This window comes from Cibotium barometz, chromosome 63 (genome assembly GCF_041138505.1).
Source record: "Cibotium barometz isolate CiBa-2024 chromosome 63, ASM4113850v1, whole genome shotgun sequence".
NCBI lineage: Eukaryota > Viridiplantae > Streptophyta > Polypodiopsida > Cyatheales > Cibotiaceae > Cibotium > Cibotium barometz.
Window position 1 is genome coordinate 25,467,567 of NC_141108.1, and position 144,179 is coordinate 25,611,745.

Here is a 144,179-nt window from a genome sequence, read left to right on the forward strand (position 1 = left end):
CATCACATATCATCACATCTATTTACCTCTCATTCTCATCACTTCTATCCTTATCACATTCATCCATCCATTCATTCCCATTTATCTCATTCGCATCCAATCTCATCACATCTATTTACCTCTCATTCTCATCACTTCTATCCTCATCACATCCATCCATCCATTCATTCCCATCTATCTGATTCACATCACATATCATCACATCTATTTATCTCTCATTCTTATCACTTCTATCCTCATCACATTCATCCATCCATTCATTCCCATCTATCTGATTCGCATCCCATCTCATCACATCCATCCATCCATTCATTCCCATCTATCTGATTTGCATCCCATCTCATCACATCTATTTACCTCTCATTCTCATTACTTCTATTCTCATCACATCCATCCATCCATTCATTTTCATGTATCTGATTCGCATCCCATCTCATCACATCTATTTACCTCTCATTCTCATCAATTCTATCCTCATCACATCCATCCATCCATTCATTCCCATCTATCTGATTCGTATCCCATCTCATCACATCTATTTACCTCTCATTCTCATCAATTATATCCTCATCACATGCATCCATCCATTCATTCCCATCTATCTGATTCGCATCACATATTATCACATCTATATACCTATCATTCTCATCACTTCTATTCTCAGCACATCCATCCTCTATTCATTCTCATCTTTTTTATTTCAAAAGAGTTATTCTCATCAATTTTGATTTTATGCATAGAAAGATGCATAAAGAAATTTATTTTTATTTCAAAAGAGTTATTCTCATCAATTTTGATTTTATGCATAGAAAGATGCATAAAAGATTTAATTTTATTTTGAAAGTTTTATTCTCTTTAAAATTGAATTTTTGCATAAATAGATGCATAAACGGATTTTCATAAAAGTGTTATTTCCCACTAAAGTTGTTCTTATGCATAAATAGATGCGTAAAGAATATTTATATAAAAAATAAGAATTCTCTCACATTCTATAAATAGATGTGATAAGATGTGATATGAATCAGCCTTGATAGTTATAGCATTTCACTTCCTTGTTCGAGAGCGGAACTTTTGAAGTGGAATTCCAAGGGATTGAGTTCCAAGAAAAGGACATTTCTTCCATTCTGGAACTTCCCATATCCTAGGCTTGACCCTAATATCTCTTAGGCGGTGGAAGGTTGGAATCCCCTTCTGGAGCTAAAAACCTTTTGAAAGGTGATGGTTCTGGCTTCGGCGAGACCTTGACATCAAAGGCCTTGGCAAAATCCTTTGCCATCTGCACTGCTTCGGCCATGGAAACTAGCTTGGCATTCTTTACTAGGATATTCATCATATAAAAAAATTTAAGATTTTTTCAAATTAGGCTTTCTTTAACAATCTACAACCAATATAGTTTTATGCCTCCACATTGAAAAACGAGCATCAAAGAAACCCAAGATTTACAACTGAATTCACAAATGCAACTCAAGAATTTGAATTTGTAAGATTGTAGTGATGGGTGAACCAGCATTGAAAGACACAAAGAAATCATGCATGACACGAAGCACGCTAACTAATTTTGGATTACCACAAATTGTAGTTAACTTTCTTATATCTATCTATTTGCATGCAGCCCCTATTCTCGCTCACAGCTATATGACCCTATGATGCATGTGAAAGCCTTCGCTTCACGTGCAACTCTCTCTCTTCTCTCTCACCCACCATCGCCCTTGTTCATAGCCATGGTGCAAATTTGAGGATAGAATAATGATGCTCAAGTCGTACTGATCACATCCATAAGCTTTGATCTTGGAGAGGTTACGGAAACTGAAAGGTGTTTTTGGAGCTTGGGTGGTTTTGGAAAGAAGTTTTGGGAAAAGTGGTGAAGAAGTATTGTCCAATGGTTAAAAACTCTCTTTGCTGTTGCCTAAAGGTTCCAAAAGACATGTAATCAACCTTTCCACTTCACAATTACTTTAAGGAAATGCCTTAGCCCTTTTGCCTCTTCTCGTGAAATTATTCCTTCCTTTGTTTAAAGCCTTAATATTTGCCAAAAATAAATTCCTTAGCCTCCTTTGCTCCAAACAATTGCGTAAAAATTTATTTTTAAATTTTTTTCTCAAAAAAACTTCTCCTTGAGTGATCCCCAAAGCTCTAATACCATTGTAAGAACCTTTGTGACACTTAGAGAAGAATTCTAATTCTCAAGCACAAAATTAGAACAAACCATAAACTAGGAACAAATTAAAAGCATTAACCTTAAATAAACAAGATAGCTAGAAAATATGAAAGAGATCACCATCAACATAAGATTGGGTTGAATCTCCCTTGGATGAGTATGGCCCATTGCACCATTCATCCATATTTATATGTATTGAAATATTGCTTTTAAAAACGATAACTCTAAAAACAAAGCATAAGTAGTTTTGAGGTTTTGAGCGTAAAATCTCTTACAAAAATATAGCAAGCTATAAAAATAAAGTCTTAGGCCTACCAAAATTATAAATACTAATTGGTATATACAAAGGTTTAAGGTCTTAGCCTTCCATAAATATTAATGCCAAAATATGCCAAACCATAATAGGTGTTCACATGTCTTCCAAAATATCTCATTATGGTCCAACAAATGTTCCACACGCGATTAACAAATAATCCACTACTCAATCATCACCTACATCCAAAATAATATTCGTTAGTACACAAAGCCGATTAAATACATTAATCTTTATTGTATCATACCGATGCACATAGCTCATTCTTCCAAAATATCTCATTATGGTTTAACAAATGTTCCACACGCGATTGACAAATAATCCACTACTCAATCATCGCCTACATCCAAAATAATATTAGTTAGTACACAAAGTCAATTAAATACATTAATGTTGATTGTATCATACCAATGCACATAACTAATTAAACACATTAATCTTAGAATATGATATAAATAAAAGACATATCCAAAATAAAATATTTTAAAATATTCTTAATAAAATAAATGGATGTCCCCTTTGGAGTATCAAACCATCTCCGAATTGCAATCTGAAGTTATAGGGATCTGTATCAGATACCGAACGGTCAATTTGAACCCTCAATTGCACCAAAATACAGTGATTAGAGCTGATTAATAAATGTAAAATAATCCTCTGTTTTGTGTACAAAAAATAGAGTCTGCGAGGAGTCTAGATCTGGGGCCTTAGAGTTCAAATGAGCTCAACTCCTTTCAAAGCCATCAATAGTAGTTAGTCTAGTAGAGGATTAAGCCAAGAAACACAAGATTTGACCAAACATTGAATGCTTAATCTCTGTTTTACCAAAGTCACCTGCAGATTTGATACAGAGCTTGGATCTCACTATAGACTTGATGAAATCAAAAACTATCTTCACCAGCTTGTAGAGCACCCTTGAAAACCCCTGAGGCCAAGAGGAATTAAACCAATTGTATCTGGTGTAAAAGGGATCTCAGTTTTGCTTCAGAAAAATGGTGCTTGAAAAAACGCGAAAATCTACAGCTGCAGCAGCCGGCGGTTTGATGCTTTGAGTTGATGGGCTTATGCGTGGGGAGTATGGCTATGTGTGGCTAGAAGGGTTTGGGCCAATGTTATGTGTGAAGGGAGAGAGAGCTCCTCCACCAGTTGGGGGTACAGAGGTTAATTGAAAAAGAGCTAAAATTTTGATTTTTTTCTAATCCTAATTAACTACGTGATTAGCAAGATAATGGGCTCATAAATTTGATGGATTCTAAGCTAGCTTTGATACCATGTTAAATTTGCAGCAATGTGATGAGCTATGGTGGATCAAATGCTAGAATCAACATCATTAACAAAGAGATTAGATGATGATTAAGACATGATTAGTCAATTAACTGATAGCTTAATGTAGGCATGGATAATCAAAAACCAGTAAATTCTCATTAGGCCAATGCCTCAATTTATAGAGTTTACATCCAAGCATCTAATCCCAGTGATCTCTCCTTGATTCACTCCACCTATTTTGCTTGATTCTTTCCACCTCTTCCCAGAATATCTCCACACATCCTAAATCTTCTCATGCTACCCTTTATTCTCTCCCAGTAGATACTTCTCACCTTTTCACAGCTTCTCTCTCATTTACAGATTCTCTTTTACATCGTCTTGTTAAGGGCTTGTTCCCGCACACACCCTATTCACTTGTATATTTCAACACCATGCTAAGTGGAACTATTGTTTTTGAGGCTACCTTCTACTAAGTATGCCTTTTGAACTTTGATATAGGAGTGGGACTTGATAACCAATGCTAAATTTTAGTTTTTTTTAAACTTTGATATAGGAGCAAAACTTGGTAAACAATGCTGAATTCTAGTTACTAACCCAAATATTACTATTTATAGACTCATTAACTGCTCCAATTGGCCAATCTTTTACAACCCATGTGAAATTCATTAAATGTGTTCATATTGGGCTAAAAAGGTGGCCAATCTTTGGGCCACATGTGGGTTAAGTTAGCAGCCCCAAAACCTACCCAAATTTTATTAGCTTGTTCATGTGACACCCAATTATGGTGTATATCCACATTCTTGTAGGCAACTTCTCTCAAAGCATATGTAAAATACATGTATTGTATGCCATCTTAAAGCTTGAAGAAAGGATGATAAATAAGTATCAACTATTCATCAATAATGTGAAGGGGAGGAGAAAAAAAAAGTCCTCTAAATAAAATAGTCCTAAAAATGTGAAGCGAAGAGAAAAAATAGTCCTCTAAATTAAAATCTAACCATTCCCAACTCTGAAGGGTAACATTTTACAAGATTTGAGATTGTTTTTATGGCATCTAAGTCAAAGGGTTAAGATATTAAAATCACACCATTAAACCTTACAACACATATGAGATGTGCGAAGTTCTCTCTACAAAAGAGTGGAGATTCAAGCCATAAGAAAAACTCTTTTACCATTGCAAAAATATGTGTGAGATAACCTTGATCCAAGCCCATAGATTTAAATCTAATTACAAGAGATTAAACCACAAAATAAAAAGATGACAAGCTCATTGCAAAATGATGTAGAAGGATGATCATGACATCAACATAGAGGCATGGGATTATCGAGTGATTATGGCTTCCCCTTTGGTGTAAGGCTAACGATAGTTTTACACATAGATGTAGAAGGATGATCATGACATCAACATAGAGGCATGGGATTATCGAGTGCAAAGTATGTCCCATTGTTCATGTGCTCTAGCTTTGTACTGGGGTGGCAAGAAATTCTTTTTGGTGAGATTTTGGAACTCTTTCCAAGTTTTTGGTCTTTCTCGTCCGTTGATTGCATCCCACCATAATGATGCACTTTCAACTGAATGATTTGCATCCTTATCTTTCTCAAAGAATTCTTCCTCAGAAGAATAATCATCAAGTTTGGCACTCCATGACAACACCGTCTTTGCATCCTTCTTACCACCATCAAAATTTTGGAACGTGAAAGCTTTATGAGACTGATTTTCTTTCCTTTTTATTGCTCTTGCTCTCAGAAAGTCTCCTTGATGGTACGTCGAATGTCAAGTTCAAGTTCAACACTTTGAGCTCGTTTCCCAAAAGGAGTGCTTTTGTGTCCCACTTCATACTATGTTCTCTTAGTTGATTCACCTCTTCTTGATATGATTAAAGGTGTGAATATAGCTCATCCACCTTCTGGCAGTGTTAGAAAATCAATTGTCTTACCAAGCCCTTGAATTGCTTGGTTAGACATTCCCACCATCATCTCAACAAGGGCTTGATAGTAATGAGTAATATGAGCCTAGTGGTTGAGCCTTGCACAATAACCCAATGAAATGAAAAAAATCATGCAAAGTTTCAAAGGGAGAAGGCTTACTAGTGGATGGGTCTAAGGGATACAAGGCTCCTTGTACCTAAATATTTATGTTCTTCTTATTTATACAGGGCATAAGCTTTATGCTTCAACCGCATCTCACATCATCTTTTAATGAGAACTCCTCCATTTAGCGTAATCCATGTCCAGCATCAAGTTGATATGATGCATTTTCTTTGCATTAGGGATGTTCTCTTAAGGTATCTACCATGGAGAGTGATAGAGCTATGGAGCAAAAGATGGTGGAGAAAGAGGGAAATTGAGAGACAAAGGAAGCAAGAAAGCTATAATGCTATCATGAAAGAGAGGAAAGAGGGGGAGAGAAAGAAAGTTGTTAGGTGATCTACATCATTGTTGAGTCCTAGAGAGAGAAAGCTATGAAGAAAGGAGAGGGAAAAAAGTCAAGAATGAGAGAGAGAGAGAGAGAGAGAGAGAGAGAGAGAGAGAGAGAGAGAGAGAGAGAGAGAGAGAGAGATGGTTATTGGAGAAAGAGGGAAATTGAGAGACAGAGGAAGCAAGAAAGCTATAATGCTATCATGAAAGAGAGGAAAGAGGGGGAGAGAAAGCAAGTTGTTAGGTGATCTACATCATTGTTGAGTCCTAGAGAGAGAAAGCTATGAAGAAAGGAGAGGGAAAAAAGTCAAGAATGAGAGAGAGAGAGAGAGAGAGAGAGATGGTTATTTGCAGCATAGTTGAGTTTTAGAGAGATAAAACTATGAAGAGAGAGAGAGAGAGAGAGAGGAGAGAGGGAAGATTAAAATTCCCCCTTAAAAGGACATTTTTTAAAAAGCCTCTTGTTTTAAAAACTTTAAAAAAAAGGGGAGACCACCTTTTTATGCACTACCCTCCAAGTATAGTAAGGGGGAACCAACTTTTTATACACTAGTTCCCAAATAAAGGGGTGAAAGTGACTTTTTAGGCTAGTTATCTCTCTTTTCGCCCTTGATTTATTAACTTAACTACTTCTTAAACCTTTCCTACATGGCCCATTTTCCTCCTTTTTTCCGTATTTTCGGTCATAGGGAACATGATGGGAGATACTGCAAGTAGAGCTTACAGGCACAAACAACCAACTCATGAACATAGGAGAACGAGTTTCTCTTCCCTCTCATATATTTTGGGTCTAGGGAGAGGTTTGTCTTGCATACATAATTGTAAAGGTCCCTATTTAGTTTATATCATATGTAAGTGGTGGTTGGGACCCGAGTCATGCTAGCACTTCTTTCCTCAATAGAGCATAGACATAATTTTAAGAGCACAAGTTGTGAAAAAAAAGAGCTCATAGGCATGCATCCATAGACCCCCAATGCCTTCTACTACGGGGTATCAAACCTAGGGCCACATTTTTCAAGAGAATAAGTTGTGAAAAAGGAGCATACAAGAAAGCATCCATCGTCAACACCCAGAGCCTTCTATGGGGCATTGACAAGAGTTGCACATAAAAATCCCATTGCACTATGAACCATTGCATTCCTATACACATGGAAATGACATAATTAGGAACCATTATGCTATGAACCACCACATGCCTATACATAAAAACAACAAAAACATAAATAAATAAAAGTAGTTCTTGGGCCCTCTGATAGTGAACCACCACATACCTATACATAAAAACAACAAAAACATAAATAAATAAAAGTAGTTCTTGGGCCCTCTGATAGTGACCACAAAGATCATTTCTGGGTGGGGTAACAGTAGTGGTATATATATGACAAACTCACCATGTGTAAAACTATCGTTAGCCTTACACCAAAGGGGAAGCCATAATTGACAAAGAGACTGTAGAGGTCTACGTGGACAAGTTTTAGAAAATTTTCATCCAGCTACATGGCATTAAAAAAGTGAGATTGAAGGACCAAAAGCACAAATTTATTGTTGGATTAAAGCTTACTCTTGGAATGGAGATTAAAATGTTTTAACCTCATTCTCTATCAATGATAAATCTCCTGAGCTTACAATTGTGACCAAAAGAATGGAGTTCCAAGAAACAATAAACCACCTCAAGATTCTCATATTAGCAAATTTATCAAGTTTGTTCCTTTTTGTAAGTTTCACAAGCACACCAATGATACCAAAGGTGTTGTTTCTAACAACAACAAGGGCGATGATGCAAAGAAGAAACAAGATTCTATACCTAGAAATGTGACATGCCACAACTGTCAACAAAAAGGTCATATCGCACCTAATTTCAAGAGAAGAAGAAGAAACCAACTGCACGAGTCAATCATAAGGATGACGACTTCTCTCTTGGAGCAAGAGAGTAATTCTAAACATGAAATATTTTCGATCATCCATATATACCTAAACCTAATACAGAGAAAGAAGGCTTAAGTCCGTAGAGATAAATCCAATGATTAAGTTAGCTCCTAGATTTTATGGACCTTTCAAGGTTATTAAAAAGATAAATGGAAATAATAATATTATATAAATATTACATTCAAAATAATATTAGTTAGTGCAAAAAACTAATCGAACACATTAATCGTGGCTATATCATACCTACGCACATTGCTGATTAAACACGTTAATCTTGAAAATTGATATAAATATAAGGCGCATCCAAAAGTAAAATATCTCGGTAAATAATGGGTATCCCCATAGAGGTTATAATTAACATTCCCTCTTGCTCAGATTGTAATTGACCTCAATTGCATGGATGATATGAGTGGATGAGATTTTGGTAAGAATAGAAGAATTTTTATGGCATGCATTTAGCATCTTCAATAGGATGACTCTTGAAAATTGCAAAATAGTTAACATAAGTGTTGTCTATGCATGTAGTGGTGGTCTCATGGTCAATGATAGACTCATGCACAAGATGTTCGTCTTCATCCGCTAATTTAGAAGGTTCTTCTAATATAGGATGAGAAGGTAGAGGTCCTCTAAAAGGTCTCAAAAGACTAATGTAAAAAGAATTATGGATATGCCAATTTGAAGGTAGCTCTAACTTAAATACATTGTCCCTTGGAACTCCATTCTTTCGCTCTAACCCTCCAAGGGACAATTGTTCTAAGTCTATGGATTGCTCTAAATTTTGTGTTTGAGAAATAGAATGGGTAGGACAAAAGATACAACATGGAAGATTGAGCATGGAGGTGTGACCCTTGCACATCTACAAGATTTGCAAAGGACTAAGGTAGTGGTGCACACTAGGAGAGGGTGACAAAGTTAGAAAGGCACCACGAGAAAATCATCACTAAAGAGCATGGATTGTGGGATAGGCCCGAAAGTTGGCCATGGCCTCCTCAACAAGCCTGTACAGTAGGATACCGAAGCCTAGGAGGATATCTTTGAAGGGTTGGAGGAAATCCAATTGTTGCACATGTTTCCTACCACAAAGCTTGTGGCAAAGAAATCTATCCTTTAGCCAAAAAGAGATAAAACCAACCCAAATAACTAAAAAAGCCACCCAAGTGTAGCCCCACTGAGGGTGCCCACACTAGACTATTCCAAGCAGACCATCCCAGGGTGTGACATTGGATCATCTCGACCTTGAACCGCCACACTGCCATAGTGGATCACCCCAATGTTGAACCATCTTGGAGCATTCGGTAGAATGTCCAAAATTGGAAGTGCACCACCAAATTAATACATGAGAGGTGCACGCACTGGTGTTGAAGGCATCACACTGTCACCTCCTACATGCATCTACCAAAGATAGGAGATGCCACCAATGCCATCAACTCCAACACATCTTACACGAATCATTTAAATGACCCTAATCTCATCCTACATCCAACACCCTTAACCGTTCCCATTTGGTCCTATTCATTGAGTCTACTCATTGAGTGCTATAGTCACTTGTCATTGCATTGCTGCCTATGTGTCGTCTTACTCACTATGACCATTGCTGGGTGTGAAGGGCATGTAACAATGTCTTGGAGTAATGCAAGTGTTGTTGACAATATTATTATCATTCTGCTACACTTGTATTCTAACCTATCTATTTATGTGTGCATTGTGCCGTGAGTATGAACTTCGGCGGATGACATACTGTGTCTAGAGGAGAACCACCACTTTAGTGTGCCAAGAAACCAATTGTGCTATATCAAGTCTCCAAGGGAGCAAAAAAGGCATTCCCACCATAGGAACGTTGATTTCCCTAATTGAGATCATGCTGAAGGAGATAAGGTGGAGAGCCAACCATCAAGAAGAGGAAGAATGCTCAAGAAGGTGAACAAAAAGTTGATGAGAAGGCCAAATTTTAAGAGGGTGTGAAGAAGAGCAAGACCCAAGAGCCCCAACAATGGCAAAAATAGGAAGAAGTGGGTACAAATAAGGGCAAGGCACAAGGGCTCCAACAATAAAAAGAGTATGCAAAGAAAGGCAAGGCCCAACAATCCAAGAAAAACAATAGAAAAAGTAGAGGAAGGGAAAGGAAATCATCACCAACACAAGTTCACTACCAAGAAGTTAAGATCTCGCCCCCACATCCTCCATGGAAGCCCTAGCCTTACACTCCATCTCCACAAAAGCTAAAGACAAGTCATAAAGGCATGAAGCTATATGTGCTTCATTTGATAGGAGAGTCCAACCCAAGGGTCAAAAAGAGGGGGTACAAATTGAAGCTCGGCCATCTAAGCCATGGGGCGACAAGGAGAGTTTTGACCAAAGGCCACCAAAGCTCAAAAAGATTCTCAGAGCCCTCGAATGGCAGTAGAAATTCTCAAGATCCCCAAGAAGTTGACAAAAGTAAGAGGAGGACCTCCAAGAAAGAAGAGAAGATGGAGACTAGGCACCAAGGCACTATATGAGGGATCAAGTTCCACCAAAAGACCTACTATCTCATTTGTCAAAGGGCGTCATTCCAATGACTAGTCCATAAGATGAATCAAGACCACACATCTGGCAAGATATGCACATCAAAAATAATACCAAAGGTAATAGAAGCCCTATAGGAAGCATCAAATCTCACACATCTATTTGAGGATATAAACTTATGTGCCATCCATGCCCACAGGGTAACAATCCAACATAAGGACATGCAACTAGTGAAGCAAATCCATGGTGATCATAGCCTTGGATAAGCCAGATGATAGTATATAACCTCTTTTGTAATCCCCACCATGGAATCGGTAACTTTTCTAGTGAATATGTATTCTATGCCTTTTATTTTGTTTATTATCTTTAAAAATAATTACATTGATAAACATGTGCTAAGGGTTGAGAGGCCATTTGATATTAAGAATTTGAAAACAGATGTGCAAGCAAGCCATGTACATGGCTATATAACAAATTTATATGCTGTGAGAATTAGGGGGAAAAAAGAGAGGTAAGGGTCTGATGATGGGGTTTTGGTGGGGGCTTTAAAAAATATATATATTATGCCCACCATGGATGTAAGATTTGTTGCTTGGGAGGCCCTATGTATGGTAACAAATATTATTTCCATTGTTTCACATGCCCCCCTCAAAGGGTGTGACCCTTAACACAAAATTACCATCGCAAATAAATAGTTTTTTTCAAAGATGAAATTCATTATATATAAGGAGCTACAATAAACATAGATTTTTATCTAGGCTTCTTGCCTTTTTCATCCAAGAATTATGTGGTCTTCCTATGGTATGAATGGGGTAGAACCTTGAGGTAGTCCCATTTCCGCCTTAGCTAAAATATCTATCCTTGTAGAGGAACTAAACACTAAAATAGTAGTCCTCTTGAATACCTTGTCTACATTCTATGTAATTGGCTGCATTGCCAAGGCAAGCGATAAAGCCTTACACTTCACAAGCTAATTTGTACTGTTTGGCATCATCATTGCATGAAAGACGATGACCACAAAGGGAGGAAGAAGCCCTATGTAGTGTGCGAGGAAAGCATCTCTTGCAAATGTATTCTTGCTTCCTTCTCATCATCCACTAAATTTATTGATCTCAATTGCTCACTATATACATACACCATAGAAATCAAAATAACATATGATAGGAAAAAAAATCAACAATATTATGTATGACCTAAATTTATTTTTAATTTCTCATGATCTACCTTGACAAGGACTTCAAGGAGGAGGTTGATTGATCCTTGGATTTCTTTGTACTTTGAAGGTGGTTGGAACTTTGATAGTTGGGGCTCCATGCCAAATGGCTCTACCTCTTGTATGCCTTTCATCAAGCCCTCGACATCTTGTACATCTTGCATCTTGAAGTCCATCAATGGTGGTGATGCTTCAAGTACATTGGCCACCGCTACACCTAGAGCTTCATTCTCCCTCAAGCCAAACAATTCTTCAATGCCAAGGAGGAAAACATAGTCACATCCATCAACAACCACTGAGTGGAGCTACTTGAGTAGAGGTACTTTACTTGCTCTTGAGTGTCCTCCTCCTCAAGCCAAACAATTCTTCAATGCCAAGGAGGAAGACATAGTCACATCCATCAGCAACCACTGAGTGGAGCTACTTGAGTAGAGGTACTTTACTTGCTCTTGAGTGTCCTCCTCCTCCTACTCATGCTCCTCCTCTTCTTTTATTTCCAATGCTTGTGCCTTTGCCTTTGTCCCTACCTTTGCTCTTCCTCTTGAGCTTGTTTCTCAAGGCCCTCTTGAATGCTCATGAGTGCTAAATCTCCTTGTTTGCACCTTTTCTTCTGCATCTCTTGTTTTGAACACATCCATTGGATCGGATGTAGGCAGTGGTAATGCTTTAATACTCGATGTTACTGTGCTTTTGGTGTCACCCTCAACTTCTACCTCTTGTAGAAATAGGATGAAGGTTGCTTCCCACGAGAGAAACATAACCCCTACATTTGGCCTCTAAGAAATAGCTCTCCATCTCACAATAGATGTTTGAGCCAAAATGTTTAACATCATTACCACCACAAAGATGAACTAGGAAGTCAAATGGAACCTATCCCTTCCAAAATTATCAAAATGAACAACTTTTGAGCTAGCACGTGTGTTCATGTATTCAATTAGCTAGCACATCATTGCTATTCCTTTCAACTCTCCTAAGCACATCAACCTTTTGTGTGAAGATTTGCAATATCTCTTAAGAACTGTCATATAATTGGTTGTAGTAAATAAACTCGTTAAGTGTGTGGCGTGCGTGTATAGTGAGTGGTGGCGTTGAAGGATGTGAAGTTGAAAGGGCTATGAAGTTGGGAAGAGGGCTCTCACTGAGTAGGTGAGTGAAATGAGAGGTTATAAGTGACCTTGGTTTTTTATGCTTAAAATTTTTCTATTTTAGAAAACTATTTTAGAAAAAAAAAACTATTTTAAAAACCAAATGTAGTAGTAAGCTTACATTTTATCAAACATGACTGAGGGTTGGTCTCGAAGTAAGACCTTCCCAAACTTAGTATGTGTGGCTTCGAAGGACCTAGTGAAGGATTTCGCTGGCCTTGGCCCACTCAATGCTCGATTGATGAGTACACTTCTAAAATCATGTCAACAACACCACATGAGAAGGAAAACATAAATAATATAGAGATAAAACTTGCAAACATAGTATGCATGGCAGTATGTATGACAATGGTGCACAATACAGTATGAAAAGAGATTGGGTAGAGTCAACCTCATAGCTGCTAATAGAAAAATATCTTCACCCTTTATTGATTGGTGCTTCTTATTTCTTGCTATCATCATTGTTGGATATAGAAGATGCCTCTCATGATCACAAAATTTATGCATATCAACAAATTAACCAACATCAGTTGTTGGTTAATTTGTTGAATATAGAAGATGCCTCTCAAAGAATTGATACACATCAATAAATCAACCACCATTACCAATCATTGATGAAAGTTGGTTAATTTGTTGAATATAAAAGGTACCTCTTAAAGAATTGATGCACATTAATAAATCAACCACCAATACCAATCATTGATGAAAGTTAGTTGTTTCTACTACAAAAAAATGCTTCCTTTGTCCATGTGTGTGGGAGAAAAAAAACATAATAAACAAGTATGGTAGGGTAGCACAAGTTTAAATTAATCATAGAGGAATGTTCTATTCCCCCATTTAGATGAGCACTTTCAATGTTGAAAGTGGAGGATGGTGTAGTGCTATAGAGCTATATAACACTCGCTTCAAAATCATTCCCATCATGAATTGTGAATGCCATTATCACCTTGCTCTTAATAGCCCTTATTGGCTATCTTGCACCACCTTCGACAACACCGTAAGCATCCACTAGTGTCCTCACTCTCCTCTACTCTTATCCCTCTAGATAAGGCATGTGGCAAATCATTAGAGCTAGAGTGCCATGTGAGAGGCTCACTAACCTCCCTTTATGACCTGTGTTCGGCTCTTTCATGTTGACAACAGCTTTTCTCATGATTTTTTGGTGCCATCAAAAGTTTACTTTGAATTAAAAGATTGCTATTATAAGGCATAAAGAAAAACATTCGCAATAATTGTTTTGACCTTTTCAACTAAAGCACACATTTTTTCGTCGCCTCAATAAGTTCGTGTGACATGCGAAAAAAAGAAGGCTCATCAACCCAATGCCAAGACACATGCTAGCTTGGACATCTATTAAGACTAAGTTTGCTCATGGTTTTGAGCTAATAAGCATTGCATATTGCATATAAATACACATATAGTACAAACAGAAAACCAAGGCATTGAAACTAATGATAAGCATTATCATCTAGGGCGTTGTTGCTTGGCTAGAGATAAGAAGAGACCCTAGTAATAGATGAGCCTAAATCTACTGCAAATTTAGGCAAAATTTTGTGCCTTGATTTTTCGACATGAGGCTGGTTTTTTGAAAGATACGTATGAATAATGCTTTATATGTCTAAAGATTGTTCATTTGAGGACATCTATCTTTAGGATATAAGTAAATATTTTGATGTAAGTTTGACATTGTAAAAATGTTTAACTAATGTGGTTTTCATTGTATACGGAGATTGTAAGATATTTTCATCACCAAACGAGAACTTAGCATTAGATAATAAACAAGCACAAGCTTACTCTAAAACAATTTCAAAGCTAGCCAGTGTCCACTTTATATCATTACTTTTTATTTGACTCTTTGCGGGAAGATATACATATCGGCTCACAATACATACCCATGTTGTGCAGCCTGATGGCATCAAACCTGGGTCCTCGCAATGGGACCGAACCGTCCTATCAACTAGTCTACGTGCCCGTGGGATTTTTATTTGACTCTTTAACACTTTCATCAGGGAATGGCACTTTCTCCTATGAAAAACAGTTTAAACGAGAGACTTGTGCCATACCTTTTTCGCATTTCAAGATTTTTCTTTATAAATAATTTCAAAGTTTTAGATAAAAGTTTTCCACTTTTCAAGATTTTTCTTTTATAAATAATTTCAAAGTTTTAGATAAAAGTTTTCCATTTTTTTTTTGGTTTGGGGAAAATACTTTTTTCTCGAACACTGCGCAGTGCGCTTACGGACGGTCACGTGTTTTGTAGTGTAGCACGGCCCTCTGTCGTCACATGTTTAGGGTTGCCGTACGCGGGCTCAGTCGTACGGACAACGGTCAACGCAAGTGCCAAGCGCCTCTGTTTTTAGCCCTGGGAGCTTGCCCACCCTAAACTCGTGACTGTTTGTCAGCCCTCGTGCCTGCTGCACCTGAAACACGTCAGTGTTGTCGTGTCCCGCGACATTCTTTTTAATGCAGTCGATTCCGCATTATAACATCTGCTCACCTTGGAAATGGGCAGTCAAGCGCAACGGGCACCAGATCAAAGCATGGCTACTTGGCTTTTCTGCATTGCCTTCCTCCTACATCTCCAGGTTATTCCCCTTCATCTCTCTCTGGCAATTGTAGCTACACTCATTGTGCCCTCACTTGCACATTTGGGTCAGCACAAAGATAACTAATTTCACAATCTATGGTGAATCTGTGCTGTTTTCCCAAAGCTTGCTTCAATTTGTAAACATGGAGAGCCAACATTTTGTGAAATCCTGTTTAACACCAACACAGTCTCACACGAACCCTTTTTTAGCTCATGACCCATCTGAATGGAAAGAAATCCTGTGTTGAAGGATCAGATTGCCCAGTAAAAAGCACATGATGTAGTTGTTATGAAAGCCATCTTTGGCATATAGGGTGTGACACCCAATCCATTAGGTCTAGTTACCCATATAGGGTGTTGTATGTGACACCCAATCCAGTAGCCATAATTCCTTATGCTTCGAGTGGGATACAGGATGGGCCAGGAGTTCATAGATTGTAGGCACTAAAGGCCCAGGATGGGTGAGGTAGGTGCTCAGCCAGGCCCTTAGGGCGAGCACATGTCTATCTCATGCATAGTGCAAGTTTTTGTCTTTTTGCTTGTGAATATGGATCACTTTAACATGGATCATGGGATGGTATGGAAGTATTCCCTTAAGATCACGGGATGGTACGAGAGCATTCCCTTATGACTTGTGTCGAATCAAAACAAAAACTAGGCCCTCACTGGTAGGGCTGGTCTGATCAACAATCTCACAACCCACAATTGTAGATCCAAGCGGCTTGTTGTTATGACGGTTGATTTAATATATACTATAAGTTCAAAATGCTACATCATGCATCTTTTGCTTTTAGGGAGTACTTCAGGAAGACACCTCCAAAGTTCAAAATGCTACAGCATGCACCTTTTGCTTTTAGGGAGTACTAAGGCACCTCAAAAGTGGAGCATGTGTACAATATTTATGTGTCAGAAACAAACTATGCTCTCAGATTAGGTTTGCGACATGTGCATGATCGAGTGATGATCATAGATGTGCACTAACTGTGAATGTCTTGGGGTTGGTAGTGTTCTACCAGAGCTTTGTGTCGCACTATGCACATGAGACACCCTCTCACAAACACAATTATGGAGGGGGCAGGATGTTTTTTGGACACATAGAGAATTGAGAAGGTAAAAGTTTTGATGTCATCAGTACTCATGTTGTTGAGTCTTACAAAAAATTAGGAGCTCTTCAGAATGAATTGTATTGCGAATAGAGCGGGATTCGGGAATCTGTAATTTGTTGCAATGGACCCGGCAAAGGTGGAACCCATTTTGCTTTGGCTGGCTTGAGTAGATGTGCACTTCTTGGGATTAATATATCATACTGCAGTTTTGTGGAGCCCTATGCATAAGGGATGAACCCTTTCACAAATACAACCAAGGAGGGCAAGGTGCTCTATTGATAAGCTAAAAGGTAAGTCAACATGGGTGTTGCATATTTTGAAGCTTTGTGTTGCAGTGGCATGATCATCCACAATTGCATGTGAGAGAAGAAAACACTGTGAAAGTGTGAGTTGCCATGTTCCATTTTTAATCACAAGTTGCTTCTTGCAATGGTGCAGGGTTTGAAAACTTGTTCCCAACTCACCTCCATTCTGTACATAACATTAAAGCTCTATCCACTTCAGACATAAAACACCCCACCCATCGGGTATTTCAAACCTCTTTCATAGAGTTTTTCACACATTAACAAGACTCTTAAGAGACATTTCTTGCTGGCCTCTACTCCTTGGCCCTTAAAGATATCACGTATACCTATACATCCATTCAGAACTCCCCATTGGGGATGGAAATTTTCAAAATTCACGTGCTGCACTTTCAGAAGTTTCATACAACTCTGCAATGGTGCATTCCTTGCACCATTTTATACTTCCCAGAATGCCTCTGTATTCGTAGTGTATCCCAAGGAGAAGATTATTTCTCAATATTTACCTGTTTTTACACATGAATCGTGAGGGTCTTTCTGCAGTGAATTTGTCAATCAATATTTGACTGCCCACTTCTCTTGACATGCAGGTAAGCTTCAGCACTGATATAATACAGTTGCCATCCTCCACCTGGGAAGCTGAGAAAGATGAGAATGCTCAGAGGGATGCACATGCAATCATTGAAGGTGCTTTATCTTCCAAGTAAGACACTTGCTTTTACTATCCTGTAAGTGCTGCATGTTTCCAAATGCTAAAGCGGAGTCATTTGTAACTTAATCGAAAATGTGGCCTCATGAACATCCTTTATTGCATCACACATTTGATGGTAATAATAGCTCTTTTAGCAAATACATATAAAGATTTCAAATATGTATGATAAGTACTAAAAAACCGGCCTTTAGTTTATTTCACACTGGTTGAAACTTTTACCTTGTCTTGAAGAAAAACGATTAAAATTTATCATTTTAATTATAAAACTGGCCAAGGAAACCCAGCCACACTCCAACCTTGTTCTTTTTCTCACTGTCCAGGGAAAAAGTTTTTTGCGAACATTGTAACTAATGTCTTGTGGAGCTGAAGATTTCGGATCTTTGATTAGTGCCAAGGAGGTCAACAATGCATCAAATAGAAATGTGTCCTTAAAAGTTACGTACTTGGAAATAATTTCTGTAAAAAAAAGATGGGAGTGGATGTATTAATTCGTAATCATGTGCATTGCCAGGTGCTATCATTACTACAGCAACGCTCCTAACTTCCAACACTCCTCCTCCCCCCATCCCCCCACAACCACCACCGGAAAAGAGACTTATATTAAGTATGCAAAAAATATAAAAAAAATATTCAAGATGCCCAATTTTTGACCCTCATGGATGACCATAATCCACTGCGCTCTAGCAAGTATGATAACAACATATCCAATAACATGAGGCATAAGAGCCAATGTTGCATGCACGGAAGCCTTGTTGTACTTGATCCAGCCCTAAGCCTACTGATTAGGAACATTAATGCAAACATAATGAATAGATAGCATAGAGGAGAGAGGGATGAATTGAATTTTCAGTATATTGATATGGTACAAAAGACGTATATGTCTGAACAACTTCTATGGCCTTTGGCCTTCCGAAAGAGGACTTAACGGACTGACTGTTGACGTGACTGGAGATGAACTATGACCTGCCCCAAGATGGGTCAGATGAATACGACTAACTATGGGCCTAGCCTTATATAGACTCTTTATGCACAGGTTGGCCAGATTTTTGCTGTCGGCCAGCCATGACTGATAAAAATGCTAGAAAAACCTGAATGCTCATGTCCTGATGATACCCATATGTGAGCACCTACTGTTGGCAAGCTTCCTGAGTAGTGATGATTGTGGGCCTGAGTGTGCTAGTGCCCTAAACCTTACCCTAAAACTGTTGCCTAATCAGGGATTAGATCTAAGGTTAGCCATTTCCATAGTTGTGGACGCGACTTTCCCTCTTGCTAAACTTGATGATGGGTTGGAAACTTTTCATCCTTCCTCTGTGGGCTAGTGACTTTGTACCTTGACTGCGTGACAATTTGACTGAAAACCCTGTCGTTCCTTTGATTCCACTCCAAGTCTGGTTGGAGAACTGTGCATCTGTTCCACTTTGTCCCCATGCCTGCAATCCCTTTCCCTTAACACAACTATGGTCTCCTAGTGAGAATGATCATGCGTGATACTCCACCTTTGGAACTGATTTGAGAGCCAATGGTATGCTCCTTTGAACACACAACCCCTAGGGAATGCTTTCCTCTAGCTCTGCCTGCTGCAGACCACCTCATAAATGCTACCCTGGCTGCATTCTTCCATGGATCTGTAATACCCATATGTGAGCACCTACTGTTGGCAAGCTTCCTGAGGCGTGATGATTGTGGGCCTGAGTGTGCTAGTGCCCTAAACCCTACCCTAAAACTGTTGCCTAATCAGGGATTAGATCTAAGGTTAGCCATTTCCACAGTTGTGGACGCTGATGATGGGTTGGAAACTTGTCATCCTTCCTCCGTGGGCTAGTGACTTTGTACCTTGACTGCCTGACAATTTGACTGAAAACCCTGTTGTTACTTTGATTCCACTCCAAGTCTGGTTGGAGAACTGTGCATCTGTTCCACTTTGTCCCCATGCCTGCAATCCTTTTCCCTTAACACAACTATGGTCTCCTAATGAGAATGATCATGCGTGATACTCCACCTTTGGAACTGATTTGAGAGCCAATGGTATGCTCCTTTGAACACACAACCCCAAGGGAATGCTTTCCTCTAGCTCTGCCTGCTGCAGACCACCTCATAAATGCTACCCTGGCTGCATTCTTCCATGGATCTGTGCATCTTTCTTGGGATAGCTGAGTGCTTAGATGGCTGAGCTTGAATGCTTTGATACCAATGTTGCATGCACATAAGCCTTGCTGTACTTGATCCAGCCATAAGCCTACTGATCAGGAACATTAAATGAATAGACAATAGAGAGGAGAGAGAGATGAATTGTATTTTTAGTATATTGATATGGTGCAAGAGACGTATATGTCTGTACAACTTCTATTGCCTTTGGCCTTCCAAAAGAGGACTGATTTCTAACTTATTGGGCTGACTGTTGACGTGACTGAAGATGAACTATGACCTGCCCCAAGATGGGGTTAGATGAATATGACTAACTATGGCCTAGCCTTATATAGTCTCCAGCCAGATTTCAGCTGTTGGCCAGTTCCCTTTTTGTCCACAACTGATAAAAGTGCTAAAAAAAAACCCTGAATGCTCATGTCGCCCAGCCTTGATGATACCCATGTGTGAGCACCTGTTGTCGGCCAGCTTCTTGAGGCCTGATGATTGTGGGCTTGCTGCTTCTTCCCTGCTTGAGCCTGCTAGTGCCCTAAACCCTACCCTAAAACTGTTGCCTAATCAGGGATTAGATCTGAGGTTAGCCATGTCCACGGCTATGCATGTGACACGTTGCAATTGAAATACATACACCCCCTTTGGTCCCATCTGCTGAGGACCAATAAGTGTAGCAAGGAAGAATCTTACCTGTTTTACACTTTGGTCCCATCTACCTGGGACCAGTAAGTGTAGCCAAAAAGAATCTTACTAGTTTTACCACACTGGTGATCACATCCATAGTTCCACCGCTAACAACAGGATGGAGCCGGTCCTTCATGAGGCGCTTTCTACTGTGGTTGCGAAGCCTCCCTAGGTGTTGCACATTTCATGAGACAATCCTCATGGTAAAGATGTGGTTTTGACCCCAAACGCTTAGCCGGTGTTTGTGCTCACCTCTCATAATTGGGACGGAGGGGATAATTGTTGGATCAGAGAACCACCATGCTTAGTGTGGTATGGCGGTTGCAGCAGTATGGCACCCATGGTGAGAGTGCAAGTGAGATGAGAGAGAGATATAGAGAGAAAGAGACACGTAATGATTAGAATAGAAATGATTGATTAGATTGCTTGCTGAAAGGGAGAGATACATGGGTTTATATGGAGGAGGTAAGAGGATGTGATGTGGCGGAGAGTGAATGGAAAGATGTGAATGTGAGATGGTCACATAGCCAGCCACATGTCCACATAAAGTGTATGGCTAGAAATAAGAGGGGCTAGAAATAAGAGGTGCTAAGAGGAGTTTCACACGGGATGCACACACGGGGTAGAGAGGGTTCACACACGAGGCTCCGAATATCCAACAAATCCCCCCTCTGGAGCGAAGGTGGGAAGCTGAGAGACAAACTTTCACAAGGCGGAAAGGTTATGGCAAAACTGCATCCCAATAACTCACATGTTTTGGAGATGCCAACACCCACACTCTCATGGTAGGTGTGATATGAGGCTTGACCATATGAGCCTTATACGTACATCAGCTTGCTGATAAGACATCCCCCCTTGAGCCAAGCTGGGGTACAAAGATAAGGGCTTAAATTATTGAAGGGTGCAAACGCACAAACACATTGAGAAAGGGAAACACACATAGGTAGAATCAGATTTTGGGAGAGAATCCCGGGCAGAGAACCCTTATTAGGAAAACATAGATGGTTAGAGACAGTTAAAATGCATAGTCATCGTCATCTTCCTAGAGGGATAGATCACAGAGGGCTGAGAGTGCTTGGTTTTGGATCATCTAGTTCGTTGTCACAAGCTTCTTCCATGTAGTTTGCTGCTTTTGCTTCTTGAAGGTTGTTTAAGCGCTTGAAGCACCTATTGAAAGTGTGGCCCGGTTTCTTGCAATAAGTGCATTTGGTTGCTTTGTTGTAGCAGTCATTATTGCCTTTTCTTTGGTGATGCTGAGACAACCATTTCTTCATACTTCATATCACGAGCAATGCGGAGAACACCAAGTATTTCTGCATAGCTTTCATTATCTTCAAGGCTATTAAGTAAAACTGCTTTCTTATCATCATCATCAGGAGGACATTCTTTCCATTCACTCTCCGCCACATCACATCCTCTCACCTCCTCCATATAAACCCTTGTATCTCTCCCTTTCAGCAAGAAATCTAATCAATCATTTCTATTCTAATCATTACGGTCCAGGCGCCCCAAGATGAGAGGCCCATCTGACACCGGCGGAGACTACAACAGAGGATCAGGACCATACTAGCACGGCATGGGAGACGTCCAGTCAGAGTACTCACCATGGAGGACATTGAGGATATCCGCCATTGACCGATGAGAGACATCTTTGGATAGTGATGTGTATGATGCTTACCTTTGTTGCTGGAGTTTTCCTCCCAGATGCTATCCATTAGGAGCTCCTAGTACCGTACTTTTCCTCGTAGTTGTTTCAGTTTCAGTTAGTTGTTTAGTTGTTTTTAGCTTTTCTTACACAGACATTGTATCAGATCCACCAATTGTTGTAACCTTTTTGGTCTCATAGGTCATTTTTGCCTTCTGAAGACGTTAATATATCATTTCATTTCATTTCTCTCTCTCTCTCTCTCTCTCTCTCTCTCTCTCTCTTTTTCGTGAAATGGTGTTTTATATTATATGTTAAAAATGTACATCAGCCACATGGCTCACACAGAACCTATGGCCCCAAAAAACCCCCCACAAAAGATCCTCTAAAGGATCATGACCATGCAAACCTGTACACTAATAAGAAAGCCTCCTAGCCAAATAAGCATCCCAGGTAAAAGCATCAAAGATTAGCCAGCCGAGCCGCCGTAGACCATAACGAAATAACATCTGCATCCAGTAGCTGAGCTGAGAGAAGAGAAGAAAACTGCCAAAGCAGCAAACCGCGTATACGTAGAATGTGCCCATGTATTCCAGACAAGGAATCAAAGATGAACCCATTCCGTGTAGTCCAAATATGCCAAAGTCCTATCCATCTAAGGAAATGGAATATCACAAGGTGACTATCCGAAGTAATGACTTGAGGACAAATCCCAAATATCCACTGATGAGCCGAAATAGTAGACCTCCCAAACGCGAGAGACAAAAGACCAAATCTGACGGGCCACTGGACAACTCATGAACAGATGCATAACTGTTTCAGTGCATGTCGTGCAGAAGAAGCAAGAGGCCAATGTAATTTTACGACGGCTGAGCTGATCCCGTGTAGGTAACCCTCCCACCAACATCCTCCAAATGAAAACCTTACCTTGGTAAGGGAGTTTAGACTGCCAACCACGCATAAGAGTTTTCTGCCACCATGATTTAGACTTGTGCAATCCCCACACCTTATTGGCCTTGGCTGAAACCCAATCTTTCTCTGATACAAGCTTATGATAGACCTGGTTAGCTGAAAGTGATATCAAGTCACCAGATTTACATAGTGCCCAATCAAGCCAAGGCTGATCTGCAGATGGCCGAGGCAATGGAGTAAAAGGCTCAACTGCATGCATGATGTCAACCCATAGTGGCTGAAATGTCCGAGGAACCCTAAAGTGCTGCCGAATACGACGAAACGAATATGGCCTCACGACCAGGTATCACAGCATCTCGGATTCTAACCAAGCCTAACCTGACCATGCGGTTGAGTCGTATGCGTGAAGCATCTCTATCTGGCCAAACAATGACACGCGACTCCACAAATGTTTCGAACTGCAAAGAGTTCAAAAGTAGTCTTTCATGACTAGGATCCCACCGAGCCAATAGTAGAACTTCATGCTAAGAAAGGAGAATATGTGATAAAATGTGAGATGAGCGAATACGGACAGGATGAGCCGCATTCACAATGTCCCACCATGAAGCCTGCACACGTGTCCGTCCATGTGACAATCCCTCCAACTCAATCAAGTCACGAGCCATGAATACCCAAGGCTGCTCTTGAAACACATATCCTGAAAAAGCGCCCACCTACGCGCCACCATATGCAAGCGGACGTCCAGTAAAGCAGCCCCACCCATTCTTTTGGGCGTCGTTATGTGATTCCAAGCTATCCATGTTTGACCCATAATATTTCCTTGCCTCTTCCACAGCATAAACCGAATGGGAGCAAGCAAACGGAGAAGAGATTTGTGCGTCCAAGGTAGCAAAGGCAAAAAATAGGAAATCATGCTAAGCATAATAACCTGAGCTACCTTAACCCTCACGTGCATAGGCCACCCTTGAGCTTTCCAATACACAAATTTATCCGAGATCCGAGCAGAAATCCAAGCAAGAAGCGCTTGGGGGTCCACATCCACACCCATCGGATACCCAAGATGACGAACAATGTCTCCTGTATGCACCACACGGCCTTGCCACCCTAATGCCTCAAGATCAAATTCCATGCATACAATGAGGGCTGATTTTGTTGAATTTATTTTCAGTCCAGAAGCCAATGCAAAATTATTCCAAGCTTCCATTGCTCGATCTATATTGGCTTTTTCGGCCCTGAGAAACATAAAAGTGTCATTCGCAAGGGCTTGAGCAACCAATTGCTTGCCATGAGGGAGATGCAAACCAACCACTTCACCATGCGATGCCATAGCATGTAGGCGCGATAACATAGGATGAGTGGCAATGGCAAAGAAAAGAGGGCTAAGAGGACAGCCCTGCTGGAGAGAACGGGTGAAAGAAATACCATCCGAAAGTCCTCCATTGAGCATAATGCACGTGATAGAGCCAGAGCTAAGTAAATGCACCAAATTAGCCATTTTGGGACCAAAGCCCATGGCTGTCATTAACTGAGAAAGGAAAGACCAGTTGACATGATCAAAAGCTTTTTCAAGATCCAGCTGCACCATCACAATCTCGAGTCCTCTAATAATCAGCTTGCCCAACAGGGCACGGCTTTGAATGGCGGGGTCAATGATGCCTAGGCCCGCCGCCCCCTCTGTGTCACAGCTGAATGATCACTTTCCAGGACACCTTGGCCAGGGTAGGCCAACCATTACTACCGGCCCACAAAAAGTTGCAGATCAACTGCTTTACCTGACCAATGCAGGCTTGGGAGAAGGCCCAGCAAGAAGTAATATACCACATGGTGGCAAGGACCTGGTTCGCCACCACCACTCTATAGGCTAAGGAAAGCCTTGTAAAACTCCAATACAAAAGCTTCTTCTAAATGCTCAGAAGAAGAGGCGTGAGCTGCTCCGGGGAGATATCAATGCCCACCTGGCATCCAAGATAGCAGACTAGAGTGCCTCTCGCGATCCACTAGAAAGCCTCAACTAGACGCCAAGTCGAGGCAGGTGTAGAGCCTACCCAAAAACCACACGACTTGTGCTAGTTGATCTGCACTCCTGATGCGCGACAAAAGATCTCTATCGCCTTCGCGAATCTCTGGAGATTCCCCACATCTCCAAATAAGTATGCTACTATGTCATCTGCAAACTCTGAGTCCAGCAGCTCCTCCTGAGTACAGATAGGGAGACTCAATCCCTAGAGCCCCATCTCCTAAGCTGAGAGAAAACTGCTCATGCCTCGACGACAAATAGAAAGAGGTATGGTGCCAGTGGACAGCCCTGCCGAACCAAGTGAGAAAGGGGAAATCTATCACCTCGGGCTCCCTATATGAGAACCTAACTCTGAGAGGCTGAGTAGAGGCCTGAAACACCACGGATCCACTCCACTGTGAACCCCATCCGGTACATCGTGCCCTCCAGAAAGCCTCAGTCAACTCTATCCCTCAAAATCCAGAAGAAGCACAATGAGGTCCTGCTTTCTTCTAGGTGGTGAGCCTTGGAAGGACTTCCTCTTGGCTAGGATTTCAGCCCATACTCTGAGCCTGGGAGACCCTTGGCCTGAGCATCAGATGGATCTTCATAGAGATGTGGGCTTGTGGCTTTAGCCTAGCTTTTGAGGACATATTTGTTGCCAGCCTACTACGAGCTTGGGATCACCTTAGGCCGGTTCCAGTAGCCTCGGAGGAGCGTCTTTAGCAGTCCCCGATCTGGAACCCCCTGATCCGTTTACCCAGTGACCACATGCTGGGGCCCAGCTTCATGTATCTCGAGGAGCGTTGAGCATAGGACGTGCTAGATCCTTTGGAGATTGGCTTGCATTCAGATAGCTTTCCCCTGAGGCTCAAGAGAGGCATGGCTGGGATCCAGGGTAGAGACTTTGGCGTTTATGCATTTGAGAGAGCTGGCCCCTCATGCGCCTCCAATGGGACTTGGGGGGGTGGACTTGGCGTGATCCTATTGATAGGGAGGAGAGGCGGGGTACCCCGTTCTTCGCATACACCACACAGCTAGGTCACAAGATCCAAATGCCCTAGGTTGAGGGCACCCTCAAGCACCCTGGCAGCAACAGTAGACTGGTAGTTACAAGGCCTCTCACAGTGGTTTCGCTTAGATTTTTGGAAGATGCTCTGGGACAGTTTTCGGCCTCGAAAGATCACCCTCTTTCTTTGGCTGTTGGCACACAGGAGTTTGGTAGTTGGCACGTGTTTGGCCATTGGCGGTCGACTAGCTGCTTGTTCGAGGTGCGATCACCCTCAGGAGTCTTAGCGACAATTGTCTTTGGGATTCCCCGAAGGCTCATTAGGTTTGGTAGCGGCCTCTCCGCATTTTCACGATGGGGCATTCTCGCCTGGGCCACTGAGGCTGAGTTTGCCATGGCTTATGAGGAGGAAGGTGGGGGGCTAGCCCTTCAGGTCTCTCACCTTTGCATTTCGGTAGTACCAGTCCCAGGCCCATGATCCATCTATTGATCATTGGACTCCGGGTTCGTGCCAGAGATGGGAGATTTATAGCAGCATTGCAGCTTGGCACACCTGGAGAGTTAGATGCAGTGAAGCCATCGAAGGCACCCACACTCCGCCTCCGGAGTCCATCACGAGCATTTGGCTTGACATCATTCATACCCTCCGTGACCAATGGGGGGAGTTGCAGGGTGGCTTTGAGCGCATGCGGAAGCGGCAGGAAGCCTTCTTGAGGCTCTGGCGGCCTAGCCCTTTTCTCACAGATAGAGGTGGTGAGCCCACTTGGCACTACAGACCACCTATGGTTATTAACTCTGCCTCCCCTTGCATGAGATAGCCTTCTCCTCATAGAGTGGCCAGCCAGAGAAGAAGTGCATCTTTCTCCACCCCTTGATTCTTTGATCTGCGCCCCGCACATGGAGGCGAGTTTGTATCTTGCCCTTCATGGTTGTATTTAGCCCTTCATGGCCGGGAAAAAAAAAACTAGCAGCACTTCCTGGGTTGAAAAAAAAACTAGCAGCATGTGATGAGAACTAATTGATTCCTCCTTATTTCTTGGTTGACTCCTGGCTGTCATATATTCTCTTATACATAATTTCTGTTTCTTTGAGAACTATTGTTTTTCTTTAAAATGCTGCTCAGGGTCTCTCAAATCTGCAGTTCTATATATGAAAGACTCGCATACATGACTGATACTTTTGGCCCTCGATTAAGTGGGTCCATGGCTCTGGAGAAAGCATTGAACTGGACAAAGGTACTTAGTTGTTGCAAGTCAAAGGTTAACTTGGTTGTCCACTTTCACATAAAAACCTAGAGTGAGGAAATGGGTTTCTGGCTAAGACATGTAAATGCTTGGGTGCGACAGGAGGAAATGATCAAAGATGGTCTGAATGTACAAGAAGAGCCTGTGCAGGTCCCATGCTGGGTGCGTGGTCACGAATATGCAAGACTCATATCTCCAAGAGCAAAGAATGTGCGAATAGCTGGCCTTGGTGGCAGTATCGGCACACCAGATGGAAAACCTTTAGTTGCAAAAGTACTGGTTGTTGCATCCTTTGATGAGCTAGAGGAAAGGAAAAGTGAAGTAGAAGGTATGCAAGTAAAAAAAACCAACCATGTGGCTGGGTGATTGATGTTGGGTAAGTATCTGCAGGGGCATGCAATGGTGTGAAATTTATAGAGGTTAAATGGCTTGTCATGCATGGTTGGGATGCAGGGTTGTTGAGGTAGGAATGATATTGGCTTGATGCCAATATCATTCACTTAATACCAACTGATGAACCCTAACCATCAACCTTGCTAAGTTGTACCTGATTGTCGGTCATGTGTGAAGGCGTGAATTGCTTTCTATGCATGGACATTGTGTGAGATTTAATGTCTTTGCTTTATTTATCATCAGAAGAATTTCCAATTTACCAATTAAATGCATCTTAGAAGGATAGGTGAGTGAAGAAAAAGCTGTAATACATTCAGCAAATTGACTGTTCTTTTTACGAATCTGGAAGCTAGGGACCAGCCATCCTGGGTGCCCTGTACTTGTAAATATTAATTGTGTGAAACTAGCAATTTTTATTTTCCTCCCAAGAAAGGTCCTTTAGTATGTGAAAAAAGAAAAGGTCCATTCAAGAACAGACCGAGGAGGTAGCATATACAAAACATCACAGGAGGTGAGGGCTCCTTCTGGAGACCTAGAATGCCACTCGACGCTCGTCCTCATGGAGGAGTGCCATGCTTGTATCTGTAGCCCACGCAATAGTCCTGATCAGAGGTGAAAAGGTGCAATATCCGTATCCGTAGCCCACCAAAGCTCGTCCTCATGGAGGAGTGCCATGCTTGTATCCGTATCCGTAGCCCACCAAAGCTCGTCCTCATGGAGGAGTGCCATGCTTTTTTTTGTATCCGTAGCCCACCAAAGCTACTCTGCTTTTTGCCAATGAGGTGATAGCTCAAGTGGTGAAGGTGTTTGCCTAGGACCAGGAGGCCCTGGGTTCGAAACCCCACAAGTGCTTCCTTGGCGGCATCACCTACAGGCGGATAAAAAGCGCATACGGGTGTAGAAAAGCCAGTAACTATGGGAGGATCTCGGGCAGAAGGCTAGTCAAAAAAAGAAGAAGCTACTATGCTTTTGGACAATGCCAAAGGCAATGGTGATGCATCTTGCGAGTATCGCCGCATAGGCTGTAGGCCAATGAATGGTTGTTGATGATCTCTAGCTGCGTGCCCATTTCAAGACACCTCTAGGCCATCAAGGAAAGGAAGAGGGTGACCTTCCACTGATAGAAGCTGTCGTAAGAGTGGGGGGGGGGCGGTGGGGGCGGCTCAATCTTCCTTGTGGTTCAATAGAAAAGGTCTTGACGGTGCCTCCATCTGCACCATGCATCGCAACAATCGGGCACTTGGGGGAAGGTGGGTCAAGAATCGGTGTGAGCCACACCAGTAAAAGTTGCTAATATCACAGAGAGCAGAGGCCAGGCTTTGCGAGGCCTGCGAGAAATCATGAGATCTCCTAATATCAAGCATCTGACGTGATAAGTGTGCATCTGAGAACAAATGATTAGGGATGCGTACATGAGGTGCTGATCCATGGCGACTCTATCTCTAACGCATAAAACCACTGGGCAATGATCCGATTAGAAGTGCTTGTAGCAATAAAAGTATGGCTCCTTCTGTCAAGCACCCAATCATCTAGGTAAAATCGGTCTAACCGTGCATAAATACATCCTTCATCCCTTCTCCTGTTAGACCATTAATAAAGAAGAGTGGATGGTTTCCTCGGAATGGCATTCTCATGCCAACAATCTCTGCCATGAATGGAGAGTATAAACCTCTCCCAAGACACTCTCTCAAGAGGATGCACCAAGCCCTCATGTCCACCTCTTTTATCCATTCGCATCTCAACTATGTTAAAATCCCCACTAATAATCCAATGGTCAGCATGAGGCATCAACGTAGTGAGAGATTTCCAAAAGACAATCCTCTCACCTCTATGGTTAGGAGCATAGAGGTTAAGAATACCAATGCATGTAACACCCTGCATAAGAAGGATCCACTGTGCTCTCGCAAGTAAAATGACACCATGTCCAAGGATGCAAGGCAAAACCACAACCGAAACAGAAATACAAACACAATCTTTGCTACCAATGGCTGGCGACCAAAAGGTGTGTCCCAAGAGAAGGTTTCCTGATCTCCCACATTAGCTAACATCAAGTTTATGCTCTTGCAAGAGCAATACATCCATAGGTCCACCTGGAACTGCACTGTGCAACTAAGTTTTGACAATCTATTTCCGCCGACAAAACCCCGAAGACCTTGAATGTTCCATGAGACAATCCTCATAAGGACTGAGAGTAGGAACAACTAGATCTCAAGGTCGACGAAGGATCTCCTTTAGAGACGGAGGTACGTCTTGTATAGGTAAGGGAGGGAAAATCTGACGATGAAAACCTTACCTCTTGTTTCCACTCCAGGGAAAAGCAAAAGCTAGTCCTCAAAATTGTAGAGGTACCATGACAATGCGATTGCGTAACATCATCCTCGAGGATGCAATCATCCTGTAAAACATCATCCTCTTGCGAGGGATCCAAATCCTGTGCTTGCATAGCCTCATCCTCCAAAGAAGGATCCACATCTTGTGAGGCAAGAGTTGCATAAGGGTTGGGGTGCTTCTCTAGGGGTGCGGTAAAGGGGTGGGTACGGGGGTTTGAGGGCGCTTGCCATCTCTAACCACAACCCAACGTTGTGTGGTTTGTTGGGGCACAAGGGCAAGTGGAGTCTAGGTAGCTGCAAGAGGCACTTGTTGGGTAGGACCACGCCACCTCCTAGCATGGTCTCTCGATTTGGGACAATCTCTAGCAATGTGGCCCTGTCAACGACAAATCCGACACTCATCAGGTCTGCCTGCAATCTCCATCCTCTGGCAGAAATGAGAGCCATCAGGTCTCTGAAGCATGATATGATCGTCAATAATTGATGCATCAGGAATAAGCACAAAGGTAGACCATCAGAAGCCGCGAAAGCCGAGTCGGGAGAGCCGAAAAGAGTCAGTATCTCTAAAACGTGGCCAAAGGATGCCCCTATGGAAGCTAAGAGCTTCCAATAAGATCGAGGAAGAGTAGGGAACCGCAATGAGATTGGGGTAAGGCACTGATCCTCCACCACTGGATCAAAGCTCACCTGGTACTGAAAGAAGAAGATCTTCCTAGGGCCAAGAGGAAAGGAGCTGCTAGCAAACACCTGAGAAGTAGCTTCTGGAGAAAGAAAGTTCACCTGGAAGAAGCCTCAACCAAGTAGACGTGTATCTTGGAAGTGCACAATCAACTCCGAAGGGAGAGCTGCTAGAAGCCAGTCACGAGCTTGTGACGAGCGAGAGGGGTGGGAGCCATAAACCCTCACGATAAGAGTGTTCTGGACCTCAATGTCAATGTCGTGTTGGAGAGAGGTGAGCTCGTCTTGTGAAAAATTGATGATTCTCTTGGCTTGTGGGTGCGAAGATGGATTAGTTGTGACGGAAGCCATAAGGTCAGAGGTGGGAGGTAGCTAGGCAGAGGCGGGGAGGCAGCAGGGCAATATTAGCAGCAACGCGAGCTCTCTCCTTCCGATTTCCACTCTTCGATTATTTGGGTTGTCTACTACCACTATTATTTGTGTATTATTGTACGGGAAATGATTGAAGGAGACCAACTTGAGCTTGTCTATTAGCTTTCATTTGTTGACAAGAAAAACATGCTGTAACAAACTTTTTAACATCTTGCTTTATTTGAGGCAAATAATAGGAAGCTGTTAGCAACAACTGATAAGTCTTGTTGATACCAGGATGAGTTGCATAAGGACCTCAGGATGTTCCTTCACCAAGAGTTTGTGTTATGAGGGACACAAATGCGATCCTAATAATAAAGTAATCCATCGACGACGAGAGAATAAGCTACATAAATCTTCGAATGAGAAGGATTAGATTGTGGAGTCATAATCACTCAAAAAGCAGTTCTCGATTTGAACTGTAGAAATCGCCATTGCTAAGGCTTGAGGCATTCTGCTTTGAGCATCGACAACAACCACATTAGAAAGACTAGGAACATATTTAATAGCCATATGGAAGTTTTCAAATACTACACCCATCTGCCTTGTCGTGCATTCATAACAGGATGAGTGAAACTATACTTCAAAGAATGATGATCTGTCTTCACAATAGAATCTACTCCTAACAGATGATGTTTCTAGGCTTGATAAGCATGAAAAATTGGGAAGAATTCCTTATCGTATACTCGATAACGTGATTGAATTGTTGAACGCTTATGGCTCAGCCTTGTTGCATGAGAACTGCGCTAGTTGCAATGTGAGAAGCATCTGTCATGACTTCATAAGGAAGATTGGATGTGCGATTGCCATTATTGGGGTGGTTGTTAAAGCAATCTTTAGCTTGTCAAAGGTGAGAGAAGCATCATTTGTCCATCGGAAAGCAGGTGCTGACTTAAAAACCTCTGTCAAAGGTGGTGCAATCTCCAAAAACTTATAAACCTTTGTATGATGAAAATTGGCGAGATCCCTGAATGATATGACATCATGCATATTCTACGGCGTTGGCCAATCAGACTGTGAGTGGTGCGTATTTTCAAACGTTGAACTTGAAAGAATGCCGAACACACACAGCTGAACACCACGCGCAGAGTGGAAGTAGAGCACCATGCGAGCGGAGTCCCCTTCACCGAAGACCCTGTGAACCACCATAAAGATGGAGGATAAGGGGAGACCAATGGGCATTTAGCCTATATAGAGAGGTCAAGTTGACCCCAACCCAGTATGTGGGATAATACATTGCCACATGGTAGCATGAAGAGAAGGAGGGCAAGATTTCATTCCAACACCCCCCTGGAGGTGAAGCCCGATTCCATGAAGAAGGCAAGGCAAGAGCCGAACGAGGCTCTCATACCATGAAAGAACGCGGAACGCGCAGAGCAGAACACCACGCGCAGAGCAAGAGCAGAGCACCACGCGCAGAGCAAGAGCCGGGTCTCCCCCCCACCACCTCAAGATCCCGTGAATGACCATAAAGGTGGGGGATAAGGAGAGACCAATGGGCATTTAGCCCAATATAGAGGGGTCAAGTTGACCCCAACCCACTATGTGGGATAATACATTGCCACATGGCAGCGTTGTGAGGCTGAAAAAACAAACCAAAAAAACGTGTATATATGTATAGAACCCTGGTGTTTGTGTGTTAAGCAATGATGGTTGGTTTGTATTTGGGGTAGGTGTGTTTGTTCTTCAGAATAGAGGGAGTTGTACCTTGACATGCATCATTACATTTTTGTATATTTATAGCATTGTGTTTGATGCATCGTGTGTGGGAATATCATAGCTTAATAGATGATGATGTACCTTGCCAGGAGCTTTCCATGATTGATATGTTTTGAACCCAATGGTAGCAACCTTGGTAATGATATCTAGGGTTAGCAAACTCTGCCAATGGCTGCTTGAGAAGACTGGGTGCAGCGGTTCTTGTCCTCTAAGGTTGAAGATTCTACATTGGAGTTTTGCCAATTATTGGGGCATTTAGGGCCATTGGACCAGTGATGGTTTCCTGAACAGATTGTACATAATCCTGATTTTTGTTGGCCTTGAGAAGAGGATTGAGTAAACTGAATAGAGTTGGTTGTGTCTAGAGTCTCGTCCATAGTTGGATCCTTGTGGTGGTTGATAAGATTATTGGCGCCATGGCCAGTCAGAAGATCTCGTTGGCGAGGCTTCTAGAAAGATTTCTCTTGAGAATTGGGTCGAGGTTGAGAACCGCCAAAGGAAGTTTTGGAGCCATCACGAATTGATTTATTATCATTACTGAGATTAGAAGATCCTGGGCGACCTTGTGACTTAGATCCCCGAGGTGTGAATGTGACATTCGGCATAGCGAATTGCAGCTGATAGATCGACTAGATCATATTTGTGAAGGTCTGTGCGCAACATGGGTGTAAGCCCTTCCACAAAAGCATGTAGCTTGTCTTTTGGAGACAATGTAGGAATCTCTAGTACCACAATGGTAAATTGCGAGATATAAGAGGCCAATGATCCTGTTTGGATCAAATGGTGTAGCTGAGATCGTGCTTGAAAGTCCTCATTGGCAGGTATAAATTACATATGGATCACACGCTTGAGTTTCTCCCACGTGTTGATGGTCTTCCCACTAGTTAATCATCATTGCCACCATAAAAATGCATTGTCTTTCAACAAAGATGGGGTGAAGGGAATTTGTTTTGCGTTGGTGAGGTCCAAGGATTCATGCGGAGCTTGTATAGCCATTGGTCAAGAATACACTTAGTGCACTGGCCGGAATAAGGATGAGGGGGTTTAATGTCCAAAATCTTAGTTTTAGATGCTTGTAAAAGACGATAAATAACCTTCAAGTCATTGGCTTTTACCTGTGGGGGTATAATGTCGATATCTAGAATTGGTGCGTCGATCAAAGCCGTTAAATTTGATCTTTTTCCGGGCCTCAAGAGCACAGATCAATTGGCACAAGTTGTGTAGATTTTGGGTTCGCTCATTCCCTACCCCGGCTTGGTGACCGGTTCAGTACTTCCAGTGGATCCCAAAGGGTACCCGAGTGCGTTATCTCGGTTGTTGGGTCAGGATCGACATCACCTCAGAGTAGTAGCTTGCCCCCCTTTGGAGCATTCGGAAGAAGCTTCTATACTAGAGCACGACCAGGCTCTCACTCCTGGTCGAGTAGATGGCAGCGAACCAGGTCCTTCTCGCTGCCATGTGGCACATCACCTCTTGCTGGGCCTTTTCTAGGGCGTGTATTGGCCAGGTACAACAGTTGATTCACATCTTCCTTTGGGCAGGCAGTGATGGCAGCCCGCATGGTCCAAGGTGTGGCTTGGAGAGTCATCATTTAGCCTTGCCACCACGTTGGCGGGCTTGGGCATCCTCAGCCAAAATGCGCAGCATCCTCAGCCAAATCTGCTGCGCCTGTGGGCAGTCCCAAAGGCAATGTCTGTGTGTCTCCAATGGGTGGCCGCATCGGACGCAGGCCGACGGAAGGCCACTGTAGACAAGCCAGGTGCCAACTGCAGAGCCCCTGTGGGCAACCAGCCACTGGAAAGTCGAGATCCTGCGTGCCTGTCGACTAGCCCAGAGCCTGGTCCCCAAAAATCCTCCAGGAACTCCTGTGAGAGGCCCTGTAGCCGCCAATGCTCCGATGCACCTGGAGAGACCATCCTCCTCTCGCAGTCAAAATATGCCTCCCCAACCGAACAGTGTACTGGAAGAAGGTGATCTCTGTGGCCTCAGGGGACACATAAGGATCGTGCCACTCGTACTCGCCAGGGTCCCACTGGCGGGCCAAGGGGCGCGCAGCATATGCCCATATGCGCCAATCAATGTCCACATCTGCAGGGTCTGGATCAATATGCCACTTCCGAGAAGCGGCAGCCACTACCTGAATCCTCTGAAAGATGCACTCTGCAACCAAAGGCGACTCCGCCTCCACTCTCTGAAGTTTGCCCTCCTCGTGTATCTCATAGTAGCGGCATCTGCCATCCTCAGTGCAAGCTCTGACAGCAATCAGGATCTCCAACTGTGTAAAGGCTCCCATCCACCGTGGGGCCGCTGGCTCGAAAGGCGTGAACCACTCCTCAGTGAGTGCCCCCTGAATGTCATCCCTCATAATCAGCCCCCCTCTGAAGTGACTCAGCCTCTCCGCCTGGATCTCCTCCGGGAGATTGCAGAAGGCCTGTCAATCTCCAAAACTGCGTGCTGGGCCTGCCGCCAATGGTCCCCAGGCTAGACGAGGCCGAGAGCCCAGCATATGACCCTGCTCTGTGCGTACCGCGGGGCTCCAGATGAGCGGCTGTCTGGCCCGCTCCTCATCACAAGTAGGAGGTCTTTGAGAGAAAGCCCCGGTCTCAAAAGCTCCCACGCTCGCAGAATGCTCAAGGCAAATCTGTCCTCCCAAGTGCCCCCTGCTGGGGGAGCTCTAGCCTGCAGCCGCTGAAAAAGAAGCTCCTTCCAAGGCTTAGCGCCTCGAAGCAGCCCCCGAACAATAAGCTTCCCCAGCAAGGCTCTACTCTGATCAGTTGGATCTATAATGCCCAAGCCCCCCTGGGCCCTCGGAATAGTAATAACTGCCCAAGCAACCTTAGCCCGGGCCGGCTGACCATCCCGCCGAGACCAAAGGAAGTTCCTGATCAGCCTCTGTACCTGGCTGATGCAGGAGCTCGAGAAGATCCAGCAAGACGTGATGTACCACATAGTCACTAAAAGCACCTGATTTGTCACCACCAACCTCCCAGCCAAGTATAGCCAAGCTGTACTCCAATATAAAAGCTTCTTCCGAATACTCAGAAGAAGCGGGGCGATCTACTGCTCAGGTGACAAATCAAGTCCAATCTGGCAACCCAGATACCGCACTGCTGTACTAGGAGGAATCCATCTAAAACCCGGGTCTGGGCTCCATGCCGGAGTGGGAGCACTACTGATCCAAAAGGCCACTGTCTTGCGCCAATTGATCAATGCTCTCGAAGCCACACCAAAAACCTCTAGCGATTGCTCTGCCCTCTGTAGGTTGGCCTCCTGGCCATGCAAAAACAATCCCGTGTCATCAGCAAACTCAGAATCGTCAGGTCCTCACCCCGGACTGGGAGCTGGAGTCCTCTCAAACCAACCTCCTCTGCTGTCAGATACAAGCTCATAGCCTCTGCAAAGAAGAGAAAAAGGAACCGGGTGAGCGGGCATCCTTGGCGGACTGATTTGGTCAGCTCAAAACTCGGCCCCCACCCTCCTGCCATCAACACCTGGCTACGAGCTGTGGAATATAGAGCCGCCACTCCTCGAATCCAGTCTGGCTGAAAACCCAGGCGAAGCATAGTGCCCTCTAGGAAACCCCAATCGACTCTATCATATGCCTTCTCAAAATCGAGAAGCATCACGATGAAGTCCTCACCGAGAAATCTAGCTCGGGCCGTCGCCTCCCAGAAGGTGAAGATGTTGTCAAGGATACTGTGCTCCTTGACGAATCCTGTCTGGGTAGCATGAATCAACTCCCCAACGAAGGGCTGGATCCTCAAACTCAATGCCTTTGCTAAGACCTTGTAGACAGTATTGAGGATCGTAATAGGCCTCCAATGCCGAATATCATCTGACACTCCCTCCCCCTTGGGGATAAGAAAGATCAAGCCCTATGAAAAGCTCTGCGGCATCACCCCAGTGTCCAAAACATACTGAAAGCCCCTGCGGAGGCCTGGCCCCAAAAGGTCCCAATAGCGCATAAAAAAGGCAGGCGTCAATACATCCTCTCCAGGGCAACTATGACGCGGAAGGACCCTCAAGGCCTCAACAAGCTCATCCTTTGCCCAAAACTGTGCGCATACGATCTGTGACCCTCCTCTGCACATGGGCCCACACAGTCTGCCTGCAAGCATCACGTGCCTCCGTGGCTGGCTCCGCTGAAAGCAGGTCTCTATAGAACTCAGTGCAATGGCTCTAATCTCCCCGGTCTCAGCGGCTAACGATCCGTCCTGCCTCCTAAGCTGGCAAACTCCTGCTCGAGCATGGCGGGGTCCGGTAATCTCAAAGAACTCCCCAGTCACTCTATCCCCAAGCTGCGTCCACTGAGAGGTCTGGCGATGATAGTAGAACTCATGTCTCTACTCCTCTGTCTCTCTAACCTCCTGGCGTGCCTGGCTCAGCTGGGACGCCACCCACTCACATGTAGGTAGCTGCTCCTGAAGACGCTGGACCGAAGCAAGGCTACGTCTCAAGCGACGCTCCCGCTCTCGTGTCTCTCCCAACCGTGTCAAGGCTGTAGCGTGCAAAAAAGAGCTGAGCTCGATGAGTCCCTGGGCACACTGGCCTGCTGCATCCAGGTCAGAGCTCTGGCAATCATGCCATATCCTCTCAATGTCTCAGAAAGACTGGGATCTGTAAGTATCCTCTCTGGGATCCTCAACTGCAAGCTGGTCTTCCGTGTCCTCTCCTCAAGTGTCAAAATAATTGGCGCATGGTCTGAGAAAGAGGTGCCAGCGAGAATGCCAACGGAGCCACCACGCTCCCCGAACCTGTCGCCCACATAGAAGCGATCAATCCGTGAGAGATTAGTCCCTCCCTGCCCGGCGATCCGACCGAGAAAAACTAAGACTGTCCTGAGAGCGGGAGAAAGCCTCATGCTGCCATGCATCAGCGATCCTCAGTGTCATACAAAATCGCTCCCAAGCTGCAAGCTCCGTGCCGTGCACTGTAACGCACAATGACCCCGCGTTCCACAATGGCCTGCCGCCATGCATCTGCAATGACCATACATACTCCTCCCTGCCCACCCAAAGGGCCAAAACCTGCAAACCAAAATGTGTCCCATCTACCAGGCATCACCGAACCATATCTCCGAATCGTGCTCTCACTCAAATGGTGCTCCTGCATCATCAGAATATCAATACTGCCCCCAACCAGGCATCTCTGAAGCTCCTGTCTCAAGCAACTACGATAACGTACATAGTGTGCGCCACCAAGGCCCTGTACATTCCATGAGATGATCCTCATGGATGACCTGCTGAGGTGGAGGCGGTCTCAGCAATACGGCGGGCCTTCGCAAGCGGCTTGGATGGAGAGTAGTCCCCATCCGAGCGGCTACGAATCTGCCCCCCCAGTGTGCTGCAAGAGTCTCGGACCAAGCGCCAGTGGCTGTGTCCCATGGCGACTGCCTCCCGCTCAGAGAGAGCAACCACATGTATGCATACATAGCCAGGGTCGCGTGCTAGGTCTGCCACTATGCGAACCACCAAATGTCGAATCCCGGAGGCATCCGCACTCCTGGTATCAAAGAAATGCGCCAACTCCGAGTCGGCCTATCACGTCTGTCATCTCCAGGTCGCTCACATGGTGAGAAAACTCAACTGCCTAAATCTTCAAAACACTAAGAGCAAGATCCAGAATCCACTCCCGGTCGCTAGTGCCATAGAGAGGGAAGGACAAGGCCACCGCTGAATCAAGTGCCTCCTCCCCTCGGGCCGGAGGTATCACCACATGAACTCTGATGGGTGCTGGCTCATGGGGGCCCTCCGCTCTAAAAAGCCGTGTGAAGGAGTAGTCGAAAGCCTCCGAGCGCTGTCTAGTGTCGAGACTACTTAGCCGACTGCGGATAGAGGATATCCGTGAAGCACGAATCGGCATGGTAGGTCTCCTCTGCGGTGCTCGAGCAAGGTCGGTGCTCAGTGCCTGCCGGACTGCAGGTGATCGCCAGGGTACTGCCAGTGCCTCCGGGGAGCTGAGGCGAGCGGAGGGGGAGGAGGGGGGGTAGAAGGGGGTGGGGAAGGAGCCGCTGAAAAAGCGGGAGCGTGAACGGGAGGAGGCAAAGGTGGAAGCGAGGCGGGAGGGGGGGACGGGGGAGGAGGGGGTGGGGGCGAAGGGGGGGTGCTGGCATCTCCTGATCCTCAGGCAGCGATGGGGTCTCCTCCTGGAGGGGAGCAAAACTGTTCCTCACGGGAACCCAGTGATGCTGAGGCTGTGACTGCTGCTGCATCGGTCTCTGGGCATGCTGCTGTGGCTGCCTCCCTCTACGGCGCCCCTGTCTAGGCTGCCAATCCGAGGTCTCTGTGGGCTGAGCAGGTGTCCCGGAGGCTGGCTGCCGAGCCGCATCTGCTGCGATGAGGGTCGGGGTCTCCTGCCAGGGCAGGCCTTGGTCAGGTGGCCGACCTGCCTGCATATGAAACACTGGTTCGGGAGCCCCGAAAACTCCACTCTCTGATCTATCCGTCCCCCCCCTATCCTAGGTAGTAGCTGAATGACCTTCGGAAGGGAGGAGATGTCAGGAACCAAAACTCTGACCGAAGGCAGGCCAGCTGCTCTAGCCACCACTGAAGCTGCTGTGGGGCCAGTCTCAAGCACCGAGCCTACCAATGATCCTATCCTAGAAAGGAGCGGAAGGTACTCGCGGCGGAGTCCAGGAAAACAAATTGTAACAAGGAATAGGCGCTCTCCCTGCTCGGCCGCTGCTGGGTCGAAACCATGCTGCCAAGGTCTGAAGAAGGCCCGAGCGCCCCTGATGTCGAGGGGACTCATGGCTAAGACCTGGGCCACGCTCTGGGCTGTCTCGAACTCGATCTGATAGTGACCGCGGCCCAGTAACTGAATGTCTAGGATCTTGCCCACATCTGCAAGAAGGCGGGCCTGGAGAAGATCCCGGATCTCCCCTCTGCTGGGGCGAGTGCCAACTATACGGCAGATGGTGGAATGCGCCTGGAGGCGTTTCACCTTTGCGGCGAGGCTCGCTTCCTCTTCTGGCGAAAGAGAAAGCCTGATGGGGGTAGAGGAGCCTCCATCAGAGTCTGTAGCTGAGTCGAGGGCAAGAAACCAAGCTGCACAAAAGGGGGAGCGGGGAGGGAAAAGGGGGAAAGACGGAAGACAGAGGGGGATGGGTGTTTGACGGTGGAAGACAGAGGGGGGCAGAAAAAAGGGGCGGAAGGCAGAGGCGGAGAAGAGAGTGGGGGGGGTGCGGAGAACGCAAGGGGGGGCGGGGAGGGGCACTCCGAGGTAAAGATAGGCTCACCCTCGACATCCATTCTTCTATCCCTCCTAAGTGGCTTGCACCAGTTCACGACCTGCCTCTCCCTAAGTGGGTAGGGGTTTTTACCAGACATGATGTCTCGATAGTAGTACATGGTGTAGATGGAGGCACCCTCATGACTCTCTTTAGGGCCACAGGGCAGATTGAGCCGCCTCCCCCCCCTTCTCTCGACTGAGGACCTCAGCATGTTGCACTTTATAGAGGGTGAGAGTGATTGGGTTTCATGACCACAGATGGCACGCCAACCCTCCCCCGACCTAAGTGGCGGGAGAGAGATTATGGAGATTATGTTTATGGGAGGGCCGACCACTAATGCAGCTGCAGTGGGATCGAGGTGAGTGGTAGTGGCATGATCCGTTCGCCCCCGAGGATGCTCCTAGCATCCCCTTTTTTGAGTACACAGTTTGTCTGGGCTGCAGGATTTATATGCGAGAGGTTGATAGTACGCTAGCGGCAATAGTAAACTGGCAGACTCGGGGCATGCCAGTGTGTTTCCTCCATGATTTTTGGAAACGGCTGTGGTGCAGCTTCTGGTTAGAGAAGATTACTCTTTTCCTTTGGCAGATAGCTTACAAGAGCTTGACAGTGGGCACGTGGCTGGCAGTTGGAGGTCGGCCAGCCCTCTATTCTTGGGTGGACACCAGCAGTCACAGCAGGATTCCCTTTGGGATGGTTCTGAGGTGCAACAGGTATGGTTGCAGATCGTCCGTATCTTCACCATGGACTAGGCACCTGCTTGACCATCACCTAGGAGGTGGTGGTAGCTTGGGCTTTTGAGTGAGGAGATGGGACATGACCTTGCACTTCTCCTCTCTTACCACAGGATCATGACAACCCCCCTATCAGCAGCCCGAGTAGGGAGGAGGACCACAGGCCCTTGTCAGTGGTGGGAGATTCATTGGCAACATAGCAGCATGGCTCATTTGCTGTGCTCGCTCTGCAGCGGGGCCATAGAGGGGGCACTACCATGCCACCCATTGAGTCCATCCAGAGCATATGAACGAACATCATACACACCCTCCATGTCCAGTGGGAGAAGCTGTGAGTTGGCTCTCAGCATATGCGGAAGTGCCGAGAGGCTTTTGTGCGAATTTGGAGCAGCAGTCCTTTCCTCGGGGTTAGAGAAATGAGGTTACTTGGCATTACAGGCCACCTGTTTGCGTCCCCCTCCCCCTCCCCCTCCCCCCCCCCCCCCCACCACTCCCAGGCACAATTGTATGAGATAGCCTTCCTGGAGCAGTGGTCCTTTCCTCAGGGTTAGAGAAATGAGGTTACTTGGCATTACAGGCCACCTGTTTGCATCTCCCCCTTCCGCTCCCCACACACTCACCCCCCCACCCCCCCCGTGCCCACCCTTCACCCCCACGCACAATTGTATGAGATAGCCTTCCTTCAAGAGCGGCCAGCCAGCGAGGAAGAGCCCCTCTCTATCCCCTACTGTTTTTCTTGTCTCCCTTGATTGAGACTAGGTCATGTACTTAGCTAGCCGTTTCGGCTGTATTTTTGGTAACTAATGGAAGGACTTTTCTTGGAAACAAAAAAAATCATTGTAATCAGATTTGGAAGAAAAGAAAACCCAGACACGGGGGGTGGGGGGGTGTGAGTGGGTGGTGTTGTGGGGGGCGAGGGATTTGTCCTTGTTTTGTTCCCTAAGGCTATATTTGAGCATGAAGCACACATGAACACACCACAAATTATCTTCGTGTATCATACTTCTGTTGTTTTTTTTAAAAATTAAGTGAATGATCAGGATCTTATGGGAAAAACCTGTTATAGGTCGTATTCTAGTTTACAATGAGGAATTTGAAGGGTATGACATAACTATCACATACCGGACTACTGGAGCTCAAAGGGCTGAGAAATATGGAGCTGTGGCTGCTTTAGTGCGCTCTGTTGCTCCCTTTGGTCTCAAGGTAATTTTGTATACCCATTTTAGAAAGTACGCACAATTGTTTGCCAATTTCTGGCAGTGATAGAATCTACAGTTCAGAACTAGAGATGAACAACAAAATGTTTATTGCAACAGACAGTCCACACTGGGAGCTCAAATGCAGCATCTATACCAACTGCAGCAATCACTCTGGAAGACGCCAAAATGTTTTCACGGATGCAGGCACGTGGACAGGAGGTGGTGCTAGAACTCTACATGGAGGTGATATATAAGTGCTTCGCCTTCAAAATCTTGCATTGATGGTCTCGATTTCAGGAAGGTTTCCAACTCATCCTTTCTTACTATCAATGTACCTTGTGCAGGCACACACGCTACCTGATCAAACCTCACGGTAAGGCTTAAGAAAACTGTCCCACATTGTCATTCCATTGCAGGCACTGCAAGCTTCTCAAACAAGCTCTCACCTTGTGGCCTTATTACCAAACACCATGTCAATGCTGTGAAATAAATAGAAAATCTGAAGTGCAATGATATCAATTTTGGTGTCACAAGGTCTTAAGTTTTTGTCTTTTTTGCACTGTCTGTAGGTAACAAAGCCATGTTGTTTGGGGGGGAAGGGGTTCTCACTAGACAAAGGGTTTTTTTGTGGTTGTGACAGCAATTTGATTGTCGAAATCAAAGGTTATGAGAAACCTGAGGAGCTAGTTGTGTTTGGTGGACATATGGACAGCTGGGATATTGCTGATGGTGCCATGGACGACGGAGGTGGAGCTTTTGTCTCTTGGGAGGTAGTTCGGGATAATTTTCTGTTCCATCTCTCAAAGTACCTTCCTTATCAATTGGAGAGTGATGCTATATTGTGAAGAGTAGAAATTGTTTCTGAAATCAGGACGGTGATGTGAATATATGTTGATGTTGAAGCTCAACATTGATGTAGAAGGTATTAGACCCTTTTGAGATGCCCTGCTACATATTGCCTGTCATCTGGCCTGAATTTTATTTATAAACCCTTGTTTTGTGCAGTAAAATGACCTTTTTTAGGTGAAGGTTAGATGAATTTTCTCTCTAAAAAAGAAAAGCTGGAGATTTTAGAGGTCTTCCTTGAAGAATATAGAAAGGATCTGGCAAAGTTGACCATCCACACCGAGGATTAACCAATGTCACAACTGAACAGACAAAATTTCAGGAAGTGGATGAATTCTCTAAACAAGATAACCTAGTGTGACAGTATGATATACCTTAGAATAGTAAACAGACTGTAAATATTTCAGGCTAGCGAGGTGGCAAGAAAGCCCGTACTAGTCAGCTTTGAAGAGGAGGATATGAAAGGGGCCCTGCTAGGTTTGAGGTGATCTGGTAATATGTAGACTGACTGGCTAGCCTGAAGTGGTAATATGTAGACTGACTGGCTAGCCGTGTGTTGTACTGTGTAAGCTGTGTGTGTGTGTGGTTGAGTGTTCTCTGAACCCTAATCCCTGTCAAGATGATTCTGTCGACTGTACCCTGTTGAGCGCTTGTCTGTGCGCGGCTTGCTCTCTCTGGTGCACGTGGCGTGTACGTATGTGCCCGACTTCCAGCCTGCCCACTTTTTCTCTTTTCACCAGCACCTCTTACTTTGTCGTCGTTTTCCTCCTGTCTATCTTGCGCACATGTGGCTTTGTGTGTGCGTGTGTGTTTGTGTTCACGTGCATGTTGTAGCTCACAGGCTCTTGCTATATTCTGTGTTCAGTTTTTTTTTTCCAGGAAAAAGATCCTTCAATTAGTTAAAGAAAAAACAGCACAAAGGGCTAGATACAACCACAAAGGGCTAAATACAAACTCGCTTCATTTAAGGGCAGGAATCAAATGATCATGAGGGGAAGAGACCCTTCTCCTTCGGCTGGCCGCTCTGCAAGGAGAAGGCTATCTCATATAGGGGGAGGGGGAGGGGGGGGAACAACCACATCGGTGGTCTGGAATGCCAAATGGGGTCACCGCCTCTATGTGTGAGGAAAGGGCCAGGCCTCCAAAGTCTCAAGAAAGCTTCCCGCCCCTTCCGCATGCGGTCAGAACCTCCCTGTAACTTCCCCCATTGACCGCGGAGGGTGTGAATGATATCAAGCCATATGCTCTTGATGGTCTCCGTCGGCGGAGTGTGGGTACCCTTGATGGCCTCGCTGCATCTAGCACGCCAAATGTGCTAGGTTGCTATGCTACTACAAATCTCCCATCTCTGGCATGAGCCTGGCCGTGAGTCGCTTGTAGGTGGGGCTGTGATTGGTACTGCTGCAATACTATGTTGAGAGATCTGAAGGCCTAGCCCTCCCCCATCCTCCTCATAAGCCCTGACCACTCCAGCCTCTGTGGCCTAAGTGACAGTTCCCCATGTGATGATCCGGGTCGATGCCTTGTCCATAGCAATCTGTTGCCAAATTTGCTGAGCCTTCAGGAAATCCAAAAGGCAATGTCTTTGAGTATCCTGGGGGTTGCTGCACCGCGGGCAAGCCGCTGGTACCACCAATTGCCAGCCAAGTACCGACTGCCAAACTACTATGTGCCATCAACCAAAGAAAGAGGGTGATCTTTCTTGGCCGAAAGCTGTCCCAGAGTCTCTTCCAAAAATCTGAAAGGAAACGCTGGGAGAGGCCATGAGACTGCCGATGTGCTGTTGCCGCCGGTATGCCATCTATCTCAAGCATATGGATCCTGCGGCCTAACCGCGTAGTGTATGCAAAGAAGGGGGCATCCAGAGTCTCCTCCTGATTCATTGGATCATGCTAAGTTCACTCTCCCGGGTCCCACTGAAGGCGGGTGAGAGGTTGGCGCTCCCATATCCATAGCCACCATAATCTCTCCCTGGCCACCTTAGCCGGTGCTAGATCAATATGCCATTCCCGTGCACGAAAACCAATCACCCTCACCCTTTGCAAGGTACAACAACTAAAATCCTCCAAGGCAAGCTTAGATCTCTCTAGTCTGCCATGGGATCCAATAGAGAAAGTGAGCAGACCACTATCCTCATCTGCTCCATGGACCTAGCCACACTGGGGGGGTCGGGTCTGGGGGAGTTAGCCACTCTTGAGGGACAGTTGAGTCGATGTTGATGCTGAGCCTATCTCTACCCCGGATCCCTGTCAGGTCTCTCTTCTGCACCCCTGGGGGTAACTATCTATGGGTGATCCAATCTCCAAGAGACCTGGCTGGTCCCATGCTCAAGGCGCCCCAAGAAACATGCGGTCGGGCCCCTAGCATGTGGCCACTGGGTAAACGGACTAGGGGGTTCCAGACCAAAGGCTGCCAAAGCCGCTCCTCTGAGGCAACTGGAGCTATCTGTTTGAGGACAGGCCTAAGGTGCTCCCAAGCGTGAAGTAAAGTGGCTGCGAATCTGTCCTCAAAAGCCATGCTAAAACCATGGGCTCGCATCTTTGTGAAGATCCATCTGGTACTCCGCAGCCAAGGGCCCCCAAGGCTCGGAGTGCGGGCTAAAATCCGGGCCAACATGAAATCCTTCCAAGGCTCACCACCGGGAAGAAGGCCTCTAACAATCAGCTTGCCTAGCAGGCGCGGCTCTGAATTGCTGGGTTGATGAGGCCTAGCCCCCCCCTCTGCGACGAGGCTGAATAATCACTATCCATGCCACCTTGGCCTTGGTTGGCCTCCCATCGCTTCTGGCCCATAAGAAGTTCTAGATTAGTCGCTGTACTTGGCCTTGGTTGGCCTCCCATCGCTTCTGGCCCATAAGAAGTTCTAGATTAGTCGCTGTACTTGGCCAATACATGCCCGAGAAAAGGCCCAGCACGAAGTGATGTACCACATGGTGGCAAGAAGTACCTGGTTCGCCACCACCACCCTGCCTGCTAGGGAGAGCCTCGCCAAGTTCCAATATAGAAGCTTCTTCCGAATACTCAGAAGAAGCAGGGCGAGTTGCTGCCCGGGAGAGAGATCAATGCCAACTTGACAACTGAGATATTGAATTGGAGTGCCCCTCGAGATCCACTTGAAATCCTCAACTAGTCGCCAAGTCGAGGCGGGTGCTGAGCCTACCCAAAAACCACACGACTTGTTCTTGTTGATCTATGCTCTTGATGAGCGGTAGAAAACCTCAATCGCCTCCGCAAATCTCTGTAGACTCCCCACATCTCCTGCAAGGAAAGCTGCTGTGTCGTCTGCAAACTTTGAGTCTAGTAGCTCTTGCGGAAGGGAAGATGCAAAATCTATGAAGCCCGGTATCGTGGGCGGAGAGAACTACTCACGGCCTCGGCGACGAATAAGAAGAGGGGTAAGGTGCCAAAGGACAGCCTTGTCTAACCGAGCGGGAGAGGGGGAATCTGTCGCCACAGGCTCCCTGAATGAGAACCTGGCTGTGTGAGGCCGAGTAAAGTCCTGACACTCCACGAATCCACTCCATGGGTGGGGAATCCCATCCGGCTCATAGTGCCCTCCAGAAAGCTCCAATCCACCCTATCATAAGCTTTCTCAAAGTCTAGGAGTAGTACAATGAGGTCTTGCTGTTGCATCTTGGCCGAAGCTATCGCCTCCCAGAAAGTAAAGATGTTGTCCAGAATGCTCTGATCCTGAACAAAGCTGGTTTGAGTGTCGTGGATCAAGTTTGGGAGAAAAGGCTGAAGTTTCTTGTTGCTGATGGCCTTGCCCAAGATCTTATAGGCTGTCCTTAGAAGAGTGATGGGTCTCCACTGCCGGATCTCCAATCTGTTACCACCCTCCTTGGGAATCAAGTGAATCAAGCCCTCTGAGAGCCTCTCTGGCATGGCACCTGTGATCATAATCTCATTGAAGTCATCTCGAAGGCCACCTTCCATGAGGTCCTAATGGCAAAGAAAGAAGGAGACTGGAAGCCCGTCCGCCCCTAGGAAGTGCCGTCAATTTCTCCGCCAACTCTTAGCAGTAAATGGTGTCAATAAGAATGACCGAAGAGAGGGGGGAACTACCTCCCTCGTATGCCGCCAGACCCTCTCGCGTGCGTCTACCACCTGTGGAGATGCTGGGGCACCAGTGAGGAGGGATCGAAAAAAGTCCGTGGCGAAGGCTCTCACCTAGGGGGGGATCTAAAACAATAGCTCCATCTTGGCCACGCAACCTACGAATACCGTCTCTCCTCCTGTGGGGGCCGTCTATCTCAAAGAAATCCCCTATGACTCTGTTGCGTGCCTGAGTCCAGAAAGAGGCCCTGGCATGATACCTGTACTCCACCCTCCTCTCTTCTATGGATCTAATCTCCGTGCGAGCGGCGGCAAGCTGACTCTCGATCCATTGTCTATCCGGGGACCTCTCCTGAAGCCACTGTAAAGAGGCAAGACTCCTCAAACTCCTCTCCTGATCTCGGAAACCTTCTAATCGGCTCTGGGCTTCCTCTTGCAAGAAACTGTTGATCTCCCTTAAGCCCTCATCCAATGTGCACGCAGCGGAGAGCCTGAAAGAAAATCCAATCCCGCCCATATCTGCTCTATCCTGTTGCATATCTCGGGGTCTTGAATGAGGTTTTTCGGAATCCTCGAGCTCACATGCCTGTCATGCCTCCAGGGGTCCTCTAAGGACAAAATAATCGGGGCACGATCAAAAAATGAAGTACTTGCCAAAATACCAATCATACCCCCTCGGCTGCAAGCCCACTCATCAACATAAAACTTGTCTAGTCTAGAGAGGTTGGGGCCGGTGCTCCTATCCGATCTCGAGAAGCAAAGGCTCCCAGGGCTACGCCCAAACTCTGGAAGATGCCGAGGGTCTTGTCCCCTGACTGCAAGAATTATCTCCTCCCAGGTTGAGTACTCTACTCCTGAAATTGTGGCCGTGCCACCTCCAAGTCTGTCCTCTGCTACCTCTATCATGTTAAAGTCACCGCCCAAGGACCAAAAGTGAGCCTGAGGGAGGGCTTGCCGTACTGAGCTCCAAAAGAGGGCTCTACTTGCAGCAACATTCGGAGCATAAATGTTGAGGAAGCCAACGCTATCCTCTCCAATAGTAATTGTAATCCACTGTGCATGCCTCGGGACAATGACTCCTGAGCCAGTCATCACTGCTGGCAGCAGCTGCTCACTAACAAATATAAACACCCCTCCGTGCGTCCCTGAGGGGCCGAAGGATGGGGACCAGAAAGTGTGACTCCTGTCCTGGAAGAATCTTCTCGCATTTGTGGGTGCGCCCTTTTGAGAGATGATGCTCCTGGAAGAAAATAATGTCTATGGGTCCCCCCACTATGGCCCTCTGAAGCTCACCTCGTAGGACGCCTCGTCTATGAAAGCAGTGCGCCCCCCTAAACCTTGAATGTTCCATGAAACAATCTGCATATCAATCTCTATGAGATGGGGCACTAGCGGAACTGCCCTCCACGCGAAGAGTCTTGGGCGAGGGTTTACACGGGGAATAATCACAATCCGTGCGGGGGCGAAGGCGTGCTAGGTGGGCACTAATCCTGTCCTCCATGTGACGCCACTCTGTATGAGCGTCGCATATGCATGCTCCGGACTCCATCGATCACAGTGGAAGTATCTGTAAGAGGGGGGAAGAGGTACCGCAGCAGAAGTATGCATGAACACAAAGAGTAGCAGCTCCAGATTGGAGACTACCATCTCCCCGTCTTGGCCTCGATGGGTTGAACCTCCAAGCTTCATCATAGCCAGAGGCCAAAAATGGGTGAGAATGTCGGTGATGCGAAGATCGTGGAGATGGTGGGAGAGCTCGACTGCCTGACCTTGGATGGCAGCTGCCACCAACTTAGGATCCCACTCTGCCCCCAGGGCTGCACTGAAGGGGAAAGAGAAGATCATCGCGCCATTATCTAGCGTAGAGGGCCTGGAGTGGTGAAAAACACACATACCCGAACAAGGGGCTACCGTCTCCTCAAACATGTCGGTCCCTTCCGTCGGCAGACATCGGAAGAAACTGTATGTAGTCCACAGGTTGTCCCAGGATCTTGGGGCCCCACCTGGGGACTTTGGCAGCAGAGCCCTCACCAGGGAGGCAGCAATGGTCATCTCTACCAGCTCGAAAAATCGGTAAATCAAGCGACGGACTAATCCCGCCGGTTGCCTCCGCTTCGGGACAGGGGATGTTGGGGAGTGATGAGAGTGCTCTGGAGAGGCAAAAGAGGGGAAGAAGGGGGGGGGGGATCATAAAGGTGGGGCGGAGTGCCTTACGGCGGGTATAGTCGGTGTTGAGACTGGGGGAAGAGGAGGGGGAGAAGGTGGGGGAGGCGGCGAGAGAGGGGGGAGGGGTGGTGCTGTGAGGGATCCACCAGAGAGGAAAGCTGTGGGGAGGGGCCTGCCGGGGGCTCAGTGAGGCCGGCCAGCCTCATAGAACACTTGGGGCAGGGGGGGGGGGATCTGGACGGGGGATCGGCCGCCATATTGGTGGGACCGGAGAGGCCCGCTCCAGGACTAGACAGGGCGCATCACCAACGAGAAAATGCTTAGATAAATGCTCGGTAACGGTTCTATGATAGAACCGAATCCCCTTGAGACCTGCGAGCCTGGGGCACGCGGCGGCGGCGCTCGGCTCTGCTGGTCATCTAGCGGCCGAGGTGTGGTCCAACCGTATGCCACTCGCCGTCCATTGGGTCACCCGAAGTTGGGGCCTGGTGGTCTGCTACCTGAGGGCCTGCCTCTCTCTCTACGCCCTGGGGAGGGTCAGCATGAGAACTGGGGGGAGGAACCACCGGAGGCGGTCTCCTGGACTGCTGCTATGGGCAAGCTCTGGCTAAATGACCCATCTGTCTGCAAATGAAGCATTGGCCTGGAAGGCCAGAATACTCCACGCGCTACTGTATGGGGTCTCCTCGGAGGCTAGGAATAGATATACAATGCGGTACAGACTCCGTCGAGGCCACATAGATGCGGAGGGATGGAATCCCAGTTGCCCTTGTGAGGGGCGAGGCAGCGGTGTGGGGGAATCCATCACTCTCCCGATGGCACCACCAATCATCGGGAGAAGAGGAAGGTACTCCTTTCTAAGGCTTGGGAAGAAAACTGTCTGTGGGAAGCCCGAAAAGCTAGCCAATGGGTCAGATGCTGGATCGAAGCCGTGCTGCCACCGTGCAAAGAAGGCCTGCGCCGTACGCAGTGCAAGGGGACTCAGCTTCATGACTCAGTCTGACGCCGATGGCGAGTCGAACTCCACTTGGAAGTATCCGTGCCCTAGAGGGTGAATATCGGTGATCTTTGCAGGTTCACCAATGAGGCTGGCTTGAAAAAGATCCTTGAGCTGTCCATGCGCAGGGTGGCTACCAACAATTTTGCAGACCAGGGTGGAGGCCTCAAGTGAGGCAACAGTCGTGGCAAGAACTTGTAGATCCGCTTCAGAAGAGGAAATGCAAGCAACGGCGGCTTTGGTCGGGGATGACGGAGCGGCTGCCATGGAGTCCTTCTGAGGGTGAAGACTAGAATAGGCCGAAGCTTGCTGAATAAAGCTGAAAACCCGAGAAGCTAGGAAGCACCAACCTGCATGGGAGGGGAGAGAGGAGAGGGGCGGGGAAACGAAGAGGAGGACGGAAAGAAGAAAAGGGGGGCAGCTCAGAGAAAAAAGGGGGGGAGGCAGGAGACCGGGGGGGGGGGGTGCGTCCAAAAACGAAAGAAGAGGGGGGAGGGGGAGGCATTGAGCAGCGCAGAGAGGGAGAGGGGGGGGGGGGAGGGGCTATGTACAGATAAATCGGTCAATTTTGATGTAGCTCTTTCTCCTGATGAGGAGCAGTTTGTTTGTCATGTGCTTGCTGAAGATTTTGCAAATAACAGATAAAGGTGGAAACATCCGGTTCTTGAGCATCATTACAACATTCCGGTGCCTTAGATTGTCACCCCTCTCAAACGTTTTTCTGAAAATGGAGTGGTGATTTTCTTTTCTGGGAAAATGCCTCAAGCTCAAGAAGTGGCGCAGTGGTTGAAATCAGTCTTGCAAGGGGGTTTTATTGATGGGTGTATTGGGCCTCTTGTGGTTTTTAGAAGTACTTCTCTCAAATAGTGTACATCGTACTACACTTTTAGAAATGTCGCCATTGATGTATGACACACAGATGGTGCATGTACTGCCCTGGTCACCTAATAAGGACTATCACAATGTGATTAAGCATAAATGTCCGGTGTGGGTAGAAGTCATGCAATTCCCACAGGGCATAAGAGCATCGTCGGGTAAGTTTATATGCCCTCCTCGATCTATAGGAAATGGCAATCATTTTTTGTATTTTGTGGAATACTGATAAATCTACTATTCCTCACATTTCTATTGGGGTGAGCACACTTCGAATTGGGCCTTTAGCCATTGGCAGGAACTATTTCGAGCTTAATTTGGGTGTGTTTGCTGGTGCTTGTTTTCAATGTTGCAAGTTTGGACACATGGTTTCGTAATGTCTATCTGTAATACATCAACCTCCTCCAAAAGCTATATCTCCACCCTACAAATAGGAAGTTTTGCAACGTGTCAACAAGATGGTTAACACAGGAGTTGGGATTAAGATGAAGTTCCCCATGCATAATGGAACTCCGGCAAATAATAAAACAGCAATTTCCACAAAGGAAAATGTCAAAGGGAGGCTGATAAAGATGGATTTGTGACTCCAAAGAAACTGGCTAAGTAGCCAGCCCAGTCTACATATCATATCCGAAATTGGACTGAGCCACAAACTGTACGAGGTCAGAATCAGAATCCTTTTACAGATGTGGTGTCTGGAAACTGGGCGGAGGTTTGTAAAGGAGGCACACAAATTTTGGATAAGAATGAAGTTATATTGCATGTATTACAGGATGCTGGTGGTGATCACAACATGGATGTGAATTAGCTTTCTTTTACTTTCTCTGATAGAGATGTCAATGATTCCAATAAAATGTGTGACTTACAATGTTCAAATAATGCATCAAAACATATGGCATCCCCATTAGACACTAGTAGCATTCACACATGCCACATGTAGGCTTTTGAAGAAGGCTTTGGAAGAGCAACCCTTGTCTCTAATTTGTTCGTGGTGCACCCTTACCTGCCATTTTTGTATCTTCCTTTTCTCATCCAGAGTGATACATGTTTTAGCCTCACATCCAGAGTGATACATGTTTTAGCCTCACACAATATCATATATTGAACATCTGATAATGCATGACAATGGCTAAATTTAGTTATTGATTGAATTGTTTGTTTTGCATCATCCACCTTGTGCCTTTGTTCTCCCATGTACCATCTGCCATAGTCTACAATAACAGTTTGCATGCGATCTTCTAACAGTTGACCCCAAAGTGGATAGCATTGAAACATGCTATGTGTAAGATAGCTGTTGTTGACAATCAAAAAACGTTGATGCTGAAGTGGAAAGTAAATCCAGGTACATGTACCATATTGGCCAACCACATATCACTAGCATCCATTTGGAGAATAAAATTCTGCCATTCATGTCTTTCATTCACTAACATATGAGATGCATGAGAAGTGTTGTCTTCATCTCTGGGGGAATTATTGAAATCCCCACATACAAAAGCATGTGTGAGCCAAGGATAGGAAACAAAAGTTCGCCACAATCTTTGTCTCACAGAAGACAATTGAGAAGCATAGAGTCCTGCGAACCAATATACTTCTCCCTGCAACATACATTGCACAACCATCCATCTCCCAAGCACTCGGTGCAACTCATGCCTTACAAGGAAAGCAACCCCTGAATATGTACGGATTCTTGTATAAAAGATATCATAACGAGAAAAGTGCCCAGAGTGGCCACCAAACTCATGTTGAATATGCTTTTGGATACACAACACATCAAGTTTCATTCTATTTACAGAGTGCCAAAAATGCCTCCATTTATTAGGATCACTCTTTCTTCATGCCTAAAAATGATCCAAACCCATCTCACATGCATCATGAATGTTTTAGAGTTGTTTGGTAAGGCTGCTGGACTCCATATGAATTTTGAAAAGTCAAAATTGATTCCATTGCATCGTATGGATTGGCATCGACTTCTATGGCCGGGACAAATAGTTCAGCATGATAAAACTGCCAGGCATCTTGGATACCCATTGGGATGGGATATGATGGTTCAGAAAGTGGCGCAATGGGTATTGCAGAAGCTTAAAGCAAAACTTGCTTATTGGAAGCTCTCAAAGTGGCCCTTGCATGTGAGATTACACATTGCACAATTAGTGATCATTGCCTATGTTCAATTCTTGTAACATGCAGCAGAATTATGCGTAGATGAAGGATCTTATCACACAAAGTCTCACACCGCCTTCTTTATCCTGAGTTTCGTGAGTCTTTAGCAATCCACTTTATCATTTCACAATTTAAGAGATGAGTGAGAGAGAGGTAGATCTGTACACCTTATTGGGTCCCAAATTACCCACTGAAGGGCCCCCTCCTATTGCTAGGAGTATTTGCTTTATTATCTTTGAAGAGAATGAATGTATGACTGACTTGGGACTATAGATAAGCCAAAAACAAGAACTTTTTTTTTCCCCAGAAAGGAGACTTCTATTAAGTATGAATTTTTTTTACAAAATGGAGATTTCACACCAAGCAAGGTGGAGATTTCAACCAATCAGGAGCCCTGTGGTGCCAATAGGGTCCCGAATGAGAGGATGTGAAAAAGATACCAATGTCCCACTCTCTCATAAACTGGGCGCGCTTCCTCTCCACAGCCCTCGAAGATCCTTGGATTCTGGCCCAGGTAGCCATAATGGTGTGAATAATATCACTCCAAATCCTGCAAAGACACTGAGAAACAAGAACGGGAGTACCCTTAATGGCCTCAGTGCATCTAGCCTTCCAGATATTCCAGGTTGAGATGCTAGCAATAATCTCCCAAGAGCTGTCTAACCTCTGTGCCGGAGGGACAAAGTGTGAAAGTGGCAAATCCTGAAGACAACATTGCCGAGCAACTCCTTCCCTAACCATAATGGCCAAGCTCCTGTCAGTCCCCTCGAATCTCAGCTGAGGCCCAGATTGTGTCAACCAAATGATAGAACCAAAAGAAATGATGGCATCCCTCTTAATCCTACCAAAGAGGTGTGCAATCGCAGACCAAACCCTATGTGCTTCCCTGCATTCCCATAAACAATGGTAAACTGACTCTGAAACTCCTGCACATCTAGGGCATGCTAGGCAAGCACCAGTAACAGACCTCCACTGATTGTTGGCCAGACCACCAAGAAGAGAAACCCAGATAAAGGAGGAAATATGTGGCTTTCTATAAGAATGCCACAATCTCTGCCAAAATATCCTCTGAATGTTAGTCGAAATGCCGTAAGATTCCCAATGGGGTCTAAGAGTAGGGACACTCTGAATGTGTCCCAAGGTAAGATGTCTGGCATTCCTCATCGTATAACTGAAATAAGGCATGCTTTTCAAAGGGTTACAAGCATCCTTCCACTCCCACTCACCGGGGTCTCAATGCAAATGTCTGATAGGGCAGCCACCATACAACCAAAGGCTAACACTCTTTGTGATCATCCCGCGGGGGGGGGGGGGGGGGTGTCAACAAAGACGTGCTTCCCTAACTTGCCAACAACTCTAACTGGACGAATCTGGGGGCCCTCAATAAGGTCCTGCACGTCACATCTCTCCAGCTGCCATCCATCCTATACAGAAAAAAAGACCGGTACATCATCCTCCCTAGGCAAGGGGAAACCCATAACCTGAAGAGGAACACCTCTCCCAGAAAAAACCCCAAACCAAGAATGATGATGGACTTCCAAGAAAGATCCAATAATCCAGTGGTTGGGAATGGCTGCATCAATCTGTGCAATCCTCCGGCTAGAGCCTCTCAAATGCTGCGTGAAATCCAATCTCTGCACCTCGGTGAGGCTCTGAAGTCTCTTCCAAGCCAGCACTGTGGGGCATAGGGCCTCCCAGCCAGCCCAAAGAATATGCATAGCTGCCCCAAGAGGCCTACCATGCACATCTAAGATCAAATCATTCCACAGAATGGTCTGCCGGTTAGCTTCTTCCACTGAACGCGGGGGGATGTGTACCAAAAAACTCCTCAGGCAGTCCCAGGTCGGTAGGAGGGACCTAACCAGGGGGGATGAAGGGGAGCGGTGAACTGCATCCGAAAAAATAAAGCGTGAGCTGAGAGTCCAGTCACCTCCACGAACAGGGATACACTTCGTGATGTGCTGCATGAGAAAGTCCTTCCACGGCTCAGTGCCTAGAAGAAAGCCCCTAACAACAAACAACAAACAACAAGCTTACAAAGCAAAGCCTTACATTGCACCTTAGGGTCAATGATATTCAATCCCCCTTCCTGCTTAGGCCTGATAATGGTTTCCCAAGCAACTTTGGCCCTGGTGTGTGCATTTCCATCAAGCCCTGACCAAAGAAAGTTCCGAATAAGGTGACGAAGCTGGCCAATGCAGCCCTTATGAAAAATCCAGCACAAAGCGATAAACCAAGCCGTGGCTAGCAAAACTTGGTTAACCACTAAAGCTCTAGAGGCCAAGTCAAGCTTCCTCCTACTCCAGTGATGAAGTTTGCTTTTAATGCTTAAGAGCACTGGAGCAAACTGTTGTGCAGGGGAGATGTCAACGCCCACCTGACAACCAAGGTATCTGGCAGAGCATCCTCTCTCAAACCAAGTAAAACCAACATCTGTACCCCAATCTGCAAGAGGAAAATCACTGATCCAAAAACCAACTAACTTATGCCAATTGATAGTAGCTCCTGCTGTCAAACAAAAGGCCTCCAAGGCTGTCCGGAAAGCACATAAACAAGCATGTGAAGCCTCAAGGAACAACGCCATATCATCTGCTAACTCAGAGTCCAAAAACTCATCCTCCGCGCATAAAGGCAGCCCGAGACCCACAACACCAGGGGCAGCCCGAAGAAACCTGCTCATAGCCTCAGCTACAATGAGGTACAGTAAAGGGGCGAGGGGACAGCCCTGCCTCACTGAACGGGAAATCTGAAAACGCTCGCTGCGCCCCCACAAGCTAAAACAGTGACCCTGTATAGGCAAGACACCCCTCTAATCCAATTTTGGGAAAACCCCATGTATGCCATAGTGCCCTCCAAAAAATCCCAATTCACTGTGTCATAAGCTTTTTCAAAATCAAGCAAAAGAATGGCAAGAGACTGCTGACTAGACTTTGCCCACTCGACAGCTTCCCAGAAAGAAAAGATGTTATCAAATATACTCCTTCCTTGGAGGAACCCATTCTGTGTATCATGGATAGTCCTTTTGAGAATCGGCTGCAACCTTATACTTAAGGCTTTAGCTAAGATCTTATATGCAGATCCAAGGAGGGTGATGGGCCTCCATTGCTTGATGTCAGTCTTGTCCCCACTCTTGGGGATAAGGTGAATCAGCCCCTTCGTGAGGTATGGCGGCATCATACCGGACAACCACATTTCCTGAAGGGAAACAGTGATAGCATCTCCAATATGATCCCAAAAAAGAATAAAGAAGGCGGGAGAAAGACCATCATCCCCTGGCATGAACCACTGGAAAGAGCATGCAGTGCGTGAAGGAATTCATCCTTCGAGAAAGGGGCATCCAGGGAAGAACACATAGCATCTGTAATGAGCCTGGGCATGCACTCCCAAACTTTCTGCTGTGCCACATCTATCTGAGGAGAGGGCACCTCTATGGTCAACAAAGACCGATAAAAATCTGAAGCAATATCCCTCACCTTATCAGGTTCAATCTGAACCTCACCCTATGAATTCTGCAAGTACCTCACAGAATCCCTGCTATGGAAGGCCTGTGTGCTGAGAAAAACTCTTTGTTGCATCTGCCACCCATCTGAGTCCAAAAAGCCTCGTTCGCATGAAACGCGAACTCAGCCCTCCTGTCCATGGCCAACTGCAGCTCTGCTCTAACTGTGGTCAAGAGGTCTGTAATCCAAGATGCATGTGGATGCTTTTCATGTTCCCTCTGAAGAGCAGCAATCCTACGCCTAATAGATCTCTCCTTGTCCAGAGCCTCCTTCTTCTTGGACAAGGCAGTGCTATGATAATGATGGCTGGTCCTCTCAAGAGCCAGCGCAATATTATGATGAGGATCAGGACCGTCACAAGATCTCCATATCTCTTTGATCTCAAGGGAGATGCCAGCATCTAGATAAAGAGAGTTAGGGATACGGACACGGGGGGAGGCCGAGCGAGCCCCGGGCTCCCTGAGACACAAAACAACGGGGCAATGATCGGATTTGGTGGTGCCAGGCATAATAGCAATGATGCCTACTCTGTCCAAGGACCAATCATCCACATAAAACCTGTCCAGACATGCAAAGATGCTCTCATCCCCACTCCTGCGGTTATGCCAAGAGAAAGATAAGGACTTTGGCCTTCTCTGGAAGTCATCCTCAGTCCATCAATCCCTACCAAAAACAGAAAGCGTGAACCTCTCCCATGAGGTTCGCTCCAAAGGGTGTAAACGCCCTTCGCATCCACCCTTCTTGTTAGAAGGTTGCTCAACCATATTAAAATCTCCTCCCACTATCCAATGATCAACTTGGGGAATGACATTTGTAATGGTGTCCCAAAAGGCCACCCTTTCACCTCTCACGTTAGGAGCATAGATATTCAAGATTCCCAATTTTTGACCCTCATGCATGATCAAGATCTACTGCGCTCTAGCAAGGATGATAACACCGTGCCCAATAACATGAGGCATAATAGATGCTGCCACTGAAATGCAAACACCCCCTCTAGTCCCAACTGTCGAGGACCAGAAGGTGTGGCCAGAAAGCATCTTACCAGTTTTGCCACACTGAGATCTATCCAATTTGTGTTCCTGCAAAACAAAAGTACATCCATAGACCCTCCTGTAACAGCAGGGTGAAGTTGGTCCTTCAGAAGGCGCTTCCTACCGTGGGTGGGAAGTCCTCCAAGGCCCTGAACATTCGATGAGACGATTCTCATGGAAGAGAAGAGGGTTTGACCCCCGATCTAAGAAGAGGATGGGCAGCTTGAGGACGCCTCAGATGCCTCTCATAATGCTTGAGGATGGGATAATCCACGGGGCAAAATCCACTAACATGCCCTTGTCTGAGGCCCTGCACAGTACCTGCATATGTACGAGAAACCTGTTTTGCCCTGCGGGGCATCAAGGGCAATGGCCTGCAGTACACGATCCCCACTACACTGAACATCCTGTATATCGCCCCCTCCAAGTAGAGAGGACTCAACAAAACCATCCTGATCTGAGATATCATCTCTCTGCAAAGATACATCAGCTATCTGTACATGATCCGAGGAAGCCTTCCCATCAATCACACCAGGGGGGCGGGCGTGAGACACAGCTCGCCACACTTGGCGGACTGAAGGACGGGAAGGAACCGAGGGAGGTGGCGCCTGAGAAGCACGCTTGCGAGGCCTCTTGCGACCCCGAGCCTGAGGGCAATCTTGAGCAAAGTGACCCTGTTGGTGACAAACCCGGCACTGATTGGGTTTACGTGCACCGAAGAAATAGGCCGACTTGAACCCGGATGAGGAGCAATCCAAACCAAGGGGAAGGGGCAGGCAAGGAGGCGGAGGAAAGGAGGGGAGGGTGGAAAAGGGGCAAAAACGGAGGGAAGCAAGGGGAAGGGAAGCGCAGAATGGAGGAGGCAGAGGAAGGAGGGGAGGCAGAGAAAGGAGGGGAGGCGAACAAGGAAAGCAGGAGGGGGAGGGGCGCAGACTGGAGACAGCAGCGGGAGGAAGAGGGGCGGGCAGAAGCAGGGGAGAACAGCGGGGGAGGAAGGAGGGGGGGCGGAGGAAGAATGGGGGACGACACAGACGACAGAGGTGGGGGTTAGGGGAGCTCGCAAGTCCGTCAATTGAGTATTCTGAAAAATGTAACACACACAAGAACTTTGAAAGATCAAGAGTCGGGCTGAATTGTACCCGGCTTTAGAAGCACCAATAATGATTAATCTCAATGTCAATGCTATCTTCCAATGGAATGTAGGAAGGCTGTAAACTGAGGCTGAGAGAGGGGCTGCTTTGGGACTGTTCTAGGCTGAGTTTATGCACTATGAATGAATGGACAATGCTGCGTTTACCTTCACCAAGATGGCTGTAGCAGACAATGATGATGTTGAATGCTGAAAACTGTTCAAATGCTGAAAACGCAAGGGGCTGATGCGCCTCTTTCGTTGACTGATTTCTGGCTGCATTTTGTTGATGTATGCTCTATGTGATCAAGCGATTATGCTCCCAGATTCTGTGGACTGAATCGCTTAGGTGATGATGATGATGATGTGTGATATGCAGCGGAAGTCTTTGTATTGGAAGATCCTGTCACACAGATGCTCACACCGTCTTCTGTATCCTGAGTTTCGTGAGTTTAGCAATCCATTTCAATACTTCAAACTTTAAAGAGATATGAGAGAGAGAGATGAGAACTGTACACCAGATTGGGTCCCGAATTACCCACTGAAGGGCCCCCTATCCCGATAACGAGATAGTGTTTGCTTTATTTCTTTAGAGAGAATGACTGTGGACTGTAGATAAGCCAAACGCAAGATCTCGGAGGATCGGAGATTGGCTGAACTGTACACGGCTGTAGAAACACCTCGATGACCTGATCTCGAGCCTATGCACTCTTCCCAAGGGCATGAGGAAGGGCTGCACACCTAAGGCTGAGAAAAGAAGATGGTGGACTGTTCTATGCTATGTTAGAATGCTGTAAATGCTTATGAATGCTGTGTTACCTTCACCAGATGACTGCTGCATGTATGGATGATGCACAGAAGGCTGGATACTGATGTAAACTGATGATTCAGGGCTGAGAACTGCTGTAGACTGAAACGCAAACCTGTAGGGATGATGTTGGACTGAAACGCAGGTGTGCTGCTACTGGACAGAAACGCAGGCTGCTGCTGGACAGAAACGCAGATATGCTGCTGGACAGAAACGCAGATTGGTTGTACGGCTGCTTCACATGCAGAAAACGCAGTTGTATGCTGAATAAGGGATTGAACTGATGTTGGTTGCAGGCGCCTAGGGCTGTAGGGACTGCTAAACTGCAGGCGTTGGAGAACCAGGGCTGGCTGAAGCAAACTCAAGCACTCCAAGGGCTGGATGAGACTAATCTAGTGCTGAAGGCAAGGGAACTCCTAGGGCTGAGGAGGAAAGCTCTTAGCACGCTGAAGACTGAATGAGAAACTAAGCCCTATGCAAGCCTATTTATACTAACTGGAGGTTGGTCAAGTTGGCTGGTCATTTAATAAAGTTTATATTTATAAATGACAAATAATGCAAATAATGCTAAATAAATACAAATATGGGAGAAATACCAGATAAATCCTAGTAAATTCCCTAAGACTTCTGGGATGTTCTAAATGATGCACATGCCTGCTTTAGCCTTTTCATCAGGGGTTTTCTTAGGTTCTTTATCCTTCTCACTTCAAATGAGGGGGTTTTTTAATTCAAAATTTTAAGGTAAATTTACATAAATACATTTACAAAAGTGGTTTTTTTAATTGATTTTGAAAAAAAACACGTAAGTTTATAAAGAGAAATGGGTCATTTTATTCATGAAAAATTCATAGAGGTACTAAATACCCCTTGGCACATGATACATAGGGTTTCTTAGTAGTGCACCCCCTGAGGAAAGCTCGCTTGAAATTAGGACTTTAGCCTACAAATTTAACCCAATGGCGCTTAGATGGTGAGACCAAACTTTGTAAGAGTGATGGTGGGATCCACATATAAACACCTACAAATTTTTGTCACCATTAGAGCACATTTGCTTTGAATGTGCAAGCCAAAGGCCAAGTTTTGAGGGGCTCTCTAAGGCCATGGCACATTGAAAGTTTGGACCTTTTGCACCACACATTCCAACCAAATATGTTATGATGATGACTAAAATTTACAAGTTTCTATATATAGACTTCACTCTCACTCTTGCAAAGTTTGGCTATCATCTGAGCTCATTGGATTGGAAGGTACAAGCCAAAACCCCTGAACTGGAGCTATTACTGCTGTCCTTTTTAGCATCTTTAGAAGACGCGTTACCTTTCCCTATCTGTGCAGCTGATTGCTGCTGCTAGGGTTTGGTACTGGACTGAGATGACTGCTTGGGCTTGCCCTCGTTAAGCTTCATTTCTTCATTTTAAGCGAGAGTCAGAGCCCGCTCATATGTACTTGGTTCAAAGTTACGAACTGTGAACCGAATGTTAGAGTCCAATCCACGAATGAATTACTCCATCTTAGCCTGCTCAGATAACCCTAACTGCTGTGCTAAAGTAATAACCTTACCGGAAAACTGAAGCACTGGGGATCCGTTCTGTCTGAGTCCATAGAACTTGTCTTTCAGACCGGTCATGTACTGGGGCGGGAGAAATCTGGCCTTCAGGTCATGGACAAAGATGTCCCAGTCAAAGACTGTGACACCTGTGGCCTGGTCTGTATGAATACTAGACCAATGCTGCCACCAAGTGACTCCCTCACCAGTGAGATGGGGAGCCGCTAAGTGGACTTTGTCTTGTGGGTCTGTGATCCTAGCTAAAGGGAAATGAGCATTAAACTGATGAATAAATTGATTAACTGATGAATGATCACACTTAACCATCATACTTACTGAAGTTTGGTTGACTGCGAATGATGGTGGTTGATGCTGCTGCGGACTGCTGGCTGGTGACACCTATGACTGGGGAGACTGAGGAGAGCTGCTGATACCTCAAGTGTATGGCCTCCTTTTCCCGTTGGTGCTCGAGTAACATACGTTCTCGATCAAGCTCACGTTGGTGTTCCCGAGCGGCGAGTTCAGCCTGACGCCGGTCTTTGTCAATCCTGCGTTGGGCTTCCTCATAGTCCCGTCTTTTTGCTTTTTCTCTTTTCCTTCGGGCCTCATCCTCTCTCCTTTGTTGTTCCATCTGAAAGAAGAGGGAGCTCTAGTCGGGTGCCGTTGGAGGTGTAGGACGTGCTGCTGCTGCCTCCAAGAGTTGGAGACGCTCCATGAGCAGCTGGTTCTGAGCTCTAAGAAGAGCTATGGTGTCTGCTCTAGGCGGAAGAACAAGGTCTCCTTCGGGGGAGACGTCTTCCGGCTGATGAGTACTCTCTTCTGTAGACATGATGCTGAAGTCGGTAGTCGTGCCGGAACGCAATCTTACCATCCAAGGATGCCCCCACGCTAGGATACGATGTGTGTGGACAATCTGAATCTGATACCAATGTTATATGCAGCGGAAGTCTTTGTATTGGAAGATCCTGTCACACAGATGCTCACACCGTCTTCTGTATCCTGAGTTTCGTGAGTTAGCAATCCATTTCAATACTTCAAAGTTTAAAGAGATATGAGAGAGAGAGATGAGAACTTTACACCAGATTGGGTCCCGAATTACCCACTGAAGGGCCCCCTATCCCGAGAACGAGATAGTATTTGCTTTATTTCTTTAGAGAGAATGACTGTGGACTGTAGATAAGCCAAACGCAAGATCTCGGAGGATCGGAGATTGGCTGAACTGTGCACGGCTGTAGAAACACTCGATGACCTGATCTCGAGCCTATGCACTCTTCCCAAGGGCATGAGGAAGGGCTGCACACCTGAGGCTGAGAAAACAAGATGGTGGACTGTTCTATGCTATGTTAGAATGCTGTAAATGCTTATGAATGCTGTGTTACCTTCACCAAATGACTGCTGCATGTATGGATGATGCACAGAAGGCTGGATATACTGATGTAAACTGATGATTCGGGGCTGAGAACTGCTGTAGACTGAAACGCAAACCTGTAGGGATGATGCTGGACTGAAACGCAGGTGTGCTGCTACTGGACAGAAACGCAGGCTGCTTCTGCTGGACAGAAACACAGATATGCTGCTGGACAGAAACGCAGATTGGCTGTATAGCTACTTCACATGCAGAAAACGCAGGCTGTATGCTGAATCAGGGACTGAACTGATGCTGGTTGCAGGCGCCTAGGGCTGTAGGGACTGCTGAACTGCAGGCGTTGGAGAACTAGGGCTGGCTGAAGCAAACTCAAGCACTCCAAGGGCTGGATGAGACTAGTCTAGTGCTGAAGGCAAGGGAACTCCTACGGCTGAGGAGGAAAGCTCTTAGCACACTGAAGACTGAATGAGAAACTAAGCCCTATGCAAGCCTATTTATACTAACTGGAGGTTGGTCAAGTTGGCTGGTCATTTAATAAAGTTTATATTTATAAATGACAAATAATGCAAATAATGCAAATAATGCTAAATAAATACTATAAAATATGGGAGAAATACCAGATAAATCCTAGTAAATTCCCTAAGACTTCTGGGATGTTCTAAATGATGCACAGGCATATGAATGCATATTATGCAGGATGCAGAGTGCTTTCTGATGCAAACCCTAAGGCTTCTACTGACTCTACATGCATGAATGATTCTCTCCAAGTGGGTTAAGGGACTTGACTTACTGACTGACCCGCTAAGGCTGAGGAATGACCTACGTAGCTCGTGCCTGACTTATCCTGGACTGAGGATGTACAATGGGGTCAAGGCGTATGACAATTATCATCCTATTGGGTTCTAAAACTGTACAAGTGTTGCACTTCTGATGATGAGCCATCTTGTCACCATGCACTAAGTGCAGAGTGCATGTGACATGATGATATGAGAATGATCCAAACAATGGCTATTTATATGAGTAGAGGGGTGGTCGGCTGGCTGCAAAGCTGGTCAACTGTAGCATTTTTATTTTTTTTCCCGAGAAAAGGTCCTTTCATTAGTTATAAAAAAACGCCCACTAGGCTACAAAACCCATCTCTTGCTCATAAGAAGGCAGAGCAGAGATGCGATCAAGGCAGCTAGGGAGACTCTCCCTAGGTGCAAAAAAGTGCAAATAAAAGTACAAATAACTGAGAGGCTATATCATACAATAGGAGGGGGGAAAATCCAAACAGGTGGCCTGTAGTGCCATCGGGGGGTACCCGCGTGTAGAGTATAGAAGGGGCCGCTGCGCCAAGTGGTGTAAAAGGCCTGGCGCCGCAAGATCGCTCGATCCGAGTCGCCCCGGATGCGGTCATACTGTCCTCGCAGGGTGTGAATCAACTCCTACGAGATACTCCGAATAGTCTCTGCTGGTGGCTCCAGTCTCCCCTCAAAGGCCCTGAAACAACGGGCTCTCCAGGTGAACCATATGGTGAGGCTACTGAGGAGCTCCCATCGTAAACCCCTCTCCTGTGTCCAGCCGGTGGACGAGCAACTGTAGCATATTTATGCTACACGACTTGCTTAAGCTATAAATGTTGAAATAATATGTTAAAAATGCCAGAATAAATGCTAATAATGATATGTAAATGCTACGATGACCTGATGCAAACCCTAAGGCTTCTACTGACTCTATATGCATGAATGATTCTCTCCAAGTGGGTTAAGGGACTTGACTGATTGACTGACACTCTAAGGCTGAGGAATGACCAACGTAGCTCGTGCTTGAAGTCGAGATATCTTGGACTGAGGATTACAATGGGGTCACGGCGTATGGCAATATCAAATCCTAAAGGGTTCTATTGCTGTACAATGGAGCACTGATGATGAACCATCTTGTCACCATGCACTACAGTGCAGAGTGCATGTGACAATTCTATTTGCCTTTGCTTGTTTGGAGAAAGAAAGATTTGCATACTTTCATGTCTGAAGCTTTGGAATTGTTCCAGAAGACTAAGACCAATAAAAAAGCCTTAAGATTGTTGCCATGCAATTATGTTTGTTTGCCAAAGATGCATGGTGGTCTGAATATTCTTGATATTGACTACCATGTTTTGGCTTGAAAAGCTACCATGATTCCTGTGATTTTTCGGCAAGAGCAGCCTTGGGCAATTATGTTTGCCGCTATGTGTACATGCATGAAAACTATGGCCTATGGAAATTGGGTCAATTCACATTGGGAAGTGGTGTTCGGCTGTTTTGAGGGTTGCATTGTGGGCTGTCCATATGCTACAAAATGGTGCAAGATTGGAAGACTGCATTGAAAAACCTCAAATGGGTGGGACGTGATTTTCCAATTGGTAACTCTATGCGACTGGAAAGTTTGCTCTGGTCCTCTTTGTTTGCAGAACTGCTGGCTTTGCAAGAACTACGTAAACCATGCTTTTTGGCATCCTTGGGTATATGCATGCTTCAAAGACGTTGTGTATGATACAGGGAATGTGTTATCCTTCCCACAGGCTTGCATTAAACATAACTTTTGTCTACATCATAGACCGATATAAAGAAAGATTAAAAGGTTATTGTAGCCATATGAACGATTGCCTCCATTGGTTGAAAATGATAGGCTTCATGATTGGAAAGTGAAAGGGCAAACAGAATATGCAAGGGTATTACATTTGGATAAGATAACTACAGCTAGTATGTATGATCATCTGTTGCACCTTGGATTCATGCACATGGTAACACTCTATGGTGTATGCAAAAGAGTGAAAGATGGTGGAAAAAACAACTTCGGAGTATATGGAAAAGTAAGCTGCCTTTAAAGCAAAGATTGTTTCTTTGGTGCTGTTTGGTGGGTGTCCTTGTTGCGGAGATGCTTGCTAAAAGACGGATAGCAGATGTGGAGCTGGGTCTAAAACTGTTCCACATCTGTTATGGCATTGTTTGAGAACACACGTGAGTTCCTTCAAAGATTGGCTGATGATATCTCAGGTTGCTTCCCTGGCAAGCGATATGGCAAGCATTTCTGGATATTTGGGACTAGTGTGCCCAACTCTCCCGATTTTGATTTCTTCTTCCTATGGACTAGATATTGGGCTTTATGGACAATATGGAAGATGAGAAATAATGCTATGTTTGGGCACACACCTTTACATGCATATGCTTACTTTAAGATGAATTTGTGATAGTCCTTCCATGACTACTTGCAGTTGGAGGATATGGATTTCAGTTAGTTTGGTGTTTTTCCAGTGCTTCTGAAGTTCTGGTGGTACTTACATCGCGTAGGACAATCATGAAGACTTCATGAAGTTGATGTGTTCCGGGTTTGAATCCACTTGAGACCAGAGTATTTTCCCTGTTTTTCTCACTTAGTCTCTGTTCTTCTATTCTCCTCCTCTGGGTCCCACCCCTCCAAGAGGGTTGCTAGGCATAGCAGTACTCTTCAGATTTGGGTTGGCAGCGTCCGTGTCGTTGCCCTCATGCGACGACCTCCCCATAGCTTGACATGCTGATGGAGCAACAAATTCCTTATGAGCATGGAAGATTCGGTGGACCTTGGCTTCAGGGGTAGTCACTGGCCCTTACCGTAAGGAGAGACCAAATGGATGATATTTGCCATCTCTGGAGCCCAAATGGATGGTCAAGTAAGACATGCTGCTGCTAGCTTTAATTAGGATGGTCAAGTAAGACATGCTGCTAGCTTCAATTAGGCCTTGCTCTTAGCAAATCCTCATTCACACATACGTTTGGCAGCTTTTCACTACGTTTGGCAGCTTATGAGAGTAGTGGTTCCCCTAATCTACGAGCCAGATCTTGCCAAAGTTCTCCATGCCCTCATAGAAAGTGCATAGTGAGGATGATCTTGCTACTTACTTTTTCCAAATACATTGGGATGTGCCGAAGGATGGCCTCTTGGCAGCCTTCAATAAGGTCATAAGCGCATGCAGCATGCTAGAGTGCCTCTCGCGGGTCTTATCTATTTGATCTACAAAGTGGGGGAGATCGCCTCGTGCTCTTAATTCACCCTAGCATGACAAAGCTCGTGAACGTGCCAGCTCTGTGAGTTTCCCAAGAGCCCCCCTTCACAATGCCAGAGCTTGCCAAAGCTCGAGGCCTTTACCTGCAAGAAGTGGAGTGGTCTACTAATATTGGAAATTAAATTCTTATTTGATTCTCAAAGTGAATAATTAAAGAGATATTTAATACTTAGAGAGAAGCTTCATTCATTCTTGTACAATGTTGATTAAAATACTTGGGTAGTTGAAATGCATGTATCCAACAAATGAATTCACATTACCCCTTGAGAAATGATTTAATTCAGCAAAGACATATATCATTTTGAAACTCTTGTTGAGTACCATTCAATAAAACATAGGACACTCCAAAATGCTTCACACGCTCGTTGAGTACCTTCTGGTGGTTGATATAACTTCTCCAAGGAATACAATTTTGAAATGCACTTTTGACATCCACTTGAACAACATCCCGATTGCAGTACATTGCAATAGCAAGAACAGTTCCGACTGTATTCATTTTGACACAAAACATGCTTGTGTTTGGACTGGTTCGGCACAAAAACCATCATTAAGCTTGCTTGCTTGCTTTCAGCATACTCCTCGCACATTCGAGCAATGTTCAATTCTTATGCTCAACCACATTGTTGAAGAGCGTAGGGTGTTGTGAGTTGATGATGAATCTCAGCAAGGCATGTGCATCTCATGTCTACATTAGAGTTTCGAGTTGATTTTACCAATCTAGAAAAGAGATGAAATTAAGTTGGTTATTTATTTCTGATTTCTGTTTTTTCTTACCAGGCAATACGATTGATTCATGCATTGGGTCTCAAGCCAAAGAGGACAGTTCGTGTTGTTCTTTTTGTGAATGAGGAGAATGGAGCTATGGGAGGTCAACAGTATTATGATGACCATGTCCATGAATTGAACTTGTAAGTAAGCCTTGGTGTTTACATAACAATAATTGTGCTTATTTTCGCACAAGTATCTCTAGAAATTATTAAATATCTCATGAGAATACTTCTCACACACACACAAAAAAGATCACACATCTAAAACTAACATGTGAGTGATTGGTCTAGCGCATCCCATACCACATCAGAAGAGAGCCATGCGCCTTGTACAAGCCAAGCCTCCTCTATCTTTAGTTCACCCAATAAAGCTAATAACTATTAATTGCTTTTCAAGAAAATTATTGATCATTATACCACACTAGAACTAACTCATATTTGAAAGTTTTCGAAAGAGGGGCGGTCTAAGTTTGGACCAAGCTCTCAGGAGACTCCCTGTGAATTTGGAGGTTGAAGAATCAGCTTTGATGAAACTTGATGGAAGGGAAACTTGGCAGAGGCTTGATTGTTGGGGTTCAAGGCCACTTTGTCCTGGAACATGTAACCTACCAGATATATCTTCCAAGGCTTCCCTCTTGGCTGAAGGTTGCAAACATGAAGTCACAAAGATATGATGATCCACTGCTGCCTTCACCAATTGAAAATTATCACAAATATGATAATGCTGCAGCATTCCGCGGTCGATGACATAGTACTATCAGATCCCATCCAAGTGGAATGGATTTCCTGATCCTCCATAGTGAGGGGGGCAATGCGGTTCCTCCCTGCTTGCTTTGATTGATGGCAGATTTGCTTCTTCAGAGCTAGAACCTGTAGTGGAACGTGATTGTATTTCCCTATACCCCTCAGAAACAAAGCATGAGGCTTCTTTTTTCAAGGGAAGAAATTGCACGGGGAAAGCGCCTGGGTCAGGTCTCCCTTCGGGACCCGAAGGAGCCCTTCCCCGGGCGACCCCCTCTGGTCCGGAGAAAGGAGGACAAAGCGCTTGCCACTTTCTTAGCTCTTGTCTGCTTCCCTGAACCCCGCAAAGACGAGGCAAGTACAAGGTAAGCGTGGCAGGCATTCCTTTACCTCATTCCATTCAAGAGAGGGATACCCTATACAGAGCGGAGCGCTTCTCTAGGGATGAAGCGCTGAGTTGCTAGAGTTCCCACTTGTTAGGGAACCCGCCTTGTCTCTCCGAGCTCGTGGTGGCCACTTGGCCTTCTGTCTATCCCCTCCCTTCCAGAGTTCCCCCCTGAGAATATAAGAACTTTCCCACCCTCCCCCCCATTTCCTCTGGTAATTCGGCCACGAAAAGCCGCAAGTTTCCAGTTTGAGAAGGGAGCAAGAGAGCTGACTACCTGATTTATCCCTCAAAGGGTCTCCGGGTGCCTTCCACAAAGCTTTCTCCAAAATGGTCACAGCTGTCTTCCTGAGAGCCGCCCCCAAGCTGCTTCTCACGGATCTCAGCCATAAAGCGAGCCATGTTTCTCTCCATCTTAGGTGCCACTCGCGTTGTTTTCGAGGAGATTCAATGCCAATTCTTAATTGAGGGCACCTTAATACGCATACCCAAAAAGGTCACAGCTCTCTTCCCAAGAGCCGCCCCAAGCTGCTTCTCACGGATCTCAGCCATATAGCGAGCCATGTTTCTCTCCATCTCAGGTGCCACTCATGTTGTTTTCGAGGAGATTCAATGCCAATTCTTAATTGAGGGCACCTTAATACGTATACCCAAAAAGGTAACTTTTCTAAAAGCAATATGCTTTGCTCTAGTCGCCATGCTTACTTCTAACCATAGCTGATTTCACAAGAATCTAATAATTATGTCCCAAATGATATGCTTTGCTTTAGTCGCCATGCTTATTTCTAATTGTAGCTGATTTCACAAGAATTCGGTAAGTCTGTCCCAGATCTCTCTCACCAAATTCGTGTAACCAGCAATTCCTGGACAATGAGTCGTCCACGGAACACATGTATTTCACTTGAATGGATTTGGGGTCCTTGAACAAGATCCCCGTCTTTCTAGCCTCTCTCTCTCTCTCTCTCTCTCTCTCAAGTACGGGCAATTAAGGAAGAAGAGAAGCAACAAGAAGCAAAGACTTCCTCATGGGTGGAAGTCATCACCAAGACGCAAAAGAAGATGGATGAAGCGGAGAAGTGGATAGAGGTCGCCAAGAAGGGTAAAGGTAAGGAGATAACAACCCCTACACCTACAATCATTAACATGACTTTGGAAGAGGAACAACGAAGACGTACACGTGCTTTGCATGTGAGGATTACCGGCCTTAAAGACGGGGATAAAGTTGAAGAGGAGGTGAAAGAGCTTATGGTGTTGATGGGGATTGACAGTCAGACACACGCAAAAGCCTGGAGAGTGGGCAAAAAAAGCGGAGGCAACGGGGAAACATCAAAGGAAAGAGCTCTCATACTTCGCTTCCCTTCTATTGAGGCGAAGAAGGAGTTCTTGAAGAGACGACCCACTTTAAAGAATACAGGCATTTTTCTTGGTGATGATCTTACTCTTTCACAGCTTGCACATATGAAGGAAGTCATGCCAGAGATTAGAGCGGCAAGAGAAAAGGGTAAGATAGCATTTTATAGAGAAGGGAGGGTGGTCATCGTGGAGCGACGCTCTACATGACGGTGCGAGACCTATGGGACCAAATTAAAGCTGGCAGCCTGGAACTCAATGGATCCCTCAGACTTGATGTAGGTGCCTTTGAGGACAGCTTTAGAGATAGAGATATAGTCTTCTACTCGGAGACTCACCAGGCCCCTGGTCAGATGATGCCACAGGTGACAGGATACAGATGGGAGACAGCTTGCAGAGTAGGGACGAGATCGGTACACAGTAGTAGAGGATCAGGAGGGGTGGCAGTTCTTTTCAGGGAGGAGCTACAACCGCTTCTACACATAGTTCGGAGAGATGATCAGGCCAGATATATGTGGGTGAGACTGAGGGCCGACACAAGCAGATTCCTGTATATTGCCATATGCTATTTTGCTCCTAGTACATCGACATATGCAGCACCTAGAGGGCAGTCTCCTTTCTCTGTGCTAGATGATGACATATGGGAGTTCTCTAGGGATGGAGACATCATCCTGTTAGGGGACTTTAATGCCCGGACGGGCAACCGCCAGACAGCCTTTTATGATACCTCGGAGGAGATGCTGAGAGAGTTGGACACTCTGGATATGGGATTAGACAGACGCTCACAGGATGTGGAGTGCACAGAGTATGGGAGATATTTGGTAGATATGGGGACTGCGCATGGGTTGGCCATACTTAATGGCTTGCAGAGGTTTCCGTCAGCAGCTGGATTTACTTGCTTTCCACATAGACATGGTGCTAGCACAGTGGATTATGTTATGGCTATGCCCAGCTTTGTTTCATGCATTGAGGACTTCACAGTTGGATCTCGGCCCATTGGGGTAGTAGTGGATCATGCATTGTTGACATTGACTATCTCTTTTCACTTTACCACAGCTCAGAGGACACGAGGGGCAGATCACACTCGATATACTTTTACCTCAGAGACTGATGCTGTCTACACAGATGGGATTTATAGACGTCTGTACACAGAGGAGCCAGGGAGACCTTTGGAGGAGTTGACCCATATACTGACAAAGACTTTACATGATGCAGCGAGAGAGGCATATCCACATACTCAGCCTGGACAGAGACAGCATTCTAGATGTATGCCCCGGAACAGCTGGTATGATGAGGAGTGCAGAGAGACCAGAGCCCGACTGCAGCGGGAGGTTGCTTTGGGAGTCACTACTCACCGACAGTCACGTATTGCCTTCCGACGCCTTGTGCGAAGGAAGAAGCGGGCCTTCCTTGCTCAGCTAGAGCAGGAATTATACCAGCTGTTCTTGAGCCAGGATTCGAGGGAGGCTTGGCGTCTGTTTCATGAGTCCTCCCCTGCTTTGGCCATCACTTCTACAGAGGTCTGGGGTAGTTATGCAGCATCTCTATATACAGTTCCTGGACAGACACCTTTTCCTGACCCGCCAGCACCATGCCCACAGACATGTACTTTCTTTACCGCAGAGATGGTAAGGAAGGCCATTGATAGGATGAAGACTGGGAGAGCATATGATCACAATGGATTGGTTGCTGAGCACTTTATTCATGCGAGAGACATGCTGGCAGAGCTTCTAGCAGTGATGTTCAATCGTGCTATGTGCGAAGGCTTACCCGAGACTTGGAGTAGGTCCACCATCGTGCCTATCTTCATCAAGTCAGGGGACCCTATGCAGCCAGGGAATTATCGCACTATTATGATTGGTCACACACTAGCACGATTGTATGCATCCATTCTTGAGCAGCAGTTGAGTAGATGGGCAGAGAGAGTTGGCATTCGAGCAGAGGGACAGGCAGGGTTCAAGAGAGGTTTCTCTACTCTTGACCACATCTTGACTTTGCGGGCCATTATTGAGGAGGGCAGGTCGCATGGGCGACGGATTTATTGTAGCTTTGTGGACTTCCGCAAAGCATTTGATACAGTGCCCAGAGCCAGATTGATGAGGCGATTACAGGAGATGGGGGTACCCACAGAGCTCATATGGGGAATTATGGCTTTATACAGATCAGTTTGCAGGACAGGTACGCACCCCAGAAGGGGTCTCTACTTTGGTTCACTCCACTATAGGAGTGAAGCAAGGTTGCCCGTTATCTCCTTCACTGTTTGGTATGTATGTGGATGAGGCTTCTGACTACATTGAGAGATTGGGGGACAGAGGAGCCCAGCTAGCAGGTACATGGATCCCACTATTGTTATATGCTGATGATATTGTGTTGATCTCTGACTCCCCTGAGGGTATGTAGCGTCATCTGGATGCTTTACATGAGTTTGCACATGATAGTGGATTGTCTGTCAACCTTGGCAAAACCAAGGTTATGGTGTTTAACACCACGCCGCAGTGGGTTAGGCGATCAGCTTCCACATTTACATATGGGCAGGAGATTGTGGAGTATACAGATGCATATACATATCTTGGGGTAGTATTCAGTGGGCCAGTGTTTTCGATGAGGAGAGCAGCAGAGACTAGATTGACTAGAGCACATGCAGCCCTGGGTGGTTTGGAGAGGATGTGTTCGCAGGTTCAGTTTCAGGAACCTCGAACGAAACTCTGGCTTTTTGACACTCTAGTGACATCAGCTATGCTTTATGGAGTGCAGATATGGGGACCTTCAGTGGGCCATCACAGCGCAGGCGGGTGGAGAGGTATGGAGAGGCCTTTGGTATCTATGATTGCTAGGCTTATTAGAGCCAAGGCTGTGGTACCTCATGAGATTATTCGAGCAGAGCTTGCGGCTGCCCCTCTGGTGATTGAGGCTCTTACGAGATCAGTCTCCTACATACATGGCTTGTGGGATCTCCCCTGAGACAGATATGCACGCCTCGCCCTGGAGTCCTCCCGACAGTTAGCTTTACAGGGAGACACGGCTTGTTGGTATGGACAGATGACATCTTGGTTCCAGGCACATGGTTTTAGCATGGACAGATTGCCTCCCTTCCAGTATTCTCTGGAGGCACCCTCTCTCACTCTTACACGGACAGAGATTACCAGACTCATCCGTCAGGATTTAGTTCAGCTGGACATTAGGAGGACATGGATACAGCCGACTGAGGAGCTGGGCACGAAGATGGCTTTCTACAGAGAGCATTTTCTTCAGCTCACAGCAGATGGTTTTGTGATCAGACCCAGTTACATGGATGTACACTTGTCTCATGCAGTACGATGTGCTATTGGTCAGATTCGCACATCCTCACACCAGCTTGAGATTGAGATTGGCCGATATAGAGGTATACCAGCTGAGGCCAGGATATGCCGAGTATGCCATAGGGAGCCAGAGACAGAGCTGCATTATATATGCCATTGTACTGCATACTATGAGATACGTGGTCGTTTCCACTGTTTATTCAGAGAGGGTTTTGGACCACTTTCCAGAGTCATGGGGTACCAGGACCAGAGGTGTTTGGGATTGTTCTTGCTTGAGCTGCGGAGACATAGAGATAGCCTGCTTAGGCGCACAGAGAGCCAGACTCAGAGGCACATTACAGACTTCTTTAGTCCAGCCATCACTGCGCCAGATGGACCACAGCAGCAGCAGGACATGGATACCGCCCACACCAGGGGTACACTGATTGATCGTGCGATTGAGCTTGGGTGGTCCAGACGCCCACGACTACGGAGGAGGGCATCCCAGCATAGACGGAGGTTGCAGCGGCAGATTCGGATTATTCTTGCGAGGCATGCGGGACACCCAGTCAGGGTGCTGACCACAAAGGATATTGAGGAGATCCGCCAGTGTCCGATGCGGCACATATTATGAGATGGAGGTACCTCCATAGTGTACCTTCCAGTTCCAGTTTCATTTTCTAGGTGCCAGTAGTATCATCTTTATTTTTCATTTTCTGGGTTTTTTTATCCAGACATTGTATCAGATCCACCATGATGTAACTTTTGGTCTCATAGGTCATTATGGCCTTTTGAAGACGTTAATATAACATTTCATTTCATTTCATTTCTCTCTCTCTCTAGGTTGCATACTGAGCCTCTAGCAGTAGTGCTCCATCCATCACACCCCCCACTAGCTCAGTACTTTCATAGTTTATTTCATGTTCATTTTGTCCTTTTTTTTCTGGACATCCAAAAGACATTGATAGTTGTACATTGATTTGTCTCATAGGTCGAGTTCGGCCTCTAGTAGACGTTAATACATGTTTCTTTCTCTCTCTCTCTCTCTCTCTCTCTCTCTCTCTCTCTCTCTCTCTCTCTCTCTTCGTGCCCCTGTTTGCCCTCTCTCCCGCCACTGTTCGCCACTATTCGCACCCTTGTTTTGTTTGCCGCTGTTCTCTGTAGATGCTTGGCGAGCCGGGAAGGACTCGACGAGGGAGAGGCCTCTCCTCCTTAAGTTCAAAGATATAGAGTCCCGTTTGGCTTTCTTTAAGAAGAGGGCCACCCTTTGAACCACCAAAATATACCTTGGAGATGACCTCACCCCCCTACAGGTGGAACACAGGAAAGCCAAGATGGTTCAGGTTATGGAAGCCCGTAAGGCAGGAAAATGGTCCGTTTATCGTGAGCCACCCTCTGAACCACCAAAATATACCTTGGAGATGACCTCACCCCCCTACAGGTGGAACACAGGAAAGCCAGGATGGTTCAGGTTATGGAAGCCCACAAGGCAAGAAAATGGGCCGTTTATCGTGATGACGATAAGAACCATCAAGTCAAAATATAGGTGAAGTTTGTAAAGCCATCGTCCAAGTGTACGCTTGTTGAGGCGCACCACCAACAGATGCATGCGAGGTGCACGCACTGGCATTGAAGGCACCGCACCGACACTGCAACGAGCATCTTCGAGAGAGAGGAGATTCTACCAAAGGCCGACACTCCGAGGGCATCTACCAGAGATAGGAGATGCCATGGACTCCACCGACTCTACCATGTCTTGCAGGAATGCTTATACGGTTCCTCGACTCATCTTGAAGGACATCCTTCATGCTTCATCCTTCATACTACATCCTAGCCTTACCCTTGGGGGTGTTGTAGTCACTTGTCATCAACTTGAGCATGTCTGTCGTCCTACTCACTGTGACCTCTGCTGGGTGTGCACGGTACAGTGAAGGGCATGTAACTGTGTCTTAGAGTAGTACAAGTGTTGTCCAGTTTTCTTGTTACTCTTGCAACTTTTCACTTGCGTTGTGTTCCACTCCATTCTGTCTATTCATATGTGCGGTGCGCTATGAGCATTGAGGACTCTGGACATACTATCCTGAGAAAAGCACCACTTTAGTGTGCTGGGCAACCAACCGTGCTACTACAGGTGCACTAAAATTTGGCATGCTTGATGGGACTCTCAAAACTTGGAGTCCTGTTAGCTCACCCTTATCTTTGTGTCCTCTTTGTATGCCCAATACACACTGCCGTGGTAGTCCGTGAGCCCATCCAAGAGTCCTCTCTCAATATGCTGCTATAGTCAGAAGAGGTTCAATTACGTACCACCTAGGGGTCCCCTCCCACCTTTCCGTGTCAGCCAACCTTGGTAATCCCACCCTCGGTAACAATGCTGGAGGGCCAAGCCAACCCTCGTGATCCAACCAATCCTCTTGGCGCGGAACCCCTTTCCACGGTGCTGGGCCGAGTCAATGTCAAGCTTCCAACCTTCAAAGGATCGTCCAGTAAAGATGTAGATGACCATATCCAGCGGTTCATCTCTATATGCAAGAGCCGAGGCCTTGAGCGGGAGGATGCCTTCTTGGTATTGTTTCCGTCCACTCTACAAGGCTTTGCAGATAAGTGGTTTAGTCAATTTCCAACTGAGCACTTTGCAGACTCAGCCACCCTGAAGAACACCTTCCTCTGCACCTTCCGTCCTGGTAACTATGAGGACCGCATTCTCCAGGAGCGGAGGCCTTGAGCGGGAGGATGCCTTCTTGGTACTCTTTTCGTCCACTCTAGAAGGCTCTGTAGATAAGTGGTTTAGTCAATTTCCAACTGACCACTTTGCGGACTGGGCCACCTTGAAGATCCACACCTTCCGTCGTGGTAACTATGAGGACCTCATTGTCCGGGAACTAGGGAAGCTCCAACTGCTATCAGGGGAGAGGGTGTCAGAACTTATGACACGGACCACAGTGCTGTACCGACTTACCCCGGTGACTTCATGGAGCATCGGTGGGTGACATAGGCCTTGCCCTAGAGCACCCAACAGAAGGTTTGGGAGAGTCAGCCCCCACCAACTACCTTGTTGGAATTCTAGGAGCTAGCCTCCCAACTAGAAAACGCAGGACTCATGTTTGAGCGTGATGTGGGCTCTGTACAGCCAACGGTGACACCACTGGATGACCTGGTGGCTGAGCTGAAGTGGGAGCTGGAGGCACTCAAAGTGAGCCAAAAATCTCTGAGCGAGGAAATTACCATGCTCCAACTCAGAAGGGAGATTGAGGAACTAAAGACACGACAAGAAGCCAAGAAGGGGTTGTGGTGCTATATGCCACTCATTGGGACACACCATCCAAGAATGCCCAAAGAGGAGGTACTACTCCCTTTGCAAAAAGGGTGGACATGAAGACAAAGACTACTACTATCTGAAGGGGTTTTGTCAACTTCATCACCAACAAGTCCCTCACCCCACCTCAACAGCCCCCAACCTTGCCCATTACTCCACAACCTCCTTTACTGTTCCACCAACCTTCCACACTGCTACACCTCCCCTTCGCCAACCTATTCCAGAGGTGACCTACCTTCCACCACTCATTCCCAATCCTCTTGCACCAGCCACTATGGTCACAGTCCCCATGAATCATCCTACTTGCCCCCCCCAACCCCGCAATTGCCTTGTCCTCTGCTATAGATGTGGGGAATATGGTCACTACCAAAGTCGATGCCCCCTTCTTGGAGGTGCAGCACCCTGCAGGCACTGTCCAGAATCCAAGGATCACTATACTCCGGATTGTCCCAAGCAATGGGCATCCACTTCATCTGACTTCGCATTCCAGTCAGCCCCGACCACCCACTTGATTTACGTAGGACATCCACCTTCCACGTGCTCGCCGTCCTCCCCCACCCTTGGTGTGTTTGTCATACCCACACCAACCATCCATGAGGATCCACCATCGGCCATAGTGGTCACCCAATCACAAAGGAAGGCCATGCCTGAAGAGACAATGGGAGATGAGCCCAATAATACCACCCCTCCACTCCCCCGCAGAGTCATAGGCCAATCCTTCTTGGAAGCTTACAAGGACCTCCACAACCACCCCTTTGTATCAGACAAACCACATACCCCCTCCCTCCCACATTCCAAACCACCGCTTCTGCCTTTCTGTGTGGAAGATCTACTTAGGGAAAATACAATGACAGTGAAGCTCTTTGTTCTCTAGATTAGCCCCAGTGTCCGACAATGTCTCAGTGCACTACTGAAGCAGGTTGATGGTAGGCCGCCCAATTCTAGTGGTGGGCAGAATGGTGGACCGTATGGTGGGTTTCCACTCCCTAAAGGGTCGCGTGTCGCTGGTTGCATGGGTATCAGCCGCACTAGCCCCTCCCTTACCGACTACCGGAGCCCCTACCTCCTGAGACAGGGGAACCTCTCTCCCTTCTCTCTTGCCAAGACCTCGTTCAGGAATTCAACCTCGGCATTCAAAAGAGCCTCATCCCATCCCGTTAACCTCTTGGCTGTGGGACCACCCAACCCTACTTGTGCAAGATGCCACCTTCTTCCAATCTTGTAAGGATGTCTTCGCCTGGACATACAAGTTCCAGCCGACATTGGTGTTAACACCATACCACTTTAGGAAGGAACTCGACTCGTTCGTGGGTGGGCCTACAAGCTCAACCCAAAGTATGTAGAAGCAGTCAAAGTGGAGTGTTTCAACATATGGCTTTAATAAACTGATATGGAAAGCATTGTGCATCTTCCAATGGTTGGGTAAAGCCAACCGAAAAGCCACATCATTAATCTTTTAACTTCTAATGGACCATAATACGTGTTCGCAAGCTTGATAGCCTTGCCTTCTTGCCCCGGTTGCTTGCGGAGATGTGCCTTTTCAAATTTAAGAAGCCTTTATCTCTTAATCATGTCATCTTATTTTGTTGCTTATCGAAAACGTTATAGTTTCAATAAGATTTTGAAAAAGGTTCGTTCTCTCATGAATCGTAGTAAGTTTATCTTTGGTATTTTAGCTTTTGGAATGTTTAAAATGATAAGCAGTAAGTTTTATAGAAGTGGGGAGCTGAAAAGCCCACTTAATTTATAATTCAATGCTCTTTTTTCGTAAAAATGGCTTGTTCTAGCTTAGAGTAGGGTTTGTTGTTTTAACTTAGAGTAGGCCTTGTTTAGTCTTTTTGTAATTCTTTCTCGCTCTAGCTTAATATAGACTTAGTTCGGTTCTTTCCTATGTTTTGTGATTCTTTGTTGTTATACCTTAGAGCAGACTTTGAGTGCTAGTCTCTATCATGGTTGAGTATGCCCATCACCTCCGGAGAGTGATAGAAACTCAGTTCGCTGGTTTTATAAAGCATGTTCTTTTGGACTAACCTTATACAAACCTGCACCTACTCTTGGGCATTGATTACGTGAGTACGGATGTCATAGCTTATTGTCGACGCTATGCATAGAGTTCTGGGCACTGATGATGTTAGTGGGGATGTCGTAGTATCTAGTCCATACTATGCATAATGGAGTTGATAGTTATATAGTCTTGTGGGTTGACTACCATGAGTATATAACATGCACGTTCCTAAAAGGTGAATTTGGGCATGTTTCTGGATTCATCTAGGTATATATATATTAAGTTGAAATATTGGAAACCCTCTACTCGGCTACTTCATGTCGAATTGAGAATAGTTCAATCCATTTTGATGCTTACATTCAGTTTTTTCTCCCTCTTTTGGCATGGTCTAAAAAACAAATCTCTTGTTTTATGACAAAAGGCATTGAGATCTTTTGGCAATGTTCTCATTATAAGAAGGCCTTGCGTCTCCTTAAGTATGAGTTCATATGATTGCTGAAAATGCATGGAGGGCTTAACATTTTGAATATCCATTATCATGTTTTGGCATGCAAAGTCACTCTGTTTTTGACTTTTCTCGCGCAGGAACAACCCTGGACGCTTATGATTGCAGCCTTTTGCTTTAATGTGAACATAAATGCATTTGGCAAATGGTAGCTAATTCACTGGGAGCTTTTTTTTGGCTGTGGAGGATAAGATTTCTGGATGCCCTTAGGTCTCTCATCTCTTTGCAGATTGGAAGCTTGTTCTACAATATATTCAATGGTCGGGTAGACCTTCTAAGACTCTCTTAGGTTTCTATTGTTTTGATCTACAGGTTTATTATTCCTGTGCCTTGGTTTGCCAATCGAGTTAATAAGATTTGGCCTGTCACTAAGACAACTCGGTGGTGGAAAAATAAAACCTGAAGAAAATTTGGCATGGTAAATTGCCACTCAAATCTAGATTATTTTTATGGTGATGCTTGTTGGAAGTTCTCCGAGGTGGAGAATTTCTTGAAAAAGACACATAGCTGCTGCGAAATGCCCTTCTTGTCGTTGCATAAAGGAAACAATGATGCATCTTCTTTGGTCTTGTCGAGAGACCAAAAGTTTCCTTAGACAAATTTCACACTCTTAAACTTAGATTCCTAGGGTATTCCTTCTCTAGATTTTTTAAGCTTTTTGGCAAGTGGTCTTCTAGATTGGATCACGACCCTTTCTAATCTAGACTAGATATTGGGCTTTGTGGACAATATTGCGTGCAGAAAATTAGTTGGTTTTTCATTCCGTAAGGATTGCACGCTATCACTACTTTCGTCAATCCTTTCGTCAGTATTTGTTTGACAGCATCCATTTGCATCGGATCGATGATGGCCAATTGGCGTTGTTTTTTCGTTGTTTCATCCTAGGAAGTTTTCCCTCGCCTTGAGGGCGTCCTTTTTAATATAGTAAAGAAAACAATGCTTTTACAAAAAGAGAGAGAGAGAGAGTGTGTGTGTGTGTGTGAGATAAACAGTGCTTCCACAAAAAAAAAAAAAAAGGTTGTGAGAGGTTTTAAGTGCATGTATAGCCTTGCTCTTGGAAGAGTCCTTTACGAAGGAAGAACTACAGGTTGCACTTAGAGGTTTGGGCAAATGGAAATCTCTTGGGTGGGATGGTTTGACGGTTGAATTCTTTCACACATTTTGGCCAGAATTGAAGCTTCCATTGCTATGCATGATCAATCAATGTTGGCGTGATGACATGTTGCCTCATTCTTGGAAGGAAGGCTTTCTGAAATTGCTCCCAAAAAAGCAACTCTGTGTGAATTTAGGCGACTGGGGGGCCATCTCTCTCATGCTAGTTGTTTATAAATTGGTCACAAAAATGGTAGTTAATCGCATTAAGGGCTACCTTCACGCGGGATTGCACCCAACACAATACGACGTTGTTCCCAGGAGGCAGATTATGGACAACATAGCAAATGCCTACATGGGTATTGAGTATGCCAAGTACATCGACCCGGATGTCTTGATCCTACAAGTGGATATTGCTAAGGCATTTGACATTGTCCACTGGGACTTCATAGTTGGGGTGATGGATCGGATGGGCTTTGGACCCAAAATGCGAAATGTGATTTATTGGCTATACCAGGGCATTTTTGGTTGGGAACTTTCGGCCGCTTGGACCTTGGGTAAATCGGTACGTCAGGACTGCCACTCAGTGCGCTGCTTTATGCCATTGCCACACACCCCTTGCTGTTATATATTGACAAGCTTACCTAGTAGGGCAGCTTGCATGGTATTGCGATGCCAGATCGTTCTCACTTTGCGGCACAAGCCTATGCTGATGACTCCTCCTCCTTCCCTAGAAATACCCCAGTGGATTGGCAGTTGGGTTGCATGTCAATGTTCAAAAGTCGAAGCTGTTATCAGTCCGCCACTATCTTTGGCGAGGTCAGATTGTTCCACCCGGTCAGTTGATCAGGCATTTGGGATACCCGATTGGCTGGGATGTTTCTTTGAAAGATGAGATGGCATGGGTGCTTACTCGATTGGAGTGCAAAATTGATTACTGGAAGCTATCCACTTGGTCTTTGCATGTCCGCTTGCAAATTGTCCAGCCGATCATCAGCCGATCATCATGGCATACAGTCATTTTCACCTTCCTTTGTTACCTTGGAGTAGCAAGCAGATTGATACATTTATGTTTCATGCCATTGCATGTCTCTGGCGAACACAATCGGATCACAAAGGGCTTCATCTGCTCAAACGTGCTTGTGTGTGCTCGCCCAAAATGCATGGGGGCTTGAACATTCTCGACATTCACTATTACATGCTGGCATGTAAGGCCACATTGCTTATTGACTTTGTCCGTCAAACGCAGCCCTGGACAAAGATGTTGGCAGCCATGTGTGCACACATGCAAGTAGATGCTTGCCAGTTTCACTGGGTTTTGGATCATTGAGATGTCATTTTTGGCCATATTACTGGGCGCATACCAGGTTGCCCTTATGCCACTTCCTTGATTATAGCCTGGCAGCAGATCTTATGTTTCATCCATTGGTCAGGCAGACCTCCACATACAGGGAACTCACTCCGATCCCAGAGCATTCATTGGAGTCGAGCCTTTCCTCGGCCTTTAGCGCTGGATCACCCAAGAAAGGCTTATCATCTATCGATTTTGGGAATATGTATGGTACAGGATGTGGTTGATGATCATGGTATGGTTCTCTCTTTCCCCAGGGCCACCAAGCAATGGCATCTAGGCATGCATCACAGGCTGATATGGCGTCCCATAGCTGAACTTCTAGCTCCATTTCAGCCGGTACCCCCTCTTGAGGAGGAGGATTCATTACAGGATTGGCATTTTGATCGTCAACAGTCGGGTTATGCCTCATTCTCATTCCATCTCCTCACTGACTCTCTACTAGCCCAAAGGCGTATTACTCCAGCTTTATGTTGGTGCTGCTGCCTTACGCCCGAGACCGTACCTCACTTGTTGTGGAGTTGCTTGCATTCCCACGATTTTCTTCAACATTTGACAACACTCCTGCAGTATAGATTCCCTCGACAACGCTTTGGGCACCTTTTTTGGATTTTTGGCAGATTGTCCCCGGCTTTACCGGGGTATGATGATTTCTTCGCATGGGTGCGCTTCTGGGCTCTTTGGACCATCTACTCCACCAGAAATCATCAACATTTTTCTGGTGATGTTCATCCCTTCCCCTATTTCTGTGCTGCCCTATTCCGGTCTCTTCGAGATTGCTATGATCTTGACGAGCTCTCTCCAGCAGTTTGAAGAATTTTCCAGTTTTTCTAGTTCGTTCTCATAGTTCCACCCGCTTCAGGTGACTATGACTTTACAGTTTACTATTTAATATAAACAGTGAGTTCACAAAAAAAAAAACATGTATAGCCTTGCAAGTGAGAGTGCGTATGCCTAAAGAGTGCACATATAACCTTGGATTGTGATTTGAATTGCTGACTTTCTGCTTCATGGGACTTAATTGACCTGACACAGGACAAGCATTGCTATCGAGACAGATGAAGGGAACTTTTCTCCTTATGGCATCTCATTCTCTGGGTCAGATACAGCACGAGCTATATTGAAAAATGTACTTTATCCTAGATCCAATCTGTGTTTGCATTGAGCAAACTACTAGGTTAAATGTGCTTGTCTGCATTGGATAAATTACCAGGGGAAGAAATTTATTAGCTTACTTTTAGAATCAACAGATTATAAGCCAGATGTCAATATAATTTTCTTTCTTTCTTTGTTTCTCTCGATATTGATACTGTGTTGGATCTACTTTTATGTAGATGGGACAAGCGCTGCTAGGAAGCCTTGGAGCAGGGAATGTTACTGGTGATGACTATGGAACAGACATAAGTTACATGGTAATTTTGGTTGATTATTGACACTGCAGTCAGAATTTGTTAATTGTGGTGTAATCTTTTGTGATGAGGATTTTTTGTTTACATGGAAAATTACAAGAAAAAAAATCTGATTTTAGCCTGCCTCGGTGAAAAACAGGACTAAGTGTGAGTTTTTCTTGGCATAGGGACTTTCTCAAAAACTAAATTTAAACAAAATCATTTGACTTCTATTAAGTTGAGTAAAATCATACAAAGGGAGATCTCACGCCAAAATGTAGGGAGATCTCAACCAAGCGGGGGCATATATGCCACGCCGTGATACTAACAATAATCTCCCATGTGCTGTCAATACTTAGCAAAGGTGGTATGTATCGTAATTTGTAAATTTGGGATATCCTGAAGCAAACATCTCTGAGCTCTACGAACAAGTATAACAGGATTTGCTTCCTAGCGCGATCCGCTCCTCTCACAGGATGGATCACAAAACTAGATGTGATCACCCATACATCACATCTCTCCATTCGCCATCCAGATTGGATGGAATAGAAGGCAAGAGTCTCTTCCCTGTGTGGTTTCGAGAATCTCATCACTTGAAGGGGCACGCCTATCCCAGAAAAAAGCCCCAACCACAAGTGGTGATACTCATCTAAGAATGTGCCAGTGATCCAGTGGTTAGGTATAGCTGCATCAATCTGTGCAATCCATCGGTGACTCCCTCTGAGATGCTGGGTAGATGCCGCTCTCTGATCATCTTGAAGACTTTGAAAGTTCTTCCAGTCAAGTACTGTTGTTGTGCATCTCTCCCAGCCTGGCCACTGCGTATATCTTGCTACACCCTAGGGTCTACCAAGATCATCTTTGATAAGGTTGTTCCACATAGTGGACTGCATGTCAGCCTCATCTCTGAGCTTGGGCCTATGGCATAAAAATATCTGCATATTATTCCAAGCCCAGGTAATGGAAAAAACTAGTGGGGATGGGGGGTAATCTGCCTCAGAGAAAATAAAACTTGTGCTATGCCTCTAATCATCACCTCTCTGAAGGACACCTCTAAGAAATATGGTACATGAATAAATCCTTCTAGGACTCAAAGGAATGCTCTAAACACCAGCTTGCAAATTAGAGCTATGCCTCTAATCATCACCTCTCTGAAGGACACATCTAAGAAATATGGTACATGAATAAATCCTTCTAGGGCTCAAAGGAATGCTCTAAACACCAGCTTGCAAATTAGAGCTTTGCACTGGATCTGTGGATCAAGGATGTTCAACCCCCCTTCGTGTTTGGGAAGGATAATAGTTTCCCAAGCAACTTTGGCCCTGGTATCTGATGTGCCATCAAACCATAAGAAGTTGCGGATCACCCTCCACAATTGTCTAATGCATACACGGTATAGCACCATCAACAAGTGATATAGCAAGCTGTGGCAAGCAACACCTGGTTTACCATCAGGGCCCAATCAAGCCTCTTAGAGTAACTGACCCAAAATTCTACAGACTTATAAGAACCCTTGCTGCTAGACAAAACTCTTCCAAGGCAGTGCCAAATGAGCAAAACATGAGTAGGATGCCTCAAGAAACATCATTGTATCATCAGCCTACTCAGAGCACCACTGGAGTGAAGGAAAATGCTCAAAGTTTCTGCAACAATGAGATACATAGGGGAGCCAAGGGGCAGCCCTCCCATACGGAGCAAGAGATATGGAAGCACTCGCCTTGACCTTCACAAGCAAGCACAGTGTTGTGAGCCTCCCGATAAACGCAAGAGACACCTCTAATCCAATCTTGTGAAAATCCCATGCGTGTGAGAGTACCCTCTAAGAAGTCCCAATCCACTCTATCATAGACTTACGACTCTCGGTAAGAATAGGAGCATAGTTGTCATGGTACAAAAATACGATACCGTACGAGAATTTTTGGTACGATATGAAATTTTCGGATACCGTATTATAAAATATGGTTTTTTTTTTAACACTTACAAACTATGGAGCTTCAAGCTTGAATGTGAGGGAAGGTTGGGGAGGGAGGAGTCTACAATGCTTTGAGGAACCAGAACATGGAGATGTGTCTCTCTCAATTGGATCTCCCAAATGTCTCCAAAAAAGAACCTGCATGGGTAATGCAATACCAAAGGTCTCCCAGTGTAGCGTCTACAAAGCTCACCTCACAAGGAGGGATAATATATACAGTGAACACCGGAGCTCCACCCCCGTGGCTGGCCGCTCTCTGGGGGGGGCTACCTAGTAGTACATGCGGGAGGTGAGAAGAGCCAAACTGGAGGCCTGTAGTGCCAAGTGACATCCTCGCCCCTCGCGGTGAGGAAAGGGCCAGGCTGCCAAGTGCGGAGGAACGCCTTGCGGCGACCTCTCATGCGATCCGAGTCGCCCTGAAGTTTCCCCCAGTGTCCTCTCAAGGTGTGAATGACGTCCACCCAGAGAGCCTGTATGACCTCCGCCGGTGGAATCGCCTGGCGGTCTATGGCCTCCCTGCATCGGGCTCTCCATATGTGCCAAGCCGTCATGCTGCTGATCATCTCCCATCTGTGCCCGTCTCCCTCTTGGGAGACTGCCGAGGAGAAGTCTGGCGTCGGAACCACCGCCATCGCCCTGTCAGAGACCTGGATGGTCACACTGCCAGGGACGTCCTCGTATCCAAGGGACGGGCCGCTGTCCGTGGCCCAAGCCACCGCACCCCACGTCACCATCATCTCACCTGGCGAGCCTGCAAAAACCATCCTGAGAGCGCGCTGCCAGACCTGCTGTGCCTGTGGGCAATCCCATAAGCAGTGCTGCTGCGACTCCTGTGCATGGCCGCACCGAGGGCAGGATGCTGGGTGTCTGCCAAAAGCTAGCCAAGCTCCCACAGCCAGTCCTCTATGCGCTGTAAGCTAGAGAAAAAGCGTCACCTTCCGGGGCCGGAAGCTGTCCCAAAGGCGCTGCCAGAAGTCCCTAAGGAAGGCAGGGAGAGCCCCCGTCGCCGCCAATGCTCGGCCGCCGCCGGGGTGCCCTCTATCCTGTGCCTCTAAATCCGCCGCCCCACCCTCGCTGTGTACTGAAAAAAGGGGGTGCCTAGGCTGGTAGGGGCCGAATAGGGATCTGGCCAAAGCCACTCGCCTGGATCCCACTGAAGGCGAATAAGAGGCCTGCTGTCCCAAGCCCATAATCTCCAAGAATAGTCCTCCCCTATCGAGGCCGGTGAGGGGTCTACATGCCACTGTCTCTGATGAAAGCCGACCACCCGCACCCTCTGAAAGATACAACCCTGGAACTCATCCAAATCTAGTCGGGTCCTCTGAAGCTGGCCTCCCTCTCCCACCTCGAAGGTGAGTGGGGCGACTCTCTCTGCTGAGCCGCAGACCGCTAGAAGGATCTCATGCCGAGTAAAGACGCCCATCCATTGTGGAGGTGGAGGGTCCTGTACTGGAGTCCGCCACTCCCGGGGGATGGCCGCCTCAATGTCCTGCCTCATCAACTCTCTGCCCCTCATCCCGCTGAGTCTCCTCTCCTGAACCTCTAGAGGCAGCTGCTGAAAACATATCTAGTCGTCTAAGGACTAGGCTGGGCCGGAGCTCAACGGGCCCCACGACACATGAGATCGCGATCCAACCATATGACCACTGGGAAGTCGGATCAAGGGGTTCCAGATCAATGGCTGCCTCAGGCGCTCCTCATCGGTGCCCAGGGGAGTCTGGAAGAGTGACGGCCTCAGATGCTCCCAGGCCCTCAGAAGGCTAGCTGCAAAACGCTCCTCGAAACCAAGGCCCACTCCTCTGGATCGTTGCTCTGTAAAGATCCACCTGATGCTGGGGGTCCAAGGCATAGTAGCAACGGAACGGGAACGGGAACGGAACGAAAGCACCACCAGGGGAACGGGAACGAGAAAAAGGGGGAACGGGAACGAGGGGGAACGGAAACAGGGAACGACCTAGATAATTCCTAGAAATGACGATAAATCTTAACATACAATGCTCATTTATATAACCAAATCAGAGACACACTAAAGTCTAGTGCACCATAATTTGCATGGCTAGATACTAACACTGAACAGATCTCACAAGTCAAAGTAAATTAGCCCACATCATACATGACATAAGTGACAAAAAGCACAAAATGTGGCCCACATGGCACAGCCTAGATAAAAGAAACAATCCAAGTCCAAAGTCCAAGCCTCAAGGTGACATGCACATTGCAAATAGTAAGGAGATATCATGCATGGCTACTGCCAGTGATGCCATCAAGGAGACTATCATCTATGTCATCCAAGAAAGCCATATCATCAAGACCAACATCTGCAACATCCAAATCTTCAATCCCATCCTGACCAGGATCTGCAAGTCCATGTGTCTCCTCATCATCCGAGGACTCCTCATCAAGCAATATAAACTTCTCTGGTTTGGGAGATGCCATATCACCAAGCAAGCGCAAATTAGCACTTACAAAAATCAAGTCATTGACTTGTTTTGTCCCAAATTTGTTCCTCTTCTTGGATGCAACATGGCCGAACACACTCCATAGCTGCTCAATCGGAGAGGAGCTTGCACCTTGAGACAAGATCCTTACTGCCAATGATTGAAGCTGTGGTGTACGAGCCCCATAATCCTCCCACCATAAAGCAGCCCCTATCTTAAACCTATCTCTCTGAGCATCAGCCGATCCAAATCTTCCAACTTGCTGCGATAAAATCCAAGTTGGTCTTTCACCAACCTTCGTTTATCTGCATCACGAACCTGCCTAGAAAGCACAGTCTCCCAACCATCCATCACCTCATCATCGGCCTCTTGTCCACATCCTTGGAACTCGGGATCCAAGACATACGCTGCAGCATGCATAGGAGAATAATAACCATTCCATCGTGCTTCACATAATTCTCGAACCTCTGCATATTTCTCATCAGACAAGCCCATTTCCCCTATTTTCTCGATCATTCGGTCAGCCCCCTCATAAACCTTGCCAATGCATGGCTCCCGTCATCTGCAATCCGCATCAAGCGCATGATCGGCTTCATCATAGCATTGATAGTATTGACTTCATCCCAAAATGTGAAGTCTTGTATGGTTCTTGCAACCTCTATGCCGGCTCTTGAGCGAGAAAGTGCCCATCCCATCCACTCATTGCATACAACCAACTGCTTCAAAGGCAATTGCACTTTGGATAACCTCTTCATCATGAGAAAGTTATAACCAAAGCGTGTCTCTGAGTACTTCAAGAGATCCTTTTTGGCCGATCTCTTGCGGAATTCATTCAAAATAAACTGATGGTTTTGAATGAAGCTTATTATCTCCTTGCCTTTTTGAATGTGTGGATCAACCCATGGCAAGCTGCCAACATCCTTCAATAAGTTGCTCAAACAATGAGCAAAGCATGGACTGAATGTGATATGCGGATACCTGTCTTCAAGCTTAAGACCAGCTGCTCTATTGTTTGCCTCACCATCAGCTAAGAACTGAATAACATTCTCTGGTCCAACTTTCTCAATAAATCGGTCTTCCACAAGCTGATCTGCAGTTTTTCCAGTCCCAGAAGCATCATGTGAGGAAATGAATTGCATTCTTCCTCGAGAATAAGCAACCATGCCATGAATGGACCTTTTTCGAGTGTCACTCCAACCATCTGCAATAAGTGACACACCATTCTTTGCCCAACTTTCATGCACAGACTCTAAAGCACATTCAATTGCAGCTTTCTCCTTTTGCAACAAGGTGGTGCGTATGGTCTCATATGAAGGAGGCTTGTATGTTGGGCCATACCGTGCAATCTCCTGGACCATTTCAATGAAATATGGAGACCTGGCAACATTGAATGCTACATGATCATGATAAAAGAACCTTGCAACAGCTGCATCTACCCTCTCTTTCTTGCGGGGATCCCAAGCTGCTCCCAAGGTTTGCTGCTTGCCGGAACTTGCACCCATAGACTGCGAATCTTGGGAAAATGCAAAGCTCCCAAGTCCTCCATACTGTTGTCCATCTCCCAAGTGTACATCTTCCCCTTGTCTACTGAAGTAAGATGCATCAATTGCCGGTTTCTTTCGTGCACATGCTTTCTCCTCTTCACTTGGGTACTTTGCCAAAAGCTCTCGACGCATTTCAGGTGTTGTCCCTGGGCATTTGTTCACTTGTGCTTTTTCATTGTTCACATGGCATAGATGTGCTCTCACACGGTTTGCTCCTCCTGACTTCTCTTTGTTACATTGCTTGCATTTCCATCGTGTTGCACCTCCCTTAGATGAATACCTTTCTAGCCTTTCAACCTCGTCCCACCAAGTAGCATTCGAAGCTGATCGCTTTGAACCCGAGTAAGCCATGATGTCTGCAAATTCGGGCAAAAAGTTGAATAGGCTTTCAAAGTTAACCATTCCAGAGAAATGAGTCCTTTTTTTTCTTCTGTTTAATGGGGAGAGACTGTGCACTGTGCAGTGTGCAGTCCAGATTGTGATTCACCATAGGTAATTTTTAAAACACCAAAAGTTCAAAGTTCAAACAAAAAAAGAGAGAGAGAAGAAAGAGAAAAGCTTCTTGCTGCCTTGCCTTTTAGATGACTGTAGTCTGCACAGTGCAAGGGCTGGGGGCCTGGCTGCCAGTGGCTGGGGCGACTGTACTATGCAGTACAGAATGTCAGGACTCAGAACAGCTGCTGTACGGGCAGGACAGTACGGGCGCTGCTGTACGGGCAGGACAGTACGGGCGCTGTACTCGTGGAGTCGTGGACAGCAACGGCGTGAACTCCGAAAAGCGACGGGCGGCGAAAGGCGTACAGACTTGTGCGAATTTCCGAAAAGCGCCTAGCGCAAGGCTTACGGGCTTCATTTTTTTAAAAAAAAATCCACGTCATATGCACGTTCCCACGTGGGGGAACGGCAGGCTAGTGTTCCCTGGCCCGTTCCACCTACCGTTCCACCAACGTTCCCTGCCGTTCCACCTTTTTTCGACCACCTCCACGTTCCACCATTCGTTTCCAGCGTTCCACTGGTCCACGCGATGGGGGAACGCGTTCCACCGTTCCCAATGGGGGGAAATGGGGTTCCCCTGCTACACTGGTCCAGGGGCCGCTACGAGAAGGAGTGCGGCTGAGAATCCTGGAAACAAGAAACTCCTTCCACGGCTCAGTGCCTGGTAGGAGGCCACGAACCACCAACTTGCCAAGCAAAGCTCGGCTCTGACAAATAGGATCAACTATGCCCAGGCCGCCTCTCTCCCTCGGCTGAGTGATCACAGCCCATGCCACCTTGGCCCTGGCGGGCCGCCCGTCGCCACCGGACCACAGAAAGTTCCTGATGAGCCTCTGCACCTGGCCAATGCACGCCCGAGAGAAGGCCCAGCAAGAAGTGATGTACCACATGGTAGCAAGCAGAACCTGGTTGGCCACAACCACTCGGCCAGCCAGAGATAAACGAGCGGTACTCCAATACAGAAGCTTCTTCCGAATGCTCAGAAGAAGGGGGGCTATCTGCTGCTCCGGAGATATGTCAATGCCCACATAGCATCCCAAATAGCGCACTGTAGTGCCGGGGGCCAGGCACCACTGAAACCCATCAACTGGCCTCCAAGTCGGGCGGGGCACAGAACTGACCCACAACCCACACGACTTGTGCCAGTTGATCAAAGCGCCCGAAGCTCTGCAAAACCTGTCCATGGCTGAGGCGAAGCGGCGGAGGTTCTCCTCCCCTCCCTGAAGATAGACAGTAGTGTCATCCGCAAACTCCGAGTCTAGGAGCTCCTCCGAGGTGCGGATGGGGAGCTGGAGGCCCCGCAAACCTGTATCCTGTGCCGTCAAGAAAGTGCTTATGGCCTCCGCCACAAAAAGAAAAAGAAAGGGCGCCAAGGGGCACCCCTGCCGCACCGAGCGCGAGAGCTGGAACCTCTCTCCGCGCACGCCCTGTATGAGCACTTGGCTATGAGCCGATGTGTAGAGTGCAGAGACCCCACGGATGCACTGAGGGGGGAAGCCCATCCTCTCCATAGTGCCTTCCAAGAAGGCCCAGTCCACCTGATCATATGCCTTCTCGAAGTCGAGAAGGAGCACTGCCAGATCCTCCTGCCGAAATCTAGCCAAAGCCGTAGCCTCCCAGAAAGAGAAGATGTTATCCAGGATGCTCCTATCCTGGATGAAGCCTGTCTGCGTGGAGTGGATGATGTCCGGAAGGTGAGGCTGAAGCCGCCTGCTGATCGCCTTAGCTAGGACCTTGTAGGCAGTGCCTAGCAAGGTGATCGGTCTCCACTGTCTAATCTCCAGTCTGTCTCCTCCCTCTTTGGGGATCAAGTGAATCAACCCCTCTGCCATGCTGTCCGGCATGTCTCCCGACTCCATGATCTCCTGGAATGCCAATCTGAAACCCCTATGCAAGAGACCCCAGTACCTCTGGAAGAAAGCCACTGAGAGACCGTCCTCTCCTGGGCATTTGCCCCGAGGAAGTGCCTGAAGAGCCGCCTCCAGTTCCGCATCCGAGAAGGGGGAGAGAAGGGAGTGCTGCAAATGGGCCGGCACAACCGGTCTCGTGAAGCTCCAGACTGCCTCCCGAGCCTCTCTCACCCTATCATCTGCTGGCTCAGCAGAGAGCAGATCCCTGTAAAAATCTGTGGCGATCGCCCGAACCCTGGGGGGATCCACCACTACCTGGCCATCAGCCTGCCGAAGACGCCTGAGACCCTCTCGTCTGAAGCGAGGCCCTGTCACCTCAAAGAAATCCCGAGTCACTCTGTCTCCAGCCTGTGTCCAGAAAGATGCCCGAGCATGGAATCGGAACTCCACCCTCCTCTCCTCGATGGATCTGATCTCTGTGCGAGCTGACTCCATCTGCTCTGAAATCCAAGGGCTCGTAGGATCCCTCTCCTGAAGTCTCTGAAGGGAAGCTAGACTCCTCCGCAGGCTCCTCTCCTGCTCTCTGAAAGCCTCCAGACGGTCCAGGGCAGCCTGTCTGAGCATCCTACTGATCTCCTGCAGACCCCTGTCAAGATCGCTGGCTGCTGATCCTCTTCTGAACTGAAGCTCCCGCCAGACCTGCTCAACTCTGGTCGCAATCTCGGGCTCCTCTATGAGACAATCTGGAATCCGGACGCTCTGGCCTCGTTCTCCTCTCGTAGGGTCCTCGATCTGGAGAAGCACTGGAAAGTAGTCTGAAAAAGAAGAGCCTGCAAGTATACCCACAGTGCCACCTCTATCGCAAGCCCACTCATCAATGTAAAACCTGTCGATGCGGGAAAGGTTAACTCCTGTGGCCCGTCTATCCAAGTGCGAGAAAGATAAACTCCCCTGCATCCTGCCAAACTCCGAGAGAGTCCACGGATCCTGGCCTCTCACCTGCAGCGCCAGCTCCTCCCAGGCAGCAAGCTCTGGCCCATGAATGGTCTCCTGGCTGCCCCCCATCCTGTCCTCTGCATCCTCCAGCATGTTGCAATCCCCCCCTAGGCACCAATGGTCTGCCATGGGGAGGGACTGCCTAATGGTGCTCCAGAACTCAGCTCTCCCGGTCGCCCCATTAGGGGTGTAGAAGTTGAGGAAGCCAATGCGGTCTTCCCCAACCCGAAGGATGATCCACTGCGCTCGACCCTGAACCAGAGTGCCAGAATCCACAACCTCGGGTAGAAGCTGCTCGCTGACTGAGATGCATTCTCCACCCTGGTTCCCCTGGGAGCCATATGCCGGTGACCAAAAAAGTGTGACTCCTGCCTGGCAAGATCTTCCCGCAGGTGCGGGTGCGCCCGGCAGAAAGGTGGTGCTCCTGGATGAAAAGGATATCTATGGGCCCTCCAATGAGAGCCCTCTGGATCTCCTGGCGAAGTCGGCCCCGACCAATGTAGCAGCGAGGTCCACCAAGACCCTGGATGTTCCATGAGAGGATCCTCATGGATGAGCTATGGCAAGTGAAGCAGCCGCCACCACTGGCTCACCCCTCTCAGCCGGCCCGGATGAGCTGCCCTCCACTCTGTGAGTCTTGGGCGCCGGCTTGGAGGGAGAATAGTCACTGTTTGTCCGGGTGCGGAGTCTCTCCAAAAAGAGGGTGACCTGTCTCTGTGTCCAACCCCACTCCACCTTCGCCCTGTCCAAGGCATAGGCGTGAGACCAATCCTCTGCATATATGTATCTAAAGGTAGGCTGCATCCTCGGGGCGGCGTGGAGGAGAATCAGCAGCACCGCCTCAAGTGAGGTGTGGACCGGATCCGCCCGCCAATCTCCTATACCAAACAAGCTCATGCGGGCTGAGTGTAATCGGGTCTGCAATAGGTCCGTGAGCCCCAAGTCACTGAAGTGGTGAGAAAACTCCAGTATTTTATCACGCAAAACTTCCTCTACAGAGTTGCAATCCCATGCTGTGTCTGGGCAACACTGAGAGGAAAGGAGAAGGCCACCATGCTGCTCACCACCACTGAAGAAGAACGAGATGGATGGCACACCACGCATACTCGCAAGGGCGCGACCAGTGTCTCGAACGGGCCAGCATCCAGCTGGAGACACCTGAAGAAACCGTAATCCACTGGGAGCCCCATCACTCGTGGGGGTCCCCCTAGGGAGGCTGGAGAGAACTCTGTGGCAGGCGAAGCTAGGATCGCCATCTCCACCGGCCCGGAGTGGCGGTGGAACAGCCGCTGAACTGAACTCTGGCCTACCCAGCTGCGCTGCCCTGGGGCAGTGGGTGGTCTGGAGGAGTATCCTGGAGAGGCCGAGGGAGGGATGGTGGCTCGCGGAGAGGAGGGGGTAGAGCGAGGAGAGGATGGAGAGGCATCTGCCAGAGGAGAGGTGTCAGGGGGGGCCGCCGGGGGAGGCGGGGGGCTGGGGGGGAGAGGGGGGGGTGGAAGGAGTGCTCCCTGAGTGAGGGGAAGAGGGGCCGGGGGTCGCGGAGTGCGGCCCGGGATCCTCAGGAATCTGCTCCATGGAGGGGGCGGGGCTCCCCGCAGGGGGAGGCGGGAGCGGGGTCTCCACATGGGGGGCTCCACCGGCGGCCTCAACAGGCACTGAGACTGAATCCTCGTCCACCATCGGGGTGGGACCTGCTGGCCGCCTATCCCTGACTGGAGCATAAGTGCGGGTAGGTGCCTGGACGCCAGCCGGAGTCGCCTGTCCGCCAGCCTGTGCTGCCTGCTGGTGTCTGCGACGGTCCCTGCAGGCCGGGCGTTTCGGCCGGCGAACCTCCTACCATCCGCCAGCCTCCTGGGTCTGCGCGGCATCCTCCACCGGGGGGGCCTGCTCGTCAGATGATGGCGCCTGCTGAGACGAGCCTGGGATGTCCGGTCTTTGAGGTGGATGGCCACCCCTCGGGCCTCCTGAAGGGGGTCCAGAGGCGGCAGAACGTGAAGGATGAACCCCCTTGCGGGGACAGGCACGTGCGAGGTGGCCCATCTCCCGACAGATGTAGCACTGGCCGGGGAGGCCCGAATACTCCACGCGTTGTATCAGACGTCCTCCAGAAAGACAAGGGAGGAGGATCGTCTTCGGGAGGGACTCCGGTGACGGGACCACAGCACGAATGGCCGGGAGTCCTGCTGCCCGAGCTATCACTGAAGCCGCTGTCTGAGGCGTCTCCACCACCTGCCCAAACGCCTTGCCAATGGATGACAAGAGGGGCAAGTACTCCCTGCGGAGTCCAGGAAAGCAGATAGTGATGGGGAAACCTGGCGCGCCTGCTAGCGGGTCAGAAGCGGGGTCGAAACCGTGAGTCCATCGCGCCAGGAACGCCCGGGATGAGCGGAGGGCAATGGGGCTCCGAGCCAGCACCGTCTGAGCTGCCTGGGGGGACTCGAAATCCACCTGGTAGTAGCCACGTCCCAAAAAATCGACGCTGACGATCTTGGCAGGCACGCCAACGAGGCTGCCTTGCAGAAGGTCGCGAAGCTCTCTCCGCATCGGACGGCTACCCACTATCTTGCAGACCAAGGAGGAGGCCTCGAGTGAATACTGTGGAAACAAACAACTGATGATCTGCATCTGTGAACTCCAGACGGAGACCGGAATCGGTGGGGGTAGTCGGAGCGGCTTCCATGGAGTCCTCCATAGGGAAAAGGCCAGAGACCGAGGTCACCAACGGGAGGGACACAGCCCTACGAGGAAACGGCGAGGCGGAAGGAGAGAGGATAGCGGGGGCGGAGCGGGGGGGGGGGGGGGGGGGGGGGGGGGGAGGGGGGAGCTGAGGCGGGGGAGGAGAAGGGCTTGCACACACATCAGTAAAGCAAGCGGAGAGAGGGGGAGGGAAGGGCTGGGGGAGAGGGAGGGGCAGGCGACAGGCAGCGAGGGGGTGGGGGGGGCATGCGCAGGCTGAGAGAAGGTGGTGGGGATGGCGCAGTGAGGAGGAGGGAGGGGCTAGCGCAGCTGCACAAGAAGGAGAGGGAGCGAAGGAAAGGCGGAGCTGGGGGCGCAAGGAGGCGAGGTTCGTAGGCAGGCCACCCGAATCTGACTGTCTAGTCTAGCCTACCTATACCAGGGATCTCCAAGTGATGTAGCAAGATTCTCTCATCTTACCAATCAAGTGTACACTACCAGTCTACCTTGCCAGATTTTTAGGTCTCTCAGCAACCCCATATGGAATAATGAGTGGACACGAAAGTTGCAAAGTATTGCGGGCATTTGGGGTCTTCATTAAGCAGGATTTCTATATTTTTTTTAGCATTTGGAATTTTTTTCGAGAGGGGGGAGGGGGGAAGGGGCTTCGTACCGTACGAACCGTACGGTACGAATGGGTTTGTACCGGTATGAGAAACAACTAGTTCCACATATCCTCTAATACCATATCTCATTTCAATGTCATCCCAAAAACTCATGAAAAATGTGGGAGAGAGGCTATCATCCCTAGGACATTTACCATGCGGTAATGCCTGAATCGCATGTCAAAGCTCATCTACCGAAAGAGGGGCATCAAGTAATGCACACATGTCATCCCAAATCAGCCTAGGCAGTGTCATGTGCACAGTGAGTATCTACCGTGTGCTACACGCATGCAAGACTAGTTTCGAGGCTTGGGGAAGCTTGGAACTAGGCAGGCTGATTGACGAGCTGAGTTAGGGATATACTAACGGGCGGGCACCCAAGTATGGACGGGCGGGCGCCCAAGTGTGGACGCCCGATGACCAGCCAAGAGCCTATAAAAGGGTGGCCAAGGTTAGTTATTGGGATATAGAGAGTCTCGCGAGTTTGTGAGAGCTCTATGGTCTTGGAGCCTGGATCTAGTGCAGACGTGCACCTGCTTTACGCAGCCGAGGCCGGCAGCAGTCTCGAGGCCCGCGAGGGTAGCTTCGTGGCGGTATGGGACGTCGCGAGGAGGAGATTGGTCGGTACGTCATCCTAGTTAGCTCAGCTCGTGGCTCGGTGGGGACAGCCAAGACTGTGGCTTGCCCACGGCTGTCATGGTTGGGAGGTGAGTAGGCCTGCACCCCCTTGTTGTTTGTTTGTTCGTTTGTTTGCAGGTTTCGAGTCTTGAATCAAGATCGATCACGAGGAGATCCGTGGGGATTTGACAGTGGTATCAGAGCATACTTCGTGAGCAAGCAAGTCGGTAGGTAGAGAAGAAGAGGTCGAAGAAAGGTATGTGTTAAAAAGCTTGCTGTTTTTCTGTTCATACTGCAGTTTTCAGAATAGTATGTGTTTTTTCTTCATCAAAGAGACCCATGTTGATGGGAGATGGTAGTCTTAGAAGGGTCGCTTGCTTTGCAAGGAAGAGGAGAGTGCAGTCCTACGCATGAGCAAGTTGGGTGAGAAACAGAAAACAGAAAAAGCACGATGCTTTTCTGGTTCGGGTGAGAGAGAGAGAGCACGTGTGAGAAGGTGTGTGCTGGCAGGTTGCATACTGGCAAGGTTGACAGCCGCCCAAGTTATTGAAAGAGGTCCTGCTGGGGATGCCCATGGCTGTGTAGGCAGGTGCGTAACCAGCCAGGCAGCGTCTAGGCCAGGCCTACGTAGCCAGCCAGCCAGGCAGCGCCCAGACCAGGCCTGCGTAGCCAGACAGCCAGGCCTACGCAGCCTGCGCAGGCGCCCAAGCCAGGCAAGGTAGGCGCTCAGGCCACGTGGCCTTGTGGCCAGCCATACTCGGGCGGTCGCAGGCGCAGGCTGGCGTGAAGCGCCGACTGAAACGCAGCTGCTGGTAGCAGCCAACGGCAGGCAGGGTGGCGCTGACAGGATGACTCGCGCAGGCAGCCGACGGTGACGTCAACAGGTCCAACTGGCGGCTATTCCAGGAGGAAGAAAAAAAAACAAGTAAAGCTTACGTTTTTTTTAAGCTTTCGTTTTTTTTTAAGTTTTATTTTATTTTTTTAAAGTTTAAAACTTCCTCCAAGGTTTAAAAGTGTTTATTTTTTTTAAGAACTTAGAATATATATATATATATATATATATATATATATATATATATATATATATATATATATATATATATTCAAGAAAAAAAAACACAAAAGCAAAGCAAAAGCTAAGCTTAGCTTTTGGAGATTTTTGGCTTTTGGGGCTATCTCTATAAACCCCTTAAGTGGGCTTCTTGCCTCACATCTCTCAAGTTTTCAAGCTCTCAAGCTCTCAAGTTCACTCGCACTTTTGTTGTGCAAAGATCGAATTTTCTCTCCACATACCCTCTTCACGATGTCGACCCAAGAATCGGAGTGGAGCCCCTTGTGGAACGCGAAGACTTGCCGGCTCCTACGGAAGGTACCGATGCCGATCTTTTTGACGATTTTGTGTCAAAATCAGATTTCCAAGAGTTCAAAGTAACTCTCGAAGCTTCTTCGACGGAACGTCAGGCACAAATCGCCGCCCAGATGCAAGCTTTGCAAAACTCCATCGCTCTATTGACCACTACCCTCTCTACTCTATCGGGTATGGATACCTTGGCTTCTACTTTAGGCCCCAACATTACTCCAGAACCGTTCGGGGGCGAGCAAAAGCAGCGAACCAAGGAGATAGTGGACACTTGACTACATAAGTGGCAAGTTCACTTTCAGTTTCATCCATATGATGATGGAAAGAAGATCCAGTTAGCAGCAGGTCTCCTGTCCGGCAAAGCTTTGCTTTGGTGGAAGGAACTCAACCCTAAGCCAACGACTTGGGCACAATTCGAAGACGTTTTCAAGAAAGAATTCCTCAAGAAAGACGATGATTATGATGTTATTGCCCGGTTTTCAGCTTTGACCATGGCCTCGCAGCACCTCACTTATGAGGTCTACCTCCAGAAGTTTCCTGACTTGCAGATGAAAGCTACAAAGATGGATCCCACTACTCTTTTGGGGTTTTTCGTAGCTGGTTTACCAGACTCATACCGTTTACAGGTCAAAAATAACAAATGTAAAACATTGGACGAGGCCATTCATTCAGCTCGTATCTATGATGATACGATGGTCTCTTCCAAGTCGAAACCCGTTACCGAGCAGGGGAACAAGCATAAAAGGAAGTTCTCCGCACCTATGGCTAACACAACAGAAGGAAAGTCTTCGGACCAACCTTCGAAGAATTTCAGTTCGACACCAGCGAAGAAGAAACGACTCCTTAGGGCTTTAAAGCTCAAGAAGGAAGGACGTTGTTTTATCTGCGAAGAAAAAGGACACCTGACTGTACTTTCTCGCCCTAGTACTTGTTCTGATTGTCTGTTCAATTCTAAAGTATTTGGTTTGCATGATCTTCTCCGAGTTTATGGAGAAGTGAATGGCCATAAAATTCACATTCTTTTAGACCCTGGCAGTTCACATAACTTTGTTAACTACAAACTTGTGTAGAAATTGAGTCTTGATACGACACTCAACGACCATACCTATGAGGTACGCCTACCTGCGGGAAGGCAAGTTTGGGATCGCAAGGTGGAGATGCTTCCAATCCAGATTCAGGACTACTCGCGAGTTTGTGAGAGCTCTTTGGTCTTGGAGCCTAGATCTAGTGCAGACGTGCACCTGCTTTACGCAGCCGAGGCCGGCAGCAGTCTCGAGGCCCGCGAGGGTAGCTTCGTGGCGGTATGGGACGTCGCGAGGAGGAGATTGGTCGGTACGTCATCCTAGTTAGCTCAGCTCATGGCTCGGTGGGGACAGCCAAGACTGTGGGCTTGCCCACGGCTATCATGGTTTGGGAGGTGAGTCAGGCCTGCACCCCCTTGTTGTTTGTTTGTTTGTTTGTTTGCAGGTTTCGAGTCTTGAATCAAGATCGATCACGAGGAGATCTGTGGGGATTTGACAGGCAGGGACTCCGAAACCTTATGTTGTGCCCTATCCCTCTGAGGGCAGCGTCTACAGATAGCAAGTGCTCAAGAACGACGAAGTCATGTTCATGAATGCATTTCCTCATGATGCCATCTTGACCCTTCTTGTAAAGCATTCCCCCTATAATAGGGGACTGCCCTCCTGATGAGGTTTTTGGCTCTATCCTTCTTATGTTTTTGGCCCTATCCCTCTGAGGGCAGCGTCTACAGATAGCAAGCGCTCAAGAATGACGAAGTCATGTTCATGAATGCATTTCCTCATGATGCCATCTTGACCCTTCTTGTAAAGCATTCCCCCTATAATAGGGGACTGCCTTCCTGATGAGGTTTTTGGCTCTATCCTTCTTGATGGGATAGTTAATTAGAAATCCATTGACCAAGAAGTGGGCAATGTCTTCAGTCCTTTCCGGTGTGTGGTCAATGTGGAACAACAGAGCGCCGGGAAGATCATCTTCCACTCTGGTGATGTACCTCATGTTGCAAGGCTTGTTCACCGGTTTACCCAAAGTGAAACGGCCTCTGCTGCTTCCTGAAGTTTTCAATCCACCCTGCATAAGAATCATCCATTGTGCTCTGTAGGAATAATAACTCCATGACCAATCATATAATGAATAAATGCAGCTGTGTCCATTGTTCTTTGAAAGAATGATAACTCCATGACCACTTGCCAGATCTAGTGCATTGGCCGGCATCAAGCCTCTGCTCCTGCACTAGGAGAATATCTATGGGATCACCTGTAACTCCAAGGTGAAGTTGGTTCCTGATGACTTGCTTCTGGCGGCGAGGAAAGACGACATCAAAGGGTGTGCACATTCCATAAGACAACTCTCATGGTAAACACCATATCTAGTTTTTTTTTTTTTCCCCTGAGAAAAGATCCTTTAATTAGTTAAAAAACCCGCCCACTGGGCTACAAAAAAAACCTCTCTTGCTCATAAGAAGGCAGAGCAGAGATCCAATCAAGGCAACTAGGGAGACTCTCCCTAGGTGCAAAGAGGGTACAAAGATCAGTACAAAAAACTGAGAGCTATATCAACAATAGGAGGGGGGAAAAGCCAAACAGGTGGCCTGTAATGCCAGCGGGGGACTCCCTCGTGTAGCGTATAGAAGGGGCCGTTGCGCCAAGTGGTGTGGAAGGCCTGGCGCCGCAAGATCGCCGCATCCGAGTCGTCGCGGATGCAGTCATACTGTCCGCGCAGGATGTGGATCAGCTCCTGCCAAATCCCCCGAACATTCTCTGCTGGTGGCTCGAGTCTCCCCGCAAAGGCCCTGAAACACCGGGCTCTCCAGGTGAACCAGATGGTGAGGCTGCTGAGGAGCTCCCATCGTAGATCCCTCTCCTGTGTCCAGACGGCGGACGAGAAGTCCCGTGAAGGAACAAGGCGAGGCTGGCCCCTAATGAATCTGATAGCCTGGCTGTCCTGCTCCGTCTCGTATCCCAGAGCAGGCCCTGACGATGTCGACCAAGCAGCGGCACCCCACGTATACATGCCCTTTGGAGAGAGAGGGACCAAAATGCGCAGCATCCTCAGCGAAATCTGCTGCGCCTGTGGACATTCCCATAGGTAGTGTCTCTGTGTCTTCAAAGGGTGGCCGCATCGGCCACAGGCCGTCGGAAGACCACTGTAGACAAGCCAGGTGCCAACCGCAGAGCCCCTGTAGGCAACCAGCCACTGAAAAAGTCGAGATCCTGCGTGAGCCCAGAGCCTGGTCCAAAATTCCTCCAGGAACTCCTGTGAGAGTCCCTGCAACCGCCAATGCTCCGCTGCGGCTGGAGAGACCATCCTCCTCGCAGTCAGAATATGCCTCCCCAACCAAACAGTGTACTGGAACAAGGTAATCTCTATGGCCCCGGGGAACGCATAAGGATCATGCCACTCGTACTCGCCAAGGTCCCACTGGAGCCGGGCCAAAGGGCGCGCATCATATGCCCAAATGTGCCAATCAGAGTACACATCTGCAGGGTCTGGATCAATATGCCACTTCCGGGAAGCGGCGGCCACTACCCGTATCCTCTGAAAGATGCACTTTGCAACCAAAGGCGACTCCGCCTCCACTCTCTGAAGTCTGCCCTCATCCTGGATCTCATAGTAGAGGCATCTACCATCCTCAGTGCAAGCTCTGACAGCAATCAGGATCTCCAACTGTGTAAAGGCTCCCATCCATCGTGGGGCCGCTGGCTCGAAAGGCGTGAACCACTCCTCAGTGAGTGCTCCTGAATGTCATCCCGCATAATCAGCCCCCCTCTGAAGTGACTTAGCCTCTCCACCTGGACCTCCTCTGGGAGACTGCAAAAGGCCTGCCAGTCTCCAAAACTGCGTGCTGGGCCTGCCGCCAATGGTCCCCAGGCTAGACGAGGCCGAGAGCCCAGCATATGATCCTGCTCAGTGCGTACCGCGGGGCTCCATATGAGCGGCTGTCTGGCCCGCTCCTCATCACAAGTAGGAGGTCTCTGAGAAAGCCCCGGTCTCAGCAGCTCCCAAGCTCGCAGGATGCTCAAGGCAAATTTGTCCTCCCATCCTCTACTGAGGCCTGTCCTCCTCATCTCTATGAAGATCCATCGTATCTCTGGTGCCCAAGTGCCCCATGCTGGAGGAGCCCTAGCCTGCAGTCGCTGAAAAAGAAGCTCCTTCCAAGGCTCAGCGCCTGGAAGCAGCCCCCGAACAATAAGCTTCCCCAATAAGGCTCTACTCTGATCAACTGGATCTATAATGCCCAAGCCTCCCTGGGCCAGTGGAAGAGTAATAACTGCCCAAGCAACCTTAGCCCGGGCTGGCTGACCGTCCCGCCCAAACCAAAGAAAGTTCATGATCAGCATCTGAACCTGGCTGATGCAAGAGCTCGAGAAGATCCAGCAAGACGTGATGTACCACATGGTCGCTAGAAGCACCTGATTTGTCACCACCCACCACCCTCCCAGCCAAGGATAGCGGAGCTGTACTCCAATACAAAAGTTTCTTTCGAATACTCAGAAGAAGCGGGGCGATCTACTGCTCAGGTGACAAATCAAGTCCAATCTGGCATCCCAAATACCGCACTGCTGTGCCAGGAGGAATCCATCTAAAACCCGAGTCTGGGCTCCATGCCGGAGTGGGAGCGCTACTGATCCAAAAGGCCGCTGTCTTGCGCCAATTTATCAATGCTCCCGAAGCTGTCCCAAAAACCTGTAGCGACTGCTCTGCCCTTTGAAGATTGGCCTCCTGACCATGCAAAAATAATCCCGTGTCATCAGCAAACTCAGAATGGAGCAGGTCCTCTCCCCGGACTGGGAGCTGGAGTCCTCTCAAACCAACCTCCTCTGCTGTCAGATACATACTCATGGCCTCAGCAAAGAAGAGAAAAAGAAACGGGGCGAGAGGGCATCCCTAACGGACTGATTTGGTCAACTCAAAACTCAGCCCCCGTCCTCCTGCCATCAGCACACCTGGCTACGGGCTGTGGAATATAGAGCCGCCACCCCTCGAATCCAGACTGGCTCAAAACTCAGGCGAAGCATAGTGCCCTCTAGGAAACCCCAGTCGACTCTATCGTATGCCTTCTCAAAGTCGAGAAGCATAACGACCAGGTCCTCGCCGAGAAATCTAGCTCGGGCCGTCGCCTCCCAGAAGGTGAAAATGTTGTCAAGGATACTGCGCTCCTTGATGAATCCAGTCTGGGTAGCATGAATCAACTCCCCAAGGAAGGGTGGATCCTCAAACTCAAGGCCTTGGCCAGGACCTTGTAGACAGTATTGAGGATCGTAATAGGTCTCCACTGCCGAATATCATCAGACACTCCCTCCCCCTTGGGGATAAGAAAGATCAAGCCCTCTGAAAAGCTCTGTGGCATCACCCCAGTGTCCAAAACATACTGAAAGCCCCTGCGGAGGCCTGGCCCCAAAATGTCCCAATAACGCATAAAAAAGGCTGGCATCAAACCATCCTTCCCAGGGCAACTATGGCGCGGAAGGACCCTCAAAGCCTCAACCAGCTCATCCTCTGAAAGAGGCTCACCTAGAACTGTGCCCATACGATCTGTGACCCTCCTCTGTACATGGGCCCACACAGTCTGTCTGCAAGCATCACGTGCCTCCGTGGCTAGCTCCGCTGAGAGCAAGTCTCTATAGAACTCAATGGCAATGGCTCTAATCTCCCCGGGCTCAGTGGCTTACGAGCCGTCCTGTCTCCTGAGCTGGCGTACACCTGCTCAAGCATGGCGGGGTCCGGTAATCTCAAAGAACTCCCCAGTCACTCTATCACCAAGCTGCGTCCACTGTGAGGCCTGGCGATGATAGTAGAACTCATGCCTCTGCTCCTCTGCCTCTCTAACCTCTTGGCGTGCCTGGCTCAGCTGGGACGCCACCCACTCACATGTAGGCTGTTGCTCCTGAAGGCGCTGGAGCGAAGCAAGGCTACGCCTCAAGCGATGCTCCCGCTCTCGTGTCTCTCCCAGCCGTGTCAAGGCTACAGCGTGCAAAAAAGATCTGAGCTCAATGAGTCCCTGGGCACACTGGCCTGCTGCATCCAGGTCAGAGCTCTGGCTATCATGCCATATCCTCTCAATGTCATCAGAAAGACTGGAATCTGTGAGTATCCTCTCTGGGATCCTCAACTGCAAGCTGGTCTCCCTAGTCCCCTCCTCAAGTGTCAAAATAACTGGCGCATGGTCGGAAAAAGAAGTGCTAGCGAGAATGCCAACGGAGCCCCCCTCTGCTGGGGCGAGTGCCGACTATACGGCAGATGGTGGAATGTGCTTGGAGGCGTTCCACCTCTGCATCGCTTCCTCTTCCGACGAAAGAGAGAGCCAGATGGGGGTATCCTCAGGGGCAGGCGAGGGGGCTGCGGAAGAGTCCCTTTGAGGTGGGGCGGGAGGAGCCTCCATCAGTGTCTGAAGCTTTGTCGAAGGCAAAGCGTAAACGGAAAACCCTGCAGGAACCGAGCTGCACAAACGGCAGATCGAGGAACGGCGGAGGAGGGGGAGAAAACAAAGGGGGGCGAAAAGAAAAAAAAGGGGAGGGGATTACAAATACAGGCGGCAAGGGCAGGGGGGGCGGAAGAGAGACGGAGCAAAAAGGGGGGGGGGGGTGGCGCGAATAAAGAGAGCAGTGGAGGGGGGGGGCTGGCGCGAACGAGCAGAGGCGGAGGGGGGGGCGCGATAGAGCACAGGCGGGGGGGGGGGGTGCGGAAGCTTCAGCGAGCGTTACACAGAGTATATTCAACACCATATCTAGTTGGCACCTCTTAATTTAAACAAAATCATTGCCTTGCCCAGAGAGCACGAATGGGTTCAAACCAAGTGGCTGCAGCTCTCACAAGTCATGAAAATAAAAGGTGGCTACATCTGCTGTGAGCTTTAAACAAAGAAAAAATTATGGACTGTATTGCATCTTTCTGTCCCCTTTTTTCTCTCCTTTTTCAACACACCTCTTTTTTCTAGACTCTCCTTTTCTTCTTCGGCTTCTCCACTAAAGGCAGGCCCCTTATAGAAATATTCTTTTCTTGTTTATAGTTTCAATAATTGCCATAGGGAGTAGGGATGTGTGAGATCCCTTTCCCCCCCCTTTTGGTTGCTTTTCACATGGTAGCCTCTGACTGGGCCTTGGGCACATGACTGGGCTGGCTGCTCCAAAGCTGCCCAGAGTCTCTCCAAACCTGTTCCAAGCTCAATTGTCGCTGGTTTTTCTGTAAGGCAGGTGTCCAACTGTGCCCAACTGTGTCCCAACACAGTCACTTATCTGTCCATTTTAAACTAGAATACAAGGTAAAGAGAATTACTAAAAGTGCAGCAGTGCTGTTAGTTGCAGTATGAGGCTTGATCTTATCCTCATGGGAATGAATAAGAGTGTCTAACAAACATGCTCCACACTCTCAAACGATATGAGGTATGCAGCCCATCAAGAGCTTTGATGTGCCAATGGATAAGTTGTTAAAATTAAGTCTCTCAACAGACAGGTTTTACAGTTTTAAAGTTTTATGTGGTAAAGCCTAGTATAAATGGCCCACCCTTGTGATGGGCTTCCTCAAAATGCTGGACTGTTGGGCCCCCCATCTTGGAACTGTTGAAAAAATAAGAGGCAAATTGAAGATAGAATGAGATCCTTGCAGGCTATGGCAGAAGAAGGCTGGGTGCATTGGCCTCTTGGGCCAGGCGTGCCACCCAATGAGAGTGTGTTTGTGTTCATGAATACCAACTCTGGTGGTTTTTTACTGCATTTACATTTACTGATAGTTAACACTGGCAAGAACATGTTAAACTCCAGTCTCAACCATTGCAAGGATCACCACTCAAATGATTCTGTATACATATCCATGCGCAGGGTGCGAATTCAGTCAATGCTAATCCTTTTAGCATTCAGACATGTTTTTGTCCATGAGAAGTGAATTATGATCTTATTTATTTTCTTATGGCAGTGTGAGCAAGGTGTTCCATGCAGTAATTTTAAGACACTGGACCCGAGGATAGGTGACTATGCCAACAATCCTTGCTTAGGGTTCAGTCATCCACCCTTTCCAGAGCCAAACACGGAAATGAGTGCTTATTTTTGGTAAATGAAGACCAGCCCATCTAATTTGGTTATATTGCAGGCCATTTTCTTCTGTTGTCAATGCAAATACAGTATGTTGGTATGCTCTCCCTAGAGTAAAGCACCATTACAACTGCATGTTTTTCTCACAAAGCTTATCTGGCAGGTATCATCATACAGAAGCAGATACCATTGACAAGCTGTCGCCTGAGCAATTGCAACGTTGTGCAGCTGCTCTGGCTGTGTGGACGTTTTCTATTGCAAATTTGAATTCGTTGCTCCCTCGGTAATGGTTTGCATAGCTCCTGGCAGAGGCAGGGGATACCCTTATGATATCTAGAGCCACTAAAGCTATTCTATCACTGCTGTTCTGATATCTTCATGGCAAGATAAGCACGTAGCCTAAGAATTTGTTTTCATATTTATCATTATTGCAGTCCTATATGGGTACTTTCCATTTACGTTCATCATAATGCAGGGTGACACTAAAACTCTTGCCATGAATGTGCATCATGATTAAGGTCTACCACCTGGAAAAGTGAGTGCATAGCTCTGGTATAAGAGCAGGAGACATGCATCCTATTGTTTCCATTGGACACAATACTTGGGTGAGTTGGTAGGGTATGCTATATGCATCTCCTACTACAGCACTTCATGTGACATTTCTAGTACATTTGATCTCATGCGCAGTCCTCCCTCCCTCTACATCTATGATTTCTACATAACAGGGCTGCTGGTGCTGCTTCTTTTGGAAAAGAGACATTTATTAAGTATGAAAAAATATACAAAAGGGAGATTTCAAACCAAACAAGGGGGAAATCACAACCAATCAGGTGCCTTGGGGCTGCCAACAATATCCCATATGAGTGGCAGTGAAAAATATGCCATGATCCCACTCTCATAAACTGGTCGCGCTTTCTCTCCAAAGCCCTTGAAGATCCGTGGATTTTGGCCCAAGTGGCCATGAGGGTATGGAAGAGATCACTCCAAATCTTGCAAATGCATCATGTAGCATAAAACAAATTGCCCTCACTGGCCTTAGTGCATCTAGCATGTGCCAAGCTGGAGTGCTAGCAATAATATCTCATGCACTATCCAATTCTCCCATGCACTGTCCAACCTTTGTGCAGGTGTAATTCTGTGTGGGGTAGAAGGGGTTTCTCAAAACACTTGACCATCAAGGCAATTAAACACTTAAATTGGCCACAACCTAACATTTTTAATTCCACAAAACTGTAAAAGAGAGATGTCCACATTTCACACCGCATAGAGGCCGAAATGCCCCGCCCCTTTCCCCCCGTGGAGTATTTTATTACGCGAGGAGAAAAAATATCATGTACAAGCTTTGGGGGAGCTCTCCAGATTTATCCACATACAAATATGAGCTCCAATGCCCATCTATGTGTCCAAGAAACCATCTCAAGTGCGTAGACCAAGCTTCAGGTGCTAGATCTTTTGTATTAGATAATCTCCCATTCCCAAAGCTTGTACTTTCTAAATATTTAGACAATCCAAGAGTCCACAAGATCCCTTTCATACTGGGAAATGTCCGAGTTGGTAACATCCTCCCCATCTTCTTAAAAGTTGCCTGCAACTTTAAGCGTCAAGCCATATATCCGAGATATAATCATGCCCCATCAAGTGGGTGAGTCAAGATAGTCACATAAATCCAAGATAACTGAATAATCCATGTTCCAAATAAATCGACGAGACAAAAAAGTGCCATAAGTCTAGATATCATAATCATGTCTCAAATAAATGGGTGGTAAGACAAAACAATCCCATATCATAAAGTGGACTAGACAAAATAATCCCATATATCCAAATATTGTAATCATGTCCCAAATAAATGAGCAGGACAAAATAGTCCCATAAGTCTAGATATCTTAATCATGCCTCAAATAAATGGGTGAAACAAAACAATCCCATAAGTCCATATCACATAATCATGTCGCGAATAAATGGGGGGACATTATAGTCCTCAGATATCATAATCATGTCCCAAATAAATGGGTGAGACAAAACAATCCTTGACGTCTATATATCATAACCATGGCCCAAATAAATGGGCGAGACTAATGAGTCTCCGTAATACAAATATCCAAATCATCTCTCTCTATTTATGCTCCAAGTCAAAGCCACCAACTCCAAGAAGCACTTGATTCCCAATCCCCGATGTCATGTCAAAACACATGCTACTCTCGATTGACTTCTATGCTGATACATGTGAACACCATGCTGAGAAATAGAGGTCGATTTATCATGCACACGGATGTCGACGAATGTCCACTGGATACGAGCGTAGACATCAAGTCTCTAGCATACCAAAATACAGCCTCTTGACACTTGGCATAGACACAAGTTTCCATGCCAACAAGGGTGTCAATCCACATGACCCTTGGTGTAGACATAAGTCCCCTGCCAACCAGGCGTCATGACCACTTGACCCTTGGTGTAGGCAAGTGTCACTCCACATGACCCTTGGCATAGACATAAGTCCCCCACCAAGTAGGCATCACCCCACATGTATGACCTTTGGCATTGATGTAAGTCCCTTGCCAACTAGGCATCATGTCCACAAGACCCTTGGTGTAGACATAATTCTTGTGCAAACCAAGTGTCATGACCACTCTACTACTTGTTTTGTGTGTTGGTACTTTGGTCACACACCTTGGAGGAGAGGCGGGTTTAATTGTGTAACATAAGTTAAGAATTACTCACAAGCTTAGATATTATTGTGCTCCATAAACATTTCTGCTACACAGTTTATAGACGTTTCGGCCACTAATAGTTTTACAAGTATTTGGGCCGCCACCAATAGAAATCCAAAAAAAATCCTCAATTTGTTATATGCTCCATCAATCCAATACATCCCAGTGAAGGGAGCCATAAATTCATATGATAATTATTTATACCGTAGACACTAGGCATTTCAACCATTGAAAATGTCTCCTTGAAACAACTCAAGGCAAACAACTCACCCTTCTCCTTGTATACACATACAAGGATAAGCACTTATCCAAAATGCATATTTGCTAAACACAAAACAAACAACAATGGAAAATTACTTATCTCTTGTTTTTCAAGCTCATCATGAGTGCTGAAAATATTTCTATGGGCTTTGATAGAATAACCCAAAAATACCAATAATTAGGTCCACGCACTAGAGTGATTCCAAAATAGGTTACATGAACTCATATATCCATAAAATTTCAATAGAGTTTTATCCCTTTGCTTTGAGTAATTTGACCTGCACAAACCCTAGATTTCCTAGCATAATCTCAAACCACACTAGCTATGGGAGCTATATACTAATGCAATAGAAGTGCCAAGATTCAAATACGTCTTCATGATTGGAATAAGGGTGCACTCTTGTGATGCGAATCCACAACTTGAACTGATGCAGGCAGTTGATTGCAAGTCGTAATCATTATTGGAGGTTACGCTTGTGATTGACTGCAAGTCTTGACAATCTGGATCAACGATCTGACCAAATCTGAAAAGAGGCGATGTGAAGTTAGGATCGAGATCGGAGAATTGGGATTGACAACAACAATCAGAAGTTATGACGATCTGAGATTTTTGGGATTGGTGATCAGGATTAAGGAATTGAGATCCGTGATCAGAAGTCTGCTGGCGGCGATCCAAAATCTGGGATCACTATATGGATTCGGATCAACGATCTAAAACTTGACAATTATGATTTTTTTCCCTTTTTCTTTCTTGGGGATTTTCTCAGCTTTGGTTGGTATTAGTATAAAGGTCTCAGCAAAATCAAGGTGCCTAATGTATCCACCTTTGCTGCCCACTTTCTAGTGTTTGATACTTTTCCTACTTAGACTAGATCCATAGGCTCAACCTAGTCCCGTCTATACCCATTTGGGTACCTTTCCACCCAACCAAAGGACCTATGGAGCTGGTGTGAACTCATGTACCCATAATTAAAATTGTTTGGAGCTGGTGTGAACTCATGTACCCATAATTAAAATTGTTTGGTTACTCACAAACATCACTTAAATAAGTTCACACATGCACTCCTTTGAAAACAATCCTTTCATAAAAAAACATAGCATCATACAATTCTTTTCATATTATGCATAATTCCATATGCATGCCATAATCGTAGAATCCACTTCTACCAGTTTTCACCCTATTCTAGAGGAATGAACACTCTGTGTATGGGCATCAAGAGCCACATATGTCTAGTACCAACATGAATGCTTATCTTCCAGCCACTACGGTGCCTATTTCACTCCAGAGCTGTTTTCTTTTTCATCACACTAGAGTCATGTCAAGAGAACACCCACCAAGAGGGGTCAAGGTCTCGGAAGATTGCTTTCATGTGATGCACCATGTGGATGATATCCACATGGCAATCCATGAACCTATGTGGTAGCTTCACAAGCTTCCACAACATTCAACACATATACATCACATGAAAATAATATCTAAACAGTAATTTCAAGACATGGATTCAAATAACATGCATCATATTCATATCCAAAACAATGTAAACCATCACAAGCTTGACAAGAATCCCAACTCTCTAGTCAAAACTCCGAACAACTCAAGTTCCTCTAGCTGCATATATCTTGGCGAGGTCTTCTCAAGATATTTTACTTTTTAACTTCTCAGGGTTATTCTAGAGTTTCTTTAGGATAGAGTTTCACACAGAATGAGGGTATTTCTAAGGCCAATCGCTTAGTTCTCTTATCTGAGTTATAACATCTCGATGTTGAGATCTTTATGAGTCTTATGGTCATTTTTTAGTGCAGTTCTATGTGCCTATGTTTAGGAGGTTTCTTTTACTTAGAATTCTCTAAAATATCTTAGAGAATTCTGACCAATTTTAAATTCGGAGACTTTTCTTTTGCTTGGGGTTCATCCCCTCTTGTTAGTAACTTGGCAATCCTATTGTAGGCTTAGGAATTCTCTTTTTATGTCTTGGGTCGTCTCTCTCTAGACCTAGGTATATCCTTTTCTTAGAATGCTAATTTTAAGCTTCTAAATTTATCAAAAATGACTTTGATTTTTTAAACTTAATCTTCTTGGTCATACCTTACATATGCACAACTAGCACATGCAAGCAACTTCTCTCTCTATATTATTTATTGAACATTCTCTTTGTATCCTTATTTTTTCTCTAAATTTAGTCTTAATCTTCCAAATTCTATTCAAGGATCCTTAGCCTATCACTAGAGTGTATTTAGTTTCTTGCACACTAATGTACATAAGTCTTTTTCTTCCAGGTTCTTGGAGAGAAAATTGTTCTAGCTTCTTAGAGAGAGAAAAAATTCTATTCAATGTCCTTAGCCTATCACTAGAGTGTATTTAATTTCTTGCATTCCAGTGTCTTAGAGAGAAAATTATGGATTTGTACTAAGCTTGATAATGTCAAAGTGGTTTAATATGGGTCTTAATTCAATTATTTCTTTTCCAAAATATAGGATATGAAATTGCTTATCTCAGGATAAATTATGTGAATTTGATATTCTTAATTTATGGGGTAAAATAGAACCTTCTCTAAACTCTAGGATAATTATTAATCTTGGCTACACCAAAAAAAAAAATATTTTCACTAAAAATATAATTTTCCTTGTAATGGTTTATCCTAATCAAATCTGAATTCACTAATAAATCTACGTGTAAGTATTAGAATAATCACTTGTGGTAGCCTACCAATGCTTATTTCTGGGATTGTGCATAAATCTACTCAATTGGGAGATCTCAAAGTGAATGTTTGGTATCATATTGGATAGATAGATGAGGCACCCAACATCCTACTGATGAAGTGATGCATCCAATGTATCATCTTCATCCAGGAGATAAGCCTAGAACTTGTCTCTACTAGTGTAACAACAGGATTACAATCTTCAAGACTAAACCATTGTGTAAGAAACCTCTGTGTGTATTTTGATTGTAACATAACAATACCATTATCACGTTGCATAAACTGTAGCCCAAATAAACATGCAACGAGCCCAAATCTTTCATCGCAAATGACACATGTAATTCACCCTTGAAGGTTGAAATCTTTTCCTCATTAGGGCTTATGAGCAGCAACATGTCATTAGGGTACTCTAAATTGGACTATTGCAACAAAAACCATGACCAATTATGCGTTTATCTTCTCATACCATGCTTTAGGAGTTTGCTTAAGGTTCATATAAAGCTTTTCTTATTCTACACACTTCAGACTCTTGTCCCTTCTTAACAAAACCACGAGATTGAGATACATAAACCTTCTCATGTACATTTTCAACCATGATGATGCGCTGCTGCCAATGTAACAACACACATGATTGTAGTCACACAAGATAGTTTAGACTCTTGTCTTCTCTCAACAAAACCATGAGGTTGAAATTCATAACCTCCTCATGCAAATCACCATTCAAGAAGGTAGTCTTGATATCTAATTGATGTACATTTCAACAATGATCATACATTGCTACCAATGCAACGTAGTCATAGGAAATGTGGGTGAAAAGGTCTCGTTATAATCTATGCCTTTCTCCTAAGTATACCTCTTTGTAATAAGCCTTGCCTTGTAACATTCAATGTTACCATCAGCTTTATGCTTAACCCACTTTTTGTACTAATGAAGTTTTTACCAGCCGCGCCGTAAGTTAACAAAATGGGGGGACTTGCTAAAGCACATTTGATAGAAGATCTACAAGTCGAGATATTTTTAGAGATAAAGTTTATGGGTGGGAACCATCTCTTAAATTGAGACATGGCACGCGTGATAGTGGATTAAAGTGAGACAACTGCCTCACACTTGTCACCTCAGCTCTCCACTTATCATTATAGCTGCTACTTGCCATTCTAGCTCATGAGATCCCCAAATCTATAAATTGGAGCCCTCTCTCTTCATTTGAGCAAGCTTTATTGCTCGTAACTAGCCTCTACCATGTTGGCCACTGCATGGTTAAGGCTCTTTAATACCTCTACAGGCTACCTTAATGATGCTGGTTGTTCTCTTTTTGTCTCTCTTGAAAGCTCCCAATGAAGTATACCGATTGTTCTCTTTTTCTCTCTTGATAGTTCCCAATAAAGTATACCGACTCTTGGGGATTGCACCGAAGGCTTCCACATCATGAAGAAATATTGAAGGCTTCCACATCCCGAAGAAATATTGAAGGCAAGGGTATTTTATAATTGTATTATGATTTTTAGCCCACTGGCATTTGTTTTTTTGTCTTTTACAGTGATTGCTAAGACTAGAAAGCCCATTGCAGCAAGGATATTACACAGTGCAGGGTGCAACAAGATGATTGTGCCACAAGCGGTATAGTTGGGCTTGTAGGACCACAAAGAAATAAGGAGCACCCAAGGAGGTAGTTCCTCCATACCTCCCTTACTAGGTCACAATAGACATGGTAGGATACTTCTGTGCCGAAGAGCTAGGAGGAGTAAATGAATACATGCTCAAAATCCATGTAAAAAATGGGCACACCGACAATAAGGCTTACTATGCAAGGTGCCATTGCCAGGCTGCCAAAGATTGATTTTAGAGGATGCCAATGCTAGCTGACTCCTTTAGAAATTAGGACTTCTCAATTTTTTAAGATTGTCACCCTGGGGGATGGATAATCTAAGATGCTTTCGAGCCATGGTCTCCTACTATCGTACAACAAAGGCCTTTCATATAGACTCTATCCTGGCTATCCTGCTTTCAAGCCATGGCCTCCTACGACCACACAACAATGGCCTTTCATATAGACTCTATCCAAGGACTAGGAGACGGCAAAGAGTAACCTTGAGACTAACCATGGAGGACTTGCTTAAGTTTCCAAGAGTGGGGACATGCTTGGATAAAGCACAATTCTACATAGGTAGAGCGTACATCAATGTTTGGCCCGACAAAGCTAACCAAGCGTCATTGGATAGATGTCCAACTACCATAGTCACTTCAACAAAGGTAATTTGCACATATTTATCTTTTATAAGCCTAATAGGGATGCTCCTAAAGCTTTATAGAGTCTACAAAGAGCAGGATGTTGAGGTAGTCGTGTAAAACTTTGCATAGCTTAAGAAATTACTTACATTGGGAGGCTAGTATTGAATGCATCTTTTGTTAATCAGAATTTAATATTCATGACTTGAAGCACTCTAAAAGCCGCTTGCATCCATGGAAAGACATTGATGTTCGACGCGACAAAGCTAACCAAGCCTCATTGGATAGATGTCCAACTACCATAGTCACTTCAGCAAAGGTAATTTGTACATATTTGTCTTTTATAAGCCTAATAGGGGTGCCCCTAAAGCTTTACAAAGTGGATATAGGGGTGCTCTTAAAGCTTTACAGAGTCTACAAAGAGCAGGATGTTGAGGTAGCCATGCAGAACTTTGCAAAACTTAAGAAATTACTTACATTGGGAGGCTGGTATTGGGTGCATGTCTTTTGTTAATTAGAATCATATATTCATGACTTGAGAAGCACACTAAAGGCTGCCTGCATCTATGAAAAGACCCTCCAAAAGGGAAAACATCTACACACGCCCCACAAGGAAGATAGAGTCAATAACTCCCCTACCTGCAAAGAAGTATAGAGTTGAAGAGGAGGCACAAGCTATTGCAGAGAAGTCTATAAAAGCCACATGCCACAAGAAAAACCTAAAGCTAAGGGGCCTTAATTTAGTGATGACCTTAGAGAAATCAAATATAGGTATGGAAAGAACCCCCTCTCCGAAGCCACAACCACAAGGAAAGGGCAAGGGTAAAGAACTTGAAGGCCCATTTGCTAGCATAAGCCAAGAAACCACCGTAGGCCAAGGCTTGTAAGAGAGCACTATGCAAGGACCAAGTGAGTCCAAGAGGATGCACCCACCAATGCTGCAGCTCATATGATTGTTGTCTTTAAATTCCAGGAAAATTGTCGAGTGAACAGCACAGGATGTAAGTGCCATCTGAGCTACTTTAGAAAGCTAAAGCTTAACTTCCATTGGACAACCGAACATCCAAGATGGATGTATCAAGTTGATCCAACACTTTGTGGCACAACTTCCCCAACTACACACACTTTAGGCATAGAGGGCTATAGAAAATGCTCAAGGAATCCCTATTTTATAAGAACAAATCAGATTAAATTGAGGCCCAAATCCATGATACCTTGAAGTCTAAAGAAGCATTAATTAGCAACCATATGGGGGATGCCCACTTGCATCATGCAACAAAACTTGAAATGCTCATAACAAAGCTTAAGGTCAACAAGTCAATCCTGACTAAAAAAGACAAAGCCATTAGCACTTTATAGAAAGATAAAGAGTCTACCCTTTAAGCCTTGCAAGAGCAAAAAGAAGAGATCAGCCACCTTCAGGCCAACTGCAAAACTATTAGTGTCCTCTTACATGCATCAGAAATGAACAAAAGGGATGTTGCTATTAGAAGTCTATTGTAGGAGCTAGCCAAGGAGAGTGTCCCAAAGTTGGCGATCCCTAGCTCAATTGAGTCAGCTAGGGCCAATGGTGAAAAGAATCAACTGGATCCAGTTGATCGTTTTCTCCATCGAAGTTCTCACCGTCTCCTCCCAAGTCTCCCTCATTATGTCTAAGGTTTTGCAAAGTTATCTTTTCTTGCTTTCTCTCCATGTTTGTCTCTAGCTTTCTCCCTGTCTCTCCATCTTTTCTTTGTCACCCTTAACCCTCTCCCTATATGTCGCCCTCTCACCCTTATCCTTCTCTCTATCAGTTTCCCTCTCACCTTGTCCTCTCTTGCATCAAAGTTCTCACATTTTCCTCCCTAGTCTCCCTCATCGCCTCCCTAGTCTCAGTCTCCCTCTCTCCCATGTCTTCCTCTTTCTCCCTCTCTCTCGCCGTCTCACGGTCTCCTCCCTTGCATCGTTGTTGTCACCCTCTCCTCCTATCCCTCTCCATCTACCAAGTCTCCCTCTTTCTCTCTCATGTCTTTCTCTTTTTCCCTCTCTCTCCCCCTCTCTACCTACTTTACTCTTCTTTCCTATCAATCTCACTCTCTTGGGATTGTTCCTATGATGTCAAAAGAGTCTTCTTCTTCCCCTCTCTCGTTGTATGACTATTATGTTCCTCTTCATGATTTCAATGAGAGAGAACCTCTTTTACTTGTTTTTATATTGCAATCCCTCTTTCTCTCTCCCTCTCATCATATGACTATTTTGTTTTTCTTCTTCACGATTTTAGTGAGCACACTCCTTTTTCCTCTTTTTTATATTGCAATCCCTCTCCCTCTCTATATCGTTTTCCTCTCTTCTTCTCCACTTGCATCTCTCTTGCTCTTCATGTTCTCTCTCTTGTCCTTAGAGTCATTTAAGCCTAAAAAGTTATCATTAAGTTATTTACACAATACACACAACATCATAACTTCATTTATCCTACAATCCAATTATCTTCTACGGATCCTTTGACTCTACAAACTTAACACTACTTTATTCATCTACACAACACACACAATGTCATTACTTTATTTGTTTATTTGACATGTTGAGCCCAAACATAAAAGAAACTCTCATTCTCATTTTATTTAAAAATCCAACACACATCTCTCTCTCTCTCTCTCTCTCTCTCTCTCTCTCTCTATTCATATTTAAAATAAGAGCATGACATAATCACAAACAATTGTTAATCACTTGAATATTTGTAAACGCATGTGTTCATTGAACTATAATGATATGTTCCTCAAGACAGCCTTCACAACTTCCTCTTCGAGATCAATACAAACTATATTCATGCCTAATTTGCGTGTTACCATAGTGCAATCTCTCCACATCTTACATAAAGCTCTACAATCACTTGCCCTTCTTTTGTATGGTGCTTTAAGAGACTATCCCAAAACTCTTTTTCACATTGACATCCACTTGCAAAGAAAGCATTTCTTTAAATTTCACATAATGTGCAACAACCATAATTTGGAGTACTCATATGTTTATTACTTACCTCACCATGCAATCCCATCTAGGTATCTTTCCAGTGCATAGTGGAGCAAGGATCAATAGCGTAATCAAGTGAAAATGGTTGTGCATGTTTTGTTCCAACTATGCTCAAGAAGGTAGCAATGATGTGAGGGTATGTGTGCACAAGAGTATTTATTGTAATAGAAAGTGTTATTCAACGAGCGACAACCTTTTATGAGAATCATCAGTACCTCTATGGTTAGTCTTACTTACTTTTTGTCCAAATGCTTTTCCAATCTTCGTTGTGTACACTGCACATTCAATAGTGTATCTAATGCGAAGCCATATTGCTCGATCTTGCCTATGGTATACATTTGTACCAATGATAATAAGGGAGCCATTTTCATCAAGGATGATCTCGTCAATCTTAACAATAAAGGCGCATCTTCATCTATGTAATATTGACATGAAAACATGAGAATTTGTGCCTTAGCTTACACAGTCACACATAAGGTTTTATTATTGAACAATTCCTCTTAATCACTCACATGTAACAAATATTCCATGATGGGATTATGTCATCAGGGAAGCCATAAACAGAACCTTCTGTGGGAAACTAATAGTTATAGATACATGTAGTATATTTGTTGTACCACGAGACAAGTACTTATTGTACCACAAGACACTTCTACAAAGTATACATTTTATAACTATATTCATTTTAAATATATATTACATTGTTATTACTATTCATTAAAATAATAATACTTGGGAATTTCATTCAGTTTGGTGTCAAAATACTGTGGGTATGTGGATTATTGTGTCATGATGGTGCATTTAGTGCTTTATATCTAGTCAAGCTTATTTGCATCCATAACCAAATCATGTGAGTTAGTAGTCCAACTATAATGAAAGTATATCAAATGTGAGTAAAAGAGTGGCTTGCTTGTGTTGCAGCATGATCCGCTTCTTCATTTTTTTGGTGTTGACTCCATGGGTCGATTGTCATCCTCAGAATCATTATCGTTGTACTTTGATGTAGTGCAAGCATCCTCATTATCTTCTTCACCTCCTACATTTTCTTCTTCTTCTTCATTTCTGGCATCCTCCTCTGGCACTTCTCTCACTTCATTATGTCGTGATCCCCTTTATCCTCTTCATCCTCATCATCCCCTAGGTTTTCGATAAGCTCCTTGCCTTTTCTTTAAGATCTGATTGCTCATGTAGAATTCAAGTCTTCACAATATAAAATTGTAAATCAATAGGATATAATATTAGATATTTACCCAAAAATCTAATTGCAAGCACGGGTAGATATACAGTACATACCATCTTGGATTGCTTCAATTTACAAGATCGGGTGTATATCTCCTTCTCGATCCTAGGAAATTTTCCACTTGGAAAGTCAAGGAATAGTGGACATCTTTTGTACACGCCTGCATCCCAAAGTTCTCAAACTTGTTGCTATGTGTACATTATGTTCTCATGTCCTGGATTCCACCATTTATTTACGATGGAGTTTGGCATAGTTGTAATGTAATTCTTGGAATGGCACTTACAAATCCATCTATATGAAATTGTTCCTATTCAAGTTAAGAGTACAACAACATAAAAAAGCAGTGAGTGGTCTTTCTAGATTGTTACGCACTTGAATACAGCACGCTTAGTAGCTTTGATGACAGTAGCGTGTGAAGCTATCACGCTTTGTTTTTTAGGGACCTCACCATTTCCTCAAACTTCCCAAAATACAATCTCTTGAGCTCAAAGATTTTTTCCTTAAAAGTATCTAAAAAGTATATTTGGTACTTATTTGTAATTTCTATAAGGACTACCATACCTTGTTCTTCACACTCGTGCCATATCACTTCTCATCTTAGCCAATCTTTAAATCGACTTACATATGCTACGTTTCCATTTAAAGTATTCTTAATACAAGATAACGTGCTTTGTATATATGAAGAAAATAAAAAAAATGATAATTACTTACTCTTTGTTGGGATTTGAAAGTCCTTAAGCCTTTGGGAATCTCCATCAATAAAGACATCCAAAATCATATCTTTTTGGTCATTTGGCAATTTGTTGGATGCCAAGTTGTATAGCCTATTCTCCGCCATTAAACAATATGGTCTTTCATTCCAATTTACTTGCACTAGTTGACTGTAGCATGCACAACATCAATCAAACCACAACACGTTGAAACATTACATCGTTGCCTATGTAAACAAATAAAAGAGAAGGACATAGGTTTTTTTACTCAAAGAAATCATCTCCTTGGGTAGGGTTTGCAATCATGGCTAACCATCTAGTAGTATGCCTCCATTTTCTCTCATCTTTATAAAAAGCAGTTCTCCATTTATCTTCAAACTCCTTTGCGGGCAGTGTATCTATAACAAGGGGCTCAATCTCTCTAGTGATAGCGAGATACTCATCCTATATTTCACAAGTTACTTTATTAGTATATGAGAATATAGGGATACTAATCTTATATTTCAAATATTACAATTTGTTATTCCACTACCAAACGATATAGAGAATGTACTTATAATACTATTTGGGATAGCTCAAAAAGTTCATGGCATTCTTCTCCATACATGCCTTATTCATCGCTCTTGTATGCTTCATAATTATTTCTTTGTTTGTTAATCCAAGCACCCTAATGAGATACACCTTATCCATAACGGACGATGAAACATTGTCCCCTTCATTCATCCTAAGACAAAAAGATTATAAGTTAGGCACACCTTATCCTTGAGGAATGATAAAACATACCCTACTTTATTTATCCTAAGTCAAAGAGATTTAAAACAAATGATATCCTAATATATATGTTGCCTTACCTGTGTAAGCATGCTATGACGATAAGGACCTCTCCCTCACTATCCTCATTAAATTGTTGTCAACACAAAGATGTCTTGATTGTACATTCTTGAATGCTACATTCATTAGATAAGTCCATTGCTATCTTAATAAACTTAACGCCACATTCAAAGAGTTAGTATGTTTAGATGACTCACATTTTGTTATCTCCTCCATTCATGCTACAACACAATGGTTGTTGTCCCAAACATAAAACATCCTCTTTGCCAAGAATGCCCACTTTATGTCCTTGATTTGATCCTCAAACTCCGCGTTTTTCATTTGATATCATTCCATCTATTAACATCATCCTTTAATACTTCTTTAATAGCATTATGGGATGAGGAGGAGCATATGAATATGCATTTATCGGTGGCAACATAGCCATTTGTATTGAAATCCCTTGCAAGCTTCTTGTACCTAAACTATACTCTTCTTATGAAGGGCTTGTGCACAAGTCTGCACAAGGGAATAGGAGGTAAAGGAGAGGATCTTTTCACCTGCAATGTACATAAAATGTTTATTCTTGCTAGTAAAAGCGAGACCTTTTGCAAGATTAATTTTAATGTGGATAACACTTTAATCTATTTAGGCTATCTTGTAGAAGTTCAAGCCGAAGATGACTTGCATGTGTAACCATGAACTACTCTTCATTATCACCTTCTTTCTGAACACCCTATTTTGCCTTTTCTTGATTCCTTCTTCGATTTTGAAGATGATCATTTTTTTAAAGATGTGGATGTTTGTTTTGGAGCTTTTTGAGGATCATCTTCCTCTCTTGTGTTGATTTTCTCTCCTTGGTGCTTGTAACTTCTTGGCTTGCTTGTCATGTAGAAGTGGACTTTATTCATTGTGTCAAGGGCAACCTATCTCATTGCCCTTTCTAAGAGCGATCTCGTCGCCCTTGGGCAATGGTCACCCTTTCTAAAGGTGACGTAACCACCCTTCGTAAGACTGACCGTCGTCATCCTTATAGTAAGGGTGATTATCTCCTTTACTAAGGGTGAGTGGTCACCCTTAATAAGGGCAACCGTTGAGTGACTGGTCGCCCAAGTAATTATTAGTGTTTTAATTCTTATTAGTGTCATATTTTATTCACAATAAATATTAATATTTAATATCTATTTTTGTAGTTAGTGTGTCATTAGTTTCATTAAATTTAGATATTATTTTATTTATTTTTAATAAAAAATATTTAAATATCAATATTTTTAATTTTTTAGAATGATTATTTGGAAAAATTTAGTTTTTTAAAAAAATAAAATTTTACATTTTTTATTTTTATAATTATTTACTTCTTATAATTTGTTTGATCTTGTTTTAACATCACTGAAAAGGCACACAAGGCTGGGGAGAACCTAAATTCCTTTGAGGAGGTGGATGTAGTTTACCTTTTAGAGATCAAGACTAGGATTGTCATAGGAGTATGGCATACTTATGGGTACATCAATGTCAACAAGAAGGAGCTCCTTCTTCTTCGTGAGGAGCTTACTAGTGCAATAAAATCAAGGGAAGGTTAATTATGATGCTATTTAATAATCAGTAGGGTCAAACCACAGCTTATAATTATAGTACATACTTTTTATTATAATCGTCTTCTACATTTTTTAGTTTTCAATGCCTTCGTATTTTGTAATGTGAGAGAGAGAGAGAGAGAGAGAGAGAGAGAGAGAGAGAGCATCTGTGTGCGTGTGTGTTTGAGAAAGAAGACTACAAATTTTTTTGAGAAAATGATAATTGAATAATATTTGTAAATCTCTCTCTCTCTCTCTCTCTCTCTCTCTCTCTCTCTCAGTGTAACAAACTAAATTTATGGGTAGAAATATATAATATAAATAAGAAGATGGAGAACGAGAAAGAGTGTGAGCAAGTGAGTGAGAGCTTGAGATAAGTATAAAAAGGAAAAACAAAAGAAGATGTAGAGAGCGTGAGTGATTGGTAGGGTAAGAGAATGGAGATTAAATAAGATAACACAGAGAATAGAGTGATAGTGGGAGACAAAGAGATAGTGAAAGAGAGAGTGGGAGAGACGGAGAGAGAGTGAGAGAGAGTGGGAGATATAGAGTGAAATACAAAGAGAGTGAGAGAGAGAATAATGAGAGAGAGTGAAAGAGAGAGTGGGAGAGGGAGTAGAGTGAATAGAGTGACAGAGAGTGAAAGAGAAAGGGAATAGAGAGAGAGAGAGAGAGAGAGAGAGAGAGAGAGAGAGAGAGAGAGAGAGAGAGAGAGAGAGAGAGAGAGAGAGAGAGAGAGTATGTGTGAAAGAGAGAGATAGATAGACATAGAGAGAAGAGAGAGAGTGTGTGTGTGTGAAAGAGAGTGGGGGACAAGAAGAGAGTGAGAGTGAGAGTGAGAGTGACAGAGAGTGGGGGGCAAAGAAAGAGTGTGTGTGTGTGTGTGTGTGAAAGAGAGAGAGAAAGAGAGAGAAAGAGGGAGTTAAGAGGGAGGGAGAGAGATAGGAGAGAGGGGGAGAGAGAGAGAGAGGAGGAGAGATAGAAGGGGAGGAGTTGAGCGGTGATGGAGAGGAGGAATTTGTGAGAAATTTTAGGTTTAGCTCTTGCAGAGTTTCACAAATGGAGCTCCCTCCCTCAAGAATCACACTCTAGAAAAGGAAGATAAGTCCCAGGAGTGGGAATTTCAGACTTGAATGTCAAAGCTTCTAAGGAACCACCACATCTACTGTTAGCAAGGAGGTACAAAGGCACAAGAAGGAGGTGGGATCCCACTAGAAACAAATCATACAACCACACCATAGTTGGCATGTGACTCCCTGCTTGGCAAATTTTATCCCACCGGGTTATTTTTTAAAGTAGAAGAGAGATTAACCTCTCCCTCCTACCCCTAGCAATCCATAATTATGATGAAGCTATTTAAGAATCTCGCTCCAGCTTATTTTTTGAAGCAAAACAGAGATTGCCATAGGATATTCCCAAGCACCTCTCCCACTTATTGCGAGCAATCCATAATTATGATGAAGCTATTTTTTAGAGGCACGCAAAGAATCTCCCTCATAGAGATCTGATTCATGGTATATCCACAGGCTCGAGGTCCTACTCATGCAGCTCTACCTTGAGCAACCTTTCAACAAGTAATGCTTGTAGAGCACGCCAGTCATGGTGGCTATAGGAGGCTAACAAATGACAGATTTTAACAATGCTAAGATGAAGAACCAACTGAAATGGCAGCTCTGCTACCTTCTAAATCCAGATTGTTGGGAAACCTATTCTGTTGTGCTAGTAGCCAATCTATGTATAAATCTAATGTACATGCCACTACACAAGCGCATGAGATAGGAGGACTACGAGGCCAAGAATAACATCAATCCTCTCCTTCTTAACTTCCTTGAATTTAAATATGTATCATTCAACATGACCCCAATAGAATAATGGATGTGTGGACTGATCACACAATTTATCACTTCATATCAAGGTGCCCCAAATGTCACCATATCGAAGGCAAGAATGCAGAGTGTGGGCATAGAGCGTGGATGCTACGTGCAAGAATCATTAGGCAAAATTTTGGACTCAAAAAGGGCCCTCTAAGAAGAGCCATATCATCACTTTGCTAGAAAAAAGGGGGGGCCATGGTGAACTTTATGATCTTACTTCAAACTCCCCGCATGTGACATATCATTGGAAAGCCCTTGAAAAGTACATTCTAAATCTACCATCTCTGACAAATTTGGAGTTGATATGCTCAAGTTATGCCTTCCCTACTAAAAGGTAGATTCTAACAATTATGACATTCATGTTTTTTTATAAACAATAAATGAAAATTTTAAATAACAATGTCTCTTAAATTTTAACTTATAAATATATTTTTTAATAAATTTTTCTTTTTACTTATTTATTGATATATATATATATATATATATACATAGATAAATAGAAATATAAATAGATAGATGGGTATATATATATATGGGAAAAAAAAGCTGGGTGTTTGAAAAGAGGGGGATATTATTTATTATTTATTTTTTTATTTTTTTTGAAACATAAAAAGAGAGGAGAAAAAAGAGATAAGAAAAAGTATAGTATATTTGAAAAAATATCAAGAAAGATAAAAAGAGGGATTTTTAAATAAAAAGAAAAAGTAAAAAAGCAAGGGGGTTCCCTTTTCCAAGAAGGGGGCTTTAAATTTAGAAAGGGGAGCTTTGTGCCTATGCGATGGATACATATATGCACATGTGTGCATGTGTGAATGGGAGGTGGTTGCAGGTACATATATGCACATGTGTGCATGTGTGAATGGGAGGTGGTTTGCAGGTACACATGAGGTGCATGGATACATGCATGTGAGAGTGTAAGTGAATGTGCACATGCAGGTGCATGCATGCATTGAAAAGAGAATCGAGGGGAACACAAGAGACACACCTAAACCATAGCTACTCTCATTAACACACACACACCAAGTAGAGAATCTCATCAACGCATGTATGCGGGTGCATGCATGCGTTGAAAAGAGAATAGAGGGGAACGCATGTATGCGGGTGCATGCATGCATTGAAAAGAGAATAGAGGGGAATGCAGGAGACACACCTAAACTATAGTTACTCTCATTAACACATACACCAAGTAGAGAAGCTCCACAGCTTTCCTTCATTGCACTACTACACAAAATACAACATATTTGATAAGTTCACACTAAAATAACCTAAAGCTAATGTCCACACACTTGGCCAGTTGGGACACAACCATTATTGTCCACACACACACTACTAGACTCATGTCCACACACTACCGCTATCCACCAGATCTCGATGAGCTTGCATTCTCAACACTCCCCCTCAAGCTCACCATATCCATCTCACGTACTGCAAGCCTGTCTCTAAAGGACTCAAACTTCTCTTTACCAAGTGGTTTGGTAAAGATATATGTAACCTATTCTTCAGTCTCACATATATCAACTCTATCTGTTCATCCAACATTTTCTCCCTGATGAAATGATAGTGGACCTCCATGTGTTTGTCCTCGCATGATAAACCGGATTGCTTGCCAACTGTATGTTGCTCATGTTGTCACAATCTATGACAACTTTGCCATCACATTGTTGTCCCAAATCTTCAAGTAGCTTTTTCAGCCATACCACCTCATATGCAGCCATAACTGCTTTGCTATACTTTACCTCTGTGCTAGATAAAGCAACCATGGGTTGCTTTTTGCTACTCCAACTTACCCCACTGCACTTTCCAATGTGAAAGCATGGCTGCTAGTAGATCTTCTGTCATAAGAACTACCTGTCCAATCTGTGTCTATATATCCATGAAAATCCATAGCTTTGCCATGCTCATAAAAGAGTCCATAATCTGTTGTAGCTTTCACATATCTCAAGATTCTTCTCATTGCATCTAAATGTGGTTTCCTTGGGCTTTGCATAAATTGACTCACAAGCCCAACCGTATAGCATAAATCTAGTTTAGTGATAGTCATGTATATCAAACTACCAATCATCTTTCTATACATTTTCACATCCTTAATCTCTTCACCACAATCATCCCTCAACTTCACATTTTTTTCCAATGGTGTGCTCATTGGCTTACAACTTGTCATGCCATATTTTACTAGCATATTCAATGCATACTGCCTTTGAAACAACCAAATGTCTTTCTTTGTTTTTATCGCTTCAATGCCAAGAAAATATCTCAATTCTCCCAAGTATTTCATGTCAAATTCACCACACAATGAAGCTTTCACATCAGTAATATCATTGATTGAGTCACCTATCACAATCATGTCATCAACATAGATGACAATCACCATAATATCATTTGCTCTCTTGTTTGCATATAGTGATGAATCTGATGTTCCCACATGAAAACCAATGCTTATGAGATACATGCTTATCTTGTCTATCCAAGCACATGGTGCTTGCTTCAGCCCATACAAAACCTTCTTCAACTTACATACATGTGTGGGATAATTAAGATGTGCATAACCTTCTAGATGCTCCATAAACACCTCTTCTTACAATTCACCATTTAGAAATGCATTCTTTAAATCCATTTGATGCATTTCCCAACCATTTGATATAGCAAATGCAATCATAGATCTCACTGCTCCCATCTTAGCAAGGGGCTGAATGTTTCATCATAATCCAAACCATGTGTCTGTGCATATCCCTTTGATTGACGAACCTTGCTTTATGCCTTTCTATTGATCCATCCGACTTACATTTCACTTTATACACCCATTTGCAACCTATGACATTCTTTCCACTTGGTAATGCAAGTGAATCCCATGTATCATTGTGTACTAAGTCATCCATTTCTTCGTCCATTTCTTTCTCCCATACATGCTTTCCAATAGCTTCTCCAAAACATGATGGTTCCCCATGCTTCTCACCATCATTGATGTCATGTATGCATAATGCATTGCATACCCATCATATGTCAATCTCTCCATTGCATACCTTATCCTTTGTGACCTTCTCAAAACTTGTAGATCACTTTGTACACCTTGCACTCTAGCATGTATATCTCTCTTGTCTTACACCTAGAGTACGTAAGGTTGGGATGCCAAGTTCTTCATCTAGACTTTTTGAGCTAGATAACTCATAACCTGTTATGCTAATTCCTTCAACCTTCTTTTTGCCGTTTTCAAAACAATAACTCTTCCACTTGTGCTCACACTACCATGCCTCAAACTTCCTGACCATAGACTTATATTATCACTTCCACTAGATGTTTCACCTAGCCTAGGCAATGAAGTAGAACTCTTTTTTGGCAAGTTCACATGCACATCTGTATCTATGTCATCAACCATAACATCATCTTTGTTTTGTACTAACCTTCCAACTCATTAAGCACATCTCTAGAAATGAGCGACTTTTTACTTTTTGGATTGTAACATTTGTAAGCCTTTTTGTCTTTTGTATAACCAGTGAATATGCACTTCTCAGTCTTTGGGTCCAACTTCCTTCTCTTCTCATTCGACTGGAACATGTACATAAGCAATACATCTAAAAACCTTGAGATGCCCAATGTCTAGTCTAAAACCTATCATCTTCATCTTAGGAGTACTCTCATGTATACCAACAGGTAGTTGTAGGTGTCTTATTTAAGATATACACCACTGTAGCACATGCTTTTGCCCAATAATACAAAGATATACTCTCCTCATTCATCAATGCTCTTGCCACTTCACCTATCACTCAATTCTTTCTCTCAGAAAACCCATTTTGTTGAGGAGGATACCTATATGTAAGTTGTCATCCAATACCATAGTCTCTCAAGAATTCATCAAATGCATGTGAGATGTACTCATCACTCACCACCACATGTCCCCTCAAACATTTAATCCAATGACCATATTGCTTTTCCACAAGTGCTTTGAATTCTTTGAGCTAGCACAATGCTTCACACTTCTCTTTCAAAAACTAAACCATGTCACCCTCTTGCAATCATCAATAAATGTGATGTAATACCTTATTGGGTTTGAGTGGGACCCCAAATGTCACTATGCACAACCTCAAGTGGTCTTCTACTCATTTGACTATCCCTGCGCAACCTTGCTTGTTTCCCAAATTGACATGCATCACAAACATGTGTATTCCCATCATATTTTAATCTTGGTAGACCATCAACAATGCCCTTTGTTTGCATAGATTTCAGCTTTTGTATATTTATATGACCAATCCTTTTGTGCTAGATATTAATGTCGTGGAACTATCCCACAACTATGAGAAAACATGGCTGACTTTAATTCTAGTATGCTTGCATCTAGCTTGAACAATCTCCCTTCCTTTTAACCTTTGGCAGTTAATTTCTAGCCATGCTTAAAGTGATCAACAAAACATCCATGCTCATTAAATCTCATATGTAATCCTTTGTTCCACCATTTATCCAACAGATGCCAAACTCTTTGTAATATATGCCATATACAACACCTCAGACATAGTTTTCACTTTGCCATCGTGCATCCTCAATGGTGCACTACCAACATGTGTAAAATGATGCTAAATATCATCACATATAGTAACATAACACCATGTTAGACGCCATAATGTTTCAAACATTTGGTGTCGATCATAAGCTAGGTTTATTCCAAGCTAATCATGACTGGCAAATAGCTCGATAACTATAGTTTATGGCAATTAGGACATGCCACTTTTACTGTAGTGCTAGGGATAAATGTTCCATAGTACATATAACATCAAGTCTTGCTTCCTTGCACATAGTATAAGTATGAGTCCCGCTCTCTCCACACGAGCCCATTATAGAATTGCCTTTACCACGGAACTAAGTTCTAGTTCTTCTCCATTTGAACAAGGAATGTGGAATACAGGGAGGGGGGGTAAGGAGTCAATGTTCGAGGACTACCTCTTCACAAAGGGATACACAAATGTTCTATAGTACATGCAACAACAAGTCCGGCTTACACACAGTGTAAGATAGAGTCCCACTCTCCACATGAGCCCATTATAGAAGTTCCTTTACCACAAACCAAGTTCCAGTTCTTCTCTATTTAGACAAGGAATAGGGAGGACGGGGGAGGGGTAAGGAGCTAGTGTCTTGGATTACCTCATCATCACAAAGGGACCACAAGGACATTCTACAGCATGTCCTCAGCCCAACATGTCCTCAGCCCAACACAATGATCTTGCAAACTCAAAGCCAAGGCATCAGAGGACAAGTGCCATTGGAATCTAAGTGGCCTAACCCCATAGTGCCATTGGAAACTACGTAGCACAACCCCATAGGACAAGAGATCCTGTACCTTAAAACAGGGGGTTTCGTGCAACTTACGTCCCATCACCCATGATGTGAATATACAAAAGACATGTTAAGGATGGCGTTTGAAATGGGAATGGGGGGTTGCAAAAAACATAGCACTTGGAGGCTCAGAGTTGGAAAAAACCAAGCCAATCTACATCTCAAGGATGATGAGAAAATTTGATAGAATTGGAGATTCCATTCAGTACCTAGAGAAGTTTAATCAAATTTGTAAGGCCATGGGATAGATTGTTGATCCCACCAAGATTTGCCCATTCAAACTTTTCCTTGAAGGTAAAGTAGGCTAATGGTTTAGGTCCTTAGACCCACTTGAGAAGGCTAGGTATGAGGTCTTGAGATACACTTTCATAGTGGGACCATGCAGGAGGGAGAGACCATGCAGGATTACATTGCTGAAACCAAGTATCTCCACCACAAGAGATGTAGCACCCGGGTGAAAGACTAGATGACTTATCACTCATTGATCAATTTATGATCGGTCTCAATAGCAAGAGGCTTCATGACCATCTCTACAAGTCTGGGCACTACATCTTTGATGAGTGTTGCCCACAAGGCAATAGACCTGGTAGATAATCTGTAAGAGAAGGATGTAGAAATCGCCCACTTGAACCAAGAGATAGGGGACACATTATCCAATTCCTCAACGGCCAAGGGTACCCAACAAGCACAAACCAGAGTCTTAGAAGAGAATCTGCTAAACCATATGGGCTAGTGTAAGGTTCCTCCCTTTAAAAATGGGAGAAACACTTAAGATAGTCTGCTAAGTCTTATCTTGGGAAAAATTTCATGTTCATCGACACCTTGACCCTGTAGAGATTCAAGGATACGATTTATAGGTATGACCTAGCTCTATCCTGCCAGGGGGAGCGTGATCTTCTAAAAATCAAATCACCCATAGGGCAATTGATCAAAAATTGGGCAACTACTAGACTTGATTTCTAGAGACAACGCTTTTTTCCTCATCTTTATGCAAGGCACAGTCGCTGGCCTAGTCTTCTAGAATAGAGTTGCCCAAGAACCTAACTATCTAACGTAGGGCTTTCACTTAATTTGTTGGAAAGCTACCCGACTAATCAGGTCCACCCATCCGTAGGATGGTGCCGTCAGGGCATTCCATCCTCTCGCTTTCCACCCTACTCACGCATCAACTTGTTTTCTAATTAATACTACCACACTGTTTGACATAAATAAACATATTCCTTAATTAAGACCCTTCTTCACAAGGTTCGTTAAAACAGCCTTCTTACACAATACAATCATACCAAAGACAAGATGTAATTATATAAAAAGTTTATACATGAATCCATTTCCATACAAGCCAAACCGGCTCTCTTATTCTTATTCTGCCGATGATCTAGAATTCGGCCTTCCAGCCTCTACATGCTGGGCAAAACCCTACGGGACCATACACCTCATCGTCGGCCGCCGCTGGCGAGGAATCAAGCCGGCCTATCGCCCTCTCAGGCTCCATCGCTCGATCCTCCCGCCCCTCAGAGGGATGTCTGCACACTACGGTGGGCTTATTTACCGCACTAGCCTGGGCCCTCAGAACTAGGCAGCCTCATAATCTCTCGCCTCAATCGGCGATCCTTATTCTCCCAAAGGTATGAGGGATACCTTGGGCCATTCCCGGGCTTTGCTAACGACGCCGCCCGGCTACACAAGCACGGAACGGAGTTAGCGTTGAAGCCAAAAAAAAATCTTGAATTCTAAAGATAACAACTTCAATGCAATTTACTAAATATAGCATTCACAATTCATGAAGATAACAATTTCAACGCAATTTATCGAATACAACATCACATAATTCGTAACTTCATATAATTTTTATGTTCTCATTTTAAAAGAAAAAGACACCATTCATTAATACTAATTTAAGGAAAAATCTCTTCTTTTGAAAATTAACCAAGCTAACCTGGCCACCGTTTCCTTGAGGGGCTTGAAAAGGGAGGACTGGAGCCGCATTGGGCGCATCTTCCCCCATCTCGTTGTTACGTGCTCCTCTTGAGGCAATATTTTGTCGTCTCCGAGATGAGGCCATGCGATCGAAACGCTTCAGTCGGATCTGAATTCCGAGCTCGTTTGGTCACCGTATGAGCAAAAGAATATGGCGCATGAACCCTCGCTTGAGTCAAAAAACCCTTACTAAAGTCTACGCAAATGGGGGGGGGGGGAATTGTGAGATGTCCTTAAGGGCAAAGGCAAAAAACGTGGAGAGGGCTGGGAGGGGTTGCTGCAAGCCTTTCTGTAAGTCTATTCACACGGGGGGGAGAAGAGTTAAGGACACTAGCTCTTAGCAAGAGGAGGATGGAGGAAAATTGGCTTATTTGAAAAGAAAAATGAGGGGGTGTGAGAGGGGTGGCTGCAAGGGCGGCTGTACTTGCAGCAAGTACGCTACACAGGGACGGACAGCAGTACGGATGGCGGCACAACAGGGCATACGCTACACAGAAATGCGTGCTGACACTGGGGGGAGCACCCCGGGGGTTTATATAGCTGAGGGGTGAGGGTACGGGCGTTGCGCAAAGCAAGGACGAAAGGACGGTGTACCTTCAAAGGCTATGGATCAGTGGCCTGCATGGGTCTAGGAGAAAGGTACGGTGTCGGTTGTCTGGGAAAGGAGTGGTACGCATGTACCTTATCTGGTCTGGGTGTCCACCTAAGGGTACGCGTGGACCATACAGTGGGCGGCCGTCCTTTGGTTCTTGGACGGCCATTGTACGGGCGCCCTAGTAAGTGTGTACGGACCAAATTTTGGGACGGGGTACCCAAATTTGGAACGCCCACCTCGATTTGCGTGCCGGACCGCCCCGGGGCGAAAATTTTTTTTGTCCGGGAGGTTCTCCTGGTCGCAGGGGTTCAGACCGTTTGTCAATCAGACGTGTGGTCGTGCATTTATTAAGGTTTAAAGGTCGCCGTTTTTTACTAAAATGATTGAAATTAGCGTATAGGCTTGATCCGGTGTCCGTTTTGGATGCTGTAAAATCCTATATTAGGGTAAAATCGCACGCAGATTCCAAATTTGGGCTCAAAATTTGAAGATTCTAAGTAGAAATGACTCAAATAATAAAATCATTGATATTTATACCATAAAAACTCATAATTACATGGACATTTCTTTATTAGTGAAGATGGGTACATTACATCCTTCCCCCCTTAAAGAAATCGAGATTTCCTCATCTCATCATGAATTGGGGGTAATCCTTTAAGAGTGTAGCTTCATCTTCCCAAGTTGCATCCTCTTCAGGGTAATCTTTCCACTGAACTAGATGTTCTACAAGAGTTCTATTTCGGAGTTGCCTTTCCCTAGAATCTATGATGCTACTGGGCTGTAATTCAAGGACTCCTTGAGTAGGGATTACAACTTGTTCATCATCAAGAATATGATCGAGACTGGGGACATATGGTTTTAACAAACTTACATGAAATACATTATGGACTTTGATATGGGCTGGGAGTTGGAGTTTATAGGCACTTTTACCTAGACACTTGATAACTGTATAAGGACCACAATACCTAGGGCTGAGCTTCTTATATTTCCCAAGTGATAGAGAACTTCGTTTGGGTCGCACTCGTAGAAGAACTTTGTCTCCTTCCTTGAAGATCCTTTCAGACCTCTTGTTGTCAGCATAATGCTTTTGTCGATCTTGGGCAGCTTTAATATCCTTTTGGATAGCCTTGGTTTGTTCCTCCATTTCTTCGAGCATTTTCCTGGATGCCTCAACTCTTATGGTTGGATCAGAGAAATTTAGAGGAGACAGGCATTCTTGCCCATAGAGTGCCTTGAATGGTGACATTCCTATGCTTTGATGATAAGATGTATTGTAGGCAAATTCTACCAGAGGAAGGTATTGAATCCACCTTCTTGGTTCCCGTCCACAATATGCTCTGAGAATGTCTTCAATTACTTGATTGACTCTCTCAGTCTGGCCATCGGTCTCTGGATGATAAGCTGTGCTAAAGCAAAGTTGAGTTCCCAGAGCTTGAAATAAAGACTGCCAGAATTTTGAGGTGAAGTCAGAATCCCGATCACTTACTATCCTTTTTGGGAGACCATGAAGTTTGAGGACTTCCTTGATGAATATTCGAGCAACATCAGAAGCTTTGAATGACTTCTTTGCTGGTATAAGGTGAGCTACTTTGGTAAGTAAGTCCACTACTACTAGAATGGAGTCATATCCTCCTTGAACAGTGGGGAGACTTGTGACAAAATCCATACTAATGCACTCCCACTTCATTTGGGGAATATCTAATGGTTGAAGTTTTCCAGGCATCTTGACCCTTTCAGCTTTGATCCTTTGGCATGAGAGACATTGCTTCAAGTACCGAAGCACATCATTTTTCAAGCCTGCCCAATGAAAGCTCCTTCTTACAGCATTTACAGTTTTTGCATAACCTGGGTGTGTCCTACAGCAGGGCTATCATGAGCTTCATGGAGGATTAGTTTCTTTAAAGCAGGATCCTTAGGGATACATAGCCTGTGATTGAAGTAGAGGCTTCCTTCATGAGTGGAGTATCCCTTGATTAGATTCTTCTCTTTCTCTGAATGTCCCCCTTCTTCTACTAATTTTTTGATCCTCTGATAATCTGGATCATGAGATGAGACTTCTTCTACCTTGACCAGTGTGGGACTATTTGGCATTGAAACTGCATTCAAGAAAGATTTGCGGCTAAGTGCATCTGCTACCACATTATCTTTCCCAAGGCGGAATTTGATGTCGAAATCATATTCTTGTAGAATTTCAATCCATCTCCTTTGCCGCATGTTGAGGTTAGGCTGGGTGAAGATCCACTTTAGACTTTTGTGGTCAGCTGGAATTTGCCTCCCAAGAGATAATGTCTCCATAATTTGAGGCAATGAACAACTGCTAAGAGCTCCAAATCATGGGTGGCATAGTTTGCTTCATATTGCTTCAGCTTGTGGGAAGTATAAGCGACTGGTCTTCCTTCTTGGCCTAAGACACCACCAAGTGCTAGACTACTAGCATCGGCAACCACTTCAAATTCCTTGGAGAAATCAGGAAGCTTTAAGACTGGGGTAGAAGTAATAATGACTTTCAGCTGATCAAAGCTGTTTTGATGGATTGGCAGCCACACTATTTTGCAATCCTTCTTAAGAAGATCTGTCAAGGGTGTAGCTACCAAGGCATAATCTTTGATAAAAATCCTATACCAACCCGTGATTCCCAAGAACCCACGAATTTCACGAACTGATTTAGGGGGTGGCCATTCTAGAATATCCTTGACCTTGGCAGGGTCTACTGAGATGCCATCTTTGGAGACGATGAATCCAAGATACTCAATTTGATGAGTAAAGAAGGTACATTTGCTCTTCTTGGCATAGAGTTTGTGTCTGCGCAGCAATTGCAGAACTCTACGCACATGCTCCTCATGCTCTTCCATTGATTTGGAGTAGATTAAGATGTCATCAAAGAAAACAAGCACAAATTCATCCAGGTAAGGACGAAATATATCTTGCATTAGGCGGTTGAAGGTTGCAGGAGCATTGGTTAACCCGAATGACATTACAGTAAACTCATAGTGGCCATAACAGGTATTGAAGGCTGTTTTGGGTATATCTGCTTCCTTGACTTTGATCTGATAGTAACCAGACCTCAAATCTATTTCTGAGAAGACTTTGGCCCCATGAAGCCTGTCAAGAAGTTCATCGATGCGAGGGATAGGATACTTATTCTTGACAGTGACTTGATTGAGCCCTCGATAATCTATGCAGAGGCGGAGAGTCCCGTCCTTCTTTTTTTGGAAAAGAACAGCAGGTGCTCCCCAAGGAGAGCTACTGGGGCGTACAAATCCTTGTTCAATGAGTTGGGAAAGTTGCTCCTTAAGTTCAATGGCTTCAGGAAGGGACATTTTATAGGGAGTTTTTGAGATGGGTTGAGCTCCAGGGATCACCTCGATTTCATGGTCGACTTCTCGAGGAGGCGGTAACCCTGTAAGCTCGTCAGGGAAGATGTCAGAGAATTCTTGGAGCCAAGAGGGTTCTGTCTCCATACTAGGTTCAATGACTTTGTTGAGTTTGACTAAGAAAACTTGCTGACCCTTACGTGTTCCCTTGAGAAGATGTTTTGCCTTGACTACCCTAGACTTAGGTTTTCCTGTGATCCCCTGAACAGATATTACTTGGCCATGCTCATTTTCAAAAGTGATACTCCCTCGGTTACAATGAATGCTAGCTTTGTTTGTAATTAACCAATCCATCCCAAGGATTCCATCATAAATTCCTAGTGGCAAGACTCTAAAGTGACCATGACTTTGCTCATTACCCAGCTCAAAATCAAGGTTTCCTATAGAGTGGCGAGATACTACTTCTTTCCCACTAGCTAACTCTACAATCATTTTTCTAGCTGTTTTTTGACTCAAGTTTAATTTTTGCAAGCACCTAGGAGAAAGGAATGAATGGGTACTGCCACAATCAATCAAAAGCTGAAATGGCTTACCGTGATGAGTGGCGGGGGTTTGGATTACACCAAATTGTTTATTCGGACCTTGGTGTTCTACTGCCGCATGGACGGTGGCACGCTCTTCTTCAGCCGTTTCCAAGGTCAGTTCTTCACTTATAACACAGGCAGTTCTAGCAACTGCTCCTCCGCGGCCTCTGCCATGGCCACTGCCTCTTGCACCTTGGTGGGTAGGGGTTCCACGGCCTTGATTTCCTCTGTTACTTTGGGGAAATGATGTTGCCATCTTGGGACAGTTGGCTCTAAAGTGTCCCGGCTCATTGCACTCAAAACACAGAGGGCCTTCTCTGGAAGAAGCAGCATACGAGCGGGGGGCAAAAGAGTTGCCTTTGTCGCCCTCTGTTGTAGTAGGGAAAATTCTGTTGAGGTTTCTTGTAGGGTTGATCTCTAAGGTTTGCCTCAGGGTAAGATCTCTTTTGATTCTTCGGTTTGTTAGCCTTCATTTCTTTCACAAGGGGCTTTGCTCGTATGAGAGCATCCTGTAATGTGCTTGGCCTTATTGCTTCAAGGCGGGAATCTAGGGGTTCATTTAGCCCTTGGCAGAAACGAGCCACTTGCTGGGAAGTAGTCATAGCTGGGGCATACTTCCGAAGGGTAATAAATTTGGAATAGTAATCCTCAAGAGTTAAGCTGCACTGTCTAAGACTAAAAAACTCATTCATCTTTATGGATTCATGGGATGGAGGAAGATATCTTTCCTTCACTGCCTGCTTGATGTCTTCCCACGTTTGAGAATGTTCGGTGACTTCCTTGTCACGGCACCACTGTTTCCACTAGAGTTAAGCATCTCCAATGAGGCGAAACCGTGCAAGCATAGACTAATTTGCTACTCCAGTACCGGCAGCAGAGAAATAATCGTCCATCGCCTCAATCCAGACTTCAGCATCCTTCTCAACCTTTGAACTTCTCCTTTAAAGGAGGGAGGTTGCATTTGCTTGAGCAAGAGCTTCTTCTCCTGGGTATCGGTGTAAAGCGCATTGGGAAGTGGAGGGTGGTCGTCCTGGCCACCATTGTAAAAACAATTTTAAGATTACAAGATTCATATTTGCACAACGCTTAATTTTTGGAAAGTAAAACATTGAAATTATTTTATTTCCAAATATTTACAAGGACAAGTTTTATTACAAAGATCTGAGACTAATATAATTAGTCTTATTTGACATCAAGGGGAATTCCTAGGCTTGACTATGACATAAGGGTAGAGCGGTCCATATAGGTGAAATATGGGGGTTCCGCTGTAGTTTCTAAGACTCTAAAAACTGATGGTAAGGGTGGTAAACTCTAGATTGGGGTAGATCCCAACACCGCTACTCTATCAGCAGGTAAGACCTGCATCACTTTGTCATACACCCAACGATCCTGAGGTATGCGAACCCCATCTATAGTCACCGAGGTGTCGGCCCTGGGGGTACCGACGAACCAAAATAAGCGGATCATCTTCAGCTTCTCAATCCAACGAATCCGCTTAAGGTCGGTGGTGAGGTTCATCTGATCTGCTCGGATGAAGAAGTATCTCGGCCCACGACTTCGAATACGATGAGGGAGGGATATCTTCTCTAATATCTGCACCATGGTGTCGCGGAACTCGAAATTCGAGGAGTGACTAGCAGTCTCGAAGATGCATTGGAAAACTAGAAATTTGGAGTAGGCATCTTCCTCTTCCTACAATCATTCAAACATCAATTTAACTTATTTGTTTTAGTAGGATATCTTTACTAATTAGCATTACGTTAGGTGAAACATTTATTACAAAATAGTCCTTAAACTGCAATTCCTAGGAGCCAAACTTGCTCTGATACCAATTGTAAGGTTCCTCCCTTTAAAAATGGAAGAAACACTTAAGATAGTCCGCTAAGTCTTATCTTGGGAAAAATTTCCTGTTCATCGACACCTTGACCCTGTAGAGATTCAAGGATACGATTTATAGGTATGACCTAACTCTATCCCGCAGGGGGAGCGTGATCTTCTAAACATCAAATCACCCATAGGGCAATTGATCAAAAATTGGGCAACTACTAGACTTGATTTCTAGAGACAACGCTTTTTTCCTCATCTTTATGCAAGGCACAGTCGCTGGCCTAGTCTTCTAGAATAGAGTTGCCCAAGAACCTAACTATCTAACGTAGGGCTTTCACTTAATTTGTTGGAAAGCTACCCGACTAATCAGGTCCACCCATCCGTAGGATGGTGCCGTCAGGGCATTCCATCCTCTCGCTTTCCACCCTACTCACGCATCAACTTGTTTTCTAATTAATACTACCACACTGTTTGACATAAATAAACATATTCCTTAATTAAGACCCTTCTTCACAAGGTTCGTTAAAACAGCCTTCTTACACAATACAATCATACCAAAGACAAGATGTAATTATATAAAAAGTTTATACATGAATCCATTTCCATACAAGCCAAACCGGCTCTCTTATTCTTATTCTGCCGATGATCTAGAATTCGGCCTTCCAGCCTCTACATGCTGGGCAAAACCCTACGGGACCATACACCTCATCGTCGGCCCGCTGGCGAGGACTCAAGCCGGCCTGTCGCCCTCTCAGGCTCCATCGCTCGATCCTCCCGCCCCTCAGAGGGATGTCTGCACACTAGGGTGGGCTTATTTACCGCACTAGCCTGGGCCCTCAGAACTAGGCAGCCTCATAATCTCTCGCCTCAATCGGCGATCCTTATTCTCCCAAAGGTATGAGGGATACCTTGGGCCATTCCCGGGCTTTGCTAACGACGCCGCTCGGCTACACAAGCACGGAACGGAGTTAGCGTTGAAGCCAAAAAAAATCTTGAATTCTAAAGATAACAACTTCAATGCAATTTACTAAATATAGCATTCACAATTCATGAAGATAACAATTTCAATGCAATTTATCGAATACAACAAGTCTATTCACACAGGGGGGGGGGGGAGAAGAGTTAAGGACACTGGCCCTTAGCAAGAGGAGGATGGAGGAAAATTGGCTTATCTGAAAAGAGCCAAATGAGGGGGTGTGAGAGGGGTGGCTACAAGGGTGGCTGTACTTGTAGCAAGTACGCTACACAGGGACGGACAGCGGTACGGATGGCGGCACAACAGGGCATACGCTACACAGAAATGCGTGCCGACTGGGAAGCACCCCGGGGGTTTATATAGCTGAGGGGTGAGGGTACGGGCGTTGCGCAAAGCAAGGACGAAAGGACGGTGTACCTTCAAAGGCTATGGATCAGTGGCCTGCATGGGTCTAGGGGAAAGGTACGGTGTCGGTTGTCTGGGAAAGGAGTGGTATGCATGTACCTTATCTGGTCTGGGGGTGTCCACCTAAGGGTACGCGTGGACCATACAGTGGGCGGCCGTCCTTTGGTTCTTGGGCGGCCATTGTATGGGCGTCCTAGTAAGTGTGTACGGACCAAATTTTGGGGCGGGGTACCCAAATTTGGGACGCTCGCCTCGATTTGCGTACCGGACCACCCCGGGGGGCAAAAATTTTTTTTGTCCGGGAGATTCTCTTGGTCGCAGGGGTTCAGACCGTTCGTCAATCGGACGTGTGGTCGTGCATTTATTAAGGTTTAAAGGTCGCCGTTTTTTAACTAAAATGATTGAAATTAGCATATAGGCTTGATCCGGTGTCCGTTTTGGATGCTGTAAAATCTTATATTAGGGTAAAATCGCGCGCAGATTCTAAATTTGGGCTCAGAATTCGAAGATTCTAAGTAGAAATGACTCAAATAAAAAAATCATTGATATTTATATCATAAGAACTCATAATTACATGGACATTTCTTTATTAGTGAAGATGGATACATTACAGCTAGTAGGGTAGGCAAGGCTAGGGCCCAATGCCACCCTTAACAAGCACCCCAAGCAAGACACCCACATCTATTTCCATAAAGAGATAGGGTTTGGTGCATAATACAACCAAAATCATACAAGCACAGAGTGTCCAATGCTAAAGCCTACATAACAATAATTTTATGCTCATTGTTGCCAGTGCTATGGGAACCACGATATAATTCATTGTTGCTACCAAGGAGCAACCACTAGCCCTACCTCCAATACCAAATTCTTCTCAAACTAGCACATAATCAAGTGCCCATTCATCAAAATCCTAGATCGAGAGGTATGCACAAAATGCCACCAATGCCATACCCACCTCTGGTATGTAGCAAAGCTATTTTCGAGTAGCACATATACACAAGGGTTTAGGTCCATAGATCTTAGGCATGGGCTAGTGTGGACACATATTTTGAGTAAATGATTATATAAGTTACTTGGTGGGTAGCTTTTGTATTATTTGACATAATATGCGCATTTACCTTTTGGATCTAATAGCTTCTCATACAAGCTTTCATGGCTTTCTCCATGATCCTATGGCAACTCTAGGCATTAAGTTGTAAGCTACGAGGGCTCTAGCCAACCCATGTACCTTTCATTTTAATGGTATTTCTTGCTTAGATTGCTTGGTGTTTACTTAGGTTAACCCATGATTAAACCTTAATTTTGTCACTTTATAAACACTAATTTTTGCATAGTATTATAGTAAACTCTAGAATCAACATTTTCTTGAAAATCTTGAGGGATTTCTTGTTTTAATAAGGGATTTGTCAAAGATCTTTGGTCTTGTGAAAATCTTGATGTAGAAATCAAGAAGACTTGTTATTGTGCAAGTCTTTGGAGGATCTTGGAGTTCTGATTGCAAATCTTGATCAAGAAAGAGTGCAAAGTGGTATTTTTGTGTAAAATAAGCCTAGTAAGGGGTTGAAGTGCAAGAGTTGAAGTAAGTGCTCAATGTTTCATCCTTTCTACTATTCTTGCTAACTTCCTTAGAGAAGCATGAAAACTTAGGTTGCACAAAGGACAAAGTTGTTAGACATCAAGCAATTTATGTAGAGATTAAGCAAGTTTGGGACGTAATCAAGGTGACAAGTGGTAAAATATATCGTAATTTGATGATTGATTTATCTAAGTAGTTTCTTAATCAAGAAAATGGTTAACATCAATGGTTAGTACTAATTACTATGATCAATGTTAATCTTGGTGACACATTGACCTATGATCTTCATTGCAAAGCTACAACAATGGATTAACATATGTTAATGAAAGATTAAGGCTTGAAAAGGGATAAAACAGGTGGATAGCAAGCAGAATGTTTGATCATGAAGAGATTAAACATGTTTTAAGTTTTTTCAAGGGGATGAAATTTGGACTGAAAGAAGATTGTGGGTTTGAGATATTTATGATAGTTCTTTGACAAAACCAAGCAGTTCACAATAGATTGCAATAGTTAACAATAATTAAACTTCACAAGCTTGCCTAGTAATGTGCTATTAAGATTAGGGGATTGACCATAGAATGCATGTCAAAAGACCATTGCTAAGCTTGAGGGTGCTTATGGAACATCTTAGAGAAAAAATAATGCAGACACCCTTGTAGCAAGACAAGCATTAAAAACAAAGACAGCACAGCCTCATGGCACCACGGAGCTCTGGACTCTCTCCACAAATCCATTGGAGCGCAATGAAAGATAACACATTACACACATCCTTAGCAAAATGTGTATATTCTTGTTTACTGACTGCAAGCACTGCAGTGCAGTCAGGCAACTACAAAGAAAAGCTTGGCGATAGCAAGCAGTTTTAGCACCTTGCAAAGCCAACAAGAGCACACAGCAGAGACAATCCTGACAACGCCACAACTTTGACAAAGCGGCCCCCCTCAGTCTCTCTGAGCAAAAAAGGCACCATAGCCTTGGAAGGTGGCCTCCGTAGCAGTGAGGGTTTGTGGAAGAAGAAAAATTTATCACAAAGAGGCTTCAACCTTAGGGTTTTCAAAAAAAAAAACCCTTTTTTCACACTTTTCCCCATCTGCTTTCGGCCATTATAGTGGACACCAAGAAAGGATATTTACACACAATAGTGGGAATTAGTGCATTTTGGTGACTTGAGTGTGTATACATGCTTACACATAAGAATTATATGTCACTTGGAATATATGGTACTTGATTATGTGGCATATCTTTTGGATGCACATCTTGGTTTTGGCCTACACAGTGATTTTGTGTCAAGACTACTCGACATTCTGGTCATGAGTTATAGGATACCTTGGATGCCGGACTCGCACTATGGTTGCTGTTACACGTGTTGTGTATACCTCATGGTCATTTTGGTGTGAATGGATTCTTATACGTAACACTTTTTACCTTCTTGGAGGAAAGGTTTTTTCCTCATGTGACCACCCTCTTGGGCAAAGTGGTACTTAAGTACCTACAGAATTGTACTATCACTTTTGACATTGTCTTATCCAGAAGAACTACTGTTCTAGCTCTCTTGCACTCATAAGTCTCAATCTTTAGTTCTCTTGCTTTTGTAAGTCTCAATTTGTGTGTGTGCATGTGAGCTCAGTCCCCCTCAACCCAAGAGTTTGTATCAGAGCGGGTGAACGTCTGTGTTGGAGCTTGGAGCAAAGATGAAGCTATGGAATGTGTTGGAGCTTGGAGCAAAGTTGAAGCACACTTCCCCGCCACTCTCCTTACTCATACTTTGCTCTGTATTGTGTATTTTTGGGATAGCATAATGGCAATAAGCATGCTCGCCGCCGCCAAGGATAAGTTGGATGGCACCAACTATCCTCATGATGTATTAGTGGCAAAACAGCGTTGGGCCTATGTATCAACTTTGGCTTCTTCTGAAGTGCGTCCTCTTTCAGGAGCACCATCTGAGACTACCAATGCTTGAAGTGAACTATTTTTTTTCAGTTTCCCTTGCATCTCCTCCATAGGAGCAAGCCAAGATGGATGGAAAGGATGCACAAGCACATGCATTGATTGCCTTATCATGTAAGAGTCACATCATCCCACGCATCAAGTCATGTCCTTTGGCTAAACAGGCATAGGATGTACTTGCTTCTTTGTATTAGGTGCGCAATGAGGTGGGTGTGGCTTATCTTAAAAAATATTTAGAGATGTGGATGACACAGGGTGATTCAGTTGATGCTTAAATCATGAGGATCAAAGACCTTAAGGAGTAGCTAGCAAACATAGATGAGATCAATGCCGCTAATTCACTATAAGAATATAGCACAATGGAAAGATAGATATGGCAAGCTAGACAGATTGCCATCTAACATTGAGCATTTTCTAACATTTGCTTATATCCATAGTTTTTGGTGGATTGCCAGATTCTTTATAGAAGTTTGCTACTACCCTTCATTTGGTTGCCAAGGGCAATGCTAACTTATACTCATTTGATTTGTTGGTGTCCCTATTGCTACATGAGGAACAATCCCGAGTAAACCAGTCAAGAATGGTTTTTGGAGATTAGGCTTTTATTGTCTCACATAAAGGTAAGGGTAAGTTAGGAAACACATCAGCCACGCTGCCAAGTCACAGATAGCGCATTAGGTGCTGTGAAGAATAAGTCAACAAATATCTCAATCTGATTGGGCATTTATGGTTGCATGTGCTTATGATCCTTCCAAGCACATGGAATCCATTTCAGTGGTAGAATCGAAACATGCTTGGTACTTTGGTAGTGGTGCTTCTAAGCACATTACCTCATGCAGAGGGTTGTTTGTCTCTTTTATGAGATGCATCTAAGGTGGGCATCATTGTGTGCATCAATAATGCTTCATATGACATCAAAGGCATTTGGTAAAATTCTCCTACTTGTAGTGAATAGAGATGTCATTACTCTCAAGGATGATTTTTATGTACCTAGCATTAAGAAACATCTCATTTCGGTTTTAGGAAATTGCACAGGCAAGCTTTATTTATGGATAATAGATGCACACAGTGCATGATTATCGAGGGGACGAAGGAGATATCATTGTCATTATACTAGTACATTATACCATGGCGTATATAAGCTAGATGTCTATGAGAGGAGTGTATGAAACTACAATTATAACTGTTGACATAGAGTTGTGGCATGCTCAGTTTGGTCATTTAAACTTTAACAATTTACTTCATTTCAAGAGGGCCCAGGGTGTTCACTCTTCAAAAATGTATGATATCATGTGAGTTAACCGAAGAGATATTTTTAAATCATGCCATATACAATGTATACAAGGGGTATATTTATACTTTGTAGTATTTATACATAGGGGGTCTAATGTATACATACATTAGACCCTTTTATAAAAAGGAGTTTGTTTACAATAGGGGGTCCTTTAAAAAAAATGTAAAAAGAGGGTTTATATGTAGGGCCCTAAACGCACATGATATGGACATCTCTTGAAGGGTTACTACCTTGGGCAAAAGGTATGACATGGTGGAGACATGGTTCATGCCTTGTCGTCAAACATGTATCTGAAGATTGCATACTTGGCAAAATGCAACGGACCTCATTTCCCAAGGATGGATCAATGGGAGCTGCCTGTAAATTGCAGCTTGTCCATAGTGATGTATGTAGTCCTATGTGAATCCTACCTATCAGGGGCTATCTATACTTTACTACATTGATGATGTTACTATTATGGGCTACCGCACCTCTCCCAAGAGGGAACTCCACAGATCCACAGTTGGAAGAAGCAATAGACAACAACTATTGATGGGTACTTACTAGTGCTTCGAGATCACGTCCCTTGAGGCTCTCCAAGCTTGCTTTTAGAAGCTCCACTCCTCCAATATCAACCTCCACGATGTCACTGTGGAATCGGTCACACCACAATGCAAGGAAATCTTCCTCTCACTCTCCCACGCGCATGCATAGAAGAGGAACATGCAATAGAGTACACACACACACACTCTCTCTCTCTCTCTCTCAAGACAAACCAAGAGCTCTCATAGCACAAAGAGGGATTGTGTCTTTCCATTATGAGAAATTGCCTTATATAGAATTGGCCCTTATTCATACTTGGGCGCCCAAAACTTACTAACTAAAGCCTTGGCTGGCTATGAAAAGATGCAGGGGGGAAGAGAGCTTGAGCTCTTGCAAGCACACACACACTCACAAAACCCTAATAGAGAACACACAAGGTGAGAGGCTGAAAATCTTCTTCTTCTTCACTCAAGAGTACACACAATATGAAAGGTACTCAACCAAATACATACAAGGGTTCTCTATAGTGTGAACCCAACTAAATGAGCTGGCGCTATAACTATGCCAGTCTCTAGAATGGCTGTCACACAACCTGTCATCCCACTGGCCGCATATCACCCAAGATCTCACCAACCATGCCAGTGGTGTAAGTGTGGGGCCTATCCCCCAGGCGGGTCATCAGTATCCACCGCCTCACTAGACGAGCTCGATATCTCAACACTCCCCCTCGAGCTCAACTCCATCTCATGTACACCAAGTGAAGCCCTGAATCTGCGGAGCTTCTCTGTACCCAATGCTTTGGTGAAGATGTCAGCTACCTGATCCTGTGTGCTGACATATACAAGGTCAAGGTCTCCTGCCAAGACCTTCTCTCTGACAAAATGGTAATGGACCTCTATATGCTTCGTGCGAGCATGAAAAACTGGGTTCCTGGCCAACTGTATACTGCTAATGTTGTCACAGAAAATGACAACTTGTCTATCCACTGATAGACCCAAATCTGCAAGTAGCTTTCTCAACCAAGCTACCTCACATGCTGCCATAGCAGCTCCTCTATACTCGGCCTATGTACTGGTGGATAGAGCAACCGTAGGCTGCTTCTTGCTGCTCCCAGTCACAGCAGCACTCCCCAAAGAAAACATAAAGCCACTGGTAGATCTTCTATCTGAGATACTACCAGCCCAATCAGCATCTGTGTACCCATGTACACATATCTCTGTCCTAGTCTCATAAAATAGTCCACACTGCAAAGTAGACCTCACATACCTCAGTATGCTTCTGACTGCATCCAAATGCAGTTTCCGTGGAACCTGCATAAACAGACTCACCAACCCAACAGCATAGCTCAAATCTGGTCTGGTGATCGTCATGTAGATC

The 144,179-nt window shown here is 45.3% G+C and overlaps 1 protein-coding gene across 4 annotated transcripts; it reads left to right on the forward strand.

Annotated features, from left to right (window-relative positions):
- Positions 1 to 15,116: 15,116 nt before the first annotated feature.
- On the forward strand, positions 15,117 to 106,160 carry LOC147603879 (uncharacterized). Of its 4 annotated transcripts, none has more exons than XM_086796196.1 (14): positions 15,117 to 15,526; positions 17,527 to 17,639; positions 27,178 to 27,271; positions 27,383 to 27,608; positions 41,843 to 41,979; positions 42,093 to 42,218; positions 42,320 to 42,348; positions 42,616 to 42,780; positions 67,087 to 67,183; positions 67,293 to 67,423; positions 82,341 to 82,434; positions 82,640 to 82,717; positions 105,240 to 105,373; positions 105,519 to 106,160. In XM_086796196.1, the coding sequence occupies exons 1-14, from the start codon at positions 15,446 to 15,448 to the stop codon at positions 105,640 to 105,642; spliced, it is 1,629 nt and encodes a 542-aa protein (XP_086652322.1). In that variant the 5' UTR covers positions 15,117 to 15,445; the 3' UTR covers positions 105,643 to 106,160. The 4 variants fall into 4 exon arrangements, with proteins under 4 accessions (XP_086652322.1, XP_086652324.1, XP_086652321.1 ...); XM_086796195.1 differs by having other exon boundaries at positions 15,307 to 15,526; positions 27,160 to 27,271; XM_086796198.1 differs by lacking the exon at positions 67,087 to 67,183 and having other exon boundaries at positions 42,616 to 42,745.
- The last annotated feature ends 38,019 nt before the right edge of the window (positions 106,161 to 144,179 follow it).

Coding starts and splice junctions, on each gene's coding strand:
- LOC147603879 (XM_086796195.1), top strand. CDS start 15,446: ATGGGCAGTCAAGCGCAACGGGCACCAGATCAAAGCATGGCTACTTGG. Junction 42,219..42,319: donor TGCTAGAACTCTACATGGAG/GTGATATATAAG, acceptor TACCTTGTGCAG/GCACACACGCTACCTGATCA. Junction 67,184..67,292: donor TGATGATGAATCTCAGCAAG/GCATGTGCATCT, acceptor TTTTCTTACCAG/GCAATACGATTGATTCATGC.